This window comes from Schistocerca americana, chromosome 2 (genome assembly GCF_021461395.2).
Source record: "Schistocerca americana isolate TAMUIC-IGC-003095 chromosome 2, iqSchAmer2.1, whole genome shotgun sequence".
NCBI lineage: Eukaryota > Metazoa > Arthropoda > Insecta > Orthoptera > Acrididae > Schistocerca > Schistocerca americana.
Window position 1 is genome coordinate 71,990,352 of NC_060120.1, and position 103,607 is coordinate 72,093,958.

A 103,607-nucleotide genomic window follows, 5' to 3' on the forward strand; every position below is an offset into this window, starting at 1 on the left:
GATTATCTTAAACAAACTAGAATCAAAAGTGAATTTTTGAATGGGAGAAACTATAGAGAATCAGATGGGAGCAGGAATAATTTTGCAAAGGTGAACTTCAAAAACTTATTCATTTAACAAAACCTTTGGATGACTTGATCAAAATTGATACTGATGTGGACTGCTAAGGCAGCCAGTCCACAGTGATGGGTAGCCAAAAGAAAGGCACGCGTACACACACGCCGACTGGCGTGAAGTCTGGAACAGGTTAACTATTGAATGCTAATAAGAAGAGTATGCAGCTCCTCGAATACTTAACTTTATTCTTTGTTGGTTTACAACGTTCTTCTTGAGACATTTATACGATAACTCTCAAACTAGGTAAGGCTAACGGCGCCTTGCTAGGTCGTAGCCATGGACTTAGCAGAAGGCTATTCTAACTGTCTCTCGGCAAATGAGAGCAAGGCTTCGTCCGTATAGTCGCTAGCAATGTCGTCCGTACAACTGGGGCGAGTGCTCGTCCGTATCTCGCGACCTGCCTTGTGGTGACGCTCGGTCTGCGATCACACAGTGGCGACACGCGGGTCCGACAGGTACTAAATGGACCGCGGCCGATTTAAGCTACCACCTAGCAAGTGTGGTGTCTGGCGGTGACACCACATTTCTCCCCCCCAAATCGGCGAACGGTCGTGTGATAAGGCTTCCGCCCGCCGTGGGGAGGACCCCATGCTGACGTATGCGATGAGGTGGGGAGCCTAACAACAGGCGAGGCCGTGCCACCCGCACCCGGCCATTCGGTCCGAGGGGAGCTAGGAAACGCCTGAAAACCTAGTCCAGGGTGCACGTCAACATGCGGTGTATGCGCCCGTAAAGAGACAGGAGGGGCCGAAGGGTCGACCTCCATTGCGTCGGGGTACCCGACGCGCGATGACGTCATGTGGTCCGGAGCGGGCAAGAGTTCCGTGGCGGAGGACAGCTGGTCACGGGAAGCGATCGGCGGCGCGTGACCCAAGGAGGCGCTTGGCGGCTGCAGCGAAGCGTCGAATGCGGGCGGCGCCGGCTGGAGGACCGGCGGCGGCGACGGCGGCGGAGGCTGCGGCGGCGCGTCGCCATGGGGCAAAATGGAAGGCATCGTCGGTAACACCTGGGGATGAGGCGAGCCAGTAGATGGGTCCCCAGGGCGCTGACCGGACGGCACCGTCGCTGAAAGCAGACGGGGAGCGGCAGAACCCGTGCGACGATAGAGGCGCAGCTGATTGAGATGCCGACGCACCTCACCAGAGGCCCCCAAAACCAAATACATCGCGCGGCCGAGGCAGCGAAGAATGCGCCCTGCGAACCAACGCCGTGAACCGCGATAGTTGCGATAGAATACAACGTCGCCTGGAGCAAAAGCAGGTGGCTGCCGCTGCACAGGAACCTGATGCGGCGGATGCAGCAAAGACATCAAGGTTCGATGAGGACGACCGTGGAGCAACTCAGCCGGCGAGCGACCAACTCGGGGCTGAGAGCGATACGAAGACAAAAAGAGCAACAACGCGTCCTCCCGAGAATGCGACTCTTTCAACTTCAACATCTGTGACTTGAAAGTCTGGACCAATCGTTCAGCGGCACCGTTTGACTGAGGCGAAAACGGCGCGGATGTCAGATGTTGAATACCATTTGCCTTGCAGAATGACTGAAATTCTGCGGACATGAATTGTGGGCCATTGTCGGAAACAATAGTCTGCGGAAGACCTTCAATGCAAAAGATAGCAGACAACGCTTGGATGGTGGCGGAGGACGTCGTGGAAGACATCCGGACAACAAAAGGAAAATTACTGAAGGCATCTACCAGAACCAACCATCGAGCGTTCCAGAATGGACCAGCAAAATCAATGTGCAAGCGTTGCCAAGGGGAAATGGCTTTTGGCCATGCAAAGACTTTCCGCGGCGGTGCGGATTGTTGTTCAGCACACGCCATGCAAGAAGAACACATATTCGTAATCGCAGCATCGAGTCCGAACCAAGTACAGTGCTGACGAGCAAGTTGTTTCGTTCGCACTATACCCCAATGTCCTTGGTGAAGAAGCCGTAAAACAGAGGACTGTAACGAACGTGGGACCACGACTCTGGACTGATCATTATCAGAACGCAACAACAAAACACCACGTCGAACAAAAAGTCTCTCCTTGTGAGCAAAAATTCGGCGAACCAACGGATCCTCGATCCGAGACTTTGACAAAGGCCATTGCGGAGCAACAAAACGCAAAACGGTAGCAAGGACCGGGTCAGCAGCTATGGCTGTAGCTACACGACGAAAATCAATCGGAAACGATTCGACCACTTCATCGGTTTCCGAATCAATGAACATACAAGCAAGTTCGGAAGAATCGAATGCTTTATCCTCAGCAACAGGCAAACGGGACAACGCATCGGCGTTTCCGTGCTTAGCAGTGGACCGATACAAGATATCGTAGCGGTATTGCGAGAGGAAAATAGACCAGCGAATGAATTTCTGCGCTGTACGTGGAGGTACAGGCTCGTTCGGATGAAAAAGCGATGTCAAAGGTTTGTGGTCTGTGATGATGGTAAAGTGACGACCATACAAGAAATCTTGGAACTTAGTAACGCCAAACACGAGAGCCAAAGCTTCTTTCTCTATCTGGGAATAATTTCTTTGCGCAGACGAGAGCAATTTTGACGCAAAGGCAATAGGGCGATCACGCGAGCCAACTTTGTGCGCAAGCACAGCACCGATCCCGAAATCCGATGCATCTACCATCAACAAAAGGGGTGTCTGGGGATCGAAAGGCGTAAGGCAAGTATGAGAAAGCAACGCCGATTTCAACTGGCGAAAGGCGCGTTCGCATTCCGTCGTCCAGACGAACGGAACACCTGTACGGCGTAAGCGATGAAGCGGAGCTGAAAGGGAAGAGGCATTGCGCACATTCACTCACGCCTTGTGATTCTAAATCGTTGAACGTACTTGCGACCTCATCACGCAATGCGTGAGGAACAATGCGCGCTATGAAAAATTTCGGTTGCGCGTTTACTTTCAGTTCCAAATGTGCTTCATAGTTTTTAGCGCAACCTAAGCCCGGTGCAAAAATGTCTGCAAATTCGTCACATAAGCGAGAAACACTGTCCGAAGGCACAGTCTGATTCACTGATAGGACCTGATTTACGACAGACATGTTAAACAATTGAAATAAATCTAAACCAAACCAGTTCACTGCAGTAGAAAAACGAAGAACGTAAAATGACACAAGTTTTGTTTGTCCCTTGTATGTTGCAAGAAGAGTGCACTGTCCTATCACAGGAATTTTCTGTCCTGAATATGTAGTTAGCTTAACATTTGCGGAACGCAACGGAGGTGTGCCCAGTTGTTTGTACGTGTCATGATTGAGCAATGAAACTGCAGGTCCGGTATCGAGCTGGAATGGTATGACCTTGCCATTAAAGTCCAAATCTACAAAAAGTTTATGGTCCTGCTGACGACAAGAGCTACTGTTTTGTGCAATTTGAACTGATACAGGTACAGCATCACTTGCTAATTGACGTGATTTCCGGCGACGTCGACGCACACTTTTTGTGGGACGAACACAGTCACTGTTAGAGAAAGTGGCACTGGACGGGGTGGAAGTAACGACATGAATGTCCATGGGCGAAGGTTCACGAGCCTGAGTGTCCTTGGTTCGATTCCGGCGCGAAGCAAAGGGCCTGGAATGATTGTGATTGTCTGATCGGAGCTTTTTCTGGCAAACACTTTGAACATGTCCTTTCCTATTACAGAAAAAGCAAATAGCTTGGCGTGACGGGCAATGTTCACGCGAATGTCTAGTAGCACACCGCGGGCATGATTTCACTGCTATTCTAACTGTCTCTTGGCAAATGAGAGGAAGGCTTCGTCCGTATAGTCGCTAGCAATGTCGTCCGTACAACTGGGGCGAGTGCTCGTCCGTCTCTCCAGACCTGCCTTGTGGTGGCGCTCGGTCTGCGATCACACAGTGGCGACACGCGGGTCCGACATGTACTAAATGGACCGCGGCCGATTTAAGCTACCACCTAGCAAGTGTGGTGTCTGGCGGTGACACCACAGATACCTTAAAGAGAAGATTGCCATCAGCAATGCAGTTGAGTTTAGTTCATTGTCCTGATAGTAATGTTGAGCAGTTTCTCAATTATATTGAAAAGTTGGATAGGGTAACAACAAGAACACACAGTGTGTTTACTCAGAAAGGTAGTGGTCAAAATTGGGGAAATGTTAACTTTCAAAAAAGGGAACAAAACAATAATCATGGTGTCAGTCAAAATTCAGGGGGATAAAACAATTTTCAAAAGAAGGATCATAATTTTCTTCCAAAACAAGAACAACATTTTCGCGGAAATAATCAACAAAATAGAGAACACTTTACAGATCAAAATCACAGAAATTTTGATAGAGGTCAGTACAATAGAAACTACCAACAACCAGGTAATGTTTGGCATAGGAATGGGAACAGAAATGTTGATCAGAGACATTGGCAGAACCACAATCAGCAGTTCAAACAGGAACCAGTTGTAATTCAGGAAATAAAAAACAAGTAGACGCCCCCTTGAAGGTCCGCAAGTTTGAGGCAATAGGAGAGCATGATGAAAGGACCAATGGATGTGATAGTCATAAACCCAAGCATGACAGTTCCAAACCTAAGCTATCACATGTGGTCATTAGTTGTTACTTATTGAAGAAATTTCAAGAGGAAAATAACAATGATATTGATAAAGATAAAATTGTCAGTACACAAGAACATACAGTAGATAAAACTAATTGTGATTCATTTAATTTAACAGAGTTTTACGCTTGGGCAGAAAAGAACAACACTTTGTCAGATGATGTAATTTGTAGTAGTTCAGAGATGTGTGTGAATGAAAGAGAGAATGCATGCTGTGAGAATTAAAATATTGGTGAAAGGGATCTGGTAACTTTAGAAAGGGGAAATAATATTTTGAGGGATAATTTGAATGTGTATGACCTGAATATGTATAATGATAATGATGTTGATGATAAAGTTAATAATGATGGTAATGGTATTGATGATGATGTTGAGGAAAGGTGTTTCATTAGTTTAAATAGTGAGTTGTGTATACACATGGTTGAAAATGGATTAAATAGTGAGAATACTATAGAAATTCCCAGGGATGTTGCCGGGATGAATAAGGCTCGCAAGCAGGGTGTATGCGAAAGTGTGAATTTTGATGTTGTTGGTAAAGAATCTGACTACACAAATAATGATGACACATGTATAACTTCTAGCCTAAGTGAAACATTTACTGATACTAATGATACACACACATTTCTTATGAATCTATGGCTGAACAGTGAAACTATTTCTTTTGACAAGAACTTTAGAAAGATGCTTATTAATGTATGTGAAACTATATGTCCTGAGTGGTGGAAAAAGATGAGATATTTTATTTTTGAAAAGCTGAAGGATAAGTACTTCAATAGTAAACAATGTGATTTGGATGAAAATTCTAGGCTATTTGTGATAATAGAGAGTACTAATGACAATTTTGTATCTTGTGCAAATTTTATAACTGTGACAAATGATACATATAATGGTATACCATATGATTCTGGTAAGTATAGGTTTGGGGAAATTGAAAGTGATTTATTACATGAGGATACAGGTTCTGAGAAAAGTGATCAATTTTTCAGTCCTTATATAAAAGTTCAAATTGGGTCATGGATTGGTAAATGTTTAATTGATACAGGAAGTGAGATCTTGGGAATATCTGAAAGGTTAAGCAAGAAATTGAAAGTGGGGAAAGATTATGTTGAAATGCCAGTTGTTGGGGTAAAGATAAAAAGTGCTACTGGGAAGAGCAGTAAATTGGTAAAAAGCCAGGCTTTAGTGACATTTTTAATTGAAGGCAAGTTGTTCACACATGGATGTTTTATAATTCAGGAATTTAATGAGGATTTTCTTTTGGGTATGAATTGGATAGTAAAATATAATACAGCATTTGATTGGGTTGGAAGAAAACTTTTGACAGAAACTAGTGAAAGGGAATACATTCAGACAAATTTTGTGAACACACTTGGTGATCAGAGTAATGGAAATATTTGACAGTATCAATTTACTAAAAGAAAATAGATTGGAGAATATTGAAATTCATAGATTTGATACTGATGAAGTTGAATTTGGGAATTTAGTAAATTTGAAAATTTCAGAAACACAAAATTTATCTGGGGAGCAAAAACAACAGTTAGAAAACCTGCTGTGGGAATACAGTGATGTTTTCAGTGACATACCTGGTAGGGTAAAGGGTTATCAGTGTGAGCTTCAGGTGAAACCTCATGAACCATTTTTCATAAAACCGTACAGTATTGCAATATCAAAAAGACCTGCTGTCGAGAAAGAGCTGAAAAAGATGGAAGGATGTAATATAATAGAAAGGAGTATCAGTGCATATAATAATCCTTTAGTAGTTGTTTCGAAAAAAGATGGTGGAGTAAGATTGGTTTTGGACTCTAGACACTTAAACAAAATTTTGTTCAGACAGACAGACCATCCCGAAAATATTGATGAGTTACTCTATAAATTTACAGATATAAAATATATGTCAAGTTTGGATCTAACTTCGGGTTTTCATCAGGTACCACTTTCGGTTAATTCTAGAAAATATACTGCTTTCTTCTACAATGGTAAGAGTTACCAATATTGTGTTGTGCCGTTTGGGTTAAATTCTTCTGTTTCCGAATTTATAAGAGCTTTGGATCATGTATTGGGGCAAGAACTTGCATCTAAACTGATAATTTATGTAGATGACATTTTGGTTACAGGGCAAAATTGGGAGGAGCATATTTTGATTTTGAAGTCAGTTTGTGAAAAACTTAGAAAAGGGGGGATGACATTGAAATTAGAGAAATGTAAGTTTGCAGTTTCTGAATTAAAATTTTTGGGTAAAGTTGTCACAGACAAGGGAGTTTTGGCAGGTCCAGAAAAAATTAAAGCAATTTCAGAAATTGCTGTACCTAAGACCAAAAAACAATTAAAGTCGTTCTTTGGGCTATGTGGTTATTACCGAAAACATATAAGTGATCAGAGTCTGAATGCACCATATTTAAGTCAGTTACTTAAGAAAAACACTGTTTGGGTTTGGGATAAAAGTTGTCAGGAAGAGTTTGATAAAATTAAGCAAGAGTTGAGGAAGCAGCACTTACTACACAGACCTGATTTTAATTTACCATTTTGTTTGAACACTGATAGCAGTAATTATGGGCTTGGAGCAGAGTTATTTCAAGAAAGAGTAGAGAATGGAGTTAAAATACATTGTACCATAGCATTTGCGAGCAGAATGTTGCTCAAGCATGAGAAAAATTATACAGTCACAGAGAAGGAACTTTTGGCAATTCATTGGGCTTTTAAAAAATTTAGAATTTACCTTATTGGGCATAAAACTATAGTATTTTCGGATCACAAAGCTTTGAGTTACTTACAAGAGTGCAAATTATACCACAGTAGATTGACCAAATGGGCAATATTTCTTTGACTTTGAAATCAAGCACATAAAAGGTTCTGAGAATGTAGTAGCTGATGCACTTTGTAACCTCCCCACAAAAATTTTTTTTATGATGTTATTTTAAATGCTAATGGACATTGAGCTAAGTGTAACCTCCCAGAGAAATTTTAAAACACAATAATTGAATGTTAACTAGAATACAACTTAATGTAACCTCCCAGCAAATAAATTTAAAGACAATGACAATTAAATGTAAAAATCGCAATCTGACTCAAGGTGTAAGCTCTCACGAAAATAATGAAAAACAGTTCAATGCTAATGAGACTTCAGTGACAATGTAAACTCAATTAAACCGAAATATCGGTCTTTGGCCCTGTGCAAAAATCAGAATTAATTTCTTACCTCAGTATAACTGCATGTCAAAGTTCTGCTCTTATTGTTGGCGGCGGCTTGGAGGAAATGCATCGCAAGTAATATTTTTTTTTTTTTTTAAATTTAACTGAAACTTTTCTTTAAAGGAAATGGAAGGAAATCGTTCGTTCAATTAAATAGCTCTTTTGTTAAAAATATTGCTTTGAAAACCAAAATTATTATTGGGGCGATTATTGCACAAATTAGTTACAGTTAATTTACATTATTAGCTGAGCGCATTTAAAAATAATATACCTCTTCCCGAATCTTGACCAGAGTGCCATGTCGACGCCCGCCGACTCCTCACACACAACTGTACTTGGCTGCTACTACCGACATACTGCTCTGCCCTACTGCTACTAACTACTGCTCGCAACTGTACTGCACGACGATTACTGACAGAGTAACGCTCGCAATTCTCGCGCGGTCAAGCGCAGACTAGCCACGATAAATGGCTCTCTGGTCAGAGACTCTGCAATGCCTCGCCATCGCCGCCACACAACATACGTGTTTCATAACCCTCCACTGGGGGGGCAAAAATTTGGCAGCGATGGTGAGTCATTTGGACTTGCCAAGCGCGGCAAAATTTTTTCTTTAATTAATCAACTTCTACAATTTACAGAATATTTTGATGTAATACATGAATCAAATGTTGTGCACATGCACCGAGTACAAAATATTTCAGACAAAGACAAAATGTGAGTACAAAACATAGTAGAAAACTGTATATACAAATTATTTGACAGATAAGAAAGTGCATACGCACTGAAAAAATTCTTTAGCATTTTCAGAACAAATAAAGAGAATGGCAAAAAATCATGTTGACAAGTGACATGAGTGCACATGCACTGCAGTTCAGAACATATCAGCAAATGACGAAATGTACATACAATGAGTAACAAATGACATAAGTGCATATGCACTGAAGTATTGAACATACAGAATGAGTACAAATCATACTGAAAAATGAGAAAAGTGCACAGGCACTGAAGTTCAGTAGAAAACATATTAACACATAACATAAGTGCACATGCACTGTAGTTCAGAACATATCATCAAAATGAAAATGTATATACAATACAAAAGACAAGAGTGCACATATACTGTACTTCAGAACAAATTGAAAAAATGTCTTTAGCATTTTCACAACAAATAAACACAATGGCAAAAAAAAAAAAAAATCATGTCGACAAGTGACATAAGTGTACTCGCACTGGAGTTCAGCAAATCGAAAAAAAAAATGTATAGCCCATGAACATAAATGATGTTAGCAAAAAATGATTTTCACTATTTGGATAGGAAAGGGAAGGATTGCATCATGGTTGTAGCACTTCAGATTGCACACAGCTGTTCTGAAAGTCCATATCTTTCCACAGAAGTACAACACCAAGTGACACAATTTGAAGTTCTTTTCCCATCAGAATTTATCAGCGTAGCCAAGACACTGAACTGTCGTAGTAATGTTCCATGCTTTCATTTTGGCAGTACATTAGGTACACCAACCGTGGGACCATAATAACATCTTCATCGCTCACGGTGGTGGACAGCATGTTGTGTCAACACCACGCTCTTACAAGGCACACCAACGTAGAATTAGTGCAAAAACCAAATATAGTGCTCCATGATCATGAGGATGGACAGGACAAATGGACATTGCAGTAATTCAGGGTAGTTAGCTCATAAGGTGAAGGACATTAAGTCACATAATAGGCTTCATTGAGAATTACAGTAGTAGTTTGCGGCATTCATAGCCCAGTTATTGAACATTTCTGTACCAAGTATGTAGTACTACAGAATAATGTTCATAAAATTAAATTATTGGCATCATGGGTAATCGTATTACAATAAACAGTGGCAGTCCTTGGCCAGTTACAAAGCATATTTAGTATGACAGAATAATGTTCATCAGAAGTCTTCATTGAAAAGGAGAGTCAATTATTGGCCTAGCATTAACATAATACATTGAGTGATACAAATTATTGGCACTCATTGCCCATTTACCAAAACATGAAAAGTCAACATTGAAAACAAGAGCTAATTAATGGCATAATTAATAACATAAGTCATTTAGTGACATTAATTATTGGCACTCATTGGCCAGTTACCAAAACATGAAAGGTCATAATTCATTTAATTAGATTAATTATTGGCACTCAGTCGCCAGTAAGTATTGAATAGTATAAAACATTGTTCATCATTCAGTATTATTCAGAACTTTCTTAAATGAGTAGCATTATTTGAAACTGGTGATACACATCATTAAGAAGTCATGATTAAAAATCAGTTAATTACAGTCATAGCATTAATAATCATGGGCATTATAAGTAGTCTCATTACAATAAACAGTGGCAGTTATTTGCCCGTTACAAAGCATTATTTTATATATATTTTTTTGTATCATTAAGAAGTCATTACTGAAGTGACATACTATTCAGAGCTGATCAGTATTATTCAGAACTCTCTTAAACTAGTAACATTATTTGGGACTGGTAATACATTTTTTTGTTAGCAATGCATTGCTTAGGGTAATTATAGGGGAAAGCAAGAAATAAAATTTGTTTCTGGTTTGTTGGTATAAATGAAAAATGTGTAACGTCATTCGTCATAAGTCAGCTGTGGCAAGATTATGAAACAAGTAGAGTATATGTAACCACATTCATAGATTTAATGAACAAATGCTTATAGCACATTAATCTCATAAATAATTTCTCCTGCAAAACACATATAAAAATGGATTATTAAGCTGAAAAGAGAAATGCATTTTATGCTGAAAAGTAGTGAACTTCGATTTAACAGGTAGTGAAATGTGTATAAAAATGTGTTCCATAGCTGTCCTTTCCAAAACCTTCAGTCATTATACTGTGCAATATAACACCTGCTGTCAAAACGAACTGCAACAAATACTTAAATAACTACATAGCCTAAATATAACTTCAACATTATCCTCATCTGCAAAGAAAAAAAAACTTCATTATACATCTCATCATAACACCATTATCATCATCACCTGTAAAGAAAAACTTCATTATTCATAGCAGCATATTCTTCATCATTATTCATCAGCATTCATTATCATCTGCAAAAAATCACTTCATTACTTATTACACAACTATTCCTTATCTCTAGCATATTTCATCACTAAAACTAAGATGTGTAGTTCTGTCTGACAGCCTGCATCAATCACCTTGTATTCTGAAAGAGAAAATTAGTTAAGACTGCTATTCTACGATGAGTATAGTATATTCTTGTTAATGCTTGTTAATCCTGATCCATTTACTCTTCCTCATAAAGTTATTGCATCTTCTTTCGTTTGTTCCTTAGGTGAAATTCCCATTTCTGTTGAATTTATTTCTTACACGCATCATTTCTTTCTGAAATTGATGAACAAAGATTAATGTCTTGCATTTAAATCATATACCCACTAAATAACGACTGGTTTATGGTGACATAATTAAGCATACAGCATAACATGACAGAAAACGTAATATGTCAAAGTCATTGACAGTGTTCAGATGCAAAAATTTACACAGAATAATACAATGCAGCAGCAAAAAACGTAAAACAGTCACGATCTTGAGTTGTCATAGGGCAAAAAGAATGTCAAAATCAACTGGTGTGTTATACCTTAACTATACCACAGTGCATATAAACAAAACATGAAAACAATCGTACATAAAAAGACAAAATGTGACGTTCGTTGTGTTCAGCTTGTATGTAGTGTAGTTAATAGAGGCGAGAATTAAAGACTTTAATGGAGAGAGAATTTGATAAAATTAATACGTCATTACATAGAATTGCATAATTATTCATAAAATACGTAAGTTCATCTGCAAAAATATGCACGGTCTGATGTGTAACGACAAGAAAAGCGACCTGCTAACCTTACCTTGCCGGGCACTTGCCAAGAAAAATACGATAATCATCAATAATTAGTCATGTGAATATAATTGCATTAGTAAATGGCATCATAGTGTGTTGAATCATACAGTGTCTTCATTCAATAAAGGGTTTAATATTTGACCAATGGTGGTTGCCTTTCGATTTTCTGGTTCTCAAAGTTTCGACGTGTACCACATTGGGATGAGGAATGCTGCGAATCCGATATGGTCCTGCGTATAGAAGTTCAAATTTACTGCACTTACCTTTTATTCTGCTGGATAAATAGTGTGTACGCACTAATATCTTCTGTCCAACGTGAAAGTCGCGGCGTGTACAAACCTGTTTTTGCTGTCTTCTCCGGCGCTCTGCGGCACGTTTGATGTTGTTCAGCGCAATGTTAATTATTTCATGGTGACGTAGGCGACGACATTTAGGGAAGTTTACTAATTCTTTAATTTTGTTTGGTGGTTCAACGTTTTTCAGTATAACAGACGGAGATAGCATAGTGGATTCATTTGGAATGGAATTAATTACATCTTGGAATGAGAATATGTGTGTGTCCCAATCAATATGTCTTTTGTGGCAGTATATTCTACACAGTTTACCAATTTCTTTCATTAATCTTTCACAGGGGTTCGAAGAAGCATGGTACTTGGATATATAAATCGGAGAAATGTTTCTAGTTCGTAACATACGTGTCCATGTAGCAGAACGAAATTGTGATCCATTGTCAGAAATTACTTTCATCACATGCCCTACATGAAATAGAAAATGTTTTACAAATGTTTTCGAAACAGTTTTAGCAGTAGCTTTGCGTAACGGAGTGAAGGTAACAAATTTTGAAGTGAGCTCAACAGCGACAAATATGTAGCAAAAACCTCTGTTAGTTCTTGGAATCGGACCAAAAATGTCTACAGCGGCCATGTGTCTTAATTTAATAGGTACAATGGGATATAATGGAGGAATATGTGAAGTGGTGTCTGACTTAGCTTTCTGGCAAATTTTACAAGACGCTAAAACTCGTCGTAAACGTTTCTCCAAGTTGGTAAAATAACAGTTCTGTCTCAGTATAAGAAAACATTTTCGTGCTCCGTAATGCACGTAACTTAAATGAGTGTACCAGATTAATTTGTTAATCAGTTCGTCAGGAATACATAATAACCAATTGTTGCTGTCAGGATGAGAGCGACGAAACAGAATGTCATTGCGTACAGTGTAATGGTTTCTAATCGTAACATTATTCCTATCTTGCCAAAGGTGTTTAATTTCTTTCCACACGTTGTGTTTATTTTGTTCTTGTGCTATGTCCTGTAATGACGACGAAATAAAATTTTCAAATGCTACTTGTTGGATGTACATAACGCTGAAATTTGCTTTGCAGAAGTTGGCTGCTACGTCTTGCTGATTGTTGCTCAGAGAAGGCGATAGTGCGTCTGCTATAACATTTTGTGTGCCGGGAATGTGGACAATCGTAAAATTAAATTCTTGTAAATAAAGTTTCCATCTACTTAATCTATCGTGTGTGAATTTAGCCGAGAGTAAAAATTGTATCGCTCTGTGGTCTGTGTAGATGGTGGTATGTCTGCCATAAAGTGCCTAAATCTCGTAAAAGCCCATACAACACATAATCTTTCCCATTCTGTAACAGAATAATTTCGTTCAGCAGGTGACAAAATGCGACTTGCAAATGCGATGTTTTTAATTACTGTAGAACCATCTTCTTCTATTTCCTGAAAAATATGTACGCCTAAAGCGGTGTTAGAACTGTCGGTGGCAATGGAAAAATTCCTAGTAAGATCTGGGTGCGATAAAAGTGGTGCATTCAACAAAGCATGTTTCAGGTTCATGAATTCAGAATGTGCTTGCTTATCCCAAGACCAAATACTGTTTTTACCTGTTAATTGGCATAATCTGGGTGTGTCTAAAGCAGAGTGATGAACAAATTTACGAAAAAAATTAAGCCCAAAAAACTGCGTAATTGCTTTTTTGTCGTAGGAATAGTAATGTCACGTAGAGCTTGAAGTTTTTCCGGATCAGGAGCAATGCCTTCTGCTGAAATTACGTGTCCAAAAAATTTTATGGAAGTTTTGCCAAAGTGTGATTTACTAAGATTAACTGTGAGTCCTTGTGCATGAAAAGTTTGCAACAGTTGTTCTAATATCACATTGTGTTCAGACCAGTTAGCTTCTGCAATAAGAATATCGTCTACGTACGTCGTAATTCTGTCTTTAAGTTCTATCGGAAATATTGTGTTCAAACCGCGAATAAAAGCTGCTGAAGAAATAGTTAAGCCGAATGGTAATTTACAAAATTGATAACAGTCGCCAAAACAAAGAAAAGCTGTATATTTTCTGCAATTCGGATGAAGTTGAATTTGCCAAAATCCCGATTTCAAATCTAATGTAGAATAAATAGCAGTACCATGAAATTTCTGTAAAAGTTCCTCTAAAGTCTGTGGTCGATCTGTTTCATTAATAATAATGTCATTAATGTGACGTGAATCAAGTACAAGGCGAAGTGAGCCATCTTTTTTCTTAACAATATGTAGCGGGTTTATATACGGACTAACTGCCGGTTCTATAATTCCTTGATCAAGCATATCCTGCAGTTCTTTTTTAACCTGTTCTCTGTGGATATATGGAATGGGATAATGCTTTGCTTTAAATGTGTCGTGCTGTTTCACTTGAAATTCATACATAAAACCGGACATAGTACCAGGAATGTTGTCGAAAACTGGAGCTTGCTGTAAAAGAATTTCGTGTAATTGCGTTCGTTCGTCGTCTGTAGTTGCACTGCTTTGTTTAACTTTATCGGAAATCATCTGCATTACGTCGTAGTCAGCTTCGTCTGGACTGTTATAATTATGTACGTACGTATCCGTGAACAATGTGGGATTACAGTCTATGTTACGTGACACGGAAATGACTTCTGTGCGATTAATTGTTTGCTCTTCCGCAGATAGTGAGTGCTGAAATTCTAAAGCAAATTGTATATTTTCATCCTTCAACATTAAATAAGAATTCTGAAAATCAATAACTGCGTCATGTTGTACCAGAAAATTCGTACCTAAAATAACATCTGTTGTCAATAAAGGAACTATCCAAAAATTTGAGTGGAAAGTATGACATCCAATACAAAATGATAAATGCGTCTGTAATTTAACGTCTACTCCTTTACTCGATACTGCTCCTTTCACTTTTGTTTTGCCTAGTGGTAATGTGGGATAGGTATTCTCTTTGTTGCACTCGTTAAAAGTCTCCTCATTTATAACTGACATAGGTGATCCGGAATCGATTACTGCTGAAAATTCCGATGAACCAATTTTAATTTCGATGACAGGATGTGAAATGGTTTTTTGAACAACTGGTCTTTCCTGCAAGAGTGTGTCTCTGATATCGTCAAAAGTAATTACATTTTCGTGAACAACATTTTGCGTGTCTAAAGTAGTGCTTGTATTATTGGAAGATGCGACCTGTACAGTATCTAGTCAGATTCTATCTGATGTGTTATTATTTTCAGCTGGATGTTGTGGCATTTCTACTATTTGAACAGTTCTATTACTTCTTCCAGACGTATTACGCTCTGGATGATACCTACTGTCGGGTTCATTCATGAGAATAGGTTCTTGTGTATAATTTTGCTGTTGGTATGTCCGACTGTTGTTAGATGTAAGCTGAAAATTGTTCTCATTATTTTTCCGTCTGTCGTAATAGTCATTCCTATACGGTGTATTGCGATAGTAATTGAAATTCTGTCTTCTCTGTACGTAGTTGTTTCCTTGCTGCCGTGCGTTACTATTTGTTGGATCTGGGACTATACGTGCACGCGGCGGAACATTAAAGCCTGGTTGACCTTGTGCATTCCATTGTTGGTTAGGTATGCTAACCGGCTGGTTTTGATGTTGTTGTTGTGAAACACCTCTATTGTTACTAAAGTGCGGTTCCTGTTGCTGAAAATTTTGACGATATTGATAATTAGAATTTTGGCTGTTATTAAAGTTTTGGTAGTTGTCGTTCCTAAAGCGTCTGTTACCTTTTCTATTAAAATTACGCGTCTGATCATAATTGCTGTACGTTTGTTGGCCTTGGTTGTTATAGGTGAAGTTTTTGTTTACGAAAGAATAGTCTGATTGCTGCACTTCTAAAAGCTGTAAAAGATCTCTGAATGCTAAAATGTTTTCTTTTTGCTGGCCCGTTAGAAGTGACACCCTTAATGACCGTGGTAATTTAGAGATGCGTAATTGTATAAGTGCGGATTCACTGTACGGTTCACTTAGGTACTGGTTTTGTTGCACCATGTGCTCAAAAAATTGCGTCACACTGGGAAAATTTGAGTTCTCGTAATTTGGCAAACTAATTAACTGATCTTTAATTCCGCGCTGTGTCGTCTTCGACCAATACGCTGACAGAAAAGCATTCTGAAACTCTTCTACTGAATAGCATTGCCTCGCGATCGGTCTCATACGAGTTGCCGGTTCGCCTTCCAAGAAGCTGCAAATAAATTCAAGTTTATGCGTAACAGGCCAAGTCGGTGGAAAAGCAAAACTAAACTGTTGTATCCAATCCAGTGGGTGAATCTGTGTTCTGTCGTTTTTAAACACTTTAAACTTTCTCACTGACAGAAAATGTTTGTAATCAAAATTATCGTCTCTGTGTGATGGAACAGGTTCAGGATTGTAAGAGAACCTATTGAACTGTGGTTGTTCGGAATCTAAGTCCCGTACTCTCTGTAGATTACCCAAATTATACGTGCTGCGTGAGTCTGACAGATGTTTGCGAAGTGGCGTCTGCTGTGATGAGTTATTAACTGAGATGCTTTTCATCTCTGTTACTTCTTGTTGTAAACTCGATAACTTTCTACGCAACGTGTTATTGGACGAGTCGATCTCATTAATTGTCTGCTGTAAATTTTGAAATTCAGGTGTTTGGTTAAATGAAACCGGTGCAGTATCGTCTGACTTATTGTCATTACTACTTTCTATAACGTCAATACGACTGGCCAATGCATCACATTTTTCAGTCAGTATTTTTACCTGCTCATCGGTTTTAGTGTCAGAGGCATTAATCTGTTTTTGCAATTTACGAGTAGTTTCATTCAGTTTTTTAACGTCAGTTTTGACGACATCTGAATCCTGTGTTAGTTCTAATTGTTCGAGTCTGTCGGTCACTGTTTGAAAATCGGTTGTGTATGTGTCTGTTTTCGATTTAAGATCAGAAATTTCGTCACGTAATTCGGTGTTCGACTGTTTGATGGAATTAATTTCGTCGGACACTGTAGCAATATTGTTGTCTACATATGTCTTCGCTTTCGCGAACATCTTACGTTTGTCTTCTTGTCTCTGAGCAGTGATTGTTTCCATGACTTGACGTTTTACTTTATTTTGATCCTGAATAAATTTGCGGAAACGCGTATCACTGTTTTGTATGTGGTGACTAAATCGCTCGTCAATTTGAGTGTTCTGCTGTTCAAATTTCGCGTCAATCTTTTCATCCATTGTGCGCGAAAGTTCTGCTGTCATTGTTTTAAACTCGTCGCGTAATTGTGTAGCTTTTTCAGAGCATTGTTTAGCGACTCCGTTAATTTCGTCTCTAAGTGTTTCTGTTGCGGCTGTTTGCATTTCCCTTAATTCCTGAGCAACAGACCTAATTTCTTCGCTACTTTTTTTTGAACAAGCCTCAATTTCCACGCGCAACTGTTCCTTAGTGTCATGGCACTGCGCGGCAACGGCTCTAATTTGTTCACTAAGCTGTCTGGAATTGTCGTCTAATTTTTCATTTAACTGTCTGGAATTGTCGTCTAATTTTTCATTTAAGTGTTGTTTGAGTTTTTCGTTATCTTGTTTGACCTGTTCACTAAGTTTGTCTTGTTTTTCGTTCTGTTGTTTTACCTGTTCACTAAGTTTGTCTTGTTTTTCGTTCTGTTGTTGACCTGTTCACTAAGTTGTTTGAGATCTTCACTCTGTTGTTTGTTACCCTCACTAAGGTTGTCTTGTTTTTCAATAATTTGGTTAACTCGTTGCAGCAATAGTGCCATAATTTGATCTGAGCCAAAATTAGCATTTCTTTTCTCTGTGCTAATTAATGGTGGATCTGGAATTGTCTCGTTTTGTGTGACCATTTGGTCATTCTGTAATTTACAAAAAGTTTTATCAGTCGGATGTACACTGTCAGACACTATTTCGGAATTAAATAGATCCGTCGTACTTTCAGTACACTGTTCATTTTCACTAGAAAAATTTGTCTGTACATTATTTGAATTTTCTAAAACGGGTGTGTTAAGCTGGGCATCGCTCATTACAATAGAGCTCCCCGCATCATCAATTGTCGTCAAATTAACACAGGAGACAATTGAGTTCGCTTGTTCATTATTAAGATAAATATCGTCATTAGCGGTTGGAATGCACTGATTGTTAGTGAACGCAGGATTGACACCATTACACTGCGTGTCACATGTCCTATCGGTAAAGTTGTCTGAGTCGGTAATTTCATTCAAAATACCTCGCGATACACTATTCACAGTCTTTCGTGGCATTTTTGCAATAGTCACAATTATTCACAAAACAAATAAGCACAATGCAAAAGCAACACACAAATACAACAGAGCAACGAATTGCCGTTGACCTGTAGAAAGAAAGTCACAAGATTAGTAAAAGCGTTGCGCCAAATTCTAATTATATCTAAGCAAATAAGAGCAGATATCTGACTGTTTTTCAAAAGATTCTCAACGAAATACGATCCTGGACTGGGTGTCGCCAAGTGTAACCTCCCCACAAAAATTTTTTTTATGATGTTATTTTAAATGCTAATGGACATTGAGCTAAGTGTAACCTCCCAGAGAAATTTTAAAACACAATAATTGAATGTTAACTAGAATACAACTTAATGTAACCTCCCAGCAAATAAATTTAAAGACAATGACAATTAAATGTAAAAATCGCAATCTGACTCAAGGTGTAAGCTCTCACGAAAATAATGAAAAACAATTCAATGCTAATGAGACTTCAGTGAGAATGTAAACTCAATTAAACCGAAATATCGGTCTTTGGCCCTGTGCAAAAATCAGAATTAATTTCTTACCTCAGTATAACTGCATGTCAAAGTTCTGCTCTTATTGTTGGCGGCGGCTTGGAGGAAATGCATCGCAAGTAATATTTTTTTTTTTTTTGAAATTTAACTGAAACTTTTCTTTAAAGGAAATGGAAGGAAATCGTTCGTTCAATTAAATAGCTCTTTTGTTAAAAATATTGCTTTGAAAACCAAAATTATTATTGGGGCGATTATTGCACAAATTAGTTACAGTTAATTTACATTATTAGCTGAGCGCATTTAAAAATAATATACCTCATCCTGAATCTTGACCAGAGTGCCATGTCGACGCCCGCAGACTCCTCACACACAACTGCACTGGGCTGCTACTACCGACATACTGCTCTGCCCTACTGCTACTAACTACTGCTCGCAACTGTACTGCACGACGACTACTGACAGAGTACCGCTCGCAACTCTCGCCCGGTCAAGCGCAGACTAGCCACGATAAATGGCTCTCTGGTCAGAGACTCTGCAATGCCTCGCGCTCGCCGCCACACAACATACGTGTTTCAACTTTCAAGGTTACCAATTGGGGGAGAAAAAGGAGATTTTTGAACAAGAGGAGGAAAAGCAATTTAAAGTTAGATACCTGAAAGGGGTGGAAAATGAGAAAACATTTAGAACTATGTGTAAATAAATTAGGAAAAATCAAAATTTAGATCAAAGTTGGAAATCAATCAAAGAATTTTTAGGCAAGAAGGGGTATGAGAAACTTGATAAATTTTACAAATTACATAAGGGGATTTTATTTCGGAGAACAGATGTAGATTCTGATAATTGGAAACTGTGTTGGCCAGAGGCAGATGCTGAAAAGCTGATTATTTACATACATGAAAGTTTTGGTCATTGTGGAATACAGAAGTGCTTTCAAAAGACACAAGAAAATGTTTATTTTTACAATATTGGAAAGAAGGTAGGAAAAGAATTGGCAACCTGTGACAAATGTCAGAGAGTTAAAGTGAGCAATCAAAGACGTGGTGGAGAGATGCAAAACATTATTCTGGAAAAACCTTTAGCTCTTATCGCTGTGGACTTTTATGGAATGTTACCAAAGAGTAAAGGTGGTCACTGTTACATATTTGTTATGGCAGATGTATTTTCAAAATTAAGTAAAGCTACTAGCCATGAAATTATAATAAAAATTGAAAGAGATTATTTCGCACAGGTGGGTAAACCAAAAGCTATATTATCAGATAATGGCTCACAGTTCACCTCTAAAATTTGGAAAAAGTTTATTGAATGACAAAAATTGAAGCATATACTTATATCTGTTTATTCTCCATCCACTAATCCTACAGAAAGATATATGAGGGAAATTGGGAGACTTTGCAGAACCTATTGTAGCCATAAACATCCAACCTGGTTTGAGCACATTCGAAATTTTGAAGATATTATGAATAGCCTACAACTTGGTTCCACAGGATTTTCACCGTATGAGATTATGTTTAATCTCAGACCAAATTTTATATTAGAACTTATTGAATTTCCTAAATGTACACCTTTAACTATGCAAGAGAAAGAAGATATTGTCAGGGAAACTATGAGGAAACAAGGGGAAACGAGGAATAAAAGACATAACAATAGGGTAAAATTAACCACTTTCAAAATTGGGGATCTTGTTCTGGTCAAATCTCATGAAAAATCAAAAATGTTCACTTCAGAAATTAAAAAATTCTTTGATATCTATATTGGGCCTTTTGAAGTCATAGAAAATCCACACCCTAATGCTTATCGTTTGGTATACCCTAAGTCAAAAAAATTATTTGGTCTCAGGAATGTTGTCTCTTTGAAAATGTATAAGCAGAAATCATAAATTCAAAATTTAAATAACCTGTTTTCATCTAAAACAAAAGTCCTCTACTGGAATATGCTTGCTGGAACAAAACTGCCTGTACAACCAAGTATGTATATTTGCATGTATAAATTAATAATTTGAAGTCACATGTTAATTGAAAGTGATGAAAAAACACTGTTGTAACAAAAATGAGAGAAAGATTTATTTTTACTTTTTTACAAAAAAAAGTCTCCATAGTGAGCATTTCTGAATTTTTCTAATTTTTGGAAGCTAAGTCTTCCCTGTAGGTGAAGGCATGCATGTGAGGACATGCATGCAAAGATATAAGTTTCAAAACCAATTTTAGATAAAGCCTCATGATATATGAGCAATTTATTGTTCTTTATACTGATGTTGTGGGGAGCGAAAGTACTCTTCACAAGGATGTGACTTGTAGTAATATTGTAGTAGAGAGGCAAGTGTAAATAAATAATTGTAAAAAAAAACTAGATAATACTGATGTATCTTTAGCTGTACTAAAAGAAAGAAAATCATAAGTAAAAAAAATAAAAAATAAAAAAACACGAGTAAAAAATATAAAATTCAAAAAGAAAATCATAAAAAATATATACACAATAAAAAAACCATGAGTAAAAAAATACATAAAAAATTCAAAAAGAAAATCATAAAAAATGTATACACAATAAAAAACCATGAGTAAAAAAATACATAAAAAATTCAAAAAGAAAATTAGAAGTAAAAATATATAGAAGGCAAATATATAGAAAAAAACACTGCACTATATATGTCCAGTATCATTTTTTATTGTACAATATGTAAGCAAAATGAAATTAACATTAATATGGGGAACAAAAAATTTAATTACGAGAACCAGTTAGCACATTGTGAACATAGAAGTGGTTGTAGATATCTTATTCTAGCAAATGAGTTTTACCTTACTATTATTTTCAATCTATATGCTGTATTTTAGAATATTTCTCATGTATGTTTTACGCCATGTATATTTGTCATGTTAAATAATTTCTTTACTTGAATTTTTTTGTGTATGAGATTGATGGGGAAGGATCATTGCAACAACAGTGAGTAACAAGTCCACAGATTCAAAGAGTCCAAATTTGGAAGAGGTTATCAGACTGTATCATTAATGTCCTAATTGTGTAATACAGATCCATTACTGAGTGTGGTCAGGATTTTGTTGTATATGTTCATAACAACAAAAGCCCTGGGGAGCAGTTGTAAAGGATCTGGGAGATATGTTTTTTTCTACTGGATTTGTCGATACCAAATTTAATGTGGGAAGTTGGTAATGTTTTCTTATATTTTTGTCAGATTTTTTTAAAATTGGAATTTGCCTTATTTTATACTAATTTACTTATATTTTTGAGATTGACAGCATATTGATTACTATTAGTAGATGTGACGAAGAATATCAAAGAGACTGATTACAAGTGGAAGCTTGTGTGTTATTGAAAATGTCTTTGACGCTGGAGTCGTCTTTGACTGTAGTCAGTCGGCAGTGAACTCTTGGTGTGTGTAGATGGTAGAACAATGTGCAGGTCGCCGTAATATATAATTTGCTAGTGAACAGGAAAAAATGAATTATGTTACTACTTTTTTTATATAAACTTTAAGAAGAAACCACATTCGAAGAAATGGTATTTGAAGCACCAAAAATGAGGCAAACGCATTGAACCAGGTCATTTCTGCAGCCGACGAAACTGCATTGTGGAATCATACTTCCACTAGACGACTGAAGCCAAGACAAATATCATCTTGTAAACATTTCACGGAAAAGGTACTGTCACGAAATATGCCAAATTTAACTAAATAAAAAATAGTGAACATATTTCAGTACGTTAGCGATCTCATCTAAATAAGCGGGAAATCTAGTAGAGTTAACATCATCAGTATGAGTATATTAGTACTGGTCATACTGTTTTATTAATGTAGTTAACAAAAGTAGCTTGCACTGACTACTTCTCGCTATTATTGTATAATGGAATGTATTTCATTTCTATGAATCCTGTCCTTCAAGACGGAATTTGTGGAACACTATGTGTGAATAAATGACAGAGTGGATGATGTTCAAATGTCAGTAACAAGCAATTCTTTCAGGTGCTCTCGGTGAACGCACTCGTATGGTACTGGTCGATGCGGTTTATTTCAAGGGCAACTGGAGCGTACAGTTCAACAAATATCTCACAGAACCTCTGCCTTTCTACCGACCATCACAGCCAGCCAAAGATGTGGACACCATGCTCGTCAGGGCCAGTTTTATGTATGCTGAGATAAATGAACTTAATTCTCAGGTTCTCCTGCTTCCGTACAAGGTATTTCGTCTGAAGACAGGAGGAAAACATAATTATAAAGCAATCAGTTTCATTCAAGTTCAAACAAAGATACGAAACGTAGATTCGTCTCAGCTTTAAGAGAAATTGTGGCCTACTGAATGTTTTAAAGTTGATATTTTCCTTTGCATAAGGAAAGTGAAAGCAGCAAGTTTCAAGAAATTGTAATAATTTGAACAGACAAACCGAAAGGACATATACTAATGTGAATCTTAAATCTCCATTATGTTGTATTTTATTTTGTCCAAGAAAACACAACACTGTAAGTGTGATAATTTTTTTACTGGTAAATCAGTTTCATGCAGTTTTATGCAATAAAATAAAGAAGAATATAAAACATCATATTGTGCGAGGACCGCAACTAATATGATGACAACAAGAATGTATTTCTGCTTTAACAATCAATGTGAAAATAATTAATAATAAGATTAACACATACTAGAATCTAAAGTAACGTTATTATTCATAGCTACTAAGCCAACCACCAACATTTTAATACTTCTCAAGTTATACACACAATACTATTGATAAGAAGTCGGAGTGCTTCTGTTCATAACAATTCTCATACAGTGAGGTGACAAAAGTTGTGGGGCACCTCCTAGTATCGTGTCGGACCTCATTTTGCCCGGCATAGTGCAGCAGCTCGATGTGACATCGACTCAACAAGTCGTTGGAAGTCACCTGCAGAAATACTGAGCAATGATGCCTCTATAGCAGTCCATAACTGCGAAAGTGAAGCTGATGCAGAATCATGTGCACGAACTGACCTCCAGATTATTTCCCATAAATGTTCGATAGGATTAATGTCTGCGATCTAGGTGGCCAAACCATTCGCTGGAGTTGTATAGAATGTTCTTCTGACCAGTCGTGAACTACTCTGGCTGGGTGACATGGCACATCGTTGTTTGTGAACATTAAGTCCATGAATGGCTGAAAATGGTATCCAAGGAGCTGAATATAATCACTTCTAGTCAATGATCGGTTCAGTTGGACCATTCCACGAAAACATAGCCCACACCATTATGGAGCCACCATTAACTTGCACAGTGCCTTGTTGACAACATGAGTCCATGGATTCGTGGGATCTGCACCACACTAACCTTGCCATCAACTCTTGGCAACTGAAATCGGGACTCATCTGACCAGGCTGCTGTGTTGCAGTCTATGGTCCAACCGATATGGTCACATGCCCAAGAGAGGCACTGCAGGCGATGTCATGCTGTTAACAAAGGCACTCGGGTCGGTCGTCTGCTGCCATAGCCCATTAAAGCCAAGTTTCGCCACCACTGTCCTAATGGATACGAATAAGTTCGTCGTACGACGCACATTGATTTCTGCGGTTATTTCACCCAGTGCTCCTTGTCTGTTAGCACCGACAACTCTACGCAAACGCTGCTACTCTTAGTCACTAAATGAATGCTGTCGGCCATGCGTTGTCTGTGGTGAGAAACCTGAAATTTGGTATTCTCGACACACTCGTAACACTAAGTCTGGCTCCAAGTCCATTCCGCGTTCATAGTCTGTAAATTCCCGTTTTTTTTTCTTTATTGTCATTTTGAAACCTCTTACAAGGTAGGCCGGCAGCGGCAAAACTACGCCGCTCTTCGGCCACAGATAAGACATTCAGTACAAAAGGAGAGATCAAAAAACAAAACAAACATGGTGGATAAACAACAGTAGACAGAAAAAATTAAAATACATGAAACTGTTCACAGGTGCAGTGTCCAAATAAAAAACGTTCTGCACTCGGACACGAACAGAGACGACAGAAATTACACACTTGAACGATGGAGCACAAACGACGAAACACTGAATCACTAACACAATGGCACACACAGACACTAGGCGATGATCTCCAGCGCACAAATGTTCACTGTTCGTGTTTGAGACCAGGGACCTGCCAAAGGGGAAAAGGTTGGGGAGGAGGGAGAGGGGGAGGGTGTAGATTCCAGTGGCAGAGGAGTGGGGAGGGGGAGGAAAGAAGGTAGGGGAGGGGGATAAGGGAAGCCCATGGGGAGAGGAGGGCGGGAGGAAGAGAGGAGAGAGAGAGAGAAGGGAGAGAGGGTGCCCTTGGGAAAAACACAGGGGGTAGGAAGGGGAGGACCAAAGTTGGTACAAGGGATAGATGGAGGGGATGAGGGTGTCATCAGGGAGGGGGAGTTGGCAGAAGCCACCTTGGGCAAGGGTATGGAGAGTGGAGAGATGGAGAGCAGGTGGGATGTGGGAATACAGGCTCGGCAGAGGACAGGGGTGGGAGAGGATGTGAGAGAGAAGTGGGTGAGGGCGATCAAGTTTGCAGGAGGTGTAGAGGATCTGTATTCGTTCGAGGAAAAGGAGGAGGTGCAGGAATGGAATGAGGTCATAGAGGATCCATGTGGGGGAGGGAGGAGGATGCAATAGGCGAGGCAAAGCACAAGCTGTTCCAGGATTTGAAGGGATTTGTAAAAGGTAGGAGGGGCGGAGATCCAGGTGGGACGAGCGTAGCAGAAGATACGGTGGATGAGGGATTTATAGGTGTGGAGAATGGTGGAGGGGTCCAGACCCCATGTGCGGCCAGAAAGGAGCTTGAGGAGATGGGAGCGTGCCTTGGCTTGGGTAGTCCAGAGATGGGGGGTCCAGGAGAGGCGACGGTCGAGGGTGACGCCAGGGTACTTGAGGGTGGGGGTGAGGGTGATAGGATGGCCATAAATGAGGCTACAGAAGAATCGGAGAGGAAAGGAATACGTGGAAAACACTGATAAGGAGAAGGGACAGGATGACAGGACATCTGCTAAGACATGAGGGAATGACTTCCATGGTACTAGAGGGAGCTGTAGAGGGCAAAAACTGCAGAGGAAGGCAGAGATTGGAATACGTCAAGCAAATAATTGAGGACGTAGGTTGCAAGTGCTACTCTGAGATGAAGAGGTTAGCACAGGAAAGGAATTCGTGGCGGGCCGCATCAAACCACTGGTTACACCAAGCGGTAAACCGGTCAAGACGGGATTGGAGAGGGTGTTGGGAGAGCTGCAGCGTGGGGGCGAGGGCAAGAAAGGCAGTGTCATCGGCGTACTGGAGAAGGTGGATGGTTAATTCCCGTCGTGCGGCCGTAAATACGTCGGAAAGTTTTTCACATGACTCACCTGAGTACTGTTCTTCTATGCACTGTGAACACAATACTACCACCAACTGCATGTTTACATATCGTTATCCCATGACTTTTGCCACCTCAATATACAGGGTGTCCCAAAAAGAATGACCCGATTCTAACCTGTAATAATATTGAGACAAATGTCACTAGGTAACTGAAACAGCGCTAGATGTAATCGGCATGGTCTAGAGTTTCAGAAGAAATCCGCGAGATGTCGCTACGAGCGCTGACCTGGAGCGTGCAGCCATTCTCACGCAATATGGCGTCCGCGCAACAGAAGACGTATTGTGTTATTTAATTCAGTCGTACTCAGTCAGGCAAAAGTACAAGCAAAAGTCCTGGCCGGCCACGCGTACCTGAACAAACAGTGGAACGAATCCGACGAGCATTTGAGCAGAGCCCTCGCAAGTCTACACGTCGTGCTGGCCGAGAACTTGCGTTACCGCGCATGACAGTGTAGCGTCGTGCGTTACGGCGTCGTTTAGCCCTCAAACCATACCGATTATAACTGGTATGAGCTCTTCGAGACACGGTACTGACAAAGTGAAGCGAGTGGACTTTAGCAATGCTATTCTAGAGGACATGGAAGATGACACTTTTATGTCACGGTTGATATTGAGCGATGAGGCAACTTGCCACATTAACGGTGCTGTACACCGTCATAATGTGCGTATATGGGGGCTCGAAAATCCTCATGAAACAACTGAACACGAACGTGATTCACCAAAAGTGAATGTTTTTTGTGCTGTTTCGCAAAGCAAGGCTTATGGACCCTACTTTTTTGAGGAAGAAACCATAACAGGACAATCATATCTTGTTGTGCTCTGGAATTGGTTATTCCCACAACTTGACTCTGATGATTTCATTTATCAGCAAGATGGAGCGCCACCGCACTAGCGCAACAACGTGCGCAGTTTCTTCACTGCCAACGTGCCTCAACGTTGGATTGGGCGTACATGACCACGAGACCAGGCTTTACACTCTTGGCCTCCTAGGTCCCCTGAGTTAGCACCATGTGATTTCTTCCTGTGGGGATATGTTGAACAATGTGTTTACGTTCCTCCCTTACCTCGTGAGATTGATGAACGTAAACCAGAATGTCAGCTGCTGTAGCTTCAGTGACAGAAGATACGCTCAGTTTGGGATGAATTCGGCTATTAGTCGTCCGTGCAGCTAATGGAGGACATATTGAACATTTGTGATGGATTTTTATGAACTTATGTCTTTTCTGAGTAATTTAGTATGCAATTTTTTGGTGTTAATCCCTTCTTCCTAATAAATAATTCTATTTAAAATCGGATAATTCTTTTTGGGACACCCTGTACAGAGGAAACTCAGTGACATCCCGGGTTTTATGATGAGGTTAATTGATGTATTAATGTTGTTGTGGCGTAACAAGACAGCCACGCCACTCTGAAGTAGCCGAAAGGCACGCGTTAACTCACGCAGGTTAGAGATAGGTCTGAAACAGGATACGTAATGAATGCTGTAAAGAAAAGTACGTAGCTTCTGGAATACATAACTTTAATCCATCCTTGTGGTACATCGTTCTTGATGAGACATGCTTCATACGATAACTATCAATTGCTATGTAAGGCTAATGGCGCCTTGCTAGGTCGTAGCCATTGACTTAGCTGAAGACTATTCTAACTATCTGCTCGGCAAAGGAGCGAGGCTTCGTCAGTGTAGTCGCTAGCAAAGTCGTCCGTACAACTGGGGCGAGTGCTAGTACGTCTCTCTAGACCTGCCGTATGGTGGCGCTCGGTCTGCTATCACTGAAAGTGGCGACACGCGGGTCCGACATGTACTAATGGACCGCGGCCGGTTTAAAGCTACCACCTAGCAAGTGTGGTGTCTGGCGGTGACACCACAAATGTCTTAAGCCTCCTTATAGCGACTCCTTTCTAAATATTTGTCCAGTTACGTGGTTTTTGCAGACTAAAGCAGTAAAATAAGAATTAAGTTACATAGTTTAGCATACAATATTTATGATTATACGAGGGCTGTTCGTTCATAAAGGTCCGATCGGTAGGGAAATAGAAACCACAGCGAAAATCAAAAACGTTGGAGACACCATTTTGTAGGCACCTTTACGTGCTCCCAGCGCGCTGAGAACTGGAAACAGCAACGTCACCCAATCGACGGAAATACTGGAGGCACTGCCCAACCTATCTGTGCGCAGCTTCAGGGGATTTTCGCTGTGGTTTTCCATTTGGCTACCGGTCGGACCTTAGCAAACGAATAGCCCTCGAATTATTTTCTCTAGCTGATTGCGATGCTCCGCCATTTATGTAGTATTAATGCGTTTTTCTTCTTTGGCTTCATTTCGTACATCAGGCCAACAGAATTAGTATGCTGATAATTTTACCCAGAGAGTTAAATGGCCTACCAGATGTCGAGAAGAATCTTACGAATGTGTCTCTTCAAGATATAGTGTCCAGAATGTACAAACCTGAAGTATACGTATATTTACCTAAATTCAAAATGGAGTATGCAACATCACTTTCAGGACCACTCACGGACGTAAGTGCAATTCTGATACCTAAAAATAATATTAAACGACTGCAATTTTTGATACGTTACAGTTTGTAATTGCCATGAAATTGCTGTATTTCTCAGTTGTTCTATTAGTAAGCATCATTAAACACAAAATAGTCATATAAATGTAAAACTGTTAATAATGAGCAGTGTTATATGGCGCAAGAAGAACCGATAGCTAAACATTCCTTAGGGAAACATTACATTTGGTCAGGAGTATTTTAATAATTATTTCTATATCAGTTGACGTCAATATTTAAGTTATTGAGAAGTGGATAAATTTTGTCGCTGGTAACATAATTAAATTGTCTTGTCCTTCGTTGAATTTAATTTGTGGACCGTTACAAGGCTGTCTGAGCGCCCTTGCTGGAGCATATTTTTCGTGCAGCACTACGATTTTTAACATGTATAGTCGGTATGCTACTTGAAACCTTAGTTAAATCCTTCAGCAATGTTGTTCGACGTACGATCTATGGACATAACCTGTTTTCAGCGCGCGAATAATATAATGTTACTCTCATGCCAGCGACAAAGGGGAGTGTCGTAGGACCGTTGCTATTCACAATATACATAAATGACCTTGTGGATAGCATCGGAAGTTCACTGAGGCTTTTTGCGGATGATGCTGTGGTATATCGAGAGGTTGTAACAATGGAAAATTGTACTGAAATGGAGGAGGACCTGCAGCGAATTGACGCATGGTGGAGGGAATGGCAATTGAATCTCAATGTAGACAAGTGTAATGTGCTGCGGATACATAAAAAGAAAGATCCCTTACCATTTAGCTACAATATTGCAGGTCAGAACTGGACGCAGTTAATTCCATAAATTATCTGGGAGTAGGCATTAGGAGTGATTTAAAATGGAATGACCATATAAAATTAATCGTCGGTAAAGCAGATGCCAGACTGAGATTCATTGGAAGAATCCTAAGGAAATGCAATCCGAAAACAAAGGAAGTAGGTTACAGCACACTTGTTCGCCCACTGCTTGAATACTGCTCACCAGTGTGGGATCCGTACCAGACAGGGTTGATAGAAGAGATAGAGAAGATCCAACGGAGAGCAGCGCGCTTCGTTACAGGATCATTTAGTAATCGCGAAAGCGTTACGGAGATGATAGATAAACTCCAGTGGAAGACTTTGGAGGAGAGACGCTCAGTAGCTCGGTACGGGCTTTTGTTGAAGTTTCGAGAACATACCTTCACCGAGGAGTCAAGCAGTATACTGCTCCCTCCTACGTATATCTCGCGAAGAGACCATGAGGATAAAATCAGAGAGATTAAAGCCCACAAAGAGGCATACCGACAATCCTTCTTTCCACAAACAATACTAGACTGGCATAGAAGGGAGAACCGATAGAGGTACCCAAAGTACCCTCCGTCACACGCCGTCAGGTGGCTTGCGGAGTATGGATGTAGATGTAGATGTAGAAGTTCCACAACTCTTTTCTGGCTGTTACAGGAAAGTCCGTATGAAACGTTAGAATCAAAAGGTAAACAGAGGTACCAATGGCCTGATTTTTTTCTCTTTTTCGTGGAAAAATTTCATTACCGGCCCAAATGATGGATGAGTAACAGAGAGAAAACCAGGCTGAAACATATGGTAAGGATATCAAACGTAAATCAGAGCTGAATCTCTTTTCAGATAAGAAGCTAAAACGGTACGACAGTCATCCAAACAGTTATTCACCAGTACCGCTAAAAGAGTCCATCCCCTCTCTTGACAGCAGCCAGTGAGATTGCATGTATTATCCAGGAATGGAAGTATGGTGCAGCGGCAACAAAGGTCAAATAAAATAAAAATTTAAGTAACAAAATTATAAACAGCCGACCAGTTGCAATGGATAAAGAATTCTTTACCTAGGTTTCAACACATTTAAATTTGTCTTCTTCAGAAGGTGGCAATTTTACATTAGTATGGACTAATGTACCATCGCCGTTTTTTCAAATGTCGGCATAGATCCATTTGTCAAAATTAAAATATAGCCCTAGAAATAGGGTTTGTCACGTAAATATAAATTAGTACATGGATGTTGCAGAGCTCACAATTTTATTACGTGGAACCGTTACTGTTGTGCAGCTATGTTTAAAATACCAAAAATTTAAGTATTCAGGAGCACACTTTCCGACTATTGGCATTATCGCTATTGTCCAAGCGTCCAACCGAATAAAATGGCAGCTGGAATGCTTTCTTCCATTAGCTGCGAAGATACCTTAGATCTCCCCATCATTGTGACACTTTTAGAGGTTCTTTGAACGTAGCTCCTTTAACGCTTCACGTGGAAGGCTGAGTATTTAATGTAAATATCTGCACAGCTCCTATAGTATGGGTTGGGGGGTACTCCTTTGTGTGTCACATGACTGGGAGCACAAGTTGGCCATTGTTGATTGTCACATTGTTGTAGTGAGTTTATTGGCATCTACACTTTCTAAGCGCTACACATTGTAAATACGAAAAAAAGCTGAATTCAAGCCGATCTTGAATGTCCGCATATCAAAAACCCGCTCGTTGAGCGACTGCAGCGTGTCCTTGGTAATCCCCTCCCCTACGATTAACTGGGGACAAACATTTTCAGCCTTACAAGTCACATGAACCGGGACCAGCAATCCAGCCTCATTCCGTGCATCATTCTAGAGATTGATGCTTTTTTTTGAGTCATCAGTCTTCTGATTGGTTTGATGAGACACGCCACGAATTCCTCTCCCGTGCCAACCTCTTCATCTCAGAGTAGCACTTGCAACCTACTTCCAATCTCTGTCTTCCTGTGCAGTTTTTGCCCTCTACAGATCCTTCTAGCACCATGGAAGTCATTCACTCATGTCTTAACAGATGTCCTATCATCCTGTCCCTTCTCCTTGTTAATTTTAATTTTAATAATCAACAGCCTCAGTTGCACCGTTTACATAGAATTTGCCTAGGTTTCAGCCGGGATAACCCAACCTTCTTCAGAATAACAGTATCTGCCGTTTGTCCATAGTGGACATCGTCAAGCTAAAACTATAAATCCATAAATTAGCGTCAGACTGTAAAACTTATCTGGAACTGCCTCGACCCCACTTCGCGACCGCGATGCGGCAGCCACGAGTCATCCTTCCATCCCGAATTTTAACCCCACTCTTGAACCTTTCTTTTATTTCCGTCATTGTTTCTTCTATGTAACAGATTGAACATTATGGGCGAAAGTCCACATCGCTGTGTTACACCGTTTTTAATCCGAGCACTACGTTCGTGTTTCCTCCTGGTTCTTGTACACATTTTATATAACCCATCATTCGCTGTAGCTTACTCTTATCTTCCTCAGAATTTTGACCACGGTAAATACGGTGACTCTATGGAACAAATTTGTTTCCAAACGAAACACCAAGCGCATATCGTCGACATTTGTGCTGTCGTGCAAAAATTTTTAATACAGCGCTAAGGTAAATGGGGGTAAGAATTCAAGCGAAATGTATTTGCTGTGATACGAGCCACCGGAGAGCAAAGATCCCTTGGCTCAAAATAATCAGGAAATACCACTGAAAACTCTCCAGAATTTTGTTGGTTGAATCAGGTTCACCGTGCACAGTAGTATTTATCTTGACACAGCTTACAGGATGGGCTTTTAGTGTGATGATGATTACAGGTTGGTCGAAAACGATTGTTGCATTGTGAAGCTCTTTTGTGGTTGTGTCGTAAGAGAAATAAGCGCTGTGCCGGGTCAGTCTAGGGTCTACGATCCTTTCCTTTCATGGGAACTGTGTGGGCAGACTGAGCTATGAAAAAGCATCTGTGAAATCTAGATAGTAGGAGAGAGGTCCTGGCAAAACTGAGGTGTGAAGGCAGGTTGTGAGTCAAGCCCGATTGGCTCTGTTAGTAAGAACTTGCCAGCAGAAGGTATGGTTAGAGGTTAGCGTCCCACCCAGGATACAGTTTTAATCGGCCGCGTTCTAAAGCAGTGAGCACATCGCTGCGGAGTGATACATTCTTTCGGGATTAAAAAAAAAAACCAGATTACTTAAAATAAAAAAAATTGCCATATTTCTTCTGCAGGAGTGTGGGAAGAAAATCAGTTTTACGACCTGAGTGGTTGCACGACGTATCAGTAGAACGCGTACATTTCAGCCAAGGGGGAAGTACTGTCAGGTGGTTAATAAATCAGACATCACTGAAAAATTTTTGGAATGTGGACATACAACTGAACACGTCTATCACATAAAAATTTCTCTACCATTAGCTGATCCAGACAGGAGGGTTGCAATGTCGTACTGATGAATGGGTTCAAACTGCCAAATTATTTGTAAATGTCTCCAGATTTTTTAATCACATATCTTCAAACAGTTTCATTCAGTTTCCTGCTCCCGTTCTTCGCGCTTCACTTTTCTGGTCTACTGGAACCCGCTTTTTATAATCGGTACTTCATCCCACTCCACAACTTTTATCCCTCGCACTCCTCTTCATTACCAGATCAACCGTTCTTCAATGCCTCAGAATGTATCCTATCCACGTATTCCTTTTTTTTTTTTAGTCGGGCTGTATCGTGAAATCTCTTTTACTTCTTATTATTTGCAGCACTTGTTAATTATCTACTCGATCTATCGATGTAATCTTCAGAATTATTTGTAACAACCTTTGCAAAAGCTGCTATTCTCCTCTTGTCTCTACTGTTGGTAGTCCACGATTCACTTCTTAATAGGCTACAATCCAGACAAATGCTTCCAGAAAATACTTTTTATACTTGATTTTGATGGATTTATCTTTATTCAGAAACGGTTTTGTTGCTGTTGTGAGTATGTATATTAAATCCCGTTTGTATCAGCTTTCTTCCATTATTTGGCTGTCCAAATAGTAAACTGATATTATTTTTTGTCTCATTTCCTAACCAATACCGCCAGCATTCCCTCACTTGATTCGACTACATTGCACCACATTAGTTTTACCACTGTTGATGCTCAATTTATAGCCTCGTACGAAGACAGTATCCATTCCATTCCACCTGTGCTATATGCTACCCGTGGCTTTATAGATATGAGCAGACCATAGTGGCTCGCCTTCATGCATTCTTTTAAAAAAAAATTGTGACAAAAGTCCTTCTGGCCTGTTATTTATTTTATACGTGACATGTAAGTGCTGTCTCTTTCTTTTATTGTTAATCAGTACTTACACTTTTATATAAAAAATTCTCTTTTCCCATGAATTAGTAATTATGTTATAGGCCACTTTAAACATTTAAATTCTGATGAAGGCCCTCTTAGAAGTGTTGAAACCTGGTTAATAAGACTAAACATTGTGACCGAGGGCTCATTTGTTTCAACTTTAATTTATAAGCGGTCACTGAACCAAGCTGCCATGTTTAAAACGTTAAAGCTTTTATTTCTTCTCTTGCTCTGCGTACAGACCTAATAACGTAGGGAATAGGCTACAACTCTGTCTCGTTCCCTTCTCAACTACCGATTTCATGTCCTTCAGCTCTGTAGCGCTATCTAACGGGGACCACAAATAAAATTTTCTCTTTTGCGTACATTCGATCCCTTTGCTAGTTGAACTCCTCACTGATAGCCGTATATAAGGGGCTATTAAAAATTTTCCGTTCGAAACCCGTACAGTTCAGAATCTATAATGCAATCATGCAAAATCGCAGTGAGAATTGAGGCAACCATTGCACCGACTCACCAGGTTGAACCAATCCTTGGAGGTCTCCGAAGCCGTCATGGGGAGAGATCAGGCCTATAGGACGGGTGCTCGAACATCTCCCACGTAAGTTGGCATAACATCTGCATTACGAGATTTACGTTACGAGGACGTCAGTAATAATCAAAGAGCAGCGTCCCTTGTCGAAGTTGATTTTCGACGTACGTGCTGCTCCGTACACGTTCTTCATTTTCCTATAGATGTTTGCCGGTGTTTGGCCTTCGGCGGCCAAGAAAACAACAGTACGTTGGTCCTGAATGGGCGCATTTGGTAATAACGTCGCCAAAATTCACGTCATTTCCGCAATTACTTCATGTACGTTGGGAAGGCACGAATGCCACACTAAATCCATTGTTTACATGTCGGTGCTTGTATATCCACTTCAGAGTCGCACTAAGTTGCATATTCGAGCAGAAACACCGTCAGACGGAAATTCTTTGATCGCTCCTTGTAACTGTAAACTTATCTAAGAAACGCTTGCAGGGGATCTGCATGCAGTCAGTCAACGTTGCAAACTAGCCTTCTTATGACTACACTATAGTTTAGTGGTTCAATTAATATTTACTTTATAAATTTTTTTTTCTATACCCTCAAATGAAATTGGTAGAATTTTATTTTTATTAACAGTACTACGAGGACGTGCTGAAAAGTAATGCATCTGAATTTTCTATGTGATAACTCTTCAAGCTGTTTAAATAAAATAAACTTTAGTAACATTCTAAATCTTTATTCTTCATGTTTACATATTCATTTCTCGACACATTCACTGGATGTTTGACTCTGTTGACGGAGCCACAACCTCACCTCTGCTTCATCACTATCATAGTCGAGTCCTTGAAGGTGTTTTTCAAATTCTATAAAGATGAGGATGATCACATGAAGGATGATCGATGACAGTAAACCCAAGGCGTCAGATTGTTGCAGACGTCGCAAACCTTGTGTGTTCTGTCATTGTAGTGCTGAAGGGGAGGGTACATCACCTAAGTAAGAACTTTTCTGCGGTTAGAAACTCGATTACAGCTCGCTGTTTCTCACGCACCGACACAGTTACGTTACACACCGCCGTGTAACACGCTACAATTCGGAGTCCTCTAGCGGCAGAGAGTAGCAACTAACGTCAGCGAAGGATCATGTTGATGTTGATGATGTTTGGTTTGTGGGGCGCTCAACCACACGGTTATCAGAGCCCATACAAATGGCCAATCTCGGCGCTTTCATAAATGATGATCAAATGATGACAACACAAACACGCAGGCATCTCGAGGCAGGTGAAAATCCCTGACCCTGCCGGAAATCGAACCCGGGGCCCCGTGCTCGGGAAGCGAGAACGCTGCCGCGAGACCACGAGCTGCGGACGTCAGCTAAAGGAAGGCCGTCAACCGAGTATTATGCATGGCATGTAATACCTCAATCGATATTGAGAGCAGAATAAAAAATTTGGAGACATTACTTTTCAGAACTCCCTCGTAGATTACAGACACTCCACATTTTGGGGGAATTACTAAGTTCAATGGCAGAAAGAACAGGACTTGTGGTCAGTTGAGTACATGGGTGTAGATACAAAATCATGTAGGGGTGATTCAGGAGTAGGTATAATAATGAATAAAAAAAAAATAGAAATGTGGGTATGCTAATATGAACAGCAAAGTGACTGCCTTATCGTAGCAAAGACTGACACGAAGGCAATACCCTCCACAATCCTACGAGTTTCTATGCCAACGAGCTCTGCAGATGATGAAGAGATTGAAGAAATGTATGATGAGATAACAGAAATTATTTATGTAGTCAAGGGAGACAAAAATGTAATTGTGATGGAGGGCTGGAATCTGATAGAAAGAAAAGGAAGAGAAGGAAAAATAGTAGGTAAATGAAGAATGGTGGAAAGGAATGAAAGAGGAAGCCGTCTAGTAGAATTTTGCACAAAGCATAATTTGATCATCGCTAACACTTCATTCATGACTCATGAAAGAAGGCTGCGTACGAGGAAGAGACTAGGAGAAACTGGAAGATTTAAAATTATTTAGTAGCGAGACAGAGATTTTGGAACCAGATTCTAGTGTGTAACAAATTTCTAGGGGCATATGGGGACTCTGACAACAATTTATTAGCTATGAATTATAGATTAAAACTGAAGAAATTGCAAAAATCTAGTAAGTTAAGGAGATGGGACCGAGATAAGAATCGGAGATTGTTGATAGTTTCAGAGGGGGCTTTAGGCAAAGATAATCTGCAACAAGGTAACGGAATATGCACTACTGGCCATTAAAATTGCTACACCACGAAGATGACGTGCTACAGAAGAGAAATTTAACAGACAGGACGAAGATGCTGTGATATGCAAATGATTAGCTTCACAGAGCATTCACACAAGGTTGGCGCCGGTGGCGACACCTACAACGTGCTGACATGAGGAAAGTTTCCAACCGATTTCTCATACACAAACAGCAGTTGACCGGCGTTCCCTGGTGAAACGTTGTTGTAATGCCTCGTGTAAAGAGGAGAAATGCGTACCATCACGTTTCCGACTTTGATAAATGTCGGATTGTAGCCTATCGCGATTGCGGTATATCGTATCGCGACATTGCTGCTCGCGTTGGTCGAGATCCAATGACTGTTAGCAGGGTTTAGGAGGGTAATACGGAACGCCGTGCTGGATCCCAACGGCCTCGTAGCAGTCGAGATGACAGGCATCTAACCCGCATGGCTGTAACGGATCGTGCAGCCACGTCTCGATCTCTGAGTCAACAGATGGGGACGTTTGCAAGACAACAACCATCTGTGCGAACAGTTCGACGACGTTCCCAGCACCATGGACTATCAACTCGGAAAGCATGGCTGCGGTTACCCATGACGCTGCATCACAGACAGGAGCGCCTGCGACGAACCTGGGTGCACGAATGGCAAAACGTCATTTTTTCGGATGAATCCAGGTTCTGTTTATAGCATCATGATGGTCGCATCCGTGTTTGGCGACATCGCGGTGAACGCACATTGGAAGCGTGTATTCGTCATCGCCATACTGGCGTATCATCCGGCGTGTTGGTATGAGGTGCCATTGGTTACACGTCTCGGTCACCTCTTGTTCACATTGAGGCACTTTGAACAGTGGACGTTACATTTCAGGTGTGTTACGACCCGTGGCTCTACCCTAACCTTTCGATCCCTACGAAACCCTACATTTCAGCAGGATAATGCACGACCGCATGTTGCAGGTCCTGTACGGGCCTTTCTGGATACAGAAAATGTTCGACTGCTGCCCTTGCCAGCACATTCTCCAGATCTCTCAACAACTGAAAACGTCTGGTCAATGGTGGCCGAGCAACTGCCTCGTCACAATACGTCAGTCACTACTCTTGATGAACTGTGGTATCGTGTTGAAGCTGCATGGGGAGCTGTACCTGTACACGCCACCAAGCTCTGTTTGACTCAATGCCCAGGCGTATCAAGGTGGTTATTACAGCCAGTGATGGTTGTTCTGGGTACTGATTTGTCAGGATCTATGCACCCAAACTGCATGAAAATGTAATCACATGTCAGTTCTAATATCATATATTTGTCCAATGAATACCCGTTTATCATCTGCATTTCTTCTTGGCGTAGCAATTTTAATGGCCAGAAGTGTAGTAGGATACGAATGGATAGCTTTAAGAGTTGAAATGGTGAAGGCAGCAGAGACTGAAACAAGTAAAACAATAGGGTCTTGTAGAAATCCTTGGGTAGCACAGGAGATATTGAAATTATTTGAAGAAAAGAGAAAATTAAAAAATGTGACAAATAAAGCAGGTGAAAGGGAATACAAAGATCTAATAATTGAGACTGATGGGAAGTGAAAACTGGCTAAGCAGGAGTGGCTAGTAGACAAATGTAAATATATATAAGCATAAAACTAAAGGAAAGATAGATACTGCCGATAGGAAAACTAATGAGACCTTTCGAAAAATAGGAGCAGCTGTACGAATACTAAGCAAAGAAGGGAAAGCTGAAAGGTGGAAGGAATATATATACAGACTGTACAGTGGAGATGAAACTGAAGACAGTATTATAGAAAGGGAAGAGAACGTAAATGAAGATGAGACAGGGGAAATGATACGGCGAGAAAAATTTAACAGAGCAGTAAAAGACCTGAGCTAGAACTACTTATATCCTTCGGATAACTAACCATTACAGAACTATTTCATCTGATCTGGAACATGTAAGAAACAGTAGAAATTTCCTCAGACTTCAAAATAATAATAATAATAATAATAATTCCATTTCCAAGGAAAACACGTCATGACAGGTGTGAATGAACCATCAGTTTAGTAAAATCATGGTTGTAAAATACGTACTAACGCGAATTATTTACTGAAGGATGGAAAAAGTGGTAGAAGCCATCCTAGGGGGAAGATTAGTTTGGGTACCGGAGAAATGTAGAACACTCGAGGCAATAATGACCCTACGACATGTCTTCGAAGACAGATTAAGGAAAGGCAAATCTATCTTTGTAACTTTTGTAGATTTGACAGTGTTGGCTGGAACATACACTTTGAAATTCTGAAGGTAGCAGAGAGCGAAAAGTTATGTATCTTGTACATAAAGCAGACGGCAGTTATAAGAGTCGAGAGGATGAAAGAGAAGTGGTGGTTGGGAAGGGAGTGAGATAGTAATCTAGCCCCGAAGTTTTTCAGCTATACGTCGAGCGAGCAGTAATGGAAGCCAATGAAAAATTTTGAGAATGAATGAAAGTTCATAAAAACTTTGAGGTTTGTCGATAACACTGTGATTTTGCGAGAAACAGCAAAGGACGTGGAAGCGCAGTTTAACGGAATGGACAGTATCTTGAAAGGAGGCTATAAGATGAATATCAACAAAAGCAAAACAAGCATAATGGAATGTAGCAGAATTAAATCAGGAATTAGATTATCAAACGAGACTCTGAAGTAGTAGATGAGTTTTGCTGTTTGGGCAGAAAATAACTGATGATGGCCGAAGTACGGAGGATGTAAAATGTAGACTGGCAATAGCAAGAAAAGCGTTTCTGAAGAAGAGAAATTTGTTAACAACGAATGTAGATTTGCTGGGCAGTCGTTTCTGAGTGTCACCTTCCATGAAAGTGAAACGTGGACGATAAACAGTTCAGACAAGAAGAGAATACAATGTGGTACTACAGAAGAATGTAAAAAGAAACTTGACTAGAGGAAGGAATCAGTTAATAGGAAACATGAAGGCATCAGCAGCAAAGTGTTGGAGGGAAATATGGGGGGTAAAAATCGTAGATGGAGATCAAGAGATTTTCAGAAGGATGTAGGTTGCAGTAGTTATTTGGAGATGGTGGCTTGCACAGTGTAGAGTAGCATGGAGAGCTGAATCAAATTAGTCTTCGGACTGAAGGCCAATTCAAAATCATCATCATCATCAACAACAACAACGCATGATGTTCATGTCTACTCAAAGAAAGGAAAGGTGAACGTGAATCTGTTACGAGAAGGAACCGTGGCGTCTGCATTGGTTTGAAGTAATGCTACGGAGCTATTGTACTGTACATTCATCATTTCTTTTACCTAAAGATTATTAGCAGATTTGCATGTGGAAATAATTTCTACTACACGAATGACTGAGTAACCCCTTGGCGTTTGCTTGACAACCCAGACGGAATTTCTTCCATAATTACATTCAATGTGAAGTGCTGTTCCGTATGTAATACTGGTGTTGTGAAAATGAGATAAGAGAGGCATTTAAATCCTACGCCGGTACAGCCAAAGTTGTCCACATACGTAACGTCTCATTCCAATAAAAGTTACAGGTAATTTATGCCCACTTTGGTCACGTGAAAGCTATGAGCAGACGTGGTTCAGATATACTAAATGCGCTGCTAAGCAAGTAGAACATAATTGTAGTGATATCATCCTTTCATTTCATGCAAACGTTTGACGTATTCTCTGCTGAACAATCTGCCATTGTCAGAAATTTGTTAATCTTATTTTTCAGTGCACTTACAACTTTTATTGTCATTTCAGATAACATGACTTATCCAAGGAAGCGACGACGAATGTACACGAAAATCGTGCTCTGAAATAATGATCTTTTCAATTTCAGCTTGGAATGACTGAAATGTTCAGTGAGGAGGATGCTGATTTTTCTGGAATTAGCAAGAAACGGCTTAAAGTGAATGCAGTATACCACAAAGCTTTCATAGAGATTAACGAAGAGGGCACAGAGGCTGCTGCGGCAACTGGTAAGTCACCTGCTGCCCAAGAAGAAACCAGAAAAGCTCACGTAATATTTATGTTTTGAAATTGTCTCGTTTCCCTTACGTCTTTTTTCTCTAACCCAGAAAAGAAAGAAATGGTAAGAAAATTGGGACTTCTACTCATTGAAACGTAATTATGATTTTATCTGTCTATCTTTTAGGTGGACATTTCCCAACATACACAGACAATTATGTGTGTAGTTACATGCTAATATTACAATTCAAATGGCAAGTTATGGATTGTGTATCGTTAAAATTTATCAACTACTCACTATAATTATTTAATTTAAGTTTCATATTTCAGGCAGCCAAATGGCAATGCGAGAATGTGTTTCTTTAATTATAATTGTACATAAAGAGATGGACGAGAAGCGTTATAAGCACTATTGGATCCCATACTGGGAACGAGAGAGCGAATGAACTGTTTTATACAGCTTATTATCACATAGTAATATACTGAAGACATTCTGTGGCCAGGAAACGCTTAGAGAATAGCATAGGCTTGGAGAATACTAATAGTATGGGGAAGGTATATGGTTAAGGGAATTCTTACTCCTGTGTACGGACAACGCGACTAGTTTGCTTCTGGCTGCCGGAATGTCTATTGAGAAAACGTATTACACAGATCGCAATAACGTAACGAGGTCACACTAACACTACGTTAATTATTGACATGGAAGAAACCTGAGCCAAGTAGTACCGTCTCAGATTAACTGAGCAATAAATTATGAAAAGTAAAACAAGTCAGTAACAGGCGATGGGGCAACATTACCGACGACTTTCTTTTTCTACTGACCCAGGTATATTAGACAGGACTCACCGACAAGTGTGGAGATAAATTGTGGTGTCACCGCCAGACACCACACTTGCTAGGTGGTAGCCTTTAAATCGGCCGCGGTCCGCTAGTATACGTCGGACCCGCGTGTCGCCACTGTCAGTGATTGCAGACCGAGCGCCACCACACGGCAGGTCTAGAGAGACGTCCTGGCACTCGCCCCAGTTGTACAGCCGACTTTGCTAGCGATGCTACACTGACAAACACGCTCTCATTTGCCGAGACGATAGTTAGCATAGCCTTCAGCTACGTCATTTGCTACGACCTAGCAAGGCGCCATTACCAGTTTATATTGAGCATATTAATGTACCGTCAAGAGCGATGTACTCCAATTATGGATTAAAGTTAAGTATTGCAGCAACTGCGTCCGTTTTTCTAAGTTCTCATTTCTCTGACCTGTTCCAGACCTCACGCCAGTCTGCGTGTAATTAAACGCGTGCATTTCGGTCTCCTCTAGCAATACGGTGTTGGCTCTTCTGCCAACACAGCATAAATTTAGAGAAAGGAATTATCAGAAAGAAGGAGGTACATTCGCATTAATAAGAGGAATGTCAGACACTAAGTTTTACATCTCAGACGTGAGATCTACCGACTAGAATAATTTGCAGAAAACATAAAGAATATTTCGAGTGATTGTGGGCGATAAATCGGGGGAAGTAAATAGAAGAGGGAAAAAATTTCGATCTTACACTTAATAATGCAAGAGTAAAGGAAAAAAGTGTAACTTTATTGTGAGCATGGACTTAGAAGAGGTTCAAAGCGCTCTGAGCACTATGGGACTGAACAACGGAGGTCATCATTCCCCTAGAACTTAGAACTGCTTAAATCTAACTAACCTAACGACATCACACACATCCATGCCCGAGGCAGGATTCGAACCTGCGACCGTAGCAGTCGCGCGGTTCCAGACTGAAGCGCCTAGAATCGCTCGGCCACCGCGGCCGGCTTTAGAAGAGGTCATCCACGCTTTATAGTGTAATAAGATGTTAGAAATGAAGTATAGAAAGATAAGAAAGTCTCAGTTGTTACAATTAACAAAAACCGGTAACGATTAATGGAAGTGAAATACGAAGAAGAGAAAGTAAACATTAGAAATGTTTAAGGGATACTCCTTATAGCCTTTGATGATATACTGATACACAAGGAAAGAATTCCTCAAACACCCATACTTAGTAAAACTGGTGCACCTAGACAGCAGCTGGTAAAATACCTGAAACGGGTTCTTAGCTAATATGTGTGGAAGTGCGAACACACATTGACAACTCCGCCGATTTTTACAGCGCCTCAGTCTATTGCAGCTCGAGGATGTTATGGTCAGTTTCGATGTAGTCTCCCTCTTTACGAGAGTTCCACTTTCTGATTCCTCGGAACTCACGGCGGAAGAATTAGACGATTGTTTCACAGGACTCTTTAGACACGTTCTGACAACTTACTTCCTGTTCGGGAGGAAATATTATGTACAAACAGACGGCGTGGCGATAGGTAGTACATTTTCGCTTTTGAAGCAATGGCACTAGAATTCACCAAGTTGAAACCCACGGGTTTCTATTGGTATGTGAACGACAGTTTTGTCGTGAGGCCACATGGTGCGGAAAAGCTCGAAGACTTCCGGGAACATTTAAACTCTGTGCATTTTAGTGCGACTTGAAAAAGAGGGCGAAATACCTTTACTCGACGTTTTAGTTAAGACTGGACGGATCCGTGGGTCCGTGTAAACAGAGAAGCTAAACACGCTGACCGCTGACCTGCATCTCCACGCCTCGAGCCATCACCATCCGTCACAAAGAAAGTCGATGCTGAAGACTGCTCCATACGGATCGAACGTTTTCAGGCAAGGGTAGCCTTACCGGAGAACTGCAACACCAACGAAGGGCGTTCTGAAGCAATAGGTTGTCAGAGCATCAAACGGAGAGGCTGATGCAGTGAAAATCAAGAATACACTACTGGCCATTAAAATTGCTACACCACGAAGATGACGTTCTACAGACGCGAAATTTAACCGACAGGAAGAAGATGCTGTGATACGCATATGATTAGCTTTTCAGAGCATTCACACAAGGTTGGCGCCGGTGGTGACACCTACAACGTGCTGACATGAGGAAAGTTTCCCACCTATTTCTCATACATAAACAGCAGGTGACCGGGGTTGCCTGGCTAAACGTTGTTGTGATGCCTCGTGTAAGGAGGAGAAATGTGTACCATCAGGTTTCCGACTTTGATAAAGGTCGGATTGTAGCCTATCGCGATTCCGCTTTATCGTATCGCGACATTGCTGCTCGCATTGGTCGAGATACAATGAATGTTAGTAGAATATGGAATCGATGGGCTAGGAGGGTAATACGGAACGCCGTGCTGGATCCCAACGGCCTCGTAGCAGTCGAGATGACAGGCATCTTACACGCATGGCTGTAACGGATCGTGCAGCCATGTCTCGATCCCAGAGTCAACAGATGGGGACATTTGCAAGACAACAACCATCTGCACGAACAGTTCGACGACGTTTGCAGCAGCATGGACTATCAGCTCGGGGACCACGGCTGCGGTTACCCTTGACGCTGCATCACAGACAGGAGCGGCTGCGATGGTGTACTCAACGACGAACCTGGGAGCACGAATGGCAAAACGCCTTTTTTTCGGATGAATCCAGGTTCTGTTTACAGCATCATGATGGTCGCATCCGTGTTTGGCGACATCATACTAGCGTATCGCCCGGCGTGATGGTATGGGGTGCCATTGGTTACACGTCTCGGTCACCCCTTGTTCGCATTGACGGCACTGTGAACAGTGGACGTTACATTTCAGATGTGTTACGACCTGTGGCTGTACCCTTCGTTCGATCCCTGCAAAACCCTACATTTCAGCAGGATATGCACGACCTCATATTGCAGGTCCTGTAGGAGCCTTTCTGTATACAGAAAATATTCGACTGCTGCCCTGGCCAGCACATTCTCCAGATCTCTCATCAACGGAAAACGTCTGGTCAATGGTGGTCGAGCAACTGGTTCGTCACAATACGCCAGTCACTACTCTTGATGAACTGTGGTATCGTGTTGAAGCTGCATGGGCAGCTGTACCTGTACACGCCACCCAAGCTCTGTTTGACTCAATTTCCAGATGTATCAAGGCCGTTATTACAGCCTGAAGTGGTTGTTCTGGGTACTGATTTGTCAGGATCTATGCACCCAAATTGCGTCAAAATGTAATCACATGTCAGTTTTAGGAGAATATATTCGTCCGATAAATACCTGATTATCATCTGCATTACTTCTTGGTGTGGCAATTTTAAAGGCCAGTAGTGTACATGAGAAAGGGGTTGAGGCAGTGCGAGGAAGAGAAACCAAAAATTATTTATCTGCCTTAGGGTGGTCCAATATCCGGAAAGATCGCTATACTCTGAAAACGTGGAATCCAGTGTATTTAGCTCCTTTCAACTTATATAAAAAGCATTCTTTATAACTAGGTCTTTGAAAGCAATGCGAATCTGTCATGTCTTATGTTGGGCCGACGATCAGATGAGTCGCGAGGAGATGCAGTGGTCCACCAGACTCACACAACGAAGCAAATCAGCTGTCGCCGACCACTGCCTCGAATATAACCATGAAATGAAATATGATGAGACTAATATGGTGGTGCAGACTCCAAGTTTCAGGGACAACGTAATTAAAGAGTTGTGGGGCGGCGGATGGAAAATTTAGTTTCTATTGTTGCCGTTCTGAACACAGGCTCTCTAACTACAATGTTGGCGTCCAGAACATGATTAGCAAAAACGTGATGCCTGCAACTGAATTTCACTGTGCCCACTCTGATGGAGAAATAAAGTTATTGATCATTGAAGTTCATTACTCTGAGGATTTAGGATGATGTCTGGGATTCACAGAAAATGCAGTTTACTATAACAATTTTCACTATATTCTGAAAACGATAAGTGTAAAGTTCCAAATAAATATTTAAGCAAGTAATGCTACTATCAGCTATTGTACTATCAGAGCTGTTCAGAGTATATTGTGCGGATCCTTTTATACCTAGATAACGAAATTGTTCAATAACCGTTATCGATGTAAATGTTCTAAGTGAATGCTCGGCGCCGGCCACGGTGGTGTCGCGGTTCTAGGCGCTCAGTCCGGAACCGCGGGACCGCTACGGTCGCAGGTTCGAATTCTGCCTCGGGCATGGATGTGTGTGATGTCCTTAGGTTAGTTAGGTTTAAGTAGTTCTAAGTTCTAGGGGACTGATGACCTCAGAAGTTAAGTCCCATAGTGCTCAGAGCCATTTTTTTGAATGCTCGGCAAAATTTGATGTTAATACTCATCAACCGCCACGCTAGTAATGGTAGAAGGTCAGTCCTGCGGCGACACGTGAAAATACGACATACGCAAACTGCGAATAAATCACTGGAGTTGTTCCGCAATTAACACTTTACCCCAATGCCAACTCAATGTTACGAGCATACCGTGTTACACAATACAGCATGCAAGGTTGTTCCTTGTAACTGCACAGACGCGACGCGGCTTCCGACACGGAAAGCGCGCTTATACGAATCTAGAAGAGAACTGGGGCCTGACTCTAGCTTTTTCTTTTTTTTTTCTTTATTGTGATTTCATGCCCCTGCCCCATATGGGCAGGGGAGGGCTGTCAGCAGCACAATCCGCCGCTCTTCAGCCGAGTGACATGACAACTAAAACAAGAATAAAATAATACATACATAAGGAGGTAAAAAAAGGGGAACATAAAACAGAGTAAGGGGAGAAAATGGAGGTAAAAATCACTGACATGTAGAAGTTCATTGGGGACAGTTAAAATAGTCACCAGAAAGTTAAAAAACACAGTTGGCGATTCTTAAAACACAGAGAAGACACTGGATGCACATGCACAGTTTAAAAGTTGGCCACAGTATTAAAAACACTCCGAAGACAACACACTTAAAACCCACTTGGAGCACACACAACGAAGAGTAAAACTACCAGGCGGGACCTGCCGAGGGAAAGGGCAGAGAGGATGGAAAAGGAGGGGAGAGCATGGGGCAGCTGGGGAAGCGGCGGGAGGAAGAGAGGAGGGGCAACTGTGGGTTCACGAAGAAGCAGGAGACACATGGGGCGGGAGAGGAAAAGGGAAGACAGGGCAGGAGGGAGCGCAGAGACACCGAAAGAAGGCACAAGAGATGGACGGGGAGTAGGAGGGGAAATCCGCTGAGAAGGAGGGAGGGGGAGGAGAGGGAGCCCTGAGGAGGAGGCAGGAAGAGGGGGTTAGAGTTGGTAGGAAGGGTAGATGTCAGGGCGAAGCTCATCATCCGGGAGTGGTAGACGGTGGAAGTTGTGTTGGGAAAGGAGATGGAGGGTGTGGAGATGGAGAGACGGAGGGACACAACGGTAAAGGCGCAGCAACTGGTTGGGAGTGGAGAGGAAGGGAGACACCAGGGGGTGAGGGGGATCAAGGCGGCGGACAATATATAGTGTGCGGATGTGTTCAAGGAAAAGGAGAAGGTGGGGGAAGGGGATGAGGTCATAGAGGATGCGCGTGGGGGATGGAAGGCGGATGCGGAAGGCGAGGCGGAGTGCATGGCGTTCGAGGATTTGGAGGGCTTTATAGAACCGGGGAGGGGCGGAAATCCAAGCGATGCTGGCATAACAAAGGATGGGGCAGATCATGGATTTGTAGGTGTGAAGGATGGTGGAAGGATGCAGACCCCACGTCCGGCCGGACAGGAGTTTTTTAAGGAGGCGGAGGCGGTTGTGAGCTTTGTTTTGGATGGTAAGGAGATGGGGAGTCCAGGTGAGGTGGTGGTCGAGAGTGAGGCCAAGGTATTTGAGGGTAGGAGTGAGGTGGATAGGACGGCCGTAAATGGTGAGGTAGAAATCATGGAGGCGGAAGGAGCGGGTGGTGCAGCCTATGATGATCGCCTGGGTCTTGGAGGGATTAACATGGAGGAACCACTGGTTGCACCAAGCGGTGAATTGGTCAGTGTGGGTTTGGATGGTACGTTGGGACCGTTGAAGGGTAGGATAAAGAGCTAGGAAGGCGGTGTCATCAGCGAACTGGAGAAGATGAACAGGAGGGGGAGGTTTGGGCATATCAGCAGTGTACAGGAGATAGAGGAGAGGGGAAAGGACAGAACCTTGGGGCACGCCGGCAGAGGGGTAGAAAGTACGGGAGTTGGAATTGTGGATAGTCACATAGGAGGGACGATGGGAGAGGAAGGAAGCAACGAGACGGACGAAGTTGATGGGGAGAGCATAGGTCTGGAGTTTGAAAAGGAGCCCGGGATGCCAGACACGGTCATAGGCGTTCTGGAGATCAAGGGAAACAAAGATAGCAGAGCGACGGGAGTTAAGTTGGAGGGAAAGAAGATGGGTAAGGTTAAGGAGCTGGTCGTCAGCAGAGAAGGAAGGCTGGAAGCCACATTGGGTAAGAGGAAGGAGGCGGTGCAGGTTAAGGTGGTGGTGGATACGGCGAGAGAGGATGGCCTCAAAGACCTTACTGAACACGGAGGTGAGGCAGATGGGACGATAGGAAGAGGTAGCAGAGGGGGGTTTGTTAGGCTTAGGGAACAGCAGGACACGGGAAGTCTTCCACAGGTCCCTGACTCTAGCTCGCAGCGCTCTTATTTATATAGCCGCGGTGCGGACCGCCGAAGGCGCAACCGACAACATTTGCCTTCCTACATAGCCACTCGGCTAGTAAAGCACAACTTCAAGTTACTAAATAATTAATTGCTTCATTTGCTGAAGGCCAATGAAGCTCTCAATTTAATTGTACAATCAGCATACAGGTAAGTATCTGTTCATTCGTATGTGGCTATGTTAAATACTTTTGGCGAGAGAATTATTTTAGTTGTACTGCACGCAATAGATGAGCTCTGAACTTGCCCTTTGGAGAGACGCTACAGCTATAGTTGTATAGCTACCTGTTTGAAACTTTTCACATCTTTGTTATTATAGCGTATCTCCATTCTACCTACATCTAAACATCCTAGCTCTATCTAATCACTTACTTAATCTATCTTGCTTCCATACTCTTAGGACACAAAAGCAGAAAATCATTAATTTTGATCAAAATATTACTTTGTGAGATCCAGCATGCTGTTTCCATTAAATAACAATAAAAAAGAATCCGAATATAAATTTTGAAGTTTCTAGCTCCTTCCTGTTGCGCCAATGATTTTTACGTAAAACGTCCAAATTTCGAAAACTGTTGAACTTACTAAACTGAAATTTAACACATTATCATTTTAGCATCATTCCTGACATGGTATTAACATTTCAGATTATTTACTTTACTTTAAAGGTATTGCGCAGCATTCGTGACGTCATTGCTAGTTTCAGGGGTCTGGTCTGACACACAATGGAAAGCATATGAAATCTATATGGCGTGAGTAGGCTGCTTCCATACAGAGTCTATCAGGAAACCTAATACACAGGAATGGAGGTTTCACTTTAAATAAGGCTTGGGGTTCGGCACTCAATTTATTGAAATCTCCCACATCACGTACATCAGATTTGGAAAGCACTGAGGGAAGTTGCGTTTCACGGATTATCAGTTTGTGTCCTGTGGAACAAAAGAACATCAAAGGGCGCAGTGGACGTCAGGAAGCAAACTTCTCTATAGTGACGTGAGACAAACAATAGGTCTACCCGGGGGGGGGGGGGGGGGGGCGGGGGGGGGGGCGAGGGGAGACTCCCACTGCATGAAGTCAGGATAGCAGCTGGGTACCTGTGAACCGTCTCTGACGCTAGTAAATTACTCTCGAAGTTCAATTATTTATTAAACATGTTTACAATTGTGTTGTTCCACACTGGCCTTGTAGCTGATGCCTCATTCAGCTACGTGTTGGGTTCCCACTGACGGCTGTCGAGTCAGCTCCACACCGGCCTTGTAGCTGATGCCTCATTCAGCTACGTGTTGGGTTCCCACTGACGGCTGTCGAGTCAGCTCCACACCGGCCTTGTAGCTGATGCCTCATTCAGCTACGTGTTGGGTTCCCACTGATGGCTGTCGAGTCAGCTCCACACCGGCCTTGTAGCTGATGCCTCATTCAGCTACGTGTTGGGTTCCCACTGACGGCTGTCGAGTCAGCTCCACACCGGCCTTGTAGCTGATGCCTCATTCAGCTACGTGTTGGGTTCCCACTGACGGCTGTCGAGTCAGCTCCACACCGGCCTTGTAGCTGATGCCTCATTCAGCTACGTGTTGGGTTCCCACTGACGGCTGTCGAGTCAGCTCCACACCGGCCTTGTAGCTGATGCCTCATTCAGCTACGTGTTGGGTTCCCACTGACGGCTGTCGAGTCAGCTCCACACCGGCCTTGTAGCTGATGCCTCATTCAGCTACGTGTTGGGTTCCCACTGACGGCTGTCGAGTCAGCTCCTCGTCTGCAGGCCCAGGCGAAGGGTGAGTGACCTCGCGCTGCCCACGCGGCTACGGTCCAGCACGAATGGTGTCGTACTAGCTGCCAGAGTGTGTTCGATCCCACTGCGAACTCTTTGTTGACCTCCGAAGACCCATCCGCGATGTGGTGTTGTTGGAAGTCGTGTTGTCCATCGGTCTCCTTCCTACTGGCCGGGTAGGTTTCAGCACCGGAGGCGCCCGAGTGTTGAACAGTAACGTGGACCCCACGAGGCCCTGCTGCCGCTTTCCGCACTCCGAGATGTGGTGTTGTCGGAAGACAGTCTTCTTCTCCATCAGCAATGGTAGGCGGCGAGCGGTATGAAGTTCATCAGGTGAAGACCGTCATCTCAGTACATCTTCGGCTGGTTCTTACACTATAACAGAGTATCTAGGACATAGATACGCTAGAGTGTCGAAATCATGGACTCGATTGCTGTTACTGTGAACGCCATCGTTCCGAGTGATCAACTCCTTGAGAGCTGGAAAGCTCAAGTATTTAAAGGGATCTAACTTGAGGCTATGACGTAATCCTCGGTTCATAATGACTGCATGTGTCATTCTGCTATATTCGCTTAACAGGCTCTTAACTGCTGTGCAGCTTCCCTGATAATAGCTACCGGATATGCGTGAGCTAACGAATATGCATGTCACATTTCCGTTGGTTTGCTGTTCCCTGCTGTTTTCTGCTGAGCTCGTCCTCTTCTCGCTTGGTGGGATGTTGTAAGGTGATGAGGCTGGACCCATTTGTGACATACCACTTATCTCCTGGTTCCGTTTCTACCTCTGGCGTGATAACACTTTGTTTTGTATCCCGCCTAGAAGGCAGCGCGTGGGTTGGATCAGGAAAAGGTAAAACACGTCGGTACTGCAGTATGAATTTAAATCCCCTTTACTCAAGCAACAAGAATACATAACTCGCAAGGTCGTGCGAAGTTGAAGCGAAGTGTCCTGGCTGGCTGCACCTGATGAAATGGGCTGACTCTGTAGGGATGTTTGTAGAGCTGCACAGCACCAGCTAGAGGGCGTTGTCGTCGGTGTCTCGTTGTAGTGCCAACCTTTGAAACTATACCGTGGCATCGTTGTTACCACACTATGACTGTGGCAAGGTGAATGAGTTTTAATAAAATTTTCTAATTTTCAACCCTTTACTATTCTCTGCCGTAACAGCTCAAAGGCTAGTTGGAGTCTAGACAGCAAAACTCACAGCATCTGAATAAGACGGTTGAGTCGGTCGTCGAAATGTTGTGCAGAAAGTGGAAACAACAGCTTAATGTCTATGATCGAACTTTTGGTGAATTTTGGCTCATCAGATTATTTCTAGTTTCCAACCACAAACGGTTGCAAAACGGTTCCCTTTTAAGACGTTCAACAGTTTATAATTTCCTGGAGACTTATTAACGTCATAATAATTAAATTTATGTGTGCATGAATGTTTATTAAACCAGGGACCTAGAAACGACAGACAGTCTTCGTCCCACCGTAGCTCCCAGTGGTTCACATCCCCACAACAGGCGACAGCAGTCAACCCAGCCCACCGCTGCCCCACACCGAACCAATGGTTATTGTGTGGTTTGACCATCAGTCGACACCGAGCGAGGTGGCGCAGTGGTTAGCACACTGAATTCGCATTCGGGAGGACGGTGGTTCAATCCTGCATCTGGCCGTACTGATATAGGTTTTCCGTGATTTCCCTAAATCGCTCCAGGCCAACTTCTTTTCCCATCCTTCCCTAATCTGATGAGACCGATGACCTTGCAGTCTGGTCTCCTCCCCCAAACAACCCAACCCAACTCCAGTGGACACCCCACTGGGAATATCTCATACCAGATGAGTGTGACCCCAAACGTTTGCATGGTAGAGTAATTATGGTGTACGAGTATGTGGAGACAGTGTTTGTTCTCATTGACGGCACTTTGCAGAGTGGACGTTAGATTTCAGATGTGTTACGACCCGTGGCTCTACCCTTCATGCAATCCCGAGAGGTCTAAGGCACTGCAGTCATGGACTGTGTGGCTGGCCCCGGTGGAGGTTCGAGTCCTCCTCGGGAATGGGTGTGTTTTTGTCCTTAGGATAATTTAGGTTAAGTAGTGTGTAAGGTTAGGGACTGAGGACCTTAGCAGTTAAGTCCCATAAGATTTCACAAACATTTGAACATTTTTGAACCTTCATTCGATCCTTGCAAAACCCTACATTTCAGCAGGATAATGCACGACCGAACGTTGCAGGTCCTGTAGGGGCCTTTCTGGATACAGAAAATGTTCGACTGCTTGCCCTGGCCAGCACATTCTCCAGATCTCTCACCAATTGAAAAGTCTGGTCAATGGTGGCCGAGCAACTGGCTCATCACAATACGCCGGTCACTACTCTTGATGAACTGTGGTATCGTGTTGAAGCTGCATGGGCAGCTGTACCTGTACACGCCATCCAAGCTCTGTTTGAGTCACTGCCCAGGCATATCAAGGCCGTTATTACGGCCAGAGGTGGTTGTTCTGAGTACAGATTTCTCAGGATCTATGCACCCAAATTGCGTGAAAATGTAATCACTTGTCAGTTCTAATATAATATATTTGTCCAATGAATACCCGTTTATCATCTGCATTTCTTCTTGGTGTAGCATATTTAATGGCCAGTAGTGTATTTAGTTTAATTCTTTTGTTATTTCGCTGCCAGAGTGCAGCACAGGCCAGACTCTGTCTCCCGCATAGCGTTCTTTAATTTAGCTGCCACCAGGCGGAAGCACGTCCGCTTTGCCTTCGATTCTGGCCCACAGATGGCATAAGCGTCCACTTTCTCTACCGTTGCGCCTTGACTATGCCTGGCATTCACTAGACAGCACGTTGTCACATTACAAGCTGTCTAGTAACAAATGATCTAGCTGAATACTTTTAAATTGTTCTGGTCTATTTACCAACGTCAGTCTATTATTAGCACTAATTATTTCAATCACTTTTAGTAGAACGTAAAACCAGTCAAAGTTCGAAATTTATACTTTTCATTCATTTGACGACTAGTTTCTGGCCGAGACCGATTTTAAAATAATCGTAACGAAGCCGAAAATGACATTTCCGAAGATGTCGAAAATATGCCATGAACATTTACAGTGCATTCAGTTAATCAGAGCCTAGTCGTCATAACAATCAAAATACAGAGTAACTACTATTAAACACTCCGGAGGCTCCGGCTGATTCCGGTAGTAGACTGCGGTGGCGTCGTTGCGACATGTTACGCCAGCTGACTGGTGGCGCTATTTGTGCATGCAACAAAAGTGTGTACTCGAACCGGCCGCAGGTTGACAAGACTGTTACTTCATTTATTGTCAACCTCGGGACGCGTTTTGTTGCGGGGGGGGGGGGGGGGGGGGAGGTAGAGCCGCAGGTGCCAGTGAAAAGGCAGGGGCCGCATCTGCAGCCTATGCCGAGCTCGTGCCGCGCCCCGACATCCGTCTCGCTAATGGTCGGTAACAGCGGCCAAAAAACCAGCCACAGAGTGGGCATCCACGCCCGGAGACGGAACAACTTCTACCATCGGTGAAGGCGCGACTGCCGGGCGAAGGGGAGCCATCTCTTGCGTCCCGGGCATCGGTGAGGGCGAAGGCGGCGGCGCATCGGTGGTCATTGGCTCCCCGTTTGGCCCTGGCGGTGCACGATTTTGAGTTGACTGTATAATAACAAAACATCTACGGGTATAAACAGACGTTACAGAAAAAAAACCGTGTGCTTTCTGTGAGATTTCAAGCCACACATCGTTTACGTTAGCTGCTTTTAATTCTGTTTCTTTCTTTAAACAATATACAGGGTGAACAGCATGTAAACCGACAAACTCTGGGAGGTTGTAGGGGACATCAAAACAAATATTTTCCCCTAATGTCATTTTTCCCTATGAGGATTATTTAAACCGGTGGAGGCCGCATTACGCTCTTCAGTTGTTAGAGATGGTACTACGCTCTTCAGTTGTAGGCATCTGCTGTCCACCAGTGCAGTAGCGCACTGTCTCTGTTTACTAGTGGAGCGATACACCTTGAGTGAGTACGCTGATGTGGTTGGTGCGTGCTACGTAACGCACCACAACGGACGAGCTGCACAGCGGGTTTATCAACAAAAATATCCTAATCGCCGTATCCCGCATCATACGACCTTTGCTGCTATGTACCAAAGTCTGCGTGAGACTCGGTCATTTAGCAGATTACCTGGACAGAGACGCCGTCGCACGGTAAGAACGCTGCAATTTGAGGAAGCTGCCTTGCAACATGTGGAGTGGGAGCCTTCAATCAGCACTCGTACAACTGCACGTAACATGGGGACGAATCAGACGAATGTAAGAACAGTGCTTCGAGAGCAATTGTTACGTCCATTTCACTTATAGCGTGTCCATAACCTGGAACCAGTTGATTATCCATCCAGAGCACAGTTTTCGCAGTGGTACCTGGAACAGTGTGAAATGCATCCTACATTTCCATCCTCTGTGTTGTTTAGCGATGAAGCAAAGTTCGGGCGTGATGGAGTCTTCAACACTCACAATTCCCATGTTTGGAGTGGGGATAACCCACATGCCACAGATACTAGCGCTCATCTAGTGCGGTTCTTCGTTAATGTGTGGGTCGGTGTTGCTGGGGACTGTTTAATTGGGCCGTATCTGCTACGTAGGCCATTAAATGGCAGGCACCATTACAATTTTCTCGGCAGAGCATTGCCAGAACTTCTGGACGACGTCCCGCTCCCTACAAGACAACGAATGTGGTTCCAACATGACGGGCCGCCGCCACATTTCAGCCGTCGTGTGCGTCGATTCCTGGACCGACGGTTCCCAGAAACGTGGATTTGCAGAGGTGGTCCTCTAGCATGGCCTGCTCGATCCCCAGAAATGTCCCCTCTGGACTTTTTGTGTGGGGAGAGATGCGCAACCCTGTTTACGCAACTCTTGTTGCATCAGAAGAGGATCTGGTTGCCCGGATAGTAGCAGCAGCAGGAACAATTCAGGATACTCCCGGGGTTTTTGACCGTGTAAGACAGAACATGATCCGACGGTGTAACCTTTGTTTACGTGTCAATGGAGGCATTTTTGAAAATCAACTGTAATTGAAATTGGGTTGTGTTAATCTGTTGTCTCTTGGTCACAAAAAATGGAAAAGTGTTTGTTGGTTTAATTGATTTGCCGCCAGAGAAATCCTCCGCTAGTGGTATAATACTCCTCACAGGAAAAATGACATTAGGGAAAAATGTTTGTTTTGATGTCCCCTACAACCTCCCAGAGTTTGTCGGTTTAAATACTTTTCACCCTGTACACTAAAGATGGGAGCCAGCACAAACAATATCTCTGCCATATCACTAGCTATAAATGCAAAAACAGTTATGCGGACGGACTGAAACAGTATTACGAGAGGACTTGAGAAAGTAAGTTACACATGTCACTGCACGCTAAGACGACTCCGCAACAAGAATGGTGCATTGTCAGAAGGGATTGCATGTTCTGGGTTTCCTGCAGACGCAGTCCCGCTGCGGTACAGGTAACAGGTGCGTCACAGTAGGCGACCAAAGTGGCGTGGCAACTGGAAATGTAATCAAAAGTAGAAGTACACAGGACACTACGATACTTGCTGGCAAAACGTCTAAACTGTAAACAGATCCATTTGCAAAAGTTAGGCGGTATGTGGACCAAATGCAACGATGCTTCCAACCGTAGTGAGATGGTGCAAACAATGTGACCAAGGCCGCACAGATGAGTGTGATGTTCATAGAATGAACGCTTTCATGGCAGGTGTTGTCATCACTTAACACTTCCGGGCTGAGATTCCGTGGTCCATACATAGAACTCTTCCCTGACATTTCGCCTTCGACTGCGGAAGACATCCTCCGAGCACAACAGGCGAACTGCAACGAGAGAGCGAGTGAACGCGGTATATATAAGCCATCCAGAGGGCGCCGCTGTCAATCACATGACGTCGGCTGTGCTATGATCTCTGATATTGCCAGCTTTCTCAATTGAAAGTAATCGATTGTCACGCTGTTGCTGCAATGTTGACATCCATATCTTTTCCAGCTTAATGCCTTCATCTTTTCTATTAAAATTATTGCAGTGATTGGCAATCTCAATGGCATCTCTGTACATTCGCGCATAATAATGCGACGTCTTTGCTATGACGGTCGTCTCACTAAACTTTATTTCATGATTTTTTTTTTTTTTTGGTCATCAGTCTGGTTTGATGCGGCCCGCTACGAATTCCTTTCCTGTGCTAACCTCTTCATCTCAGAGTAGCACTTGAGACCTACTTCCTCAATTATTTGCTTGATGTATTCCAATCTCTGTCTTCCTCTACAGTTTTTGCCCTCTTCAGCTCCCTCTAATACGATGGAAGTCATTCCCTCATGTCTTAGCAGATGTCCTATCATCCTGTCCCTTCTCCTTATCAGTGTTTTCCACATATTCCTTTCCTCTCCGATTCTGCGTTGAACCTCCTCATTCCTTACCTTATCAGTCCACCTAATTTTCAACATTCGTCTATAGCACCACATCTCAAATGCTTCGATTCTCTTCTGTTCCGGTTTTCCCACAGTCCATGTTTCACTACCATACAATGCTGTACTCCAGACGTACATCCTCAGAAATTTCTTCCTCAAATTAAGGCCGGTATTTGATATTAGTAGACTTCTCTTGGCCAGAAATGCCTTTTTTGCCGTAGCAAGTCTGCTTTTGATGTCCTCCTTGCTCCGTCCGTCGTTGGTTATTTACTGCCTAGCTAGCGGAATTCCTTAACTTCATTGACTTCGTGACCATCAATCCTGAAGTTAAATTTCTCGCTGTTCTCATTTCTACTACTTCTCATTACCTTCGTCTTTCTCCGATTTACTCTCAAACCATACTGTGTACTCATTAGACTGTTCATTCCGTTCAGCAGATCATTTAATTCTTCTTCACTTTCACTCAGGATAGCAATGTCATCAGCGAATCGTATCATTGATATCCTTTCACCTCGTATTTTAATTCCACTCCTGAACCTTTCTTTTATTTCCATCATTGCTTCCTCGATGTACAGATTGAAGAGTAGGGGCGAAAGGCTACAGCCTTGTCTTACACCCTTCTTAATACGAGCACTTCGTTCTTGATCGTCCACTCTTATTATTCCCTCTTGGTTGTTGTACATATTGTATATGACCCGTCTCTCCCTATAGCTTATCCCTACTTTTTTCAGAATCTCGAACAGCTTGCACCATTTTATATTGTCGAACGCTTTTTCCAGGTCGACAAATCCTATGAAAGTGTCCTGATTTTTCTTTAGCCTTGCTTCCATTATTAGCCGTAACGTCAGAATTGCCTCCCTCGTCCCTTTTCTTTTCCTAAAGCCAAACTGATCGTCACCTAGCGCATTCTCAATTTTCTTTTCCATTTTTCTGTATATTATTCTTGTAAGCAGCTTCGATGCATGAGCTGTTAAGCTGATTGTGCGATAATTCTCGCACTTGTCAGCTCTTGCCGTCTTCGGAATTGTGTGGATGATGCTTTTCCGAAAGTCAGATGGTATATCGCCAGACTCATATATTCTACACACCAACGTGAATAGTCGTTTTGTTGCCACTTCCCCCAATGATTTTAGAAATCTATCCCTTCTGCCTTATCTGACCGTAAGTTTTCCAAAGCTCTTTTAAATTCCGATTCTAATACTGGATCCCCTATCTCTTCTAAATCGACTCCTGTTTCTTCTTCTATCACATCAGACAAATCTTCACCCTCATAGAGGCTTTCTATGTATTCTTTCCACCTATCTGCTCTCTCCTCTGCATTTAACAGTGGAATTCCCGTTGCACTCTTAATGTTACCACCGTTGCTTTTAATGTCACCAAAGGTTGTTTTGACTTTCCTGTATGCTGAGTCTGTCCTTCCGACAATCATATCATTTTCGATGTCCTCAAATTTTTCCTGCAGCCATTTCGTCTTAGCTTCCCTGCATTTCCTATTTATTTCATTCCTCAGCAACTTGTATTTCTGTATTCCTGATTTTCCCGGAACATGTTTGTACTTCCTCCTTTCATCAACCAACTGAAGTATTTCTTCTGTTACCCATGGTTTCTCCGCAGCTACCTTCTTTGTACCTATGCTTTCCTTCCCAACTTCTGTGATGACCCTTTTTAGAGACGTCCATTCCTCTTCAACTGTACTGCCTACTGCGCTATTCCTTATTGCTGTATCTATAGCGTTAGAGAACTTCAAACGTATCTCGTCATTCCTTAGTACGTCCGCATCCCACTTCTTTGCGTATTGATTCTTCCTGACTAGTGTCTTGAACTTAGCCTACTCTTCATCACTACTATATTGTGATCTGAGTCTATATCTGCTGCTGGGTACACCTTACAATCCAGTATCTGATTTCGGAATCTCTGTCTGACCGTGATGTAATCTAATTGAAATCTTCCCGTATCTCCCGGCCTTTTCCAAGTATACCTCCTCCTCTTGTGATTCTTGAACAGGGTATTCGCTATTACTAGCTGAAACTTGTTACAGAACTCAATCAGTCTTTCTCCTCTTTCATTCCTTGTCCCAAGCCCATATTCTCCTGTAACCTTTTCTTCTACTCCTTCCCCTACAACTGCATTCCAGTCGCCAATGACTATTAGATTTTCGTCCCCCTTTACATACTACATTACCCTTTCAATATCCTCATACACGTTCTCTATCTGTTCATCTTCAGCTTGCGACGTCGGCATGTATACCTGAACTATCGTTATCGGTGTTGGTCTGCTGTCGATTCTGATTAGAACAACCCGGTCACTGAACTGTTCACAGTAACACACCCTCTGCCCTACCTTCCTATTCATAACGAATCCTACACCTGTTATACCATTTTCTGCTGCTGTTGATATTACCGGATACTCATCTGACCAGAAATCCTTGTCTTCCTTCCACTTCACTTCACTGACCCCTACTATATCTAGATTGAGCCTTTGCATTTCCCTTTTCAGATTTTCTAGTTTCCCTACCACGTTCAAGCTTCTGACATTCCACGCCCCGACTCGTAGAACGTTATCATTTCGTTGATTATTCAATCTTTGTCTCATGGTAACCTCCCCCTTGGCAGTCCCCTCCCGGAGATCCGAATGGGGGACTATTCCGGAATCTTTTGCCAATGGAGAGATCATCATGACAATTCTTCAATTACAGGCCACATGTCCTGTGGATACACGTTACGTGTCTTTAATGCAGTGGTTTCCATTGCCTTCTGCATCCTCATGTCGTTGATCATTGCTGATTCTTCCGCCTTTAGGGGCAATTTCCCAACCCTAGGACAAGAGAGTGCCCTGAACCTCTATCCGCTCCTCCGCCCTCTTTGAAAAGGCCGTTGGCAGAATGAGGCTGACTTCTTATACCGGAAGTCTTCGGCCGCCAATGCTGATTGTTTATCAAAATTTAGGCAGTGGGGGGGATCGAACCCGGGACCGAAAACGTTTTGATGATGAATCAAAGACGCTACCCCTAGACCGCGGGTCATGATCACCTTGCTGAAACACATGTTCCATATAGCCGATTTATCAATATGTCCCAGACGGGTGCTGATGCTTCTTTTTGTTGTGCCTGTATAGACCTTTCCACAACTGTACGGAATTTTATAGACACCTGGTGTAGCTAGAGGATGTCGTTTATCTTTTAAAGATCTTAATCATTCTTTTTTTTATTTTCGTGGTGGGTCTGAAAACAGTTTCCACATCGTACTTGCGTAAGATTTTTCCAATGCTGTCAGTGACCTTACTGATAAATGGTAAGAACACTTTCCCCTTGGGTTGGTGTCGATCCTCGTCCGTCCTGGTTGTCAGTCTAGGGCGTAGTGCACGATCTATCTCTCTGTTGGAATACCAATTCTTCTTGAAGGTCTAAGGTGTTCAATCTCATCATCCAAGTGAGCTGGTTCACATATTTTGTGCGCCCTGTCAATGTTTTAATACTCCTCTTTTATGTCTTGGGTGGTGGTTAGAATCTTTCTGCAGATTACTTTCAATTGAGAAAGTTGGCAATATCAGAGATCATAGCACAGCCCACGTCATGTGATTGACAGCGGCACCCTCTGGATGGCTTATATATACGGAGTCCATTCGCGCTCTCGTTGCAGTTCGCCGATTGTCCTCTGAGGACGCCTTCCGCAGTCGAAGGCGAAACGTCAGGGGAGAGATCTATGTATGGATCACGGCATCTCAGCCCGGAAGTGTTAAGTGATGAGTGTGATGTCCGTTTGGAAGAACTACAGACGACAACATCCAGACATGAAATCTTCTCGGGTGATCAGCCGAGTAAAGGCGTCGTCTTCTCGCAACGTTTCGAAGGGTTTCGTACCCATCATCGTCAAGCTTGAAGATGATGGGTACGAAACCCTTCGAAACGTTGCGAGAAGACGACGCCTTTACTCGGCTGATCACCCGAGAAGATTTCACGAATGGAATACGCCGAGAAAGTCTCAAATCACATTTAACATCCAGACAATTCAGGTACTGGTTCGCAGCAATCGCAGATTTTTCATTCATGAGGAAGTTCACAAAGCAGTTCTGGAACGTCTTCGCCACCAAGTGGCGGATTTCCGTCGTCGAAGAGTTGAAAAATTGGCAGAAATTCCTGGCCGATGTTTAGAGAGACCTAATGACTATGTTCAAAAATAGTGTCACGTATCTGTGTCTCTTGTCAGCGTAATGCAGCATTCAATTAAACTTACTTGGCCTGCAATAACAATGTCCATCTTACTTAATGAAGTTATCTCGTATTTATTAAAAGGACTCCCGCTCCCGTTGGGGAGGATGTGATACTACACTCTTACGGTAGTAGTCCACACAAACTTGAGTGAGGGAAGGATGATACTGATGTGATGGTCGATGGCAGCATGTCATGAGCTCACACAAATGCAGGATGATTTTCGATCGGTACCCCTGGGATGATAGAGGCTAGCACGAGTGGGGCGGCTGTAGGAATCTGGAACATTCTATAAAAATTTGGTACTGGAATACTTTAGTAAATAACTTTTGCTTAAGTTTGTCCTGCTACTGCACTCCAGGAACATAACTAACAAGAACTATATTTCTTGAGTAAAATGACTCATTAGCAAACATTAACTGGATTATACAACAAGCAAGACAACACAATTCCGGTATTACGCGCGTAATACATGCGCGAACCTAGCGAGGTGAAGGCTATTCTAATCTAACTTCGCCTAACGACCGGCAGCTGACTCGGCCGGTGCGATCCGCAAAAGGCCCTGTCCGTGCCATACGGTGGCGGTGCAAGCGCCAGCCGGTCCAGAGAGGTCGCAAGTGCTGGACCGCTGTCGATTATCGAAACCTCTAGCGTGGTGTCGAACGTTGACACCTCAGATACACCGTTGAAAACCATCAACGGCTGGTAGCTGAGCCTTATTTAAATGCTGCGCAGAAGTTTCTGGCGAAGCTAAGCTGGATTCTCGAAACTGTGCTTCAGTAATTTACTTCTGCATGTATAACCGAGTGCCGGTGTACACACAATGGAAAAAGTTCGTTTTGAAAACTTTTGATGAGAGCCTTCATCAAGATGACTACTGACTGTCTCTCGTTGTTTATGTACACTGCCTGACAAAACAAGTAGCATCCAGGACTCATAGCCAGTTGGTGACATACGTTCATCACGTACATAACACCAATGGGTATGTTAATGATTAGAGGAGCAGTTCTCTGCGACAGGTACAGCTGCCATCAGACAACATTAGTGTCGTTCGTGTTTTGTGTTGTTACTAATCCTGGCAGGGTGTATAAGCGGAGTGAACAGCACCTCATGTTGAAGGTTCACTGCAAAAGACACAGAGATGCCATATACTCGTATGAGACAGAATTATGAACACCTGACAGAGTATGAAAAGGGCCTCAGTGTGGGACTCGATTTTGCCAGCTGGTCGAATCCTCCAACAACCAGATTTGTGGGGCATTCGTGTGTGAGAGATATCCCGTGTTGGAAGCTTAGTAATGTGTTGTCAGCCATACTCCTGGTCAAGTTTCGGATAGACCACGTCTGACCACCACAAAGTAGGATCGCTATATTGTTCACCAAGCATATCGTAACGCCATCCTGCTACCAGTAATGGACTCACTGTAACATTCTGAATCATCATGCACCATTGGTAAGAGACTGTCAGTACAAGGACTAGGGAATTTACGTCCCACGCGTAGGCTGCCGTTTAATGCCACACACAATCAACTGCTTTTGCAGTGGTGCCGTAACCGGTAAGCGTTCACTACTGGTGAATGACGTCACATCGTGTTCTGCGACGAATTGCGGTTTGACGCTACCCAAGATGACCAACGTCGGCGAATATGGTGGTGAGCTGGCGAGAGTCCCATTCTACCAACGTTTTTCAAAAGGCACTGCCGTGATACTCATAGCATCATGATGTGGGCAGCCAGTTCATAGTGACTCAGGGGACTCTGATGTCATAATGGTGCATTGTGGATATCCTGCGTCCTTGTGTGTTGTCCCTCTTGCGACAATATCGTGGTGCCATTTTCAACACGACAGTGCTCGTCCATGTGTGTCACGTGTCTGTCAACTTATGTGATGTCCCCTTAGAAAAATTAATGAATGACTGTGCTTAAACTGACACACAATATTTTTTTAGCGCAACGCAATCTGACTTTCAATAATCCCTACAAAAGAATGGCCCTGACTAACTATACCTTTCACAAATCACTTACCTCACAAAAATCTTCGTTACTCAAGCTACTGCAATACAGCGAGCGCCACTACTGCCAGCTAAATAAAAGATTCAAACTACTGAAGGCACTAACTACCGATAGGCATAGTTAGCAAATGAAAGATTTTGATAGAGAAAAAACAATGTATTTACCTTAATATTGTTCAAAAGTCATAATATATATAGCAGTTCATGACATCCAGTCTTACAAATTTCAAAACTCCGCTATTTCTCTCCCCACATCCACCACTGCTGGCGGCTCACCTCCAACTGCGCACCGCTACGCGCTGTTAACAGCCAACTGCCCAACACTACAATGGCAAATTCCAACAATGCCACCCAGCCACAGACTGCACACAGCACAGCCAGTGATTTTCATACAGAGCGTTACGTGGCGTTACCATTAAAAAAAGCTAAACAGCCTACTTACAAACTGCCTGTGTGATACTGAAGTACTCCCATAGCCAACAAGACCTCCAGATCTGTCCCTGATGGAATACATTTGAGACCAGGTCAGACGTCAGTTCTGTCCCAATACCTAGGATATAAAGGACCGGTTGCGACAGCTGTGGTCCAGATTGCCGCGGGAGAAGCTACAACGATTTTATGATACCCTACCTCACCAAATTAATACATGCATCGAGGCTGGAGGATGTGCGTCGTCATGCTGATAAGTGGGCTCATACTACCAATTTCTTTATCAGTGTCACTCGATTTTGCACAGTAACCTACACTAATCAACCAGAACATTACGACCACTTACCTAATAGCCGGTATATCCACCTCTGGCACGGATAACACCGACGACGCATCGTGGCATGGAAACAATGAGGTGTTGGTCGCTCGATGGAAGGTGTTGGCACACACGTCACCTAATTCCCGTGAATTCCAGAGTGGGGGCGGTGAGTTCTGAAGCGATGTTGAATCGCAGTCCAGATGTATTCTATTGGGTTCAGATCTGGCGAGTTTCGGAAGCCAGCACATCAATTGGAACTCGCCACTGTGTTCCTCGAACCACACCATCACACTCTTGACCTTGTGACATGGCGCATTATCTTGCTGAAAAATGCCACTGCCGTCAGGATACATGATCGATATGAAGGGGTGTAGGTGGTCTGCAACCACTGCGCGATACTCCATGATGGCTTGCACGAGCTCCGTGTGAACCAAGGATGCCCACGTGAATGTTCCCCAGAGCGTAATGGAGCAGCCACCAGCTTGTCTCTGTCCTGCAGTACAGGTGTCAAAGAGCTGTTCCCATAGAAGAGTACGAACTCACACCTTCCCATCTACTTGATGAAGAACGTCCAGTGCCGATGGTCACGTGCCCGTTTCAGTCGTAGTCGCCAATGTCGTGGTGTTAACTCTGGGACATGCATGGGTCATCGGCTGCGGAGGCCCATCGTTGGGAGTGTTGTAGCAGCCCTTTTTCTGTTTTCGCTTTTCCGTATAATAGGTGAAAGTTTGGTTTTATTTCTGCCTCGTGATGACTGGGTGTTGTGTGCTGTCCTTAGGTTTGTTAGGTTTAAGTAGTTCTAAGTTCTAGGGGACTGATGACCATAGATGTTAAGTCTCATAGTGCTCAGAGCCATTTGAACCATTTTGATTTTATTTTTTACACATTGACTGTCATTGAAGGGTTTTACTTTTATTTAATATTGTCCCGGCTAAGTATCAGTTCGATTACTTTTAAAACCTAATGTTAAACGTGGGTCACTACACGTATAGTCTTCCCAACTTTGAGAGAAAAAACTTTAGTAGCTTCACTACCAATGTTTACAAACGACGATACTTTAACCTTTCGTTCAGTTGTTTTAGTTACGGATCGCTAATTTGTTCTTGGCATAACGTTTATTAATCTAAGTTAAATTAATGTTCAAGACTTGTATTATGTTTCAAATTAACAACATCAGTTTATTGACAAGAATTATTAATAAATAGGTTCACTCATACGATCTCATTCAAAGAAGTTCTTTAATTAGATGTCTAAGTAGGAATCCTGCTAGATGTTAGATAATGTCCTGTCACTTTCGGTAAATAAGTTATTTCTATTTAATATCCGCAAACTGTCATTAACTATAATCACTAGTCGCGTGAAGTTAAAGTTTCCCACTATCACAATTCAAAGTCCGAATCTGGTTTAAAGTCTCAATTCAGTCAGGCGTTCAAATATTCACACGAATTGAAATTAAATCCAAAGAGATTACTATTCACCTTCCCCTTTATCTAATCTGATAAATGTCCAAATTAAAGTCTTGAATTGACATTCCTCAAAAACAATCTCGTCACGATCTATTCTTGATCCCCGTTTGATAAAGTCCCAATTGTTGTTCTCTAAAGCTGTACGTCCTAAATAACTTCCGAACTAGAACAGACTAGAGACTGGAGTATCGTAATTACAACGTATGGCTATTTATACTTTAATAAACACTATCTTTGGTGTCCCAGACCTACGTTCTATGACTATAATATTGATTTTCTTACGTATTGGAATAACTAATATTTTAATATTTTCTACTTTTTCCCCCCTTCCCATGTCTCTAAAATTTATAATTAAATTTTCCTTTTCTTTTCTTTTGCTTTCTGTACTAGATATTTCCCTCTATTTGTTTTTTATTTATTTTTCGTAATTACTACTTGTGGAGGGACTTGGGTCATTTTGTGAATTGATATTTTAAGGACATGGGAGCTAATTTGGGAGCTATTTGTGTTTTTTCAACACCGAGAGGCGCTGTAGGTGTTACAGTGTTCTGTGTGTATTCACACATACTTGTGCTCTGCCCAGCATTAACGTCTGATGTTAGTTCCGCCACAGTTTGCCGTATACCCGTTTTACCAGTCTGCCCAGCCTACGACGCCCAACATTTGTAATGACGGGTGACGACCCAATTTCATATCTTGATATCGTTTCATCTTGGTTTCGCCACGTGTTGAAGACACTCCCACGTCACTCCTCGAACATCCGGCAAGTGCAGCTTCCGAAATGCTCTTGCCGAGCCTTCTAATTATCACAGTCTGGCCTCAGTCAAACTCAAATAGATTGCTTGTCTTCCACACCACGCTCAATGGTATTACATGCACTGTGCATGTGTCTGAACAGTCGGGCGACGCAGCTGTCTCCTGGCCGGGTTTCTATCGTTAGTAGGTCGTGTCGTATTTTTTGCTGCCGCTCGACAAATTTGCAACGGCCACTGCACTTCAGCCACCAATTTTGGAAACATGCCGACAGGAGTTAAGGAAAGTCCGCCTACTAATTTTAATTTCTGCTTAGTGTGACGGATACATGTGGGCGAGTTAAACGAGTAGCATCCGACAGCACACACGCTGTATTGATTGCTACAAGAACACAAGCTAGCAGTGTACCGTTCTATGGGAACTTTTGCTGGCATCCACTGGAATCATTACTGTTAAAAGAACGCCAGGCTACGTAAGTCCAATAAGTCCGTGGCAGGAGACCAAAACGCCGTTGTGTCATTGCCGTTCCTCTGGCGTTATTCATACTGTACAACGTAACTTGGCCATTATCGATAATTAAACCGTAATTGTACACTGACATATTTGGCTTAGTAATGTCATAGCTTTCATAACTACTAAAATGCATCCATAATCATCAAGAACAAGACTGTGCTCATTTGGGGAACACAGAATGACGATGCGAGAGCCGCTCTGCTCGACCAACATGGGGAATTGGGGTCTCCTTCCGGCCTAAGCGGACGTTCTCAGAGATTGTTGTGCCATGAAATACAAACGTCTCCTGCTGAAATATCACCAGCCGAGCGCACCTTGGACTCAGTAACACCTGTTTATTTGGCAGATAATGGCAATGCGAAGTTTTGGAAAACGCTTGTTTGAATACAAACGGAAAATAAATAAATCAGTTTTTGTCGCGGTCAAATGCTATGGTGCTTTTATTCAAGGGATCACTTTGTAGTAGCTGAAGATATTTAACAATGTCGATTATTTATAAGTTTCATAAAGTGTAACTGTCTTCTTTTAGTTTAACACCAATTCTATTACAGAGGTGTAGACGTTCGTATAGGTTGAACCTGCATGCAAAACTAAAATTTTCAACGATGTCTGCAAATTAGCTGTGTTAAATTATTGTGTTACGCGTAGACTGAAAGGTTGATTTATCTGTTGCAGCTCTGGAATTTATTCCAGCGCCAGGTGTATTCTACACGCCTCCACTACCAATCGTTTTCAAGGCAGACCATCCCTTTCTCTTCTACATACTGGATCAAAAGACGAGGGTGGTGCTCTTCGCCGGACGCATATCCGATCCCTCACATTAAGAAGCTCACTCTGGTTCAGTATTAATACCTTGTCCACTGAGTCCGCGTCAGGTTTCTGCAACTCATCGATTTTTTTCTGATAACTGTGCTCAGGACGATCTATCAGCTTATCATAAATTTATGTAACCTTGCATTGTATTCAAGAAAAATTATAGTTCAGTTCAACACTGTTTCGAGGCTCAGAATAAAGGGGAATGATCAATGGGAGTATCTTGTTAAAATTTTTCACCATATTTGTAAGACAACAAAATACCGGCCGATCAAAAAGTCAGTATAAATTTGAAAACTTAATAAACCACGGAATAATGTAGATAGAGAGGTAAAAATTGACACACATGCTTGGAATGACATGGCGTTTTATTAGAACAAGAAAAAACATTGTTCACAAAATGTCCGACAGATGGCGCTGGACAGCACAACGTCAGTGACTACGCATCACAAACGTGTATAAAAGGAGCTGTAATGAGAGAGAGAATCTCCATGATGATCACCCCTTCCCTGACACCCTTAGTAAGGCCAATCACTTTGCCTCCTACCTCTCCGATGTGTTTTCCATCCCCGATGATCCCCAGTTCGATTACTCCCTCTTCCCGGATATCCGCGATCGAACTGACATCTCTGTCCCTCTTCTCGCTCCTTGTTTCCAGTACTTGGACAACACTGCACACACGGAACTCAATGCCCCTATCACTACCCAGGATCTCATTGCTACACTCCGCACGAAATGCAACACCGCTCCTGCTCACGATCGTGTCACCTACCGTCACCTTCGTGAAGCTCCTGTCTCTTCCTCTCCACCCTGGCCAGGCTCTATAATGTAGTCCTGTCCACTGGTTACTACCCTGACCTGTGGAAACCTCCCGTATCCTGATGTTCCTTAAACCTGGCAAACCGCCGTCCGCCGTCTCCTCCTACCGTCCCATCAGCCTTACCTCGGTCTTCAGCAAGGTCCTGGAATCTATCCTCACCCGCCGCATCCACCAGCATCTCCGCCAGCACCTCCTCCTTCCCATTACCCAGTGTGGCTTTCGGCCGTCCTTCTCTTCCGACGACCTTCTCCTTCACCTCACTCATATCCTTGCCGAACAGCTCAATTCCCGTCGCTCCGCAATCTTCCTCTCCCTGGATCTCGAACGCGCTTATGACCGCGTATGGCATTGCGGTCTCCTCTTCAAGCTCCAAACCTTCGCCCTTCCCATTAACTACGTCCGTCTGATCGGCTCCTTTCTCTCCCGCTGTCCTTCCTATGTTGCCATCCATAACACGGATTCCTACACCTTTTTTCCCTCCGCCAGTGTGCCCCAAGGCTCCGTCCTCTCCCTCCTTCTGCACCTTTTGTATACGGCGGACATGCTGCCGCCGTCACCCCCCGTCCACCTTCTCCAGTTTGCCGATGACACCGCCTTCCTTGCCCTTGCCCCCACCCTGCAGCGCTCCCAACACCTTCTCCAATCCCATCTTGACCGGTTCACTGCTTGGTGCAACCAGTGGTTGCTCAAGGTCAATCCCTTCAAAACCCAGACGATCATTGTAGGCAAAACCACCCCTTCCTTCCGCCTCCTTGATTTCTATCTCACCATCTATGGCCGTCCTATCGCCCTCGCTCCCACCCTTAAGTACCTTGGCGTCACCCTCGACCGTCGCCTCTCCTGGACTCCCCATCTCCGGACTATCCAAGCCAAGGCATGCTCCCGACTCCCTCAAGCTCCTTTCCGGCCGTACGTGGGGTCTGGACCCCTCCACAATCCCCCACACCTATAAATCCCTCATCCGCCCTATCCTTTGTTACGCCCATCCGGCCTGGATCTCCGCCCCCCCCCCTACCTTTTATAAATCCCTCCAAATCCTTGAACGCCATGCTCTCTGCCTCGCCTATTGCATCCGTCTCCCCTCCCCCACGTGGATCTTGTATGATCTCATCCCCTTCCCCCACCTCCTCCTTTTCCTTGAAAGGATCCGGATCCTGTACACCTCCCGCAAACTCGATCCTCCTCACCCGCTTGTCTCACCCATCCTCTCCCAGCCCCGCCCACTGCCACGCCTGTATTCCCACGTCCCACCCGGTCTCCATCTCTCCACCCTCCTCACCCTCTCCCAAGGTGGCTTCCGCCAGCTCCCCCTCCCTGATGATGTCCTCCTCCCCTCCATCTACCCCTCCTATCAACTTTGATCCTCCCCCCCCCACATCCTGTGTCCTTTCCATTAGTCACCCTCCCTCCCTTCTCTTTCCTTTTTCCCCATCCCCTCCCTCCTTCCCTCTTCCCCCGGGCTTCCGCTCCCCCTATTTCCCCTGCCCCTGGCATCTGCTCTCCCCTCTCCCTCTCCCACCCCCCCTCCTCCTCTCTTGGCAGGTCCCCGGACTCGTACACGGATAGTGAACATTCGCGTGCCGGAGATCAACGCCTCGTGTTCTGTGTGTGCCGTCTTTTGTGCTTAAGTGGTTCAGTGTTATTCGTTTTGTGCACCTTCGTTCACGTGTGACAATTTTCGTTTCTGTCTGTGTCCAAGTGTCTGAACAATTTTATCTTGTTGTCTCCGTCTATATGTCCACCATGAATTTTCTCTAAATGTCCTCATTTGTATACCTGTGTTTCTCTGCGGCCAAAGAGCGGCGTCGTATGCTGCTGCAGGCCTGCCTGTACTACAAGTTTCAAAATAACAAAAAGGAAGGAAAAAAAAGAGAGAGAGAATCAGATGCGCCAGCAATCGCAGCATTTTGACGTTACCTGAAAAGGCGCTTTTAGTGAAACTGTTTTATCAGAATGGGGAATGTGCTAGTTCAGCGTTACGTTCCTATCGCCATAGGAAGGGGATTAGAACGGGTAAAGGTCCGTTGACAAATGCAGCTGTGGCGAGAATGATTTCGAAGTTCCAAGCCACGGGGTTGTTTAGACGATAGACCCCGTAGTGGTCGACCGAGCACAAGGCGTAATGCTGCTGAGACAGTTCAGGAAGAAATGGAGACTGTAGCGGGTTCGTCTATGCACAGAGAAGTCAGCGCTCGTACAGTCGCACGTCGCACCGGCATTCCATACACTACTGTTTGGTTGGCACTGGGGCGTAACCTCCGATGCTATCGGTACAGAATCCATGGGCATCATGAACTGTTACCTGGCGATTTAGTGAAGTGGAGGGCATTTGCGGTGTGGGCGTTTCAAAAGATGGCGGAAGATGAGCATTGGTTGAGTAACGTGTTGTGGACCGACGAAGCTCATTTCACGCTCCGAGGGTCTGTCAACGCCCACAACTGCAGAATTTGGGCTACCGAAAATAATCCTAGAACTGTCGTGGAAATTCCATTGCACGACGAGAAAGTCACGGTATGGGTTGGATTTACCACATCTACCGTTATCGGGCCTTTTTCTTCGAGGAAATGCGTGATTCTGGTTTTGTAACTGCTACCCTGACGGGTAAGAGGTACGCCGATATGTTACAGAATCGCATCACCCCCAGCCTGGCTGATAAACACCTGCTGGAACGTGCGATGTTTATGCTAGACGCGTGAAAGAGCTCTTGCGCGCGTCGTTTGATGATCGCGTGCTCAGCCGCCACATTCGTCATGCTTGGCCTCCCAGGTCCCCAGACCTCAGTCCGTGTGATTATTGACTTTGGGTTTACCTGAAGTCGCAAGTATATCGTGATCGACCGACGTCTCTAGGGATGCTGAAAGACAACATCCGACGCCAATGCCTCACGATAACTCCGGACATGCTTTACAGTGCTGTTCACATTATTCCTCTACTACAGCTATTGTTGAGGGATGATGGTGGACATAATGAGCATTTCCTGTAAAGAACATCATCTTTGCTTTGTATTACTTTGTTATGCTAATAATTGCTAGTCTGATCCGATGAAGCGCCATCTGTCGGACATTTTTTGAACTTTTGTATTTTTTCGGTTCTAATAAAACCCCATGTCATTCCAAGCATGTGTGTGAATTTGTACCTCTCTATATACATTATTCCATGATTTATTCAGTTTTCAAATTTATACTGACTTTTTGATCACCTGGTACAATGAAAAGCCTAGTGTATTCAAGTATATCACACTTTATGGCGTCCATGTGTACAGGTGAATGTACGTCAGCAGACAAGCCCCTTTCACGAGGTTCCACTTCGCACCATCTTCTTGTTGGTGACAATGCATGAGGTTTCTGTATGTACAGGCGGCGGACCAAAATATGGAAACACCATAAGCACAACACATTACCTTGCCTAAGGTGGTGTAGATAGACCTTTGGCATTTGAACCAACTTCCAGTCGTCACGGAATGGATGCATACAGAGCCTGTAAGGCTTTTAAGGTAATCTTATGCCATTTTTCCAGCAAAACAGTGACTAGTTCAGTTGTTGGAGAGTGACGGCGATAACGCACATTTCTCTCCAAAGCAGACCACAAGGGCTCAGTAATATTGAGATCTGGCAACTGTGATGACCAGGAAAGAGGCGACAGTTAATCCTGATGCTCACAAAACTAGACCTGGATTATGGGAGCTGTGCGATCAGGGGTAGTGTTGCCTTGTCCAGATCATCACCATTGGGGAAAAAACACTCTACCAGGGGTTGGACGGTCACATAATCCTTAGCAGTAATGCTACCTTGCATAGTAGCCATGGGGATCGTGGAATACTGCGATATAGCTGTCCCAGTCAGCACCAAAACCACGCCACGATTCACTCTTGGGTCGTAAACTCGGCCGAATCTGGAAATAGTGTGAAGCAATACTCGTCTGACCAAATGACGTCCTTCCATTGTGCCGCAGTCCAGATTTGAAGAGTTCGGCACCACGTTTTCCTGTTATGGGGATTTGCGTCACTGATGAGTGGTTTTGAAATTGGAGATCGCTCTGAAATTCCCTGCTACAGGAGCCCCCTTCGTGTTTTTTGGAGCTGGAACTGAGTGCGATGGTTAGTTCTGGAGTGGCTTTTAAAGCTGTCGTCGTCTTACTTTCCGTCAAAATCCTCTTCAATGACCGTCCATAGCGATCACTCAACATGCACTTTCGTCCGCGCTGTGACCTAGCGAACGATGTTTTTCTGCTGTAGTTGTATGAGACGCAAGTCTTCGCTACGGTGACTCTTGACACTAGAAACACTTTGCCTCCCTCGGTTACGGGAGCACCCACTGCCCGGGCACCAATAATCCGCCCACGCTTGAATGCACTCAGCTCCGACCTAACGCACTCACACTGCACAGAACACTGTTGTGTCCACGGCAGACACTTGCAACGTACTGAGGACTCTGCACAGCTGCCGTTCGTTGTCAATTACAACAGCACAACCTGCTTACTTGGCTGGCATCTCCGTTTATATTCAAACATGCACTTCTCGCTGTTTTCCATATTCTTGTTCGACCTCTGTAACTAGAACACAGCAGTCTCCTAAGCTTGGAATGAGGTTTAGGAAGCAGCATAAGCGCGTGTGACAGAAATTGCTGCACCACGAAGATGACGTGCTAGAGACGCGAAATTTAACCGACATGAAGAAGATGCTGTGACATGCAAATGAATAGCTTTTCAGAGCATTCACACAAAGTCCTGACATGAGGTAAGTTTCCAACCGATTTCTCATACACAAACAGCAGTTGACTGGCGTTGCACGCTGACACGTTGTTGTGGTGCCTCGTGTAAGGAGGAGAAATGCGTACCATCACGTTTCCAAGTTTGATAAAGGTCGGCAGGAGCCTATCGCGATTTTGGTTTATCTTATCGCCACATTGCATTTCGCTTTCGTCGGGATCCAATGACTGTTAGCAGAATATGGAATCGGTGGGTTCAGGAGGGTAATACGGAACGCCGTGCTGAATCCCAACAACCTCGTATCACTAGCAGTCGAGATGACAGGCATCTTATCCGCATGGCTGTAACGGATCGTGCAGCCGCGTCTCGATTCCTGAGTCAAGAGACTGGGACGTTTGCAAGACAACAACCGTCTGCACGAACAGTTCGACGACGTTTGCAGCAGCATGGACTATATGCTCGGAGACCATGGCTGCGACACTGCATCACAGACAGGAGCGTCTGCGATGGTGTACTAAACGACGAACCTGGGTGCACGAAGGGCAAAACGTCATTTTTTCGGATGAATCCAAGTTCTCTTTACAGCATCATGATGGTCGCATCCGTGTTTGACGACATCGCGGTGAACGCTCTTTGGAACCGTGTATTCGTCATCGCCATACTGGCGTATCACCCGGCGTGATGGTGTGGGGTGCCATTGGTTACACGTCTCGGTCACCTCTTGTTCGCATTGACGGCACGTTGAACAGTGGACGTTACATTTCAGACGTGTTACGACCCGTGGCTCTACCCTTCATTCGATCCCTGCGAAACCCTAGATTTCAGCAGGATAATGCACGACCGCATGTTCCAGCTCCTGTGATGGCCTTTATGGATACAGAAAATGTTCGACTGCTGCCCTTGGCCAGCACATTCTCCAGATCTCTCACCAATTGAAAACTTCTGGTCAATGGTGGACAAGCAACTGGCTCGTCACAATACCCCAGTCACTACTCTTGATGAACTGTGGTATCGTGTTGAAGCTGCATGGGCAGCTGTATCGTGTTGAAGCTGCATGGGTAGCTGTACCTGTACACGCCATCCAAGCTCTGTTTGACTCAATGCCCAGGCGTATCAAGGCCGTTATTACGGCCAGAGGTGGTTGTTCTGGGTACTGATTACTCAGGATCTATGCACCCAACTAGCGTGAAAATGTAATCACATGTCAGTTCTAGTATAATATATTTGTCCAATGAATACCCGTTTATCATCTGCATTTCTTCTTGGTGTAGCAATTTCAATGGCCAGTAGTTTACATTGCAACTAAGTAATGATGCTACAGTTTACGAGACCGCCATTTGGAGGAAGTTGCGTACATGTTGTTTAAGAAACACAAAAAAGCTGTTGGTAATGCAGTTTAATTGTAAGCTCGAAATTGTGATTAAAAGTGTTTGAGTCTGACTGTATGACTGAATCGTGATGCACAGTGAAAACGTTCGTTTCCACAAATTTTAAATGAAGCCTTTGATTCTGGTGACTACTTGCAAAAGGAAGGAAGATTAGAGTTTAACGTCCCGTCGATAGCCCATTGTTTATGTACCGGAGGTTTGTTATCTTTTAATTATAGGAACACTGGTGTGTGGGACACTAGAAATACTAGAAGAGCTTTGATATGTGGGCAGAAAAATAAGTGACTTTGGCCGAAGTGCAGAGGATATAACATGCAAGCTGGATATAACAAGAAACATTTTTCTGAAGAAAGTAATTTGTTAACAACTTACAAAAATTTGAGTGTTTTGAATTCCTTTATGAAGCTATTTATCTGGAGTGTAGGCTTGTATGGGAGTAAACTTGGAAGATAGACAGTCTAGACAAGAAAAGACTGGTAGCTTTTGAAATGCGGTATTACAGGAAAATGCTGAAGATTAGATGCGTGGCCAGCCGGTGTGGCCGTGCGGTTCAACGCGCTTCAGTCTGGAACTGCGTGACCGCTACGGTCGCAGGTTCGAATCCTGCCTCGGGCATGGATGTGTGTGATGTCCTTAGGTTAGTTAGGTTTAAGTAGTTCTAAGTTCTAGGCGACTGATGACCACAGATGTTAAGTCCCATAGTGCTCAGAGCAATTTGAACCATTAAATGCGTGTATAGAACAACTATCGAGGAAATACTGAATAGCATTGGGAAAGCAAAGAAATTCGTTTCACAACTTGACTGAAAACAGGAGTTAGTTGACAGGACACTTGTTGAGGAATCGGAGAATCAAATTTCTAATGGAACTGAGAGGATGAGGCTAAAACTGCAGTCGGAGATGCAGGTTTGTAAGCCCGTTGGTTGTAAGTTATATTAGTTATGAAGGCATGAAGAGGATCCCACAGGACAGCCTAACTGAAGACCACAGTTCTTATAAAATATATCTCTTAGCCCGTCTTTTTTTCAGTTATTTTTTAGATCTGAGCACGTTCGTACAGAATGAAAGCGGCTTGCATAGGAAAACGAAAGATTTGGAGCCATGAGTGAAAACAAGCTGTGATGATTTATTGCGTAAGGCGCAATCTGAAACGCCTATTTATCTGTTGCAGCCGTTGTCGTTACATTACCACCATCGCCTGTACGCCGGACACCTCCGCCTCCAATAGTTTTCAAGGCAAACCATCCCTTCCTGTTCTTCATATTGGATCAAAAGACGAGGGCAGTGCTCTTCGCGGGACGCATCTCCGATCCTCCATCATAAGAAGGCTGCTCTGGTTCAACGTCATGAGTTTGCCTGCTGCTGAAACCTAAATTCTCTGTGCTTCTAATATATTTCTGACAATTGCACTCAATATGATGTATCATACAGTCAGAAATTTATGTAACCTTGAATTTTATTTTAGATAACGTACTTAAGTACAACATTGTATCAAACCTCGTAATAAAGAGAGAGTAGCAAAACATCTTATGGAATCTTGTTAAGGTAATAGCATTCCCTAAAGAGTAAGAAACTCTGCTCTTAAATTCAATCTAGTATTCTGCACCTTACACTGAGATGATGACAGTCATTGGATACCTCCTAATACCGCGTGGGGCCTCTTTTTCCCCGGCGCAGTGCAACAATTCGACATGTCATGGACTCAACAAGTGTTGGAGGTCCCCTGCGGAAATATTGAGACATGCTATTCTATAGCCGTCCATAATGACGAAACTGTTGCAGTGCAGGGCTTTGTGCAGATTACTTCCCATGAATGTTCGATGGGATTCATGTCGAGCGATCTCAGTGACCACGTCATTAACTCGAATTGTCCAGAAGGTTCTTCAAACTGATCGCTAAGAATTGTGGTCCGATGACATGCGCATTGTCATCCATAAAAGTTCCATCGTTGTTTGGGAACACGACGTCCATGCATGGCTGCAAATGGTCCCCAAGTTGTCAAATATCCAGAGGACCCACTCCATTTCATACAAACACAGCGGACACCATTATGAAGTTACCACCTGCTTGCACAATGCCTTGTTGACAACATACACTCCTGGAAATGGAAAAAAGAACACATTGACACCGGTGTGTCAGACCCACCATACTTGCTCCGGACACTGCGAGAGGGCTGTACAAGCAATGATCACACGCACGGCACAGCGGACACACCAGGAACCGCGGTGTTGGCCGTCGAATGGCGCTAGCTGCGCAGCATTTGTGCACCGCCGCCGTCAGTGTCAGCCAGTTTGCCGTGGCATACGGAGCTCCATCGCAGTCTTTAACACTGGTAGCATGCCGCGACAGTGTGGACGTGAACCGTATGTGCAGTTGACGGACTTTGAGCGAGGGCGTATAGTGGGCATGCGGGAGGCCGGGTGAACGTACCGCTCAACACGTGGGGCGTGAGGTCTCCACAGTACATCGATGTTGTCGCCAGTGGTCGGCGGAAGGTGCACGTGCACGTCGACCTGGGACCGGACCGCAGCGACGCACGGATGCACGCCAAGACCGTAGGATCATACGCAGTGCCGTAGGGGACCGCACCGCCACTTCCCAACAAATTAGGGACACTGTTGCTCCTGGGGTATCGGCGAGGACCATTCGCAACCGTCTCCATGAAGCTGGGCTACGGTCCCGCACGCCGTTAGGCCGTCTTCCGCTCACGCCCCAACATCGTGCAGCCCGCCTCCAGTGGTGTCGCGACAGGCGTGAATGGAGGGACGAATGGAGACGTGTCGTCTTCAGCGATGAGAGTCGCTTCTGCCTTGGTGCCAATGATGGTCGTATGCGTGTTTGGCGCCGTGCAGGTGAGCGCCACAATCAGGACTGCATACGAGCGAGGCACACAGGGCCAACATCCGGCATCATGGTGTGGGGAGCGATCTCCTACACTGGCCGTACACCACTGGTGATCGTCGAGGGGACACTGAATAGTGCACGGTACATCCAAACCGTCATCGAACCCATCGTTCTACCATTCCTAGACCGGCAAGGGAACTTGCTGTTCCAACAGGACAATGCACGTCCGCATGTATCCCGTGCCACCCAACGTGCTCTAGAAGGTGTAAGTCAACTACCCTGGCCAGCAAGATCTCCGGATCTGTCCCCCATTGAGCATGTTTGGGACTGGATGAAGCGTCGTCTCACGCGGTCTGCACGTCCAGCACGAACGCTGGTTTTAGCCGGCCGAAGTGGCCGTGCGGTTAAAGGCGCTGCAGTCTGGAACCGCAAGACCGCTCCGGTCGCAGGTTCGAATCCTGCCTCGGGCATGGATGTTTGTGATGTCCTTAGGTTAGTTAGGTTTAACTAGTTCTTAGTTCTAGGGGACTAATGACCTCCGCAGTTGAGTCCCATAGTGCTCAGAGCCATCGTTCCACGAACGCTGGTCCAACTGAGGCGCCAGGTGGAAATGGCATGGCAAGCCGTTCCACAGGACTACATCCAGCATCTCTACGATCGTCTCCATGGGAGAATAGCAGCCTGCATTGCCGCGAAAGGTGGATATACACTGTAGCCGGCCGAAGTGGCCGTGCGGTTAAAGGCGCTGCAGTCTGGAACCGCAAGACCGCTACGGTCGCAGGTTCGAATCCTGCCTCGGGCATGGATGTTTGTGATGTCCTTAGGTTAGTTAGGTTTAACTAGTTCTAGGTTCTAGGGGACTAATGACCTCAGCAGTTGAGTCCCATAGTGCTCAGAGCCATTTTTTTATACACTGTACTAGTGCCGACATTGTGCATGCTCTGTTGCCTGTGTCTATGTGCCTGTGGTTCTGTCAGTGTGATCATGTGATGTACCTGACCCCAGGAATGTGTCAATAAAGTTTCCCCTTCCTGGGACAATGAATTCACGGTGTTCTTATTTCAATTTCCAGGAGTGTAGATCTATGGCTTCGTGGGGACTGCGGCACACTCGAACCCTGCCATCAGTTCTTACCAAGTGAAATCGGGACTCATTTAATCAGGCCACAGTTTTCCAATTCTCAATGGTCCAACCGATATGGTCACGAGTTCAGGACAGACACTGCTGGCGTTGTTGTGCTGTTAGTAGAGGCACTCGCGTCGGTCGTCTCCTGCCATAGCCCATTAATGCCATATTTCGCTGCACTGTCCTAACGGATATGTTCGCCGTACGTCTGATTTCTGCTGTTATTTCGTGTAGTGATGCTTGTCTGTTAGCACTGACAACTCTACGCAAACGCCGCTTCTCTCGGGAGTTAAGTGAAGGCCGTTGGCCACTACATTGTCCGTGGTGACAGGTACGGGGGACAGGCAAAATAATGTGAACAGTGGTAGTACTGGGACGGTTGTGTTTGACGGTCAACAATGCAGGTAAGGCACGTGTCGCGCTGGACTGTGCGTGTTCAGTACGGACTAGGCATTGGGTACAGGTTGTTTACGAGTAGTGTACACTTCGTATTTGCATTCCGAGGTCGAGATCGACGTGCAATGAAAGACATAACAGAGTTCCAAAGAGGGCAGCTTGTGGGGGTTCCTATTAGCTGGAGCATCAGTAACCAAGACAGCCAACTTATTGAACGTTCCAAGAGCAATTGTTTCAACAGTCATGACAGCCTACACAAAACATCATCGTGTAGACGTAACAGTCGGCATAAATCAAAACTAAATTGCAGAGATCGTCGTACGCTAACACAAATTGTGTCAAAACAACACAAAACTACGACTGCAGAGCTCAATAGCCATTTTCGAGACCCGAACCTATCGACACTGTCCACCGAGAACTAAATAAAGCGAATATTCAAGGACGAGCTGCTATATCGAAACCGTAAGTGATGACAGCCAACGCGAAGAAGCCTAAAACATGGAGTTAGGAGCATAAATCCTGAACGGCTCATCAATAAAAACACGTCGTATGGTCCGTCGAGTCAGTGTTTTCGTTATTCCGAACATTAAGCCGAGTTTACGTCGGGAGACCGCCAAAAGAAGCCCACAATCCTGGTTGCTTGATTCCAACGGCTACGTATGGAGGTGGAAGTGTGATGGTGTGGGCAGCCACATCATGGTATTCTGCGGGTCCCATCATTACTCTCAGTAGCCGTGTAACAGCCAACGATTACGTGAGCATTTTAGGTGATCATTTGCACCACCCATTCGCACAGCCAGGGCACAATCCCTGTACTTGGACATTATCAAACTCTTCTGGTCGGTAATGGAGTGCATACTCCGCAGCAGATTTCCACCTCCCTCGTCACTACAGGAGTGAGAAGAGTTTCTGATCGAAGAGTGGCGCAACAGTCCACTGGGGACTATACAATCATTATGTGCCAGTATTCCAAGAAGAATGGCAGCTGTATTATGGGAAAATGGAGATCCAACCCCTTATTAATAAATCGTCCCCAAGTAAGTTCAGGTGTTTACATTTTTTTTTTTTTTTTTGCCTATCCCCAGTATTTCCTAAAAGGTGGTACTCTTGGCACACTGTTGACAGTATGGATCTTTGGAATACCGAATTCCATAACGATTTTTGAAATGGAATGTACCACCCTTGTACCTCCAACCAGCGTTCAGCGTTCGAAGTCTGTTAATTTCAAGCGTGCGGCCATAATCACATCGGAAACATTTTCACATGAATCACCTCTGCAAATGAACTGCCACTTTATGCCTCGTGCAGACGATGCTGCCGCCACTTGTATACGCGCATATCGCTAACCCACGTTTTTTGTTACTTCGGTGTATGTCAGACATCGCCTACGGGTGAAAATACAACAGCAGGTAGGTACGTCTAACCAGATTCCACCTTACGCGTTCTTGTGGGTGTTAGTAATGCCTGTGTTTTACTATGTATGCTAGGTGCACATCAGCCTAAGAAGCTTGGACTGAGATTTATAGAAATTACTAAGATCTTCTGAAAACATGATTAGAAAACGGTATTCGTAATTAAATTATTTAAGTGGATAAAGGTAGCTAGACAGGAGTTTTCATGCATTCATCATACATCATCCGATGAAGAAATGCGCTGCTAGACAGAGAGTTTTCATGTATTCATCATACATCATCTGATGAAGAAATGTGCTATAATAATCAGTTCTTGATCAACTAAACTATTTAATTTTTGCGTGCAAGGTCTTCCGTTGTACAGTGTTCTTCTGGAGCACGCTACAAATTAATTACAAAATTTTACTTCTTATATGAACTCATCAGACCTAAGCGGAAATTGTCGCAATTGCAGAACACTATCTCAGGAAGGTGGCATGTTCTTCCTGCGCACACATCTGGAGTCTCTAGTCGAAATTCCACATCTTACTTGGCAAGTATTCCCCTGCTACACGTTATTTCCCCTCAACATCAGCTAGGGTGCACCAGATGGCGGCCAGGAGTTGAACAGAACTTTCTTCTCCGCCCACAGCTCACACCTTTACAGAAAAGCTCCGCTAGGAGGGGGCGACTCAGCGCTGTTTCTAATGCGATCTACATCTACATCTACATCTATACTCCGCGAGCCACCTTACGGTGTGTGGCGGAGGGTACTTATTGTACCACTATCTGATCCCCCCTTCCCTGTTCCATTCACGAATTGTGCGTGGGAAGAACGACTGCTTGTAAGTCTCCGTCTGCGATGAACCAGAAAATCGCTTATGTCAGAAAACAGCAGGGGAAGGCAGTAGAAACATTCCACTCTAAGTGTACAAAACTCGTATTAACAAATGGGAGGCTTGTACTGATGTGGAACAGTATCCCACCGACTGGTCAACCTCTTCGCTCCAAGCACGGTGGCAGAGACAACTTAATTAAATGGATGCACCAAAAATTTGGAGCGAAAGAAACTGACTTTCTCGTGCTGTTCAGGTGCTGCCACGGCGTCTCGTGCTTTGACGTGTGTACAGAAAAGGCAAACCTGCCGTACTCAGTTGTTCTCAGTGGACGGCAGAAGTGGAAATCCTTGTCTCTTCCTTCATTGAGGACAGACCTTAACTCTAGCTAAGGAAAGCACTGAGCGCGCCGCAGTCGCACTTCCATCAAATTGCTCAATTCTCCTGCGATGACATGATAAGACTCTGACGACCTACTGCCACAAACAGCAACTAGTGACCGTTCTGGGAGCGCACCTTCCCAGTCAGAAAAACGCTTATATTTCCTCCGAAGCAAATATGTCCTGTGAATAAAACAACCACGAAATGGTGGCAGAGAAATGAAATAATATTGCGTAGCCATGTTAGGCCTTCATCCCTCTTTCAACAAAGAACAAAAACCTCTGAAAATTGCAATATTCGTTCATCACCTGGCTTAGCCATCCCAGAAAGTAACTAACTCAGCCAGCTAAGGACTTTGCAACCTCCCCCTTCCTAATCGGTCTATTGGATTGCGATATAAATGACCTTGATCTCCTTTGCCTAATGAAATTTTACAGTGAGTAAGGTTGTCGTTATGGAAGGCGAATTATACCCGTTAGTAGGAGGAAAGGGTACCACAACCCCTACTGAATGAACAATCTATTATAAACCAAATTTAAATACTGATAACAATTTTGAAACGTGTGGAATTTAGTGCAATTGCTCACGAACGGCACAGGGGGAAAAGGATGCCACCTAGTATTTAAAAGGAAAAATTCTGATTAGCAAAAGAAAAAAAAGGATAATTTAACCGCCGCCAACCCACTAGAGCTCCAGAACCCTAAGAAAGTTAATGGCAAAGAAATTTAAGCATATAATAACTGGTATGGCAACAGAAGGTTATCACGTTTTTCCATAACACAACAGTTCACGAGAAAATAAATGAATTAGAAAGCAACTCAGTTTGCAGTTACTTATCCTGAAATACTAAATTCTGAAAACAAAGTTAAATGAAGTTGCTGGTTAAATAAACGGCTGACTGTAACCGAAATTTAAAAGATATCTTTCGGTAACCTCAGCCTAACGTAAAGCAAAAATTGGAGAACGACTAGATACTTTTAATTATTAATAGACTGGATTGGATTTAGTTTAAGCAAATGAGCAACTAATTTCCTTTTAACATAAGAACAGTAAATATATACCAAGCCAGCAGAAGTCACTCGCTAAGCTAAATACAGAAAAAATGAAATTGCGCACCCTTAATTTGGGTTGTATCTTCAGTTATTAGTTTTGCCAACGAAAACGTTACTTTAAGTAAGTGAAGTTAACAATCAAAATTGCAAATTAGTTAAACATCTTTTATGAAATACATGACTCAACAGTTACTGAGGCAGCAAAATTTAGACTGAAACTTGTCATTACCAAACAAACAAAACAGACAGTAAAGAGTTAATCAGTTTTCATATTTTTACGTGGCAAAAATACGGAGTCAGCCATAGTAGAATTCACAAAAGTAGTACTTGATTCTTTTGATAAAGATGACTGTGTCACAGACATGTTTTTGGATCTTTCTAAGGCATCTGATACAGTCGACCATAAGATTCTATTAAATAAATTAGAAGCGTTAGGAATAAGAGGGGTAGCTAATGAGAGGTTTCAATCATACATAGCAGGTAGAATAGAAAGAGTAGAGATAACACATACTTCAAATAGATCCAAACATTTAGTAAAACACTTAGCGGAACCAAAATACATTAATATAGGTGTTCTGCAAGGTAGCATATTAGGACCAATACTATTCCTGATATACATCAATTACTAATGCCATGAACTTCAGTTTTAAGAGGAAAAATGACAATGTTAAATGAAATGTAGATGGCACCTCTGTAGACTGTGTAACAAATGCAAAATTTCTAGGAATGAATATTGATTCGCAGTTGAAGTAGTGTGATCATACAAAGGTACTTGCAAACATAATGCCCTCAGCATGCAATGCCCTTAGAATCCTATCATCAGTTTGTAGCACGCAGTGTCTTTTAGTTACATATTATTCATATGTACACTCAATTCATAGCTATGGAATTCCTTTTTGGGGAACAAACGCACAAAATATGAACACAATTTTCAAACTCCAGAAAAGAGCCATAAGAAAACCAAAAGTACTAGTCGACCTCATTGTAAAGATCTGTTCAAAACACTGGGGGTTTGAACAGCATTTTCTACCAAGGAATAAAACTGTACAATAAATTACCAAAAGAGATTAAAGAAATTGCAAAAATACGCTTATTTAAAGAGGGACCTAAAAAGTACCTATTATGCAATACATTTCATACATTGAAGGATTATTTAGATAAAACAGAGTAGGGGCTTGATAAAAAAATGTTGTACAAATGACTAATAACAATAATGATTATAAAACGTCCAACATTCCACATAACACCTTCACTTTTTTTCCTTTCTAGAAATACTTACCCCCAAGCTATGCATGGCACAATACTAACACCTGTTCCTCCTCCTGAGCTCAACACCTCACTCATTATGGAGGGATGCTGACTCAGTTGTTCAGGATAGCAAGTGGGAAGTTGCAGTACAGAAAATGACACAGCGATCGCCAGTGTTTGTGTGTGTGTGTGTGTGTGTGTGTGTGTGTGTGTGTGTGTGTGTAGTGAGTGAAGTGTTATGAAACGATGTGTATATAGTGTGTGCAGTGACTGATAGTAAGATATGAGTGAACGGTGTGGCATTACGTTATTTAATAAGTTGTTTGTAAAAAAATTATTGTACACCAGGAGTAAATCTAATGATTATGTCTAACTAGAAGTCTGTAAATATATGTGTATACGAATTAGCTTATTTTAAATTGGTCTAAACTTGTAAATACTTTGACATGTCCTATATCCTTGTAAAAAGAGATCCATGGACGAATAAAGCTACTACTACTACTACTACTACTACTACTACTACTACGATACTCGATGACTGCATGGAAAGGAAAGCGACACTGCTTGGTAATTATGTCTGAGGACAATGACAAAAGAGGTGTCCTACAAGTATTAAGAATTACAGGTTATTATTCAGGAATGTTAGTCATTAAAGTTTGTTAAAGAAAGGCCACTCCGTAATGCCTGTACCATATTATATTCTGTCAGTTAACAGTCTTACGAAGTCGTAGCTATGCGGACGACGAAGGATGTAGCCGATGACAACGCTGAGCTGCCGCTGTTGCTGCTGCTGGTTGAGAACAAGTCGTCTCCAGAGCCACGGATAATTATGGGACAGGCAACAATTAGAATTACAGCTTTCTCCGCCTGTCCACTCCGACCGTGCTCCAAATACTTGCTGGTTAATAAAGTAGATGCGCCTACACTGGAGCCATCGTAACTGCACAAGCCGGCCGGGGTGGCCGAGCGGTTCTAGGCGCTTCAGTCTGGAACCGCGCGACCGCTGCGGTCGCAGGTTCTAATCCTGCCTCGGGCATGGATGTGTGTGATGTCCTTAGGTTAGTTAGGTTGAAGTAGTTGTAAGTTCTAGGGGACTGATGACCTCAGATGTTAAGTCCCATTGTGCTCAGAGTCATTTGAACCATTTCGTAACTCCACAACCTCGTCCGCGGGAGCGCCCAACAAGCTCTTCCACACTCTTTCAAGACTCAAGCTGCTGTGTTTCCTCGATGCTCGCACCGCAGTTGAGACTCTCCATTCGCAAAGATATACAACTGCACAGGTAATGTCATTTCGTCATTGCTGTCGGTACATTCGAACAAAGTTTCCTTGACGATTACCCAGAAATTTAAAATATCTACAAAGTGTAAAACTTTGCTTCGGCCGTTTTTCCCCGACATTTGAGGCTTTAATGGAGCAAGTTGGTTACAAAAAAATCAAATGTGTGTGAAATCTTATGGGGCTTGACTGCTAAGGTCATCAGTCCCTGAGCTCACACACTACTTAACCTAAATTATCCTAAGGACAAACACACACACCCATGCCCGAGGGAGGACTCGAACCGCCGCCGGGATCAGCCGCACAGTCCATGACTGGCGCCTTAGACCGCTCGGATAATCCCGCCAAATTGATTACACATGTATCATTCAAAGTGTTTTCCATCGCTGACCACTACTTTCTCCCATCTTTCGGGCAGTGTACGAATCTCGCGTCGAAAAAATTGTTCATCTTTTGAAGCGATCCACGAATCGATCCAGTTTGTGACTTCTTCATGAGATCGGAAGTGTTGGTCAGCCAGGCCGTGCGCCATTGATCTAAAGAGGTGATAGTCAGAGGGAGCAATGTCTGGAGAATACGGCGGGTGGGGTAGGACTCTTTTAACGTTTCCAAGTACGTTTCGACCTCTTTTGCAACGTGGGGTCGAGCGTTGTCGTGCTGCAAAATCACTTTATCGTGCCTCTCGCTGTATTGCGGCCGTTTGTCTTTTAATTCTCTGCTCAGACGCATTAGTTGCGTTCGACAACGAGTACCTGTGATTGTTTCACTTGGTTTTAACACCTCATAGTACACGTCGCCGAGTTGGTCCCACTAGTTGCAGAGCATGACCTTGGAGCCGTGAATATTCGGTTTGGCCGTAGACTTGAAAGCATGGCCGGGATATCCCCATGATTTTTTGCGTTTAGGGTTATCGTAATGAACCGATTTTTCGTCGCCGGTCACAATGGTATGCAGAAATCGCTTCCGTTTTTGACTCCGAGCAGCTGTTCACAAACACACAAACACCGTTCAACTTCTCTTGGTTTCAGCTCACACGGGACCCAATTTCCATCTTTCTGAATCATGCCCATAGCCTTGAGACGTTTTGAAATGGCTTGCTGTGTCACTCCCACTAATCGTGCCAATTCTTCTTGAGTTTGACGCGAGTCTTCACTCAGCAATGTGCCCAATTCTGTATCTTCGAAAACATTCTCTCTTCCACCACTACGACGTTAAGATCACCGTTCTTGAAGCTTTGAAACCACTCGAGGCACGTTCTTTCACTAACAGCGTCCTTACCATACGTACTTGACAGTATTCGATGAGACTCAGCCGCTGTTTTCTTCATAATGAAACAAAACAGTAACACCTCCCGCAAATGACGAGAATTAGGCTCGTAAACTGCCATTTTCAGTCAAGAACAACTTTATGATGCAGACACAAGTCGACTAATGTTTGAATGAGGTCGTGTTGACCGAGGTCCAAGCTAACTGCCTGACGTCTGCGATCTGTTTCTTTCGGCCGAGTCCCGGGTTCGATTCCCGGCGGGGTCAGGGATTTTCACCTGCCTCGAGATGACTGGGTGTTTGTGTTGTCCTCATCATTTCATCATCATCCAGGAAAGTGGCGAAATTGGACTGAGCAAAGATTGGATAATTGTACGGGCGCTGATAACCACGCAGTTGAGCGCCCCACAAACCAAACATCATCATCATCATCATCTTTCGGCCGCTACTTACTGTTGTCGCCACCTATCGGCAAACGGCGGAAGCAAAGTTGGTCATCTTGTACATTATCTAATTACATTTAGCTGTATACGTTTACAAATAATTACACAATTACATCCATTATATATTAAATATACTCTCTGTAATAAAGCCTAAAGATTCAGAATTGGCGGTATGATACTAGTTATCATATGGCGAAAAGCTTTGGATGGTTCAGAACGTATTTTATCTGCATTTTACAGCTATTAACAGTCTTGCATCACGATGGTACAGAAAATGTGCAAAACATCATATTGCCTGCTTGGTTTTAAGAATATCATGATATGAGAATTCGTGTGGCACCTCAAGCTTTTAAGTAGTTAAATGTAATAATAATATGGAAATATAACACCAGGAATCACTGTGCCACATGACATTAATCAAACAAAGAGGTAATTTTTAGTATGGATTGGAAGTGCAGGCTAGTTACCAGGGTTGTAGTAAGCATCTACTTCATTAATCAGATATTTGCATGGACCATTGACCACCAGGCTTAATTTTATGCAACGTGACTATCACAACATCCTTTTTTAAAAATGTTGTTGTTGTTGTGGTCTTCAGTCCTGAGACTGGTTTGATGCAGCTCTCCATGCTACTCTATCCTGTGCAACCTTCTTCATCTCCCAGTACCTACTGCAACCTATATCCTTCTGAATCTGCTTAGTGTATTCATCTCTTGGTTTCCCTCTACGATTTTTACCCTCCGCGCTGCCCTCCAATACTAAATTGGTGATCCCTTGATGCCTCAGAACATGTCCTCCCAACCGATCCCTTCTTCTGGTCAAGTTGTGCCACAAACTTCTCTTCTCCCCAATCCTATTCAATACTTCCTCATTAGTTATGTGATCTACCCATCTAATCTTCAGCATTCTTCTGTAGCACCACATTTCGAAAGCTTCTATTCTCTTCTTGTCCAAACTATTTATCGTCCATGTTTCACTTCCATACATGGCTACACTCCATACAAATACTTTCAGAAATGACTTCCTGACACTTAAATCTATACTCGATGTTAACAAATTTTCTTCTTCAGAAATGCTTTCCTTGGCATTGCCAGTCTACATTTTATATCCTCTCTACTTCGACCATCATCAGTTATTTTGCTCCCCAAATAGCAAAACTCCTTTACTACTTTAAGTGTCTGATTTCCTAATCTAATTCCCTCAGCATCACCCGACTTAACTAGACTACATTCCATTATCCTTGTTTTGCTATTGTCGATGTTCATCTTATATCCTCCTTTCAAGACACTGTCCATTCCATTCAACTGCTCTTCCAAGTCCTTTGCTGTCTCTGATAGAATTACAATGTCATCGGCGAACCTCAAAGTTTTTATTTCTTCTCCATGAATTTTAATACCTACTCCTAATTTTTCTTTTGTTTCCTTTACTGCTTGCTCAATATACAGATTGAACAACATCGGGGAGAGGCTACAACCCTGTCTTACTCCCTTCCCAACCACTGCTTCCCTTTCATGCCCCTCGACTCTTATAACTGCCACCTGGTTTCTGTACAAATTGTAAATAGCCTTTCGCTCCCTGTATTTTACCCCTGCCACCTTTAGAATTTGAAAGAGATTATTCCAGTCAACATTGTCAAAAGCTTTCTCTAAGTCTACAAATGTTAGAAACGTAGGTTTGCCTTTCCTTAATCTTTCTTCTAAGATAAGTCGTAAGGTCAGTATTGCCTCACGTGTTCCAGTGTTTCTACGGAATCCAAACTGATCTTCCCCGAGGTTGGCTTCTACTAGTTTTTCCATTCGTCTGTAAAGAATTCGTGTTAGTATTTTGCAGCTGTGACTTATTAAACTGATAGTTCGGTAATTTTCACATCTGTCAACACCTGCTTTCTTTGGGATTGGAATTATTACATTCTTCTTGAAGTCTGACGGTATTTCGCCTGTTTCATACATCTTGCTCACCAGATGGTAGAGTTTCGTCAGGACTGGCTTTCCCAAGGCCGTCAGTAGTTCCAATGGAATATTGTCTACTCCGGGGGCCTTGTTTCGACTCAGGTGTTTCAGTGCTCTGTCAAACTCTTCACGCAGAATCATATCTCCCATTTCATCTTCATCTACATCCTCTTCCATTTCCATAATATTGTCCTCAAGTACATGGCCCTTGTATAGACCCTCTATATACTCCTTCCACCTTTCTGCTTTCCCTTCTTTGCTTAGAACTGGGTTTCCATCTGAGCTCTTGATATTCATACAAGTCGTTCTCTTATCTCCAAAGGTCTCTTTAATTTTCCTGTATGCAGTATCTATCTTACCCCTAGTGAGATAGGCCTCTACATCCTTACATTTGTCCTCTAGCCATCCCTGCTTAGCCATTTTGCACTTCCTGTCGATCTCATTTTTGAGACGTTTGTATTCCTTTTTGCCTGCTTCATTTACTGCATTTTTATATTTTCTCCTTTCATCAATTAAATTCAATATTTCTTCTGTTACACAAGGATTTCTACTAGCCCTCGTCTTTTTACCTACTTGATCCTCTGCTGCCTTCGCTACTTCATCCCTCAAAGCTACCCATTCTTCTTCTACTGTATTTCTTTCCCCCATTCCTGTCAATTGTTCCCTTATGCTCTCCCTGAAACTCTGTACAACCTCTGGTTCTTTCAGTTTATCCAGGTCCCATCTCCTTAAATTCCCACCTTTTTGCAGTTTCTTCAGTTTTAATCTGCAGGTCATAACCAATAGATTGTGGTCAGAGTCCACATCTGCCCCTGGAAATGTCTTACAATTTAAAACCTGGTTCCTAAATCTCTGTCTTACCATTATATAATCTATCTGATACCTTTTAGTATCTCCAGGGTTCTTCCATGTATACAACCTTCTTTCATGATTCTTAAACGAAGTGTTAGCTATGATTATGTTGTGCTCTGTGCAAAATTCTACCAGGCGGCTTCCTCTTTCATTTCTTAGCCCCAATCCATATTCACCTACTATGTTTCCTTCTCTCCCTTTTCCTACACTCGAATTCCAGTCACCAATGACTATTAAATTTTCGTCACCCTTCACAATCTGAATAATTTCTTTTATTTCATCATACATTTCTTCAATTTCTTCGTCATCTGCAGAGCTAGTTGGCATATAAACTTGTACTACTGTAGTAGGTGTGGGCTTCGTATCTATCTTGGCTACAATAATGCGTTCACTATGCTGTTTGTAGTAGCTTACCCGCATTCCTATTTTCCTATTCATTATTAAACCTACTCCTGCATTACCCCTATTTGATTTTGTGTTTATAACCCTGTAGTCACCTGACCAGAAGTCTTGATCCTCCTGCCACCGAACTTCACTAATTTCCACTATATCTAACTTCAACCTATCCATTTCCCTTTCTAAATTTTCTAACCTACCTGCCCGATTAAGGGATCTGACATTCCACGCTCCGATCCGTAGAACGCCAGTTTTCTTTCTCCTGATAACGACGTTCTCTTGAGCAGTCCCCGCCCGGAGATCCGAATGGGGGACTATTTTACCTCCGGAATATTTTACCCAAGAGGACGCCATCATCATTTAATCATACAGTAAAGCTGCATGCCCTCGGGAAAAATTACGGCTGTAGTTTCCCCTTGCTTTCAGCCGTTCGCAGTACCAGCACAGCAAGGCCGTTTTGGTTATTGTTACAAGGCCAGATCAGTCAATCATCCAGACTGTTGCCCTTGCAACTACCGAAAAGGCTGCTGCCCCTCTTCAAGAACAACACGTTTGTCTGGCCTCAACAATCTACGGTACGGCTATCTGTATCGCTGAGGCACGCAAGCCTCCCCACCAACGGCAAGGTCCATGGTTCATGGGGGGGTTTTAAAACTGTATGACGGTTAAATACTTTGCTCAAGATGCAAGTGAATTTCAATTTGTAAATAATTTTCTTTAAAATTAAAGAGGCATTTCCGCTCTCTCAGGCAGTGTTGTTTGCTTAGGATTACATATTTTGAAGACTAGTAAATGTTGAGCCTGCACAGAGGACGTGTAGCTGCAACTTACAGACATTGCAGACAGTGTATAAAAAGCGAGTCCAAAGCAAAGCGGGTCATGATCAAAGTTCTGCATAAAACCAGGAAGTGCATCAGGCCGTCAGTTCAGAACATGGTGTTGGCAGCAGTGTGTGAACGAGTCTTTATGAAGTACTGATGGTGAGATTTGACTTTGTTTCATGATTCTTGTTGAGTACTGAGCAAACAGTTGGCAACACTCGGGAGCCTACCAGTGCGCGCCTGCGCTCTTGGACTCGTGGCCCCTGACGCTGCGTGCAGACTTCAACCAGAGGGGGTGGCATGATCTTCCCCCCCCCCCCCCCCTTTCTTACACTGAATGCTCTTTTGCTGCTGTGTGGAATGAAAATATCAACAAGGAGTCTACACTGAGTTCATATCATTTAAACGATTATACACTCCTGGAAATTGAAATAAGAACACCGTGAATTCATTGTCCCAGGAAGGGGAAACTTTATTGACACATTCCTGGGGTCAGATACATCACATGATCACACTGACAGAACCACAGGCACATAGACACAGGCAACAGAGCATGCACAATGTCGGCACTAGTACAGTGTATATCCACCTTTCGCAGCAATGCAGGCTGCTATTCTCCCATGGAGACGATCGTAGAGATGCTGGATGTAGTCCTGTGGAACGGCTTGCCATGCCATTTCCACCTGGCGCCTCAATTGGACCAGCGTTCTCGCTGGACGTGCAGACCGCGTGAGACGACGCTTCATCCAGTCCCAAACATGCTCAATGGGGGACAGATCCGGAGATCTTGCTGGCCAGGGTAGTTGACTTACACCTTCTAGAGCACGTTGGGTGGCACGGGATACATGCGGACGTGCATTGTCCTGTTGGAACAGCAAGTTCCCTTGCCGGTTTAGGAATGCTAGAACGATGGGTTCGATGACAGTTTGGATGTACCGTGCACTATTCAGTGTCCCCTCGACGATCACCAGTGGTGTACGGCCAGTGTAGGAGATCGCTCCCCACACCATGAAGCCGGGTATTGGCCCTGTGTGCCTCGGTCGTATGCAGTCCTGATTGTGGCGCTCACCTGCACGGCGCCAAACACGCATACGACCATCATTGGCACGAAGGCAGAAGCGACTCTCATCGCTGAAGACGACACGTCTCCATTCGTCCCTCCATTCACGTCTGTCGCGACACCACTGGAGGCGGGCTGCACGATGTTGGGGCGTGAGCGGAAGACGGCCTAACGGTGTGCAGGACCGTAGTCCAGCTTCATGGAGACGGTTGCGAATGGTCCTCGCCGATACCCCAGGAGCAACAGTGTCCCTAATTTGCTGGGAAGTGGCGGTGCGGTCCCCTACGGCACTGCGTAGGATCCTACGGTCTTGGCGTGCATCCGTGCGTCGCTGCGGTCCGGTCCCAGGTCGACGGGCACGTGCACCTTCCGCCGACCACTGGCGACAACATCGATGTACTGTGGAGACCTCTCGCCCCACGTGTTGAGCAATTCGGCGGTACGTCCACCCGGCCTCCCGCATGCCCACTATACGCCCTCGCTCAAAGTCCGTCAACTGCACATACGGTTCACGTCCACGCTGTCGCGGCATGCTACCAGTGTTAAAGACTGCGATGGAGCTCCGTATGCCACGGCAAACTGGCTGACACTGACGGCGGCGGTGCACAAATGCTGCGCAGCTAGCGCCATTCGACGGCCAACACCGCGGTTCCTGGTGTGTCCGCTGTGCCGTGCGTGTGATCATTGCTTGTACAGCCCTCTCGCAGTGTCCGGAGCAAGTATGGTGGGTCTGACACACCGGTGTCAATGTGTTCTTTTTTCCATTTCCAGGAGTGTATAAAGCATTCCACTGGATGACTATGAGCCTACTTTGCTGTTGTGTTCATGATCAGATCTCATAAACTAATGTTCTCCCACATGAGAATAACATGGTTTCTGTAATAATGTTGGTTGTTTGTACAAATCTGGCGCATGGAAGACTTATCTCTGGAAATTTGTGTCACAAGGACACTTTGTGAACTTGATGATTCGTGATAACCTATCTACTAACCTCCTCTAACATATTATACTATGTCCGTTACGCTAGAAAAGCCCTTTTAATGTGTTCTAACTATTTTCGAGTTATTTATCGTATTGAGTGCAGAATGGCACAAAAATTAATAGCACTTGTTTATATTGCAAAATATATGGGTGTGAATAATTATTTGCAGTTCGGTGGTCCCAAGTTTTCGAAAATAAATTATGTTTGTATGTAAAATTGTTCTACACAAAAATGTATTGTTTTTATCCTGGCCTAATGTGCAGAATAAGAGTAAAAACTTTTTCGCTTCCGGGGTACGGTTCAATTACATATTTTTGTAGTGCAAAACTATGCTCACTTGAAAGGATGGTTGCCTTTGTGGCTTCATATTCGCCAAAGGCTCATGTTTGTCGTTACCTGTATTGTGCTTGCTGACAGGGTTGACACGTTACTGATAGTAAATAGATTCAAGAATAGTAATTTCAATGATTTAACATAAGTTTTAAAAAAGGGCAGGTGCCGCCAGATGGTGGTTGTGCGTATTGTCTTCCGCAGTACGTACGGCTCAGCACGGTAATACAGCCAATGTTTCGTACCTTGTTCGGCATGAAGCTGAGAATGCAACATATAGGGGAAATTGACCACCATCACAAACTTTTCAATATTCGTGGGGCCTGTATCCTACTGGTACAGACCGCGCAACGACGTCGTTGTTAGTAGACGAATAGCTGAATCATTCTTTGCGTAGCTTGTGTGAAGAGACACATAAAATGACCTGTCCAAGTATCTCAGGGACGTATATGGAAAGACGCAGTGCAAAGTAATGATTGAATTCGAAACCATTTGGTCTTCGACATCTACTAACAATGTGCCGTCGACTCATCTGTTCCAGCCGCGATACTCCGAAAATACGTCACACAAATTAAAAATCACATGAAAGTGACGTGATTTTCGTTAGGAATGAAAGGCAGAATAACTTTAAATTCGTATTATATTAAGAAAACTTAATATAACAATATAACAGTATTGACAATGCACACAGCAGAATGGTTTCGGTACCTTGTGAGACGAGACAACGAAAGATAAAATTCACAAGGAATAACAAAATACCGAAATACAAAAATATTAGACGAACGAAATTAATCCAGCGATTAGATATGAGGTCTTAGGAGTCGATACACTCACGTAAATTCGCAAATTTAAAGTAAGAGCACAGGTGCATTATTTAGAGGATTATCTCACAAACTGTTCATACATGCAGAATGGGCAGTAATACGTGGTGAAGACAACAGGTGCACGCGAGTGGCTCTTTGTGCTTCGTGGTGGAGCATGTGAGGCAGTTGCAAATCTGTGTCATTCCAAGGGGTGGAGGCCCGTTACGCAAAGCGTTGGACGAGGCTCTTCTATGTCTTGCTATGCGGAGCATCCGCTTAAGTAACAGCCATAAGATTAAATTAGCAAGTTTTGCACTGTACACAACATCACAACGGTACACGGTAATCTTGACATTAAATCTTTCCCATCATCGAAAATTAAAATTAATGACCCGCCAGGTTAGGCGAGAGCGCTAAAGCGCTGCTTCCTGGACTCGGGTAGGCGTGTCGGCCCCGGATCGAATCCGCCCGGCAGCTTAACGACGGAGGCCGGTGTGCCGGCCAGCCTGGATGTGGTTTTTAGGCGGTCTTCCACATCCAACTAGGTGAATACCGGGCTGGTCCCCACGTCCCGCCTCAGTTACATGGCTCGCAGGCATCTCAACACATTCGCACTATTCCATGTATTATACTAGACACAGACATTTGGGGTACACTAATTCCGTCCTGGTGGGTATGGGCTGGGGGCAGGAAGGGCGTCCAGCCACCCCTTAAACATTAACATGCCAAATCCGATTCACCATGCCGACCCTGCATCATTGCAGGACAAAGGCACAAGCAAAAAAATCGGAAATTAAAATTAATGCTGATGTGCAATTGTGAAATATTTAATAAAAAGGTCTTTAGCTTGATGTCTGTCCTTAATTTACTTCATCACAAATCAAGGCAAAGCAAAACACGATCTCCACTACAAACGTTATGTGCTGTCCCTGACCCAGAGAATCTCGGTAAACATATTTTAAACAAACCTTGTTCCCCCAAAAAGTTTGTTTTAAAAAATCGTCCCGTACTCGATCACAGGTCTGCACGTGTGATGATCTAAGCGAGATGTGCACTACACATAGCAAATTCAGAAAGAGTGGCATGTTCCAAACTATACAAGACATTGTGGCAACACAGGCCGGCGAAAATACGAAAGTGACACAGAAGCAAACAAACTTCCTAACATAAATACGATCAAGATCGCTCCTCGCTCTATTGGAAAAACCTGTATCTGACAAGAACTCTAAACATCTCAGCCCCAGGGCATAATTTGCAGCTTGCGGTAGGCCAAAAACCTCATAATATCGCCTTTAGTGCAATCTGTGACCACGCAGAACATAAAAGCCATAAATCCTCCCCCCCCCCCCCATGCCGCACATGCTAGAGTCATCTCCAACGTCATAATTCGTTACACCCTTCAAAACTCTAATACAAATGGCAGAAATTAATGGTTTTTGCAAAAAAAATAAATTGTCAGCTAACAACAAAAAGAAACTTGTTTCACGCAACGTACGGAAGGTTAGGTTTGCTTACGTTAGGTTAAACGCTGTTAAAAGAAAATGAGGTGGGGTATCGTGGGTAAAGCACCTTTTTAGAGCATCAATACATATTGCTTTCTTAACGCTCGCCAATGAGAATAAAAACACACTTCGACAGCATTTCATTATCTAAAAAATTTGTAAAACATGCAGTATGGGATTACTGTGCCACGTAATTGTGAGATAGGGAAACATGGGCGTACATACATCCACAAAATGATTGGCCAGTCCGTCAAGTCCCAACGTTCTACGCATAATTTTACTACTGACTTTGTGTTACACAAATTTTTTTGATTAACTGCTGGCTGCAGGACAGCTTAACGAAACGCACAATCGACCCTCAAAAATGATATACGTGCAAACTGTGGAAACCACAGGTATTAAAAGGAATATGACACAAACAAAAACTTATGGTTATAAAAATGGATGAGACAGAGTGGTACTGGATTCATTTGTTGTCGCTACCAGATACGGCTATAAGTGACCATCTTGGTATGAAAGAATGAAAAATACCCCTCACGTGGCACACACATTGAGACACAGAGACACATTTACTGGTATATTCATTGCACGTCTAATGAATATACCAGTAAATCGGTTTGCATTTCTCAGTTAGTGAGACATTTGAGCAGTGTTATTTATTCTTTCATGCCAAGATGATGTGTTGTGACGGAAAGTGATAGTAAAGGTAAATGAATACAGTACAGCACTGTGTCATGCATTTTCAAAACATAGTACTGTTGTTGATAGCTGCCTGAAAAAGAAAGTGAGAACTTCCAGGTAGGAGAACATAACATTTTAAAAGCTGTGACGGAACACACCGCTTCTTCAGCGTTCCCAATCCTGCCAAGTCGTCTCTGACCTCGTCATACTTTAGTGTAGGACTGTCCTCAGTCTGCCCTCGCTTTCTATATATTCTTGAACCACGACAGTTGACTAGAGCCTGGGGCTGGATATGGAATTTCGATTATTTCCACTGCTCCATTTTCCTCCTTCCTTGATTGACCTTGCACTCCATTTCCTGGCTGGGAACTCTCATCGTAATGTCTGGGTTTTTCATTTCACCAATTAGTTCTCTGATTTTGACACCAGCTGCTGTTGTTACTTCCAACTACACTACGATAAGTGCACTGATTCTCTTGTGAGTTACTGCACTGATATTTTCCTGTTGTGACACTAACTCTCCTATCTTCTTGCACGTACACGTAGAAATCTGGCAGAATTAGTTTGTTTGCCTCCAGGTTACTGTTTTCAACACAGAGCAGAGATCTTTAATGCTCTTTTTAATATGTCCATCTAAAACGCCATAGGAAAAATACTGAGGTATACAATGAAAGTGAAGTTTATTGCATCACAAAAAGCTAGACTTTTCCAACGGGAGTTCAGATAAAAATTGAACATTGTAACACCCCAAGAAACCCAAAAACCCAAATATGAATGTCATGATAATTTTAAGAAGGGAACAGTGTTACCCTGACAGGTACGACAACTTTGACAATAATATAACACCTTAAAGTTTTGATGAATACCAATTTCAATAATTAATGAGTATGTCATGATATAAAGCTAGACAGAAAGAAAGGTTTTTTTAATTAGCTATCAAACATCTTAGCTATAACTGCAAATCAGTACCACGAAAGTTATGTCCAAAGTAATATGTTGGTCAGAGATAACATTTATTGTGAAAGTGAGTTGTAAACGCGGTGAAAAGGAAATTCAATGCGTCTACAATGCTCGATCATGGAAAAGTTAGTCGCTTGCTAGCTTACTTGCTATCAAGTCGAGAGAGAGCACCGTTTGTTATAGTACTACAAACGGAACGCTACGAGATTGTTTCTTTTTTTTAAAAAAAGACATATTGTGTGATAGAGATGCGCGGACTTTGTTCTCAGTTATTCTGACTTGAGAACTTGAACTGAAGTGATATTCTGATAATCTACGACTTGTTAATGAACTTTAATTATTGGAGATATTATTGTTGGACACAACCTTCATCAAAGTGAACATTTACAACGAAGAATGGACATAGTATCGAAGACTGCAATACCTGATTAGCCTGGAGTAGGAAACATTAATACGACGACACTAAGATAATACAAATACGCCGATTGTAAAAGTTGTCGTAATTGTCACGATCACCGAACTGAAAATCTCACGTGTTGGCTCCATCATTAACTGAACTGTGTGATAGTTGATGATCAAAATTAACTAACTGTGAACATTTTAATTGAAGGAGTGACTTGATGAACATTGAGCATTGAAAGGAGTGTTTTGCCGAAATAATATTACGACGCACCAAAGCAAGATAGCATTATAGATTATCTCAGGATATGCGTCGTGCCGTAGTGAACAGTTCTGCATAGCAAAGTAACAACTACTGATACTGAACCGCAAATGAATTTTTCCTCGCTTCAGTGCTGTGAAACGACGCCGGTGATGAGTGATTCACTCAATACTGCAATAACCAACTAACCGGGCATGGCAAATCATCATAAAACCATAACAGACAATTAAAATCAGCAGTTCGCATCGCTGAGAAGACTGTGCGGACTCGCAAACGGACTTTCATACATTACGCGAGGAACAATTTTCATTAGAGATTTTCAGGTGCTGTTCCACGTTATCCGACGGGGACAACCATCACTGCGCGTCCCGTCTCCATTCCACCGACCGAGCTCTAGCAGTAGCGGCTCAACATCAACAGCGTCAACAAAAGGGGAAAGGGAACGTCACAATAAGCAACAATAAAATAATATCTGAGGTAGAAGACCTGATAATGTCGCAGTACATTAAACCTCCAAACACTATGGTTCCTGCACAAAGTTTGTTATAACTAGAGTCTGGAAGGGACACTTCAACGTTATAGTCCTGAGAGCACAAGAAATTAAGTTTGGCATAGCCGATGACAAGAACGATAAAAATATTACCAAGTTCAATTGACGTTGGGTACACGTTTCCTCCTTGTAGAGGCCACACTGGCTGCTGACGGATAGTAAAGTTGATGCGGATGACAATGTAGCAGGGATGGTGGTTCCAGAATGAGATTCTGATTGCTGGAATGTTTCCACTCAGAATAAAATGACCCTTAGTGGTCAGAGCACTGACGCAAATTCTGACCGTGCCCCAGGATGTTGTACTCCGCCGTCAGGCCACGAGTGGCCTACCGGGACCAGCCGACCGCCGTGTCATCCTCAGGGGAGGATGCGGATAGAAGGGGCGAGGGGTCAGCACACTGCTCTCCCGGTCGTTATGTGGTATTCTTGACCGAAGCCGCTGCTATTCGGTCGAGTAGCTCCTCAATTACCATCACGAGGCTGAGTGCACCCCGAAAAATGGCAACAGCGCATGACGGCCTGGATGGTCACCCATCCAAGTGCCGGCCACGCCCGACAGCGCTTAACTTCGGTGATCTCACGGGAACCGGTGTATCCACTGCGGCAAGGCCGTTGCCCCTAGGATATTGGCTGTACTATTTTCGGTCATGGGGACCATGGAAGACAAAGTGTCCCCAGGACCAAAACCTATAGCAAGATACTAATTTTCTTTTAGCATCTTGTCGAAAAACATTGAATAAGTTGCAGCAGTTTAAAAGAGAAAAATATTTTGCATGCTGTAGGTTAACGTTTCTTTTTTTTTTTCATTACTTGTGCACCTAGACACGTTTCCCCTTATTTACAACGCATCTTCAGTGGGTGTCAGTTCAGCGTTCAAATGGTTCAAATGGCTCTGAGCACTATGGGACTCAATTGCTGAGGTCATTAGTCCCCTAGAACTTAGAACTAGTTAAACCTAACTAACCTAAAGACATCACAAACATCCATGCCCGAGGCAGGATTCGAACCTGCGACCGTAGCGGTCTTGCGGTTCCAGACTGCAGCGCCTTTAGTCAGTTCAGCGTCTAATTCATTATTCGTAAGCCAAAGAGCTTACTCTCATGTGGAAAACAGGTTGAAAGGTGGTTGCAGTTTTCCTTGTGGTCACCCTATTTTCGCAACATATCGCTGTAACTCCCATTTTCTGTGTCTAGGGTCTCTAGACAAAGGTAATGGCAGTTACAGTGAAACAGAGCGACCACAAGAAAAACTATAAGCTTTCAACCAATTACTTACAAATAATGAATTAGACGATGATATGACACCCACTGGAGATGCATTGTAAATGAGGCGAAACATGCCTTGGTGCACAAGTAAAATAAAGAAAAAGCTCATGTTCAGCACGGAAAAGGCGTTTTTGTTCTTAACTACTGCAATTTATATGCAGCTTTTACAAAAGGAACCACTACAAGGAACTTGTTACATTGAATAAGATTGGAAGCATGTTGCTCCTATTGGCGCAGCTTTTGTGATACAGACTAGTGCAATTTCATAATTCCAGATTATGTAAGGATCGTACAATGTCTTGTGACTGCTGAAAGTTTTTCGATTACGTCCCTGCTCATATGGCTACTCATGAATTCCAACTTCCTTTATATTAACCCGAAATTCATCAGGCTGTCTGTAGACTGTCTAATAGGTTTCAATATGCAAGTCATCACCTGCGTCATAAGTGAAGAATTTCCCCAATGAGATGAAATGCTTATCGTAAAAGTTCAGCCCCATTGATGGATACAGACTCTGATGCCACTGTAGAGGACAAGGGGTTATTGTTAGGAAATGTGGTGCGAAACTGTAATTTAGTGTGCCACACCCTACAGCCCCGGCCACGTCACCCACTCCGGTCATCCTATTACATCACGAACAGTTCTATCACAATGCCCTATCTTGTGTAACACTAGTTCACGAACTCTTAGAAATATCTCGCTCACTATTGCCCTTCTGAACACCTTCCGCTACTGATGTGAATGGCGTCGTAACTTGCAGTCGCTTAGTGTCTGTCCTTAACACACACACACACACACACACATATATATATATATATATATATATATATATATATATATATATATATATATATTGTCAAAGTAAGGGCAACTTCTTCATCACGAAGAAGATACTGAAGCTGTGGTGTTTGACTGCCAAATTGTTTCCTGTGTGCTATGGCATTCCTCTCTTAATTGTGCACTTCTTTCCTGCCTGCATCGGCTGTCCTTTTTCTCTCCTGATCTTTTTTCCTAGCTGCATGTATCTCTTTTAGGACGGAATGGAATTTCACTCATAATTACGAAATTCGAACTGCTCTCTGCCAAAGTCGAATGCTAATTGTAGACACATGGACGTCGACAACTGTCTGTGAAGTGCGTTCGGATAGCCGAATGGCCGTCTGCCTTCATTACTGAAAGCACCTAAAATCGAACAGTTTATCAGAAATTAAGCACAGATTGAGTATGACGATCTTGTTGTCATCCGCTGGTATATAGTGTGCAGTGTGGTATATGCGAATCTGATTAACAACGAACTATGTGCTAGAATTCTACACACAACTAGTCTCAGATTCCATCACTTGGACAAGTACATTTGTGACGTAGCTGTGGTACATGCAGAACTTGGAACGAAGACGATCCGAGGTCCATTTCGAGAAGGTGGTATCTGCTTTCTGCCCATATGGGAAGATGATTAGCCATATGGCTGAAAAGTGGTCTCATTTTACCACGCACCCGGTTCTCAATGGTCTGTGACAGTCCCACATCGAGCTGACCAAACGTGTGTCGTTCTTCTTGCATGTTGGCGGGTGCCATGCCATTTGAAGACGCGCTTGGGATGTGACCAAGGTGGACACGTCCACTGCAGCTGTATGTAATGCAGTCGCACAAAGTTACTGCCTAGGGACGGACGGGTCACAACCACGTCGACGACGCTTCCACTATGTCTGGTGAGGTTCTCCATAACGATCTCTGGCCGTGGCCTGTGCCAGCTCCTTCAAATGAACCATTTCCGTCTCTGGTAGTATTTCACGTTGTTGTGGATGGAACGATGTCCTTGCCTTTCGCCCTCTTAGCCCACCTGTCCTGTGCAGTTGTGAGCATCCTCTAGTGAGATGGATGGACTTCAACTCTATGGTCATGCCTACTGATGCTTTTGTACCTTACTGACCCAGGCGTTATGAGATACTGAAGACCATGTGCGTAAGCAATGGTTCGCCAAAGAGACGTTGGAAGCGTCGGGTCGCCAATCAGACACCCATCGGACACAATCTTAAGATGATTAGGACCCAACCTGTCAAAGTCGTCTCTCAGTTGATGATTCCGTGGTGGAACAACAAGCCCACTCACATCAAAGGCAAGACCATCATTGCATACATCCAGTGCTGCGCCTATAGATGTTAATCAACAGCTGGCCAGCGGCATTTTTAACTGAAAACACAACACCATCTATGAACCCGACACGGGCTCTAGTGGATGCACTGCGTTCTAGCAATTCTGTGTGGTCTGATAATGTAGAAGACGAAACATCCATCGTCGCGACATCAGCGAATACTGCTTGAGCCGTGCTGCGGCTCGCGTTGGTGCTGTTTGTATGTTTCGGCCTTCTGTAGGGGGCCAGATGGTATCGTTTAGTTGGCATGGTTGCGGTTGTTTGTCTTCTTCTCGTTTCGCCACTCCGTTTCGCAAGCGTTGCGTGTCCGCTAGTGGCAGCAGCGGTGGTTATCGATATGTAGTAACTGTTTGCACTATCTTTGGGGCCACGTCGTTGTTTTTCCGGGTCATGTGAGTGTCAGTTCGGTTGGGGACTCAGGAGGAGCCAGCTCCACGCAGTGCCAGAACACGCTGGGACCGCTGGTAGCATGCATCGACTACCGGATGGAAGGGCTGTGGTCACGATGGTGAACGACCTCGTCGTAAACTGGATCCAGCAAACTCTAAGATGAGTGCATCTCAATCAAAGTAGAGAAACCTCCACCATTGATAATATCTCGCGATTCTCCAGCGACTTGGGTTCGTGTTGCTGCTCGCAGTGTCGCCGAGGCGAAGAGCAGCGAATGGAGTGCTTGGGGAAGGCGGATCTGATTAGCTTTCCTCGACTGCTTGTTACTATTTACTGCGTTGAACTTGTCACAATATGTTAAGTACAACCAGCGGTAATTTTTCTTGCCTGGTGGCCGATAATGCCCCAGTTACCTTCTCTGGGGGCCGGTTGGTGAGTCTTCTACTCTGGTGGTAGTGATTGCTTTCTCGTTCCGCGCACTCTAAGCACAGTATTCTGGGGACGCAGTGCAGACCGCCGGTCACGGCTTTGGCGTGTTGTTTCATCGTTGCATTTGGTTTATCGGACGCCAGGTAGCTTCAGCAAGATTATAATTGGTCATTCGCTAGACTGCTACTAGTCTGAGTTACCATTCTGTGACGTAAATGCAACTCTTGGCTGCCTATCTCATCGCTCGCGAAAGTGTTTGTTTCGGGACCTTCTCAGAGGTCGGTTCCTGGAGCACCGTCTGGATCAGTTGCTTGTTTTTTTAATTAACTTTTGCTATTATATTTGCTGTTTTACAGAAGGTTTCAAATTTTTTTGTATTATTGCCGTTGCTGGCGTGTAAGGCCTTCAGCCGTGATTGTGGTCATTTGCCTTAAAATTCTAATTTGATATTTGTATTTTAGCAGTAAGCCTTAAAACCTTATTTACTGCCTTTCCTGGCATCTGATGCTGTCTGCTGTGTTTGTGGCGACTTGCCTTTAATATTTCAATACCTGTAATTTGTAAGTTGCAGCGAGTTTTAAACAATTCTTAATTTATTGCCATTCCTGGCGTGTAAGGCCTTCAGCCCAGATCACAGTGGCTTGCTTTCAAAACATTATCTGTTTTATCTGTATTTAATGGTGACTTGCTAAGTTGTAACTCACTGAAAACACTATTATTTACAAACCTATTTATTCCTTCATTAATAACATGTGGTATTTTTTATTTATTGTTGAGTCTGGAATGACTGGTTTAAAATAAATTGTGTGAAACTGTAAAAGGCAACCAATACTAACTAATTACGGTCCCGTCCACAATCTTAACCGAATCCTGCCTTCCCTTGACTGCCAGGTTTCACTGCTGCTCCAACCCACGACTGTTTTTCGACTGAGTACTTTATGGAGATGTGCCTCCTGCTGGAACGACACTTCTATTCGACGCAGCTGTTCCTGCCTCAATGACTGTCCCAGTAGTCACAACTCCACAAAAAACACCATTGGGAAACCGGTCACACTACAGTTGCTCCGCAAAATGTTGCGTGCGTCGGACCTTGATGTTGCCCTCCTGGAAGAAATTCATCCACTGATGTTTCCGGCTACTTTGGCTATGCTGTGTGCTGACAGTGGTGGTGGAATGGATCTAATCCTAAAAGAAGTCATTCTGGTTAGCAAAGTGACTCATATACTGTCGGCTAGAGGTAAGGAGTTTGTATCCTGCCTGAGACGCCATGCTAAACCCGCAGGAAGGACAGGTAGTTTAAATTTTGGAAAGAGGCCAAAATTAGTGGCTGTCAGTTACACTCGAACATACAGCTTTATTTATTTGACCAAACATTACAAGAGCCCAGAAAATTTAAAAAAAAACAGCATTAATTTACTGGCTGAATGCGCCATACAGTCTTGCCTTAAGGGCAAGACCACTTTAATTTAAAATCGGCTGACAGCCAATAACATAAGACTCAAACCAAAATCAGAAATTTAATAGGCAGAAGGCCCAAGTTATTTCAATTAGGCTGAAGGCCCAAACAATCTCGCACCTTAAGAGCAAAACAACTTTAATTTTAAAAAAATGGGCTGAAGGCCCATCTCTTAAGACTCAAACCAAAATAAATCTTTAAAAGGCCAAAAGGCCTTATCTGAAAACAGTTCTTTAATTAGGCTGAAGGCCCAAACAATCTTATGCCTTAAGGACAAAACAGCCTTAATGTAAAAATCAGCTAGAAGCCATACAAATACAAACAAAAAGGACAAATAAGAAAGGCAGTACACGCAACGGCGCTCAGAAGTTTCTGAGGGTAGGCCTGGAATTCAAACACTAACGCTTGCTTAGGTGAGACAGGCAGTCGGTCCAACCATTCTCGATCTGACGACAACC

At 43.1% G+C, this 103,607-nt stretch overlaps 1 protein-coding gene and 1 pseudogene across 1 annotated transcript; one reads left to right on the forward strand and one right to left on the reverse strand.

The window, feature by feature from the left end:
* The first annotated feature begins 22,746 nt into the window (after window positions 1–22,746).
* LOC124595103 (serpin B8-like) lies at window positions 22,747–75,154 on the forward strand. Its single transcript, XM_047133699.1, has 4 exons — window positions 22,747–22,970; window positions 28,456–28,641; window positions 40,401–40,539; window positions 74,823–75,154. The coding sequence occupies exons 1-4, from the start codon at window positions 22,779–22,781 to the stop codon at window positions 74,972–74,974; spliced, it is 669 nt and encodes a 222-aa protein (XP_046989655.1). The 5' UTR covers window positions 22,747–22,778; the 3' UTR covers window positions 74,975–75,154.
* A 22,802-nt stretch (window positions 75,155–97,956) lies between these two features.
* On the reverse strand, window positions 97,957–98,074 carry LOC124597675 (annotated as a pseudogene).
* Between the last annotated feature and the right edge of the window lie 5,533 nt (window positions 98,075–103,607).

Excerpts from the sequence above, each read along its gene's own strand:
- LOC124595103 (XM_047133699.1), top strand. The coding sequence starts at position 22,779 with ATGGTACTGGTCGATGCGGTTTATTTCAAGGGCAACTGGAGCGTACAG. Across the intron at positions 22,971-28,455 it reads TTCTCCTGCTTCCGTACAAG|GCCAACAGAATTAGTATGCT; the intron begins GTATTTCGTCTG and ends TTCGTACATCAG. Across the intron at positions 40,540-74,822 it reads AGAGGCTGCTGCGGCAACTG|CCGTTGTCGTTACATTACCA; the intron begins GTAAGTCACCTG and ends TATCTGTTGCAG.